The following is a 118,271-nucleotide window of genomic DNA, read 5'->3' on the forward strand; positions in this document are numbered from 1 at the left end:
CAAAAAAACATTAGTTTCAATCACTGTCATTCACTTTCTTCTGTCCTAGACATTGCTGTTTGTATGTTTAGCAAAATGTAGTGTTAATTTGCTCCTCTCAGTTTACAGAATCACAGAATTTTAGGGTTTGGAGAGCAACTAGTCCAAGCACCTGCTAAAGCAGGTTCCATACAATAGGTTGCACAGCTTAGATTTCCTTAATTTAGTCTTTTATATTCTGTCTCTGCACATTGATTGACAACTGTGTTAAAATTTATCATTCCTGACCATCTTTTCTGTTTTATCTGCAGCTGTGAATGGACAAATTTCTGTGGTTCTTGTTTGCCAAAGCAGCTAGAAACAGTGGCATTCTGTGGAAGTGAGGTACTGATACAGTGGCAACAAAGAAAGTAAATTAAACTGTTGGTATTCATCTTTGTTGATGATGTAAAATTAAAAAAGATAAAATAATAACCACTAAATTGGTGGACTCTAATCCCATCCAAGGGAGAGATATGTTATATTACAGAGGCTATCGCTCATGTTCTTAAAGAAAAGATGTATGTCTCACCCACACCAGGTGGCTTTGAGCAGAAGCTTGCCACAAGCATTTCAAAGCACCTTTGCTTTATTGCTTCTTGAACTGCAAAATAAGTCAAACTAGCATACGAGAATAAATCACAATCTGAATGCAGCCAATTTATCCAAAGAGCAATAAAAATTCCTCCTAGAATGTACACTCATATGTTTAAAGGGATAATTTGTCATGTCCAATCAGCCAGCCTACCTCCAGCAAGCGATCTCCAGCAAGCATAACATGATCACAGGTGCAACTCTCAGAATTTTCACGGGCAAACAGTTCTCAGTGTTCCCACCAATTCCTCTCAGAGGACGCAGGTGTGCCCTACCACATACTGAGGTTTTACCAAATGGTCCTTAAATTCACCTAGTCATACTTAGGTAGAACATGCAGGAGGCAAGGCAAACTAGGCAGATGATTCAAGCTCGTCATTTCACAGGGATAAGCTGTTAGCTGTGAACTTCATTATGACATGACATTTCCTGCTATTTGTCCAGCTTACTCTCAGCACCGACTGGAGATGCACATTATGCATTTTTATTACAAAGTAATATCTGAAAATGGATCCTAAAATTATGAGCAACACTAGATTTCTCCCGAAGCAGTCGGCACATCAGTGAGGGAAAAAAAGAAGCATTTTCACTGAAAGCACATGATTCTACATGACCACTAGTGTTTTCTGCTTTTATGAATGGTATTTGCCCCTAACATAAAGACTGAGGCAGTTGGGGGAAATAATATATAATATATATATTTTTCTTTTCAGTTTTTATACTTTGACAGTGGCCACGGAGAAAAATAAATCAGCAGGCAGTGGAATGTCCCCTGGTGGTTCTCCATTACATTGTTGATAAAATGTACACAGCAGTCATCTGTGCAAGTCTTTGTGGCTCAGATGGAGATTTTGAATGTGTCATTGCATGTATGTAACCTAAGAAACTCTTTTTTTGTTTGTTTGTTTCCCTCACAGGGAATTCAACATTTGTACCATCAGTATTGAGATTTTTTGTTGAAGTCTCCTATCGTGCAAGAATTCAGCTTTCATTCAGAAGCAAAGCAAAGATGTTCAGCTAATATTGTGCAATTAAAAAAAAAAAAACTAAAAAAAAATCAATATCATTTTATAAAATTAGAAATCAGCTTTCTTGTCTGAGGACTTTTTGAGCGTTTGGCATTGGCAAGATTCTACTTTGCTAAATATTCTAAGCTTAAAGAAAGATAATAAAAAGCTGTCATACCTTATGGCTTTGTACTGATAAGTGGAGAAACACTGGAAATATTTCAAACATTTGCTCTAAAATAGGAGAAGAGAGACATAAAGTAGAGAAGTGCTAAACTGAAACAGCTTGTGGTTCAAATGAAAGCTGAGAAGTGCATGCATGCTAGGTAACTCTAAAAGGCTCAACAGATCCATTGGTGGGAATGTACAAAGACACATGTTCCTATTGTTCAGCCTGATAGATGATATTAATAGGTGGTCTTCCGCTGGGAAGGAAGGCTCTTATCAACAGCCATAGCAAATGTTACATCCTTCTGTAACATTTATGAGCTAGCATCCAGCTTGGCTCAACTTCCACTTCAGCTTTCAGGGGTACACTTATAACTCCTACAAAAAACACAAGCATTAAGTAGTGAAGTTACACTTTCACAGTATTTCCCCATTATACTTTTTCCATCTGGATGTTTGAGGTTACAGGAAGTAGCATTTTACATCTGCCCACTTTAACCTGGCCATTTTGAACTTGGTCCTGAACACATAATGAATAAAGGCATGAACATTTTGACATTTATTTATTTAGTTGTCTTTGGCTTCATATCAGTAAACATGGCCTTGAGGCATGATGTTGGCTGTGCTGCATAATGAGATACTTACCGCATTAAAAAATACTGGAGCAAAGCCCCAGATACTGGGTATACCAAAACTTTTAGTACTGAAAATTTGTTTGCACAGCCCAGATCTATTGAAGAGTAAATGTGAGGAACTGCTAGAATATTGTAAGACCAAGCTTTCCATGCTTATGTATTTCATTGTGATCCTTGGACAGAAGGCATGCCCATGTAGCACCACAGTGCTGTAAAACACGTCTTGCTGGTTTATGTACATACCTCAAATATACGATTTGCAATTAGTACACCCATTTTTTTAAGCTAACCCATTTTCCTTTTTGACTTTGTTCCATGTAGGCACAGACTATATAAACCTGCAGGTGATACAACACTGACTTTGTAGCTACTCAAAGCAACACTTTGAATAGATGAAAAGCAAAATTAGTTTTACCATTGGCCAAAAAAGATGTATGTTGTAGGTTTATGAGTTTGGGACATATATGCCTTCATTTGGGGACTTTACCTATGTCACTTTTCTTTTAAATAAATAACATTGGAAAGCAAATAAAATGCCTTCAGCTCCAACACTGAGGAACTAGGCAGCTATATGCCTGCTGCAGGAAGGTGCAAAGCAGGGACACACAGCCTCTGTAAAAAAGATTTTCATTGTCTCCTGCTGTTGTCATCATGTTGGTTATTTCATCCGAAAATGTCTTGGCCCCATGGCGTAACTATATGGATTTAATTTTTATGTGTGTGGAAAACTGAAGAAGTAATAAACTTTAATATTAAAGATCCATGTACTGCAATGTTTCTTAGAGCTTATCTCATTCTTGGACGTGGCGAGGCTGCTCTTGGAACAAGACTTCCTAATGCCTACCAGAATGAATCCCAACAATATTTTTCCCAGTGTTTCTCTGTTTTCATAGCGTCACCGAATGGCTTGTGTCAAAATGAGCATTTGAAGATATCCTGCTCTTTCCTTTTCCTTCTCTTCTTCCTTATCTGTACATGTAATCTATACATTTGCAATGTTTGTACTAAAATCAATGCTTTCCCCATTGTAAAGGTGAGGCTAAAGGAAATGACCCATGTCTTTGCATTTTGCTGTACAGTATTAGCTTTTATGAGCCTTCGCTGAAAGCACGTGTCAGGGACAACTGCACTCTGCCTGCAGGTGAAGAATCCTGTATGGCATTTTTGGCAACAGATATGACTGTGTGACTACCTGATGGCCTCAAAGTGAGTAACGGCCCTTATTTGAGAAGATCCCTTCTCCCTCCATCTGTACATTCAAATCCCATCTTACTCGTACACACTCTGGCCCACATTTCCAATGTGTATACCAATGCAAAAACAAATCACAAGAAATCACTGGCAAAGTATTCCTCTTTTGCCTGGCTAGCATGGAAGCTTCTACCCATTGCTTTGCATGGGTCCTTCAACATGTGCTTTTACATTTTCTCTGATCTCATGCTCTGGATGGGGTTTAGATAGCTGAGATCAAGTGCTGCAGTGCCCTGCTCATGATCTGGAATCAATAGACTCCACGTGCTGTGTTCTCTCACACTCGGATTGCACACACAGGTAGTTGAGTAAACATATGGAATACTGGGATGCAGCTGCAGAAGGGTGCAGAGGAAGGGCAAGGCCTGCAAACTCCAGAGAAGTGAAGTGGAGCTTAGCAGTGGTGAAGATGGCCTGTAGGAGAAGTGTCTTCAAGGACAGCTAGCTACTCCAAACACACATGAAGCATGGCAGCAGATTATGCTGCATGAAGGGATAATTTTGATCTTCATCCTCATTTGGAAAGCCAGTGATTTAATACAAATGGAAATGTACTCCCACAGAAATGAACTGCAGCTATCCTAGCAGCCTGAAGATTTGTTGCACCATCTGCAAATTCAACCCTGTTTTACACTGGTTCAAAATGCACTGACTTGAACATGCCTATGACGCCAGTCCCAGCTACCCTGCATTCTCTCTTCCTCTCATAGCAGGCCTTTTACTTTTGCAGGAAAAAGCACTTTTTTTTTTTTTCCCCCCGTGTCTTTCACATTCATCCTTGGGAACAACTGTATACAACAGGCTGGATATCCTAAGCTATTCGCTTCAGAAGTCATTTCACTTCATCAGTATGTTGGTATCACTTAAGGTGTTCCAAAAAGCCCTTTTTTGAATTTCCACTGTTTGTCATTTTAAACTCACATGTTTGGGTTTAGTAGTATAAATAGCTGTTCCTAAGCATTTTCCAGGACTAGAAAGTCACTGAATGTGTAGCCCACTTGTACAAACACCATCTGGAAAGTCTGTACAAAGTAAAGTCCTGAAAGATTTTAGGAGCTTTAAAAAATTCTAGTAACAAAGTGCAAATAAAAATTCTGCTATTGATGAAGAAAACATTCATTTAAGCCTACTTACTGAAAACTATAGTAGCATGTATCATATACTATGACTAGCTATTATACTGATGTACAGTCACTGAGATTATAGCTGTCCAGCTAGTGTAAATTTGTTAGTACAAAATCAAATTCTTCCCTAAGACAAATTTAATATGGATTGACTTACTATTTTCAAATTAATGACTATATTCTTTTCATCCAGACATTCTTCGTGCATCTTTTCCTCTGACTTCTTTTCGTAACAATATCATTTTCATAAGACTTTGGACCATTTTAACCTGCCTTTGGAAATGGCAGTCTGGAGAGCATGCCCCTGGGGAGAAAGCCAGGCTACTGGCACGGGAAGGACATGGGGGAGTAGGGATCAAAATGTCACTTTTTCCAGTCATGCCTTTTTCCTTAGAGCATGTCTCTCTGTCAGTGACCACATAGTGACCAGAGATATTCCTTTGCTCCAGAGAAAATGCTGCAGGTATCACATGGAGGTCCCACCCACATGGAGATTGTCACCCAAGTGGCATGCGATTGATTAGGTACCACAGATCACTAGTATGTGTGGATCTCCTTACACCCCGACAGTACTAGAAAGCTAGCATGAGCTGCCCAGTCTACTTTGTTTTCCCCCAAGTAAAGGGTCATAGGCAAGGTGTGTGGGCTGGGAGTCTGGCACCTTTGGAGAAAGCATTGGAGACACCCAGGTGGGTATTAGGGAGCTGTGACCCAGCTACCAGCTGTGGTTACCCTGTGGTTACCTCTTTGTCCTTGAAGTAAGGGTTTTACTATTGCAGGACTTCTCACCTGTGCCTCTGGAATGAAAACTTCCATCTTCTAGAAAGCTTTTTTTTTTAAAAAAAACCACCTGTGAAGGAGTAGGGTCCCTGTGAAGTACAAACTCATTTCCTGGGTCTGCTACAGATTTTTGAATGCACTTTCTGCCAAGCCTCTGTTTCCCTGCTGTGTAGGAAAATTATTTTTGATTAACACCATGAACACTGCAGTGTAAGAGATGAAGGACATCTGCTATTACCTGCAGAGACAGTCATGCTATTTCTTCCCTCTCCTGAGCTGATCTCCTGCTTTAAAGCAGTAAGGTCTTCTACCATCACGGAACTTTTCACCACTGCATGAAGCAGCTCCTGTATCTTACGGACAGAAGCCACATAGTTGTTGATTAAAACTGTCGCACTGGCGCAGGACCACACACTGTGTTTGCCTGGCCTTTAGCTTCCCCAGTCATGGAATCACAGAACATCTGGATTTGCAAGAGACCCACAAGGACCGTCAAACTGCAGATCTTCTGACCATTTGAACAGTAGGATTCCAGACCATTTCCAGCTTGAACTGACCTCCTGGCTACTGGCAGAAGGGATATCTGGAGGCATTCCTGTAGCATCATGAATCCATTCCCATCCGTGCAATAAATTCTTCTGATGCACCTCAAGGTCCTGTTCCTCTTTTTTTCTTTCTGCACTTAAACATTATATTAGCCTTTAGTGCAGTGCTAGCACACAGAAGGCCATGCTGCAGGCCTTTCAGCGAGATAAGATGGCCTCTCTCTCACCCTGCTCTCCGAACAAAACTTCACCTCAGGTTCACACCACCAGGATCTCAAACCTCTTCCTGTGAATGCCATGAAAGCTCAAGGATCTGCCCCACAGCCCTGCTCAGTCCTGGGGTGTTTTGGAGACACAACAAGTGGATACCGCTCTGTGGGGCACGGGGTGGCAAGGACAACCAGCAGACACAAACACAGCCCCTCTGGATGCCAAGTTGCTAAGGCAGCAGCATGCAGGGATTCACAGAGGATTTAATTATATCCACAAGCACTGTTAGGACTTTTATCATGATCCCAGTTTATACAATAAAGTTTAGGTTGATAGCTGCAGCTGCTGTTTGCCTTGCTCCCACCAGCCAGGCAGCTGTGCCAGTGCTCCTCACAGCTCTGATCACACTGGCTGTGGCAGGTCCATCATCGTCTTGTCAATGAAAAGTGTCTGCATGTGTGTGCTGGCTACTGCATCTGCTCAGTGAGGATCTTTCCCTTATGGTGACAGGGACCCAAACCATACTCATAGGCTGACCCTCCAACAATGGAAGGTCAGCGTTCAGTCATGGCCCTGGCAAAACCCTCCCACACTGCAAAGAACTCTTTGCATGCTATCCCTTCCTTTGGTAAAACCTTGCCAGCCTGTTTGTACCTTGCTAGTACATCCAGGCACTTGTATTTTCTCCTGTGCCATACTTCTATGTCCAGCCTCTGATAAGTCTCTATTTGCAGTGACACTTCAATAGGATGTCCCAAATGCACCAATATCCTGCAAGAAGATAAAGCTATATCTTTCTACCTAGATTTGAGTCATGCAGCCTCAGCCTTTATGGTGTATCTGGGATACAGGAAAGTTTCTACTAGGTAGCACATGCCTAGTGCACTACCCCTTTGAGATGCTTTACTAGAATAGGTGGCCTGGTTTTACCCTATCCTGTGTAAGTGCTAAGCCCTGCAGGAGGAGAACCTCATCTGCAGAGGGGGGATCTGACGAATGTTAAACAGGATCCTGGGTAAACTTGGAAGGCAAGAAAAGAAAACTAAGAAAGAACATTTGAAAAAAGAATGTATGTAAATCCCTGGCTTTGACAGCAGTTCCTGTACACTATCAGATGCCCTGTCATGTTCTGGAGGTCAGTGTTGCTGCAGTGACATCCCAGTGTCCCATCAGACCTGCCCTGTGACATGAATTCCGGCACTGGACCACTTGGGATTCAGGTCAGGCTTAAAAAAAAAGTTTAATTATCTGTCTAAATAAACAAGCATGGGTAACAGGTTGTAATTTTTTTTCTTTTTTTTTTCTTTTTTAATAAGGAATGTTGTCAGTCCTACTTTATTATGCGTAATAGAAGGAGGTGAAAAAAAAATCAATATAAGCACTGCACCTAACCTACTTAAACTACAATCACAATGTTATCTGAATGCCTTACAACATTGTTTAAATCCAACAAGTAAACAAGAAAACAACAAATCTATGCAGGGTTTTTTATACATATGGTGAGAAAGTTTGCAGAATGTTAAAATATATTTTCTGTTTTGTATGCTTCTGGTACAAGGAAGTGATGTGCAGAACACTGTATACTTATGAGCAGAGCCTTGACTCATACAAACAATAATCAACTTCAGAACATAAACTGCATATCTTAAAATGTTACTCCAAATCTCCTACCGTTGCTCATATAAAATCAAATCCAGCACCTATTAAAGTTCAGCCAGCTGTTTCTCTTTGACTCCAGTGGGCATTTGACCAAGCCCATGATGACTGTGAAGTACTGATAGTCTAGTTGTATTCATATGAAAAAAATCACATTGCATAGATTTAAACAGGAAGACATGCAATAACAAGACAAGTCACAGTATAGCAAAACCTTGTTTCTTTGGTGAAACAGAAGCAGATATAAAAGTTACAAAGATTTTAGACTTTCATTCACAAAAAACCAGACATTCACATTGTACACTATACAAGATAATATAAATAGAGAAAAGTATTATGTGCATTGTTTGGGGGCAGGGGTGGGGAATGAACCAGCCAACGCAGCGATGCATTGCCAGGCTGAAACACAAAGGTCAGGTACCCAGTATGGAGCAGTCACTGCCATTTTTTTAAGAGATATTGTCTGGAACTGTAATCAGTGTTCCCAATAAGCTATAGCAAGGCTGCCTCATGGGTAGCTCTGCCTAGGATAAACTCTTAAATGTTGGCTGTGTTTTCAATTCTTTTCCTTTCCCTTCCAACTTTTTGTATCTTCTCCATAACAAAAGGCATAAACCTCTCATCTGTCTCTGTATTTGCAGTGATATTTTAGAAAGTGTATCCCAGGGAACTTACTGTTCTTTATTTTCCCTTTTTCTTTCCTTTTTTCCTGTGCCCAAAGCTGTGCAGGGAACTTCCCAGAAATAATCACAGTCCTTTATGTGGAGAGGTCCTTTCAAACATTACCTTCTACACTTACTGTACACATCCAGGTCAGTTGTCACACTGACCAGGGTAAGAAATCATAACAGAAAACTCCTACACACACACTGCACCAACTACAACCTAGAATTTCTGTGCACACACTTCTGTCTAGAAAGCCAAGATCCTGATTCTTCTGCAAGTCACACAGATCTCATCCATCTAGCCACAAACAAATGAGCCTGTTTAGCAGGAATTTTGTTCTCTAGGGAAATAGCATAAGATGGTTCCAAAAGTGGAGCTCAGGGGCTAATACTGCTCTGGCGAGCTCTTTTAATCTTCTTTGCATGGGTAAAATAACATCCAATAAATTAAATCAGTATGGCTTACTTCATTTATTTATGTACGCTTCACAGCTGCAGCATTCATACACAAACATTCATTACTTTATAAAAAGATTAAAAAATGGTTATATATACAAAATTATTTACTTTTTTGATTTTGTTTGTTTTTTACAAAAATTGATCCCCCAAACACTAGGTCTATCTCCATTTTAGAATGCAGAGACCTGTAATATAGACCTTGTAGTTAATGTTGTGAAAGTCATTTTTTTCTTCTTTTTTCTTTTTTCTTTCTTTCAAAAAAGGTGGCCCTGGTTGATAAAGTTAATGTATTAGCACTTGGATTTTTACAGGCCCTCCTTGTCATATACAAGTCCTCCATGCAGTCCTTTCTCACGAATGATGAGGCTGGAATGGAGAGCAGAAAAAAAGTTCCACATTGCAGTCCCTAGTTCATGCTATATCCCCGCTTATGTGCTCTAAATTTTGCTTCACATGGACACAAACTGTACCTCGAATGATAACTGGCACAGTTTGCATTTTTAAAAAAATTCATGTAACTTTTGTGTTTATCTTCACCTGTTAATAGCAAATTTCAGTCAGTAAAGTTATTTCCACCATTTCCAGCCTAGGTAAACATAAAAACAATGTCATAAATGACTGAAGACCTCTGAGGCCATTCTAACCATAAATATGCCCGAACTTAGTGTGACTTTTCATTTTATATACAGGATTTTAAAAACAAAAAACAATTAAACAACATTAAAATCATCTTATTTACATTTTCATTGGTGCTAAAATTGAGCTGTTTAAATATTGCAAAAGGCTGGTAAGTATCATAAAATGGTCCACACTGATGGCATATAGAAAACTAATGATCATTATAGGCTGGAAATGGTTTCTTTTTATCCCCATAAGCACTTCTCCTCTATATACTTTTAAAAATTTTCTGATAAACACAATATTTTTGCAAAATGCATTGTGAATACCGGAGTCCGTAGTTTCAAAACAATTTCATAATACTCCTAAAAGTGATAGAAAAGGCACAGAAAGTTAGAACTTTGGCTGAAATGGTGGAAATCCCCATTCACCATTTAGCACTCAGCGCCTTGAGTCCTGCCACGTCCTGATCCAGCGATGGTAGTGTTTTGATGAATTTAATGATGTTCCCTTTCCTGACGAAGAATGTTTATAGTAGTATTTCTTAGAGTAAGTCCTTTGGTACGTGGACGCTGCAATGAAAAGGAGGAAAAATAAAAGGAAATCAAAATAATTCAAGCATGAATCATTTGTCTTTACATCCCTTTCTATTTATTCTTGGTTAATTAGAGGGCTAACAAATGATTAACTAGTATGACCATGTTACGGACAGGAGAATCATCTCTTACACAAACTTAGAACACACCGATAGAAGTTGGTGTTGTTAGCAACCTATTAATTTTAGGGACTTTGCGAGAGACCTGCTGTTTAATTTAAAAGAATCTTAATGGCTTCTGTAAAAACAGAAAAGGAACATTCATGTTAGTTTTTGGATCCCAATGATTTTTCTACAGAGGGAGTTGCACTACTGTCATCATCTGTAATGTGAGATTTTGTTTATATCTCCTGCACTTCTTTTAAAAGATGTGCTTGTTACTTATCATTACTTACAATTATAGATGATCATTTTTACATTAATGAGTCTATTGATCCCAGCCCAACACAGACTCATTTTCAAAGAACTTACGATTCATGCATGTAATTTTAGGCATATCCCATCTTCCATTCCCTTGGCAACGTATGGTTGGAATATGACGCTGGATGAAACCATCTTTGCAGTGATACCTAATAAGGGAGTTAATCTCATAACGAGGTTTCATCTTCCCAAAGGTCTTTGCATTTTCTACAACAGGAGGTTGACCACAGGCAACTGAAATGAAGACAAAAAAAGAAAAACGGAACCCAAAATGTCAGTTAGTGAAAGCTCATCTGAATGTGATAACTGCCTCCTACACCAGTGGCTTCAGCGAGACTCCAAAGAGACATGTTCAAACAAGAACAGGGAGATCAGTCTTTTCTGTAGCTGTCCTGTTCTAGGAGAGCAAATGGGAAATGGGAAATCACAGGTTGTGCTGTTAATATTTCTTTTTTGCTTTAAGTTACTAATATATATTTGAACCAAAAAAGTTTTCATACTCACTGGAAAACTGTAAAACCTGAAAAGTATTGAAGTTACAGCAAGTATTTAAGAAAATTATCTTATTCTCAAAACTTATCATGTCCTCCTCAACAATACATTGATTAAAGATACGTTAAACTCATGCATTCATCAATGCACAGAGAACATATTAACAAGCTGCAAATAGTAACTGGGCAGTGATGAAGTGCACACAAGATTTTTGTTCTTCTTTACTTACCCAGTACAAAGAGACAGAGAACAACTAAGATGTTAATGTACAGCTCCTGGCATTTCTTAGGTTTCTTCAATCAGCTTTAACAGCGTGTAAGCCCAGAATGCCTTTCAGATTCCTGAAGTGCAATTGTGGTTGGACTATGTCTTAGAAGTCTTTTCCAACCTTAATGATTCTATGATTCTGTGATTAAACTACATGGTTTTGGAAAATGTGGAAGAGGAGGGCAGCATCACTTGACAGATGATGCTCAGTGCTGAAGAGGCAATGAGAATCTGGAGCAATTTCCAGACCACTTTAGGGCTAACCAAAAGTTAATGCATGTTACTGAGAACATTGTCCAAATGCCTCTTCAACACTGACATGCATGGAGCACCCACCACCTCTCTAGGAAGACTGTTCCAGTGTCTGGCCACCCTCACAGCATGGAAATGTTTCTTAATATCCAGCCTGACCCTGCCCTGTTGCAGTTTTGTTCTGTTCCTGTGCATACTATCTCTGATGCCCACATCATTTCACAGTGATGTATTAAAGGAAAGAAGAATTGGTAGTATTTTCAAGGCATGCAAGTAAAACAGTCCTGCCAGGTCTGTGAATGTCTCTTGAGATCTGTAAATAAGAAATTTGCCTGGTTTTAACCATGAGTTTCAACTGGGTATCATTCTGTGTCTGAGTCAAAAGAAGATTAGGAGATGTGATTTGCAGATAAAGGTGATTTTGAGGGCTAACTCACTTCTGAAATCCCTGTACTGATTACCAGAAATTGACAATATTTTGTTCCTTTAGCATTATAAAACCGGAATAAAGAATTATATGCCATAGTTTCTGTAATGTTTCTACCTGTTCCTTTCTTGCAGGTGTAGGTCAGGTGGTAATTGCATGGAACATCATTCCACTGTCCATTCTCATGCCATATTATAACAACACAGTCTTCTCCAGCAGAAAAGAAACTATCTGGCTGGTTTGGTCGCCAGTTCTCATATTGCTGCAGGAAAGATTAACAAATTCATTATTTCCAGAGTTGAGATATATTTACATTTCATTTTACAGAAGAGCACACAATATTACTTTTAATGAACAGCAATTTCAATTGTTTGATTCAAGCAGTTAAGCACAAACTAAACAAAGCTAGATTTACAGTATCTTCCCACTCTATTAACAGATGCAATAAATAGACTACTATCCCTGCTAGTCCATGACTATTAAATGGCAAGCCACAGGTTGGCTTCTCAGATTCAAATTATCTATTCTCTGACTTCATTTAATGAAGCCATGCAATGGGACAGCTTGCAGAATTAGGTGTAAAATAAATAAAGTGTCAGGGTGTGTCCCCAGGTCACTGCAGATCGACACCTCCATTAAAAAATAGAATATAGTATAGAGCAGCCTTTCAGATTAAGAAATGATTATCTAAATTCTTCCATCTGAAAAGAAACTAACACCACAGATATCTTGATCATATGAGGGCTGCTCCGAATGTACTGCTTCCTAATTTTTTCTGTTGGCTCAGGACATCAGAGGCAGATGTTGGTGGTATGGCAGTAGAGGTTGAACCTTCCCACCAATATTCTGTTACATGTTATTGCCATGTGACTGATAGCAGCAGAGGGGCAGTGTGACAGAATGGCATCTGACATGGAAATGCAGATGAAGCAAAGATGTGGAACTGAGCTCCTCCACGTGGAAAAAATGGCACCTAGTGACATTCACTGACACTTGCTGAACGTTGATGGAGAGCAGCCAATGGACATGAGCACAGTGAGGCTGTGGGTAGTATGTTTCTGCAGTGCATCAGCAATGTGAAAGCAATGTTCTGGATGGCCATGCAGACCGTTACAAGCACACATGCAGGTTCTTGTTCATCACTGGCAAAAATGAAATGCATAGCTAATGGTGGTGACTACACTGAAAAAAAGTGTTCTGTAGCTTAGAATTTGCTCTCCCAAATAGTGTTGCTATGGTTTTTATATTTATTGACGTTTCCATGGAAATAAATAGGAGGCATTACTTTCAGAGCAATGTGGCAGTGAAAACTGAAACTTGCACACTATTATTGGAAGTACAAATCTGGTTGTTAGTATGTAATAGACATTTTTTAAAGATTATTTATTTATTTATTTTCAAACTGAGTTTCCTAGCCCTGTACCTGAAACACAAATCTGGCACATCAACATAGGTAGACTCTGCATTTTTAGTTGTAAGATGACAATATACAGATTTGGAGTGATATAGCTACACAGCTCTCAGCTTCCAGCTCAGGATCTCCTTAAGTTATGTCCCTGCCAAGGGCTGTGTGATTATGACTGCTGGAATGTTGTGTGCAGCTTGATTCTACTGCATCTTGATGGGCTAGATGTTTTTTTTTTTTCTTTTTTTTTCTTTTTTTTCCCAACTAGCAGGAAAAGCAGAAGCAAAAGAACTGTCACACAGATTGAAAATCTGTGCAAAGGTCCTTGATAGGTTATGTGTGATCTGATGTTGTTGCAGTTAGCAGAGGTGGGATAATCTTTACTCCACTTCTTGTTTCATCTTGATCCCAAGTTAAGCACAATAATTTGAGATTTTCATAATGTTATGCAAAGGAAAGCTTGAGTAGATACGGGAAACTATTCTTAGCAATTTTCTTTGGGATTTCTGTGTCACCCCATGAAGAATTTAATGAAAGATAAAAATAGATATCTAAAAGAACAGGAATTCACATAAATGCCAGACTTTAACTGGGCAGACAGTCCCTTGTATGGTCAAAATGGCAGAGTTTCTATAATGCTTATGTTTTACTGAGTGCTTACATCTTTCTGACTAGAGCTGGGCCATATAAATGTCATAAAAGTTTAGCTTTCTATTTTCTTAGCTTTATCAAATAACCACTATTCACTGCCTGTGTGAATACATTTTAGAAATACAGTTAACAAATGCCATGTGGGTAGCATTTACCTTACAATGAATCAGGCTATGAAAAAAAAAAAAATTGACCTTTTCCTGCTATATGTCATCTCATCCATCACAGATTTTAATTCTCCAAGCAATTTAACAATTATAGTCTAAATAAATTTGTTCTGTACTGAATTTATTACCTCTTCCAATTCATGAAATATCCTTCAAGTGGAACAAGCTTAACTTCATTGTACTTAGTCTCATCTGTGTCTAATAGTCCTAAACTACAATACATGCTAACTTCTTTACTCAAGACTGGAACTGAGCAGTTCACACTTAGCTCCCAGCTAAGCCACACAGGCTCCTTGCCTTGCCTTAAGGAGCTGAAAATTTGTGTTTGCTTTGTTGGCAAGGCTGCTGTGTAATGGCAAAGGATTATATCTAGACTTTGTGGTTTATTCAAGAATGTCTGATATCCTCTAGCATGACATGCTGTTACCTCACATCTGATATCATCATTGCACAAATTTATTTTGGCAGAATACCACTGATTCGGCTTGGTTTTAGTGCCAGAATTGCTAAGCAGAGGAAGTTCCAGACTGCTGAACTGTTTCTTACGTCTCCACCCAGATCTTCTGTAGTTTATCAGTTCCTTACTTAGCCACTGATTACATGATAATGGTACAAAAAGATTCTCACAGTCCTAGTGGAATAAATTGCTAGAGAAATAAACCAATACGCTTTTTGGATTTTGCTTTTTTTTTTTCCTCACAGATGATGTTTTTGCATGGCCACCAGCTTGAAACTGTTTTCCACTTCACTACTACAAACCAGAGGTGATTACACTATACGCAGTAAAACTACAACAGCAGAAAATTAGTGGGAAAGAACCAAAAAGAACCAAATCCCTTATGCCAGACAGTGTATGCTACTGTTGATTTTCAAAGACACTCCTTACAATCTCTCATATAAGTGTGCTAAGTGACAACACTTCCTTCACACACACAAGACAAAAAAAAAAAAAGGATTTTAAACACTCCATTCATAAATCTTCTGTCAGAAAGCAACGCTCAAAATATTCTAAAGAAGATTTCTTTTAAGTGTCTATGTCACTTAAGATCCTCATATTTCAGTGCAATTACAGAATTTTAGAAAAATAACATTTTACTAAAAAGAAAAAAGCTCAATATTTTAATTTCATTCCTTGGCAACATGTACCATGTAAGACTGTTTGCCTTTTAAGACCATGTCCAAAATAGATCAGCCATGGTCAGAGAGGAGCCAAAACCCACTGGCACCATCCCATGCAGCCTGCTGCTATGTCCACATCACATAGACACCAGCAAAACCACAAGAGGAAGCACGGTGTTTCAGTGGATTAAGTGCAGGGCATCCTTCTGCCAACAGTGAGGCTTCAATCATGGCCATTAGCGACATTTTTAGCTGTATCACACATAAAGTATGAGTTACATTTCTTGTATTTTACTATCTGTATATTCATTTGTCTCTTTGAGAGCTACACCTCTGTTGTGTCTCACCATTAGCTCCCACTGAAAACATGCGCTCCTGTTATACTCTTTTTTGTTGTTGTTGTTTTTTCAGAAATCTTTCTTGTGTTGCCTTTTGATGAAACTGAAGTCCACATGATAAAAAGTATCAAAATTGTCCCCCGGGAATAGGAGAGAATGGCTGTGGGTTGGAGCCACAGTTGAGACAGGGCAGTAGCTCCTCAGGCTTCCCCAGCTGACTGATCTCCAGTCAGTGACGCAGTGGCAGTGGGTGTTCTTGTCTTGTTCCTTATAGTAAAAATTAGATGTGTTTGAGGAAGATTTCCTTATGCAGGATTGAATTAAATTGCAACCTTAATCAGATGACAGGATAAAGTAGGAAAAGAAAACCAAGATGACACAAAGAATTGTGAAACTACTGATTTTAGTGGCCTGTCATTTTATCATTCAGATGGCTGGCAGTAAGTATCAGCTCCCCGCTACGTACAAGATCCTACCTTGTGGGAGATTTGTTAATTATTTTTTTTAGATAGCCAGCCTTATTTGAGTGACTAATTTCCTTCTTAATGAGTTATCCATTCATCTCTTTCAGATGTTTGCCTTGCCAAGATGAATCTCCAACTTAGTCTCTGACCTAGTACTTAGACTTTTCAGCCCTCCCTTTATCTCCAAAGGATGCACCAAGTGGGTTAGATCAATGACTGGGTTCTGCATTCCAGAACAGTCAACAAAAACCATGTTTAATGAAGCACAGCTACTGATACAAACAAAACATTACTGCTTAACCCCTTTGTAGTGCAAAGGCCAGTAATCTCTTGCATCTAACTAGAGCTAGGAAACAGCTTACTTGAAATGCAACTACAATTTAGATTTATAGGCTTAATGACTTTACTTCTGGATTAAGAAAGCATGTTTTCAGCATGTTTAAATGAGTTTAAAGCATAAACTTGCTTTGGCTACTTTTGGCACTTGTAATATCCACCATGATTTTTATTTTGTTTCATTTTGGCTGCTTCCCTACCTGATAGCTTCTTAATGCAAGGTTAATGTAGCTAAACAGTAAAACAAATAAACAAAACAAAAGAAAACAAAACAAAAAAGTAGTGATGCAGGGAGTCAGCTAACTGAATGTCCTCTATGCCAGTTTGTCGTAAGTGAAGCACAACTTCATTAAACCAGTGTAAGCTACCATTACAAAGCTTATTGGCTGCTGTCTCTATTTTTTTTCCCACGGTTTTACTACAGAACAGGAATATATTTTTTCACAACAGCAGGCAAATTCTTAGAAGTCTTCTTCTTGTGAACATGTCCCCCACTGTAGTGGTTCTGTTATAACTGGACTGCAAGTCCTGGTCATTACCCTGCCTTATAGGTTGGCTGAATGACAAGAGATCAGCACCAGGGTACAGTAAGTACATGGGTCAGCTCAGAAATCCTTGGCTTGTGACTCATGCCGTTAGCCAGCACTGATACTGTTACATGAGATATTCATGGGTGAAAGGTATTGCATTTCCTTTCAATAGAAAAAAAAAAAAAAAAAAATCAAACAGATTACTGTGAGGATTTGGCAGTGAATAAAAAACTTACATTAACTTCACCTAGTCTTTAAATACATTTATACATTGAGAAAAATATACTTTACAGCATAGGCTCTGTTTCACTTCATTTCATCCCAGTCCTGAAAAAGATTTCCTGTTTAATTTTATGAATGGGAGTAGTTTGACAGAACTCACCAAAAGTATTCGTAAAACTAAAAAATCCATTCAGTGGGTGCTTAAGCACAGGTCTTGTTTTAAAGCCATGGGTGGTGTCCTAACTCCCATGGAGTAGATCCCAAGCATGCTTCAAGCACTTGCTAAAATAACACACTGAAAGAGGGATTGGGCTATGAAAGTTGGCAAGTCTCTGCTGCAAGAAATTTGAGTCAATTTGAAGACAGCAGCTATGTCTAAACATGCCTATGATCACATAAGATAAATCACATAATTACCCCAATATTCTGAATATTTAGATCATAGCTGAATGACCTCCCACAAACCCTTAATCTGGGCTTTTTTCATGCAACTTGGGAAACATACAGAATTTGGATCAGGCAGGCATGCAGTCCTCCTCACTGTAGTCAGTCATACTGTGAGCAAGTCAAACTCTCATAAGGAGCTTTACTAAGGACCTTTGCAAAAGACTTCCCTCTACAGGCTTTTTTGTTGTTATTTTTTGTAACAGATGTCATGGTTTTGTGATTTTTGGTTTTCGGTATTCCACATCACAACATCATGTAGGGCACTGGGGGTTAAAGTATCAATGTTCCACTTCCGGGCCTCTGTCCAGAAAAGAAGAACTACATACCCCAAGGGGCTTTGTGGTCAGAGAGAAGATACAACCCTTGGCAAGGTCACCCTATGTGCCCTTTTTCATCAGCTCTTCTTCATCTCCCTGCTGCTCAACCGAACTGCACATCTCACCTCAGTGTTACGGTGAGGCCTATCTACCTTTCGGACACTCATTATATTTGATTTATTAGCTTCAATTCTAATTATATTGTATTGTGGTGTGTTATCTTGCATTCCGATACTATATTTAGTAAATTAGATTGTTTCTCCTCAGATCGTTGCCACTGTTTTTAATTACTTTGGGGTCCCCTGTTTCCCCTTTCCAGAGGTGCGCATTTTGTGAAATCCCTCCACCCTGCTAGTCATGGAACTGGGCCGAACCAGCCCGTAAACCACTGACGACAGTAGTCAGATATACTGCAAATGCTTTTGTTTCCTACGCAACAACTTGCAAATAAAGACTCAGAGAAAATTTTGTGTAGCTCTGTGAACATGAATTAGAACTGATCACACACTGAATAAGCATTAAGATTTTTGCAAAAAATAAACAATTGGGAAAAGAAATCTAGGAACTAAAATTGAAATATGTAAAAACGATTTGCTAGCTGATGTTGCTGAAACACAAAAGCAGTACCAAACCTATCTTTTGGGGGGAGCACAAGTTGCCATGTATGGCAGAAAATTCCCACTAGATGGCAATGTCTACTCACGACTGCCTCTAGCTGCTAGCAGTAGTTCCAAAATTATCATTATTCAGGACAGATCTTTCTTTTATTAACTCTTTAAAAACTAACTGAAATAAGTGGACAGCATCTCAGTGACTTTGACCCGCTCTGGACCAAGTCCTCTTAGGGTGTTAACTTTCACTGCAGTTCACACTGCTTCATTTTTATGGGTATACTGTGTGTTGGTCTTCCAGGATACTCCTTAGTACAGAGAAAGAAAAATGAGTGGCACAGAGAGCTGGTGAAATTCTTTTGCTAGTTGGCAGGTGTTTTACTGGAAGAAAAGTGTTTTACAGTGTTAAATGTTGGTTGACAGAATATATGTTCTTTGGGAGTCACACCAACATAATTATATGTTATCAGTGTGATGCAAATTGTACAGGGTGTGACTTTCTCCTTTTGTGCACAACTTCCAAGAGAGCCACTCAAAAAAGAAAATCTTCTACTTTGTCATTTATTTCAACAGTTATAGCACATCTGAAGTTGTCCAAGAGCTTTAGCCCAGCTGAAACAAGGCTCTGATGGAACTGGCCCCATGGGTAAAAATAAGACAAAAAAACACTTTGTCCAAGAGGCCCTCCTTACTGCCATTCTGAACTAGAAATATACCTGTCATTAATAACATTATATAGTTCTCCTCCATTTAAACACAGGTCAAACGAGCATCTTAAAAAGAGGCTGTAATGACTGACTGCAGCACAAAATCAAAACATTTGGTGATTTTAAATCTCCTTCTGCAGGGATCCTGTGGGATATTGGCACAATGAGCTTTTTGTTTGCAGCTGACTACAGTACTTTTTAGTTTGTTTGCTTTATTTAACCCTCGGAGGCAGGCTGCCTCCCTACAGTACCCTGAGCCTTTTGAAGGGCTTTGCATTTAATAATGTTACTCTTTCTATGAGGACGCAGTTATGGATTTGCTCAGGTCAGAGCTTTCTGATTCACTGACCAATAAAGAGAGGAAAAGAGAGGGCTTTGTTTTTTGCCAGAATTAAACTTCTGTTTGGTTTTGCTTTTTTTTTTGCTTTGTTTTTATGTGACTACCTAGCATTGACAACTGGAGGGCCAGCACTGTGAATGCAGGGTGTAACGTCGTAGTGCCAAAGGGAAGAAAAATGAAATGGAGTCTCTGGACAGTATTAAAAGCAGCAATATGCGCCATTACTCTCCCAGTGACAGACAATCTGGCCACAGACACTAGCCAGCTCTTTATTACTGTGCTAATCTTATGTAATGGGAGTGATCTCACTGCCCTACAAAGCATTAATTATCAACAGCATTTTCCAAAGGATATGAATAACACCCCTTGTGAGATGGAGGCCCACGGCACAACCCCAAGTAGCCATATATGTGTTTAATCCATAACATGAATAGCTCCAAAGGACTCCTTTACCACTGTGCCAGCTCACAAGGGTCTTTAACAGTGAAATGCCAGCAGTCAAAACACAATGGAGAAGCTGCCAAGAACAACATCAGATTTTTTCTGTGTGGATGGGTGTGCTTTACAGCTGTAAAAGTTACTATTCACAGAGTTAAGTGAATTATTTAAATTCAATTTCCCTAAGATATTTTCAAATGTCACATTGTGTTCACTCTTTCCTAGATCAAGCCAATTGTTAAATATCTCCACTGATAGGTTAAGTTTTCTTACTTCGTGAAATTCAAGACATACAAGGACTCAAGTAGTTATGGACAAGCTCTTATTTTCCTACAGTCCAATGACTGTTAGGGCCTTACCTCCTTCTGTATCACATGACTTTCCAAAAGTTATTTGTTTTTGTTGCTTCAAGATTACAATGTATGTGGCATAAAATTTATCCATGATTGAACATAAAAGATGTTCACTATCACAGAAATGTCAGAGGAAAAAATTACAGAAAAGTGCAAGAAATAATTTTAATTCTGTAAACTTTTATGTAAATAAACTCTTATATGTGTATTTTGATTCCCTTGTAAACTATGAATTGGAGTAAGACTAAGGCTTTTCAACATCAAATACCAAGAGCACATAAGCACACTGTGAAAGAGAAAGCAGAGCAAACAACACTGTATGCTCTGTAACATTCTATTATTTCCTTCTGCCTCTTCCACCTGTCAATGCAATCATATCTGAAATGTCCTGAGCAGAAATTTGCTGGATTTTGAGGAAGAAATGAATAATAAAGCCTTAGGAATAGTGGGATACTGTAAGTGCTCTGAGTTCGCCTCAGTGCCATCACCTTTAAGGTTAGATGTTTGGATGCTGGGATCTAGGCAGGCAGGTCTAGGTAGGCCCAGTTTTCCTTCTTAGTGGCCCAGGTTATCTTATGTGCTAGCAATGTTCCAGATCTGCAGCCATGGCCACTAACTTTCTGCAATCATTGTGGTGAAAGCTGAACTTGCACCACAAGCCTAGCTTTTGGTTTCCTGAAAGAACATTAACATTTTGTGTTGCACTCACAGTGGCAATCACCACCTTGGGAACACTGAAACAGAGGAAAGAGTGCTAAAGTGCTTTTATGTAGCAGTCAGCTTCAGAACACAAATCCACCTTTCTCAGCCACTGGAAAAGTTGGAAAATTCTTTCTTTCCATGAGAAATGGATCAAGAACATATTGAAGATGATAAAAGATTGCTTACTGCCATACTGATATAGTGCAACTATTATAACAAATTAACAACTACAACAACTAAGCAATAGCTTCCACAGTTTACTGAAATCACAGTTCATTTTGGTTTACATTTTGAGCAGGATACCCTCAGCTTAGCCCAGAAACTCCTTTGATGATGTGCACTATAGATCTATACTTAGATGACTAAGTGACGTCATCTAAGTAGCTTACAATCTGTCTAATAGAAGAGTTATAAAAAAAAATAGACAAATACAAATAAAATATGGCCTGGCTAATAAAATCCCATATAATGTAATATCAGTTACCTAGAAAGTAATCTGTTTATAGGAAAGTAAAGTCTAGACTACCAACTGAACTATAGGGTATAAAACATATTACCTAGCTACATTATTCATGTTATTTTGCAGTTTTCAAGCCCAGCATGTGTTTCAGATGTAGTGGGAACAGCATGTTAACAGGTGTTTTTACAAGGAAATAGTAAGATTTTATTTAGACAACTAAATCAGTGCGTAACACTGTGCTATTTTGCCTAAAAGAAATAAAACTGCTGAGCAGTTTAACATTATAAGCTACCTTCCAACTAAGACCTAAAACCTGCCAAAATTCACTAAAAGCACATACATAAATATGTACCAAATGATTCAGTGAGGTACATCAAAGTCTTTGCAGAAACAGAGCCTCACAATACAATGAATTATGACTATGTATGTTTCTATTTTGTTAAGAAAATGTTCCTTGCCTTAACAGTCCTCCTTAAAGAAAACATCGTGATGTTTTCAGTGTGTAATGTCAGTACAGTCAAACAAATATATTCAGCAACATAGACATTGAAAAATGTCCTGTGGACTGAAAAACAGTTTTAATGTTTCTGATGTTATAAACACTACTACTTGCTTTCTCATTGAATTTGATTGGACATGCTTCATTACTGAAAACAGTAACATCTTTGTGTCCTGAGTAACTCTGAGAATCAGACAGTGCTTTTACAGGATTGCTCTTCATTTATTCCAAAACATGCTTACTGGTATTATTTTTGCAAGTTAGATATAAATTCCAGTTAACGCATGAAAAATAAGTGTAGGAATAGGTGGGCTTTATGGACTGCTACTGTTTTTGACGAACTGTTGACTGTCAACACTTTCTATAGGGAATTACAAGAATGCTAAGATACTGAAAGTGTCTGACAATAGTTAGTTGATTATTAGATACCTAAATAATTGCCCCTGTTTTCAATGACCATGAACCTGTTCTGCTACCCTAGCTTCAGTTATGTTTTCCCAGTAAGAAGCTTAATTATATATGTTCATCCTTTAAAAGCCTTGGTCTTATTCTCCCTGGAATATAAAACAAATCTCCCATCTGACTGAAGTGGCATGAACTGATCTCATAGAAAACTTAAAGGCCCTTTCTTAGTTGATCGGCAAAACTGTTATCCATTGATTCATTAGGGAGGGGAAATTTCCACAACCACATCAGAGAATCTAAGCCTTCTCACATTACTAGACTAATGATAAAGAAAAACTCATCATTCTCTAGTCCTATAGCTGCAGCATTTCAACACTCATCTCATATGATTGTATGAGATAGGCTATGCAGGAAAAAAAAAAAAAAAAAACAGTATTTTGGGAGCTCATGGAGTTAAAGTAGCACAAGATTTAAAGCCAATGCTGGATATGACTATGAAGCCCACAAAAAGTAGCTAAGGTATACGTGTGTATTCAGGAGCGCACTATAGATGGAAATGATGCACAGTGCATTTGGATATACGTTTGCTGGTTTTCAATAAGGAATTCATATATGTGCTTTTGTCCGATGATCATAAATAAAAGTGGCTGGCATTTAGTTTCAGTTTAAAAATTCTGGAAAAACACATGGCATGGTTTTGAGCTGAAAACATTAAAAAAATGACTGATGTCCTTCAACTGAATTCATTGGTTGAAATATTCTGTAGGTGCAAATGTTAAAAAAGCATTTGATCCTTTTTCTAGACATTGTTAATGAACAGTATGCAAACACCCGGTAAAACTTCCTTTCAACATAATGAATATTTGAGTTGTGGGTTCCTTATGTCCACAGAAGAAGTGTAACAAAATAATCCAAGCCTTATTTCATACTGACCAATGGTAAAGTCTGTCATTCAGTGATTCTCAGTTCCAGCTGTAAGTGGAGGTATGTCTCCTCTAATTTGGCTCAGAAAGAAAACTCAAATGAAAGACAAATCGTAATTTTTTGTATAAACACTTATCACAGCTATTTAATCTGGGCAGAACTAGGTCAGTTGCAGCAGTGGGCCAATAAGTTAATCTATAATGTGTCTTGCTGTTGGTAGTGTTATTTATTTACTCTTTTTTTTTTAAATCTACTAAATATCACAACTTTTTTTTTTAACTCAAAAACTTAGAAATCATGTAAGCATGATTTTCAAATTAAGCTAAGCTATTATCTAGTATACAAAAAAGTATCAAAATAAAGATGAATGCGAACTGCTTTTATACGCACTATCTAGGAGTTCATGTTATTTTTGTGATTTTGATAGTAGGGAAACTCTTTTATGTCAGGGGAATACCCAGCAAATTCGGCGAATTCTCTACTAAGTTAGAAGTCTTGAATAGAATTCTGGATAGAAAATATTCTCTTGGAGAGGAGCTGGGCTACATAAATAAAAACAGCCAAATTACAGATGCACTCTGACATATAAAAGTTTTAATATATGCAACAACCTCTACTCAGAAATTCATAATAGAATATGAGTTTTTAAGAAATAATGCTTATTTTTAAGACAGTAAATTAATACTATCATGACTGCTTTTCAGCTGCAAATACATAAATGATGTAGATTTTTTAACTATAGTATTGAAATTCATTGGAATTTTAGGTGAAGATCAGGGAATTACATTTAATGAATACTGTTGATTATGTCATTATTTCTGTTAATTAATAGGGAAGTAACAAATCACTAGCAATAGAAAATAGTAATATCAAAGTTAAACCATCCTCAGTGGATGCCTGTTGCTGTTAGCAAGGTATGAGTGGCCACATTAAGAGACACAGAATTAACTCATCTAGCATGAATGAAGTTTGAGGCTATGGTCCATCCTTTGCTCCCAAAAATACGTGAGGAGAGGTAAGAGAAAGTGATGAAAAGAAGCTCCTCCACTCACGTCCTGAAAAATTATGTGGCTCCAAGCACAAACGGGCACATCGGTTTGACCAGAGTCACCAAGCAACCAAGTGCACAAGAAAACTTATGATCTTCCTTCTTTTTTCCCCATATTTTCACCTCCCACACATGGTAGATTCCCCAAGAAATGGCTAATTTGTAAGTCATTTTAGAGAACTTTAAACCTTTGGCTATGTACATGAAATGGCAATAAGTGAAGCCTGCTCTGTTCCAGGTGTCTGTCTACATAAGCCGTAGACACACAGAATGCAGTAAAATACACGTGTAATTGTGTGCACATGTGACCTGAAGTCCAGATGCTTTCTTTAAGAAGAATTCACAACTGGAAAGGAAATAAAAATCAAACCACTTCTTTATATATACACGTGTGTGTCTGTGTATACACATACATATATACATATAAACATATATACATGTACAAATATACATATATATACACATAATGTTATTCAGTGGGTATTAAACAGCATTAATACAACTATCCCTTCTGTTCTGGTGGAAAAAGTTACACCATTTCCTGTACTGAGCAGCTCTCTTCGATCTAGGTTAGCTAAAGGTGAGCAGAAAGTGTTTTCCCTCTCTTTCTGCCGATTTTCCTTTTTGTTTTAAGGTAACAAGTCGTATCAACAGCAACTTAAGAGTTTATGGACAGATAATCAATTAAAGGCCTCCTGAACCATCTCAGGATGGTGCTTCCCCAGCCTAGGTGCACAACTGCCACACAGATTAGGACAGCCTCCAAGAAAACCTGAGAAGCTCTTTCATGCATTCTCAAAGATCCAGCCAATATAAGGGTTTGTATGCCATACCCTCACCTCCCCCCCCCAAAAAAAACAAAAAAACCCCAAACCATTCTGCTCTGTATATGTAAGGAAGAGAGGTGAATTGCTATATGTCTGGGAATCCAGCATGTAAAATAAGAAGAAATAAGATTTTAGAACTACACCACAAAATAGAACTATCTCAAAACAAGATGGTGTGCTGGTTGTTTGCTTGAGTGCATATTCAGTGACTTAATGTTTTCATGCAGCTTCTCTCAGTTCTGGTGGGAACTTGATATTCTACCACAAAAAGCTGAGTGAATGATTTCATTTTAAAGGCATCTTACCAGTGGGCTACCATCAGTCCAACGGAAATCACGCTCAAACATCTTGTCATTGAGGCCAATCCACTGGTAGTCATGCCCAATACCTAATGGGAAAAGAACCAGCAGGATATTTTTATTAACTTTCCCATAAATGGCAGTGATTTCATCAAAGAAAATTAAAAGAATTTTCTCAGAATGAATCAGACATCCTGTTCTTAAGATTCTTCTAATACCTATGCAAACAACTATTTACAACTTTTTTTATTTTAATTCGAGATATCTATAAAAAAAACAGATTCTCACCTAACATTTTTAAACAATCTTCCTCTTCTCTCCTGTCTACATCGCCCAAAGAAAACAGATTTGTTTCCTATCAGAGCACATATCAGGAAACCACACCAAAAGAAAGCATGTATTTAAGTCTACATTTTTAAAGTTTTATTTAGGTTGTAGACTGTGACCAAAGTCCAGATTATGAAGCATTTGGACACAGGAACCATTATGCCTATCCAATATGGTGGCATTCATGTTATTTGAACAAGAAATGTAAAGCCACCAGAAAAAAAGTTTCATTATTTTCAATGCCAAAAGTCTGTGTCTCATTCACTTCCTCAAAAAATGAAAATATTCTTCGTAACAAATCATAACTTAGTAGAGGTAAGGACATCACACGGTAGAAGTAAACACCAGTTTACTGAAAATGAAGTGCATCTTTTAAACACTCTTAGTGCATTTTAACATGGAAATGCAAACTCTGAACAAACAGGAGGATATGCTGTGAATCCTGCACTTGTTTAGAGAGATGATAACAGTACGTACGGTTCACAAAGACTTGTTCCTCATGGGATAAAATGCTTGTCAAGTGGGCCCCCTGTAGGCGGCATTCTCTCTCAGCCGTATCCCAGGTACGTCGGTGGGCAAAGTATTTGTAGCACTGTCCTTGGAACTTGTGCCAACCATAATCACAAGTCTCTGTGTCTGTGACAAATAAACAAACCACAATTCTGATATTGGGTGTGAAATATAAATATGTTTCACATGGATGGATTTTTTGCAAGCAAAAGATGAAGATATCCACCACCTGTAAAGTGGTATGAACACAAGCAATGAGCACTCATCCATGAGTACTCATTCAATCTGTTTTGTCTACCCACTTCAGTGTAAGCAGTATATTATTTATGTAAGGAATATAGCCGTAACTGGTAACTCTGACCTGCAGATCGAGTTATGCTGTACCCAGACAATTCCACAAGGACATTTTTACTCCATTACCCAGGGTGAATGAAATGCCTTTGTGCTACACTGCAGTTAGTCTGTATATCATCTGAACTTTCTGAGTCTGTATGTGAGGACTAGGATTTTTATTTGTAAGGGCAAATAGTTCTGTGAATGACTGCACTGAATTATAATAATGGAAAATAATCATACAGGAAAGTTCTTATTATTGTTCAGTCCACAGATGCAAAGTTGCAGTATTATCTTTCTGATTTTACTTCTCCAAATCCTTCACAAAAACACATCTTCCTTGATAAACTAATAATTAATAATGAGGCATAATAATTTAGGCATCAGTTTCAAAAGAAGGCTATAAAGCTGAAATACAAACTAATGTACAATGCCAGTGCTCGTACAAGGGATGGTGCTGATAAGAATATGTAATAGACAAAAGTTCATATCAGCCAGTATTTCCTTTTATATGAAGAGAAATAAACATGATCCTCAGAACAATCTGTGGATTTGATAAATTATTTTGTCAAGGTTAGGCAAATGCAATCAGAATAGATGGTAAGGAACAAGATTTCCATCCCAAGTGCTTCTGCACTGTAGGAATGAATCACAGACATAAATCAGCATTAATAAGATACGCAATAACAAATATGATGCCTGGATTAGTCTGATCTGTGCTTGATAATGGGAAGAACCTGTCATTGAGAGAGCCTTATAGAGGAATTGGAAAAACTTCAGAGAAATCTCAGGATTATTTTGAGCAGTGGTGGATAAAGTGGCACCAAAAAGGACACTTTTTGATGGCACAAGGTTATAGCGTGTTATGACTATAGCTGGTTCCAGCAAACTAAGCACATGCTGCTCACTCTGAATAGCCTCAGTTGCATGATGATAACAGAAACAAAAGCTTTTGTTTCATCTCCAAACAGGAATTTGTGACTTCCCAGAAGATTTTGTATCAATGACCAAACAAAGCTTTATCTGAAAGCAACCATCTAGCCTTTCCAGTGTTATATATGCATTGTGGGTATGAATCTGATCTCTTAATTTCAATAGGTAATATAGATAATTGTTAATAAGATTCTCTGGCCTGAAGGACTCTTTGCACTTCTTCAGGAAAAAGCCAAATACTATAGAATATGCCAATGACATATGTCTGCATATTATTTAACTATGATATTTCCCAAGTTTGAGCTGCTACCAGCTGAGAGTCAGTTTTGGGAAAACAAATTCACAACAGAATGGTGATTCTTAATTCACAGAAGGAAGATGCTGCTCACACTGCATGAGTGTATCAATTTTTTGGAAGTTTTGTTGCCTTTTTTAATCTTCTGAGAGAAAAACTAAACTTTTAAATATAGGAATGGATATGTGCAAACATACAACTTCAGAGGCTCTCCCTGTCAGCTCCTGGCAACAGAAATAACAAAGCAATTATTTTCTTACATGTCTTATATCAAAATCTTGTTTTAGGTCATAAGTACAGATATACTGAATATGAAGGCATTACCCAGCTTACACTTGTTATCTCTTTTCTGTTTTCAACAAGTTAAGCACAGAAAGCTGATTGTGCTTTGACTAATACCAGATATGAAAAAGGAATGTAATCTATACTACCAATTTGTTAGTTTTTGGTATTTTCTGCTTTGCATTCTATAGGAGGTGCAGGCTGTAATCTCTGGGATCTAGGCCATTTCAAAGTTTAGTCTGCGTTTGGCTCCCCTGAACATTTGTTTAACCGCACAAAGCTGACTAACAGTGCTGTATTCTCCGAAGGCACTTCAGCTTTTATTATTCATCTTGTTCAGGGACAACCTTGTCCCACAGGAAAGAAGCCAGATAACAACAACGCAGTGTTGCATGTTGAGAACACTGTGGCTGGAGAGCAGATCAGGGCTGTGCTAGTCTGGCTCCAGCACAGGAGGAGCTTCACAGTTTGAGAGAAGGTCTGCAGAAAGGTTGAATGGGAGATAAGGAGTCTTGAAGCAGAAAGACTAAAAGATCAGGCTCAAAGAATGAGATGTAAATGGCCTGAGCATAAATTGTATGTTCCAGAAATTCTCCCCTTAAGGCACTGAACAGCAAACGGCAACATACATACTTAGATCTCACACGCAAGCACCCATGCTGCACAGACAATTCCTCCCTCCTATACCAAATGTTTTCCAAGAACAGTTGAATTACTTCTCCTGCACCTGCTTGTAGCCCAAAAGAAAAGAGACAGGAGTGAAAGCTGAAAAATAAACAGAGTGAAAAAAAGAGTGGAAAAAGAAATTAAGAGATGATGAATCAGGGGGCTGGAGGATGAAAATAAAACTGCAAATAAAACTGTTTTCATCTCTATTATAGAGAAATGAAACAAGCATTGATTTGCCCTGACTATCTGTGTGTGTGTAGGCACATGTACACATGCATATATCCATCCATCCATCCATCCAGACACACAGATATATTGACATATATGTATCTTACTACATTAGTAAAGCTGAAAGAGTGACACAGAGGTAAATATTCTGTAGGCGTGTAGGTTTTAATGCCCTTTAATGCTTTCCACAAAACAGGAAAGTTGAATTGAAGTTGGTTGTAACTCTCTGACCCCATCACCCATGAGAGCAGAGTAGATGGGCGGAACTACTGAATAACAATACTCCATTTTCATTATATACTTATATACTTATTCTGGGTTGTAATCACAGCTTTCTGCAACCTTGCTCCAAAATATGATGGAAAGACTGACAAACTGCGTGCTGGTATTTTAAAAGTTGTTTGAGTAAGCCTCAGGATTTATTACAATTTACAGGCTTCAGTGATGTGTGCAAGGAGACACCCACACAGCTTCTGCTCTTTGTAACTGCAATTGTATACATGAAACAACATCTCTAAGGACTGCATTAAATAAAAGAATATTTCTCTGTTGATTTAATAAGCAGACTGGCATGATAAGTAGATTTTCAACAGCTGAAATGCACTGCTGACAGTACATCCTTTGTCTTTAAATAAATTTCATGAGAGGCATAAAGTAAATAAAAGACTGAAAAACAGGTATTAGAACATAAAGAGAGTCTTACTCAGCTGTGAATTTTATCTGTGACTGTCAGTTTTAAGGTATCTAACAAATGTATTGGGCCCATTAGCTCACAGGTCTTGAAGAGGAGCCATTTCTAAATATTCAAAATAGCCCTTTCTCAGCTGCAAGACATCAGCTAGAGACCATCTGTTTTCAGAAAGTATCTCTGCAGATGAGTCTTTCTCAAATACTTCCATCCCTGCCTACCAAGTTCTGGGAACAAAGTGAATCAAATGAGACAGAGGTAATCACAAGCATTTCAACAAAGAATTTATGTATGAATAATGTTACTAAAAAAAAAAAAACAACACATTGTTCCTGATAGATACAATTATAAAGAAAAAAGCTGTTTTGCTTTCAGAACCTGGAATACAGACCAGCTGGCTATACTATCCCAAGAAGGCATGTCCAGCAACAAACACACAGTTATCATTTCAACACACAGGGCCAAACATGCAGCTGCATTTGGTAAATAGACTTAGCTAGGTGCACCTGCAGGGATCCTAGCAGTGGAGAAAACCAAACTTTGAGTCTAAAATGCAAACAACATGCCTTAAAGCAGGTAGATACCAGGGAGAATAACAAGGGAGAGGGGGCAACAAAAAGCAAAGATAACTCAAGCCATTCAAGGAATGGTAGAAAAAGGAAGGTAGAAATGCATGCTCATCTACCCAGTTATTCTTGATGCTGCAGCCCAAATTGTAATTCCCTACCTTTCTGTTGTTTCTGATGTAACCATGAAATATGGTTCTCCTCATCCTAAATATGGGCAACTAAATAATGAATCAACAGTTGCATACATTGATATACCGCACTGCACACCTTCTCTGGCATTCATTCCACAAACTGTGTGCAAGATAGCCAGCTGTCCCCCCTCCTTCTTTCTCAGCCATGGAGTGTGTGAAGCAACACTCTGGACAGTGGAACTGGGATGTTCTGAGCTCTGACCTCATTTATGCAGATGCTGGAAGTTCTCAGAAGGGCTTTCCACAGAAGGATGCCAAGGCAATGACCACTGGCTCCCCTGGGATAAGGCTCATACCGAGGTCTACTTCAGTCTGCAGTCATCCTTTGAAAAACCTTTTCTGGATATTTCTGCATTTAGGAAATGACATGCAAATGTCAGCAAATGGCATGCTGTGCTTTGAAACATGCATGTGATGGAAAAAGAGAATATTTTCTAGCAGAGGTCCTCCACTCCACTTTGATCTAGTCTGATTCAGAAGTAATGCTGGCATGCTGACCTACAAATCTAGTTTAAAAAGGAAACACCCTCAGTTGCTCTATTTCTAACATCAGACAACTTTAGCTCTCTTCAGGAAGAAGTTCCCGGGCTTGGATTGTCTGCTGAACTGCTTCCACCTGGCAAGAAAAATGTCTGTCAGAGAGCCAGTTACAGCTCACTAGTTCTCAGAATCGACTTCTTTCACCCTGAGTTAGATCACCCTGAAGGCTCCTCAGCTTCCACCACCTACTGGAGCTCCTGGTTTTATCCCCATGTCACATTTCTTAATGATGGCACATGCTTAAAACTGTGGGACTTTATGTCAGCTGGAAATCCACTATCCTAAAAAAGTCTCATTTTGAATTTCATTTTCAGAAGCAATGTGTATTCATTGCTTCCTCTCACTTCCATCATATTTTGAATACTCAGCACCATGTCTAAGAAAGCCCTTCAACTTCATTTTTTCTGAGGCTCTCTAAAATGAATAGTATATACTGCAGAAAAAAAAGAGAAAGTAATGAAATATAATCTTAGTGTGCACAACTCCACCTTTCCTGTGGCACTGAGGTACATATTCTGTTGTTCTGGCTGGTCTTTAAATCTAGTGAGGTCAGGACTGGTGCCTTGAAATAAAGCCTGCTTGCCAGACAACTGCATCTCAATTGCCAACACAGTTTTATTTTGTCTGGTGGAGTGGAAATTTGGCACAGAACAATTTTCCCAAGTCTCAAACCACTGCAGGACTTTAAGCGGAGGAAATTTAAATTCCAAAGCTGAGTGAGCAGGGCTCTGGTTCTGATTGACAAACTAGGAAATGTTTCCATTAACCACCTAAAATGCACTCTCAGGTTGGTCATAAAAACCAGCTGAAAGCTACCATAGTACTCGGAGCATTTGCTGAAATTAAAGGTAGGAGGAGAGGAGCAAAAACACTTCTCTTTTGTTGTGAGAATACTGACAACTTGCAAGTTTTAAGAGCAAATTCAGAACTCCTTTCACAAGGTTAGGCAGACTACTGAAAAAACTGAACAGTGAAAAGTCCTGGAGCCAGTCAGCTTTAAGAGGTTTAAACTCTAAGAAACATCTCTATAGGTTGAACTGGAAGAGTTTTCAAACTGCCTTTCACTCACTGAAGATGAGAAACAAGCCTGAAAATAGGCAGCGCGTCGAAGGGTTCAGACATAGCATTAATTACACAAATCCAAAGATCCAGTTCATTTACCTGTGAATGAAACTACTCAGCTGAAGAAAAAGATATTCTTATAAGCTTCAAAAAGTACATTTTAAGGTCCCTTTTCTTTTTCCTATAGAGATGTCTTCATTAATTTTACTGACAGAACAGATTTTGCTACCCCTATTGCACTCCTATGTCTACGCACTAAGTAAATATCTTGCAGCATGGGTATTTCTCTTAAATACAGCAGCATTTCTTGCAGGCAATGTTCTAACAGTTACAGGAAATCAGATGTTTGATCTCATTTCAATTGTCCCATTCAGAAAATTTTAAAACTTACTTGTAATTGTGGTCCTGCAACATTCTTGTCCTAAAATAATACCAAATGAATCAATCTAGAAAGGTCTGGGAAGATGTCAATGTTATGGTCCCCAGAGGATTGATATATAATCTAGTCTACTGAGTGGGATATTTCCTACTTTCCAGTGACAGCTGTTTGAAGTGATGTGTTGTGATATATCTTCACACACTCATTCTTTTAAAACAAAAGTTCAGAAGACAGTAAAATTTTGTTCAGCTCATTGTCCCAAAGGCATCCCAACAGTGGTGAAATAACCTGATTTTGTGTCTGCAAGCCAATCTGAACAGGGGGTGCTTGCCTTGGATATCCCAGTTTCAGTTAACATTCAGTACAGCAATAGTATGAAATTTGATTGGTCAAGCATGTGGATAGTGTTTGCTCCCATCTATCTGAGAAAGATGGTGTAGATGTAATGCTAAACAAAGAGCCTTCAGCTCTACAAATCAGGAGCTCTACAAATGGAAGTCTAACATACTCAAATTTTGTTCAGACTAAAAAAATGTAACCCCATCGCATTGTTACGATTTCCCATAAATCTTAATAGTTTCTTCAATCCTTTATCTTCCAGAAGAAGCTAGCGTAATCTAGCTATTCCAGAAAGAGTATTTAAATGGAAACAGATAGATGTATAAAGCTGGAAGTGTCTTAGCTATCTGCCGGTATGACTCATCTTTCTAAAAGAAGTTTTAGGTTTCTCCACTGTTTGGAAAATAACAATAACAAAAATAACAACAACAACAAAACAAAGCAAAACAAAGACATACTACTCTTCATAATGAAGATAGCTATGTAACATAACAATGTGAGAGGAGAGGAAAAAGAATGAAAGGGTAAACTTCTGAGTTTAACAAGAATGGATAGTTGGCTGAATATGAACCAGCAGTGTGCCCAGGTGGCCGAGAATGCCAATGGCATCCTGGCTTGTGTCATGAATGGTGTGGTGAGCAGGAAAAGGGAAGTAATCCTGCCCCTGTACTCGGCACTGATGAGGCCTCACCTCAAGCACCGTGTTCAGTTTTGGGCACCTCAGTACAGAAGGGACAATAAGATGCTGGAGTAGGTCCGAAGAAGGGCAACAAGGCTTGTGAAGGGCTTGGAAAATATGTCCTATGAGGAGAAACTGAAGGAACTGTGGCTGTTCAGTCTGTGGAAGAAGAGGCTAAGGGAAGACCTTACTGCTCTCTTTTCACCAGTATCTGAAAGGTGCTTTCAGCGAGAGAGGGACCAATCTCTTCTCACTGGTGATGAGGGGAAATGGCCTCAAGATGCAACAGGGTAAGTTTAGGTTAGATATGGGGAAACGCTTTTTTACAGAAAGGGTTGTTAAGCAACTCTCCAGGGAGGTGGCTGAGTCACCATCCATGGATGTGTTTAAAAACCATTTGGATGTGGTGCTCCGGGCCATGATTTAGTGGTGGGTTGTTAGGGTTAGGGTAGTATGGTTAGGTCATGGTTGGACTTGACAATCTTTAAGGTCTTTTCCAATGTTATGATTAAGAAGAAATGTACATAAGCATGGCTTCCGGCTCTTCAACTCACTTAAGTTCTCATGGAAAAGATGACAGTATTTTTTCTCTTTCACAGCCACATATACATAACTTAAGTCATTCTAGATTTAAAAGTATATCCTACCTTGTTCACAGAGAGCACCGACATAGCTTGGTAGACACAGGCAAGTAAAGCTATTGAGGCCATCTATACATGTGGCTCCATTGCGGCATGGGTTAGACTGGCATTCATCAATATCTACAACATACAGATAAAAATGTTTTTATAATTCACTCAGCTATCAGGAGGGAAATGTTCTTCAGCCTTATTCATAATTATTACTAGGACAAGTTCACACCAGAAAAATGAAGTATTGTGAAAGATCCAAGAGAGTCGTTTTATTTGCATGATAGCTGATTTCATATACATTTTCTTTCTCTTCATCCAGAAAGCAAGAAGTTTCCTCAGGAAATGTGACTTTATTGATCCACAGAGTCCTGCACTCCTGCTTTAATTTCTAAATATTCAGCGCTGCACTGTGTAGCTGAGAGAGAAGTTATCTTGCTCAGCAGGACCATTATCAGTAGAGAATTTTGCTTGGATTTGTGACCATCACAGAAAAAATTCTCCTCAAATACTGGAGACCTCAAATATCTTCAGAAATCTCAAATGAATGGAAAAAAATATATAATCTCTGATCTCTGGCTGGTAACCAGGGGATTCTTTGACAAAGAGAAAGACCTAAGATGCAGTATCTAAAATGTGACTTCTAGCAGCAACAACCCATGAACTATGAATTTCATCAATGTAAGCTAGGAAAAACACTGGCTAAGGTTTTTTTTAATCATCTATCTTCCTGCAGAAAACAAATGAAACCATAGTAGTCATGACAATTGTTCTGCAATGATATCAATCTTTGGTTTTTTTTCTCCCCAGTATATTGTAAGTGGAATTCATTTTAGCAATATTGCACAAGGGTTTTTTCTTCCATATTCATTGGTATTGATCAGGGAATTAAATTAAAAACTTTTCCAAAGATAAAACTCGTGCAAAAGTTGTATACGAAATAGCCAAACTGTTAGTTTCATCATAATTTGGCTTGTTGGTTTGAAAGGAAAAACTGTTTATCCTGAACTGTATGGGTGAGTTTCTCAACCCACGTTCATAGCACAGAAATCCAGGTGTCACAAGCAGCTTGAAGAGGTCCTCTGCTAAAAGAGTTACTATAACACTAAGCTTTACCAGAAATGCATCTGATTATGGTCGTACTTAAAATTTCTGTCATGGTTTTGTGATTTTTGGTTTTCGGTATTCTACATCATATCATCACGTGGGGCACTGGGAGTTAAACTGTTAATGCTCAAATTCTGGGTACCTGCCTGGAAGAGAAAAAGAACTACATTCCCCAGGGGACTTTGCGGTCACAGAGTCTCGAGATACAACTCCTGGCAAGGTCACCTCATGTGCTCTTCTTCACCTGCTTTTTGTCGGCTCTCTGCCCTTTTCTCCCTGCTGCTCAACTGGACTGCGCATCTCACCTCAGTGTTGTGGTGAGGCCTATCCCCCTTTTGGACATTCTCTCTCTCATTATACTTGATTTATTAGCTTCAATTTTAATTATATTGTATTATAGTATGTTATCTTGCATTCTGACACTATAATTAGTAAATTAGTTTGTTTTTCCTCAGATCGTTGCTGCTGTTTCTAATTATTTTGGGGTCCCCTGTTCCCTTTTTCTGGAGGAACGGATCTGCGGATCCCTCCGCCCTGCTAGTCACGGAACCAGGCCGAACCAGCCTGTAAACCATTGAAAATTTCCTTGAAAATATTCAGTGGTTACATTTGGATCAAGGATATTTTACCACCCTTAAATATAATTACACAATGCTTTTAAGGAATTATCCTGAATAAACTGACTTTACTTGATGTATTTAGGAACTTAATGTTTATCCTTCTTGGTGATTCAGTTATAATTCACTTACACTTGTGTGTGCACATGTTTGTGCACTCTACAGGCAGAGAGAAAAGGGGACAGAGGAACTATTTGTGTTCTCTTCTTAAGTAAGGCTGCAGAATATTTTCACATGTCCATGTTTTCTTCAACTTAAAAAAAAACCAAACCCCTACTTTTGCAAATCTCATGTATGAAAACTTTATACTTAAATTAATCTGTAGACAATTCAGTATCTTGATGGCATCAACTTACCTAATTCACACTGCTCACCACTGAAACCTGGCAAACATGTACAGATGTAAAATGAACCACGTGGATAGCAGGTACCACCATTAAGGCAGGGATTACTTTTGCATGGATCTTGTCCTGTTAAGTAGAAAAATAAAATTTACTCTGTGGTCTCAAAGAGCTGATATCTTTCCGAATTTTTGGAAAAATAAATCTTTCTTCATTTTTGTATTGATATTGCAAGACCTACTATTGTTACAGAAACTACAATAACAAGATAGAATATTAAGATACTTTTGTATAATAGTATTTTCAGGCATCACTATTTACAACTTTAAAAATTACATGGCATTTACTATGAACCAGCATAATTTTCAGAATCTGTACTACATTTGGCAGTCACAATGCTCTACTGAGGATTTAGTCAGCATGACACGACAATTAATTATAGCTGAAAATAGTTAAACATAAGCAAAATGAATGGAAAATGCTTTTGCTTTTTTTGAACAGGGTTAGTTTATGTAGAATGACTGGGTACACAGAACATATATCTCTTGAATATACTGGCTGCCTGTTGATGTTTCATTTCATTATATTCAAAAAATCAGTGCACACAGATTCTTATTTCTTTGAATATATGTTTTCATTCATGCACATTTCTCACCTTTCCCTAAGTCACACTTCAAGAATACAAATAAAGGTACTGAGTACATTTGTAGCTGAACTAAACATTAAGATAAAAGCTTACCTGCTGTGAAATCCTCAGGTTTTATGGGAGTTATCATTTAAATAGATTTTTCTTGCGGAGATGACTTCTAGTGATGTGTATTTCAATTGAATTTAAATACCTAGGTATTTGCAATTGATTTAATGCCTAGGAGCAATCATTCACACAAAAATTCACTAGACAACCATTCATATCCACTTCTCAGAGTTAGAGGAAAATCATTAAGACAACCCTTTTGGGATACAAGAATAAAGACCTAACTTACAAAATGGGTAAGAGTTTTGTAATCTAAGTTGATTCAAAGACATGAGAAAACTTTATATTTTGGTTACATTTTCCCAAAGTGGTTTGGCTACTCTTTACAAAATAAAAGATAACATCTGTTTTACCCTTTCAAGTAAAACTTTTACAGAAGCGGTATTCTTAAGGTACCAAATTCCCTGTCTACTCAATGGAGGTAACTAAGTTCTGTTTAAAGCCTCCAGGAGAAAATCCTGCCTTCATAAGTTCGGGCATGTAAGTAAGTGGGCAGACTCTTGCTCTAGAGTTTTTCAAAATTTCAAAATTTTAAAATAGAGTTCTTTTGGGACTGCTTATGTATAAATCCAAAAAGCAGACCTATGTTAAGCACCTATTTTTACTGTGCATGTGTTCATCTACAGATAATTTTCTAGTAAACATGTTCAAATTCATAGCTATCTGGATTATCTGAAGATATACAAAAGAAAGCTATAATTCTAAACTTGCCTTTTTCTTTCTTAAGCTATATCTAGATAAAATAAATTGAAGTTATTTACACTTCTCATAAAGATCCTACCTGCACCATCTCTGTATTTGATTAAATGGTACCTAATAACCATTACTGTAAACCAGAATATTGTAGCAAATTATATCTAACAAGAATATTTATAATTTATGAACGATAGACGCTTTATTAACCAGGTAAGCTACGGATAAAATGAATTCATGAAGTCTCAGGTTTTTTCTTGGAAAATTACCTTGTAGATTAAGAAAATATATTTTTAATAGAAAATTTCAGTACTTAAAATGCACCTAGATCTGCTCTGAAAAGTATTATTAGAAAATTCTACCTGTAAACCAGCTGTACAAGTGCTATCATCATGAAAACACAGAACAGCTACCAGATAAAATAACTATATATATCTTCATAGAAAACTGGAAAAATGAATAATCACAGCTGAATTCTCTACCACAATCAGTGTTATCATCCTGACTTTTAGAACTTGCTGGGCAGCTCAAGTCTGATCCAGGGTTTCACGATGCAAACACTCAGTTCACTTTGTCACAGTAGAGTTTACCATCATGCTGATTTCAAGGCTTGAGGCTCATGAGTTCTGTTGTATTTCATTGCCATACCTCTTATCAGAGTTAAGATACTCATTTACAAATATCACAACAAGAATATATAACAGTGATCATATGTGGAAGTTACCTGGAATTTGCACTGCTGTGCCTTCAACCGAACCCATACTTGTGCCAATCAGGAAATCTGATCCATTAGTGACTTCCGGAAGGGAAAATGATGAAGTTACAAGTTCAATAGTATTTAGCTCCTCAGAGCTTATTGTTGACTGTTCATTTGAATAAGGATTATTTCCAGGGGCTGCATTGTTTGTTGCAATGTTAGAAGAAATTGTTGTAGTCTCCTGTCGACCAAGCAAAGCTGACTGTGTTTCCAAGCTTCTATCCAAAGGCTCTAAAGATGAAGTTAGCATTGTAACTGTTTCCTGGTCAGGTTTAAATACTCCAACTTCTATACTGTTGGGTGAATCTGAAGCAGGTGTGGATGAAAGCGTTGGTCTCTCTCTCTCAGTACTCCTATCACTTTCTTGACTGGGATTTTTCACTCTCTCTGAAGAAAATTCAACTTCTATTGTGCTAAGTTTTGGAACATCTGTGCTTGTTCTTTCTCCAAAATTCAGAAAAGCAGTAGGGTAGTCAGGTATTGATGGAGAATCTCCAGAAATAGTAGCATTTTCCTCAATAATCAGATCATTCACAGAAGATTCTGTCTCTTCTGACTTCTGTGTTACAAGTTTATTAAAATGAGGAGTACTCTCAGTAGTTATGGTTTCTGATTCAGGCTCAGGAGAAAACTCTTGCAGAGAAGACTCTGTTGTATCTAGGTCTGTCGTGGGTGGTTTATAAGTTGCTGCAATATCAGAACTAACCTCTTTGAAAGTTCCATCTGATGAGTGATCAGAGTGATCTGAATCCTTTGCAGATGATGTACTTGGAATGACTACCTCAGGATATTCAGATACTCCGTTAACTAACCGAACAGTTGGTGAGGATTTAGGATTTTGAGATACAGAACTTAAACTCACTGAGTCTGTTTCTTCATACTCTGCTGCTGACATTGATTTTGTTTGTACATATACTGTAGAATGCTTTTCTTCAGTACTGCTAGATGACAGAGTTGCATGTTGGGACGTACTCTGCGTGGTGGCCATACTTACATCAAATGTGTCAGTTGTCAAAGCCTTTTCTGTCTCTACAGTTAAATCTGATGTGAGGGAAGGAACCACAGGCTTTTTATCACCTGATTCTTCTTGGCCCATTCCAGAAAATCCAATAACAGACATTGTTTCGCTTTGATCTGTTATTATTTGGTTGTTTGCTGAAGTATAAGGCTCATGCACATCATCTGCTGTGCTTGTCCTTCCAACATGTTTAGCCTCGAACTCAGATTCTTCAGAGTCATGAGGCATATGGGGACTTACCAGAGCGGGTACTGTTGGAAGGAAAATTCCCAATTCATTGAGTATGGTAGTTGTGAGAGCTTCTGTTGCAAACTCCATGGCATACCCTGAACCTAAATCCTTGTCTACTAATTTTGGTCCATGTCCAGTTGTTACTGATTCACTACTTGGCTGAATGGAAGGAATCAAAGAAAGATTATCACCAGATGTAGATGTATTCTCTTTGATTATAGAAAAATTAAGTGTTGAATCATACTTGTCCTCTTCAGCTTTCATGCTATCATCACTGCCATACGTTGACTGTACAGCAAGATTTGGCATTGTCTGCACACTTATTATATCTTCAGGCATTGACTTGGAGTGATCCATGTCTATAATAGTTGTTTTTTCTGATGGGATTTGAAGTCGTTCTTCAATTAGTGTAATATCACCATAAACAGAAAAATTCAGTGTAACTTGTCTTCTATCATCAACCACTGGAATAATATCCAGTGACATCCCAGTATCACTTGTCAGCTCTTCTGATGTAGCTGTCTTTGGATCAGCAGCAGTTTGATTTGTCACAATCTCTTTTTCTTCTGTAAAAAGAGAAGCTAATTCTGTGATCACAGTCTGTGATCCATCTCCTGGTGCATCTGTTGTCATAACTTTAGGATAAACCTCGCTAGGAACCTGAGATGAAGCAGTTACTTCGACTTCTGTCACAGGAGGTACTGTCACATGAGTAAATGTATCAGGGGGAAATGAATCTGAAACACCATCCCAACCAGATCCCTCTCCAGAACTTTCAGGAAATACTCTGCTTGGCATTTTTGTTGCTGAGGTTGCAAGAGATTTTCCGGTTTCAAGATAAGGAGTTTCACTCAATATTACAGAAACAGGAGTTATGTCATCTGTAGCCAGCATATGTGAAGATTCCTCATGAGAAACATCTCCAGGAGTAGCTATTGGACTGTTTGTATCATTTTCTCCCCTCTTGTGGTCCATTTCCTTATTGAAAGGTTCTTCAATCACAACAAAATAATGTGTTATCTCTTTGTCTTTAGAGTTGGAGTGATTGGAACTCTCTTCTCCTAAAGCTGGGGAACTGGTGGCCATTGAGTATGCAGTTTCTGTCAGCAGCTCTGCTGCAGTAGTTCTAATTTCTCCATTAATTTCAGCATTTGATTGAGTGCTTCCACTTTCAAAGACTTGTGTCTGATCAGTGGAAAGTTTGGGTCCTACACTTGCAGGATGAAAAGACTGAGCACTTAAAATATTTGTGGTTTCTTTGACAACCAATGACTCTACTGAAGGAATAACAGTAAACTCATCTCCTGATCCTTGTCCTGAAAATAATGGATCACTGATGACCTCATTGTTTGTCGGTTTTTCTTCTTCAGGTGTCAGGACTAATCTGGGAATATCTTCAGTAGGAAAAATATTTTGTACCAACTTCTCTTCTTGCTCTGTACCTGTAACAGGAGAACTGAAGTATTTCCTTTCAATTATTGCAGACTCAGTAACTCTGTCATTATTAAATGGCAACAAAATTTTTTCACCAGATTCAGCTTCTACTTTATTTTCTTCTGAATATGGTCTGATAGTAGGAGCATTTAAAAATTCCACATGTTCATGGTTAGCCTGTGTACTTCTGAAGAATGGATCCTCCATTGCTTCTCCAGAAGATTCTATTGCTTTTGTTGAAGTTTCCCTTAGCCTGTCTTCCCATGAGTGCACATCTTCTGACACAGGAAGATTTGTGGCAAAAGATGTCTCTGTCAGATCATTAGCTGTTTTCTCTTCCATTTTTGTATCCGTTACAGTTCGCAAAATGGTGATGTCATGTTCAGTACTTGTGACTAGCTCATTAGGTTCAGCAGTGAAGGCATGAACCACAGTAGATGGCATGCTGACAGCTTTTCTGTCATACTGCTCTTGTGGTTCTGATTTCCCAGTGGGTGAAATTGATGTTTTTGTAAATGATTCAGTTAAAGTTTCTGCTTCTCCAGAGCCCTGATCAGTGAAAAGTGAAAAATGGCTTTCAAGCACTTTTTCTGTAGGTCCATTAGACATTAGTTTTGTGGTGCTGCTGTCAGCTTTGAGTTCTTCTCCAGAGCCATGCTCAATCATTAAAATTTTACCCAAAGAAACAGTTGAAAAGCCACCTTTTCCCTTTTTGCTTTCTGTAGACTCAGTTACTGCTTTTATGCTATCATATGTCACCATGGTGTCAAGAGTGCTGTTATTAACAACTGATTCTGGAGATGATGTGACTTCAGCTGTTTGTAAATCCTTTGTACTAATTACTGGTGCAACATGAGATGTTACCTCTCTTCTAGAACCAAGTCTTGATTTGATGTCAGAAGGAGCTGTGTAAGTTGGTTCTGCTTCTTGTGTTTGTTCTCCTTGGTTTTCTGTAGTAAAGACATTCTCAGATATCTGAATTGCTACTTCAGATTCCTTTGTTAAGCCATCTGAACCAGTACTTGAAACTGATGTTGCTGGTTCACTTCTTCCTATGTGCTCTTCATATTCTGTTGTGGCATTCCTCAGTGAAACATTGATGACATAAATATTTCCTTCATGTTTTACTGTTTCCATGATAGACCTTGATGGAACTGAAGTCAAAGCAGCAGACTCAGTGATAACATCTATGTCTCCAGAACCTGAATCAGTAAAAGGGGAGTCAGTACTTACCACTTTTCTTGTGGGACTCCCTGAAAATAAGTCTGCTGGTTCTTCAGCTGATCCTTCATTTATAAAAAGTTTCTTCTCTCTCAAGAAAGGAGTGGTGGTAACCTTTTTGATTTCAGAATGCATGGTACCTGTTACTGGTACTGTTTTCCTGAGAGGGATCTGTTCCTGACTTACAGTTCTGACTTCATTAGTAGTGCTTCCAAGCTCATCCAGTTCAGATTTTCCCTTTGCAGCAGTGGCTGAAATTTCCTGACTTGAATAAACAGTAGTCTGTAATTCTTTTTCATCTTCAACTTTTTTTTCAGTTGCAACAGAGCTGCCAACTACTTGCTCCATAATTAAATCAGATACAAAATTGGTGGAAACAGTTTCTTCAGAACTTTGATCAAAAGTAGAATAAAGATTTCTTCCTCCTCCAGGCAAAGCAGAGGTGATTTCTGAAATGGTTACAGAAATTTCTGTTGGCAGTACTGTGCCAGAACCCAAAGAAATCTCTTGCACTGAAAGTGTTTCTGCAACTGCTGTTTCTGTTGTGGCTGAAGCTGAAGTGCTGTTCTCTTCTACATCTCCAGAACCTTCTAGAACTATAAAAGAAGAAGCACTCATCTCAGGCTTTGTTGCATGAGTTGTTGCTTCCAGGTTGCTTTCAAAAGGGTACTCTGCATCAAGTTTAATAGTTGATTTATAGTAATTTCCAGGAGTGGTGGTCCCATCTTTTGGAATAAAGTCTTTCACAGCTATGCCTACAGTAGCAGTATCAAAACCTGCACTTGGAGCAGCAGTTACTGCGGAACTTTCCACAGAAATGACACTAGGAACAGAAGTTGTACCAGAAATTTTTTCATTATCTTCATGACTTGACATTGTCACAACTTCTGTGAACACAAACTTAGACAAATCAGATTCAGTGGAGCCGTCACCAGAAGATTCACTAGCAATCAAAAGCAAGTTTTTTGTGTCTTTGGTAGAACTCTCCTCAGATCCATGCCACATTACAGTCTCCTTATTTTTTTGTGGTGACTGCTCATTCATAGAAGTAATCTCTAAATATTTGTCTGTTGTGGTAACTTCTGACTCACCACTATATACTGGTTCTAACATTGCAACATCTGCTGTCGGTTGTGTGACTTCAAATGCCCCCATTACTTCTCCAGCTTTGCTTGGCTGCATTGTACCAGAAGCTTCACTTTCAGATATTACATAGGTGTTTGTTTCATTGACTTGTGAAAAGGTTACATTTTTTGAATGTGCAACACTTTCAATTTGATCACTTCTTGCTTCCTCAGCTTTTGTGCTTTTAGGTGCACTTGTCACCTGTTGCTTTCCATTGATGAATTGCAAAGCTGGAGGAGTTGTAACATCAGTAGTATTTTCACAGTCTTCTTCCTCCTCTTCAAAGTCCATAAAGTTTGGAAAGAAAGGATCCAATATTATATATTCAGATGAATCCTGCACAGATTCTGAAGTACAGGGTTCAGTCTGAGATGATTCTGCATCAGTATGGGGCTCATCTATTGCATGAGGAAGAATGTGGCGACTGAACAGATCCAAAAACTCATTCACCGGATGATCTGCAAAAAAAAAAGAGCTTTTCATAATCCCTAAGTAACAGTCATGGTTGTGCATTATTGCAGACACATGAAGTATGAACAATCCTCTAGAGCAAGAAAAGAACAACAGCAAATTCAAACAGCAAATTCAGTATATTCTTCCACTCACACTATGTTAAATGCTGGCACAGTATTTTACTTTCTACTCAGACCCTCTGAATATTGAGTTCACTGCTTATGTGATGCTGTCCACACCAGAGTAACCTTTCCTGTGTTATATAGGAGAGACGAGAACTATTTTTAGACCACAAGACTCTGGTTCCAACCTGCAACAAATGCTTGTGCTGATTAGTGATTTTAGCTAACCTTCGCTAAAACTGATCTTAGAGAAAGCTAAACAAAGTCAAATGTAAGTTAAAATAGGACATAAAGAACATACCTTTATAGCTCCATTTATCTTCAGTACAGAGTAACTCATATTACTAGTAACACCACGAAAACCACACCATGTGCTCTATTCTTTACACTCGGATCCTTGGTTAGCAAATAGTCTCACTTTACAAAGTCGCTGCAATTTGCCATTCTAAATTATTTAATAAATAACATGAAAATATACCAGATTCAAAAATCAGTCATCATTCAGACAGTAATACGAGTAAAACCCAGTTATTTTTTTTCTGTTTAATACTCACTTCAAAAGATTTGCACGATCTTACAGACTACAGACCTCTCGTCTTCTGTCTAGGTAGCCAAGCAGATAAAAAGGAAGAAAGAAGTTCTATGTAGACACCGTTTTATCTATAGAAGCCCTCATGAATTACCCTAAGACTTATGATCATAAAGTCCACTGGCACTTTATAAATGCACCTTCTCAGAACAAATATTACTTAAAACCCTGTAGTCTAGATAATAAATGCTATCCTCACTGAACATACTCATATCCATCCATCCATACAGACTACAGACTGAGAGAATAAACAACGATTTTCAGGCTTTGATTGATGCAACATTTAGCCTACTGATTTGAAGCCAGAAACTTTGTTCCAAATGTTAGTCCACGAACATATTCTGCTTCCGAGGCCGTGTTCAAAGCCATTTTGTCCAAAGTGAAATTACACTTTGCTGGTATAAACTTGAATTACAAATGAACCTCTGTCTACAGCTACCTGAACCAACATACAGGATTCCTTGCAGCACCATCAGTGATGGTTACTATCCAGAGAATACGTTTAGGTCTTTTAGCAAACTAAGTACATGATAGAGCAAAATTTACAAGTATATCTTCCTCATTAATAAAAGAAATGAGAAACTAAAAGTATTTCATTAGTTTGAAGTAATTCTCCTGCATATGAACATCATTTAATCTCTGGGACAACTGAGCCCTCAGAGATAATCAGACGATAATTCTGGAGAAGAACGTATTAAAACATGTTGAACTGATGCATAACATTGTGAAAGGCTGGTGAATCTTTGCCTTGTTTTGTTTTTTTTCAATGCATGCGAACTGTCTGCAACTCAGGTTTTGGAAAGATCACTGCAACTCAATGGAGAATTAATGTTCTAGTTGCTCACCCTGTGCTTACTGCTAAACGTGGAAGTACCACTGAATCTTCATTTTGATAAATCTCAAGCTGAAGAGTAATGGCATTTCACAAAGAATAAGTATTAAGTACACTAAATCAGAGGCTATGACCTAATTGCTAAAGAATGTGGGAAAAATTAAGATCCATTCAGGTTGCACAGCATTAAGTTCAGGGTTCCCACTACAATGAAAAATGTTGTCTTATACCCAGTTCTGCCAGTTATTGGGGTATTTTCCCAGTGAAGCCTGTGGTATGAAGGAATTGTATTTTCATAAAAATTAGAAGCTCTTATTAGCACAAAAATGTACTTTGTTTTCAAAATCCTAAACTAAAAAAAATACACAAGAAGTCAATTAATGAAAAAGGGAATGGCAAGTTAAATCTGCTAGAGAGCTTTCAGAATTTCTGGTTCTTGGTAAATTCACTATAATGTGAAATACAGAAATACACAACCAGAGAATTACAAATGAAAATATGTACAGACAAGAAAGATGACTGTGTACACATTTTATAAAAGAATATGTATAAATACCCTAGTATATAGACTAACATGGCATAAGCATCATTACAATTTCGCATACAGCTGTTAGAATTGTGTGCACAAAGCATGTATCCTTTTGCAAAGAACTACACATATTTAAGAAAAAAATAAAAAGAAAAAAAAGCAGGATGGGACAGGATAGGTTATAATTTGTAGGAGGATACCATGACTAACAAGTTCTGACCAGTGCACTGCTTTTTGTAGCAGTGCACACCTGGGAGTCCCTCAAATTACTAGCTCATGCTAAATCACAGTAGGTAATAAATTAATGAACAACATCTGTTCCAAATTCACCTAGAAGACATATACAAATTCTTACATATGCAAAGATCTCTCTCAGACATTACTTCTACTTTGTTAGCTTTTTCAAGATCTCACATGCCACAAAGATCCACATAAAAGAACCTTGGCTATGGTGTGATGTTCAAATAATAAATTTTGAGAAGACCCTTTCACCAAATACTAAGTATTATTGTCTTGTTTTGTTTTTCCAATGAACAAAACGACCAGCTTTTAAGAAAATAATAAGTAATCCAGTTGAAGTATTTTTTATTAAAATTTCTTCTCCTTTCTGAAGTTTTGGTTATTCAAGTTGCCAACACTGAGTAGTAACAGCTATAGTAAATTCTCTTAAGCCTTAGAGATGAGCAATAATCTAACAAACAATATAAGCTCACATACCATGTAATCTTGACCTCTAAGAATAAGCAAGATTCTAGGATGAAAACTTACATACAATCATTACATGTGAATAGGGAGGGAAAAGCTTTATCTACCAAAGTGGTTTGCAGATGCTCAGGGCAGACACACAAACACTTGCAATTGCTTTAAGCTGTCTAGATGTAGCTGAAAGATGCTGTCTATATTTATGTTTGTGCCCATTTCATCTGCAGGGAATGACATACACATTGGAGCCTGTTAGTAAGAGGTGGAGTGAGGACAAGGGAAAGGAATTCAGTTCCTAAATGCTCTTATCAATAGTTCACGCATTACAATGACAAGACAAAAGTAGCACTTGTTCAAAGAGGTGCTCTTCTATCACTCTCAGAAGACAGAAAGTAAGAACAAGCAGTTATAAAGTAATCTAAACAGAGGTAGAAGGTCTAGATTGCCAGTCCAACAGAGATTTGCCAGGAAAGCCTTTTGTGGAGAAAACTGAAGAGGTATGCAGAGAAATAAAGATGAAATAGATATGTGGACAGGTTTACATGCAGCCCAAGTGCTTCTTAATCGATTTAATGCATTTAGATGTTTTAAATTACCTGCATAGCATAAGAATCATAGAATCATCATAGAAAAGCCTGGGTTGAAAAGAACCACAAAGATCATCGAGTTAGAATGTGTGTAACTGTGTATAAGAAATGGAAATTCCCTTGCTCCAGGCACTTTTTGGACACAAGAGGATTTGACTGCTACTATGAAAACCACAGAGCAGTGGATGGAGGTGGCATTGATTTCCATTCCATCTCTTCTCATGATCTTTGGCTCTACAGTCAAATTAATTTTCCACAGGCTCAATGACAAGAATTGCCCCAAAGTTACTCACTGCTGCCTTCCACATGTGTAAATAATGTATAATGTGTGATTCCAGTTGTTTGTTTGTTTGTTTGTTTGTATGTTTTAAACAATATTAATATTCTAAAGAGAATTCTAAAAGATTCTCCAAGATCATTTGGGAGGGGGCAGGCATTAGAGAGGGCTTTCTGTCTAAAAACCCTTCTGATAAGCAGCTGAATTAGAGTATAAAGTTAAATGAAAAACAGATTCTGATTTTTTCAAACTTTTAAAAAACTTAAATATAAAAACCAGTAGACTTATGCATTAAGCATAATCTTGTAAGTCTTTTTCATAATTGGAAAATTAGCATTCAATCTGACATTCTGCAAACAGCACAGTTTCACCTGTGGATTCCTGCAACTTCTCCACTTATGGTGAAACTTCCGAAGTTATGTGTCAGAAGTAATAGTTTGTTGTTTTGTAGGACTAAGGGTCTGATAAACCCATGATATCCACTGAAAGATTCACACAGTGTTCTGTATACTTTGATTGAGGTCCTGTATTTTGTTTAGAATACAGATAAAAAGAAAAGATAATTTTAGAAGAGGACCAAAAAGTTTTTGGACTGTTTGTCTTTTAAATGTGAGTATCATTCTATAGTGGGACACTATCACAAATTACATACTATTCACTATCAAGAATGCAGAGTCACAAACAAGATAGTTTGCATTACTCATATTTATTCCTGCATTTCATAATCAGGAAATTTTTGTTTTGGCTCCATCAGAATTATATCACAGTGGATTTAGTTCATATTATGGCTACAATTACAATAAAATATTGTGTATACGTGTTTTTATCACATTTCCGTAAATGTGACATTTAGTGACTGTTAAAAATGTTCTGTAGTATCTTGCAATGAAAATTTAAAAAAATAATAACCTTTAGCTCAGAAGGAAAAGTGATTAACCATTTAAGACAAAAAATGGACGATCCTACCCCCTTTTTTTCCTTATACAGTTGTTACATTCCATGCTTTACTGGCTACATCTCCTTGTTTCTTCCCCATTGCTATACACTTTGCACTTACTTTCAGGTACCTCTGCTTCTTTGCTACAGTACAACCATCACCTCCTATAGAAGACTCCCATCACATGCACTTTAATAAACATGCACCTCAGCAACAGCTTTGAACATCACCTCCAATGGACCACATGCTCTGGCACTATTGTTGGGGTGTCTGGGATGGGGACTAGAGAAGAGACAAAACTGTAACCCCTAGCACTGTGGAAGAACAGATCATCAGCTTGGGCAAGCTGATAAAGAGCTCAAGTTAGAGATCTCAAGCAGATGCCTCTTCAAACCATCTATTGATTAGACTTCTAGAAAACATTTTGAAAAAGGCAATGCAAAGCATGACTGTATTTTAAAAACATGGTATGGAAAGCACAATGTCAGGTGTGAGAACTAGGTGCAGAAGCACATCTGATTCATTTTTCTATATTTACAGAATTTAGCCTACCCTCCCAATGAGATGGGTCAGAGAATTTCACTAAATCCAACCTTACACAGTGGAAAACAGATGCTTTGAATAATCGATTCAAACAGAAAAATCTATGGAACAGTTCTGTGAACATGCATGTTGCATTTGATTAAGACTCTCTGAAGAACCCAAATTCATGGCTTTTATGTGTTGTATGAAAATTCACACACGTTTGTGGGTCACACCTGATATGTTAGCCAGTGTGACCTCCCAACAGCAAACAGAGTCACTGGACATCAATTCAGACAACAGATATTTCCATTTCTTCTATAAAATATTTAGTAATCCTCAAAGTATGGGGTTCAAACTGAATTATTTGAACTGTAAAAAAATTCAGTGAGGGCTCACACTCTGGGGTTTGGAGAAGACCAAGTCTGAGGAATGACTAAGAGCTCCAAGTGACACATTGACTCCCAGAGCTCTCAGCTCTGCAGAGGAGTATCTTTGCAGCTGAAGCTGACTCAAGCAGTTTGAGGACTTCAGCTTTCTGAAAATCTTTCTGTGAATGAAAGCCTGGTCAATCTCACAGCAATGCATCAGTCACAATGAATATTTCAATTTAAAAGCGTGCTGAAGGAGTGGAGGAGCGATTCGACAAGATGGCCTTTAATTAAAAAAACTAAAAAACGTCTTTAAAGTTTCAAGAACTGGGTGTGTAGAATGACTTCTTTTTCAAAAAAGAAAGAAAGAAAGAAAGAAAGAAAGAAAGAAAGAAAGAAAGAAAGAAAGAAAGAAAGAAAGAAAGAAAGAAAGAAAGAAAGAAAGAAGGAAGGAAGGAAGGAAGGAAGAAAGAAAGAAAGAAAGAAAGAAGGAAAGAAAGAAAGAAAGAAGGAAAGAAGGAAGGAAGGAAGAAAGAAAGAAAGAAAGAAGGAAGGAAGGAAGGAAGGAAGGAAGGAAGGAAGGAAGGAAGGAAGGAAGGAAGGAAGGAAGGAAGGAAGGAAGGAAAGAAAGAAAGAAAGAAAGAAAGAAAGAAAGAAAGAAAGAAAGAAAGAAAGAAAGAAAGAAAGAAAGAAAAAGTTACGTTTAAATTGATATAGAATGCTTCTGTTTTACAGAAATAAAACATTCTGATAACATCTTTTGGACTCTTTTGTTTCATAGAGAAGGGTGTTTTTTTTTTTTTTTAATTATTATTCTTTTCATCTCATTTCAAAAGAAATAAGATTCTGAAATACAGACATTTCCTGCTGAAGGAAAATTCCAAGTGTCAGTCTACAGTATGTGCAATTCCTCTAACTTGTGCCATCTTGTAATATCATTAACCTACCTAAGCACGGTCAAAGTGCAGCAGTGCTCCAGGCATACCTCATCTCCCCCACCAGGAAAGGGTGGGAATGCTGCCAAAGAGCTGGTCTGAGGTGTTAAAGAAACATGGCTACTACTATACACACCTAAGTAAAAGACAACAAAGACAAGTCCAGAAATAATTAAACTTTTGATTATTTTAATCCTTTTACTTTTCATTAACGTGGACAACATGTATGATGAGGTCTACTTAAAGCCAGTTCTTGATTACTCTTCAGTCTAAATAAATAAAGGGTTTTATTTAGTTCACTTAAAAGTGCTCCCCAGTTAGGTATATATTTCTCTAAGTTTTGTTAATTTTGGCTCCCATCAGAAAATTTTAAGGATGTAACGCACATTTCCATTGGGGTTTTTTGGTTGCTTTTTTTTTTTTAATCAAGTTTAATCAAAAATATTTTTTTTGCTTTTCATCTGACAGTCAAAAGAGAAGTCACCATTCCTTAAATCACATTAGTCGTTTTGAAAAAAAAAGAAAAAGAAAAAAAAAAAAAGAAAAAAAAATCAGATATAAATTCTATACATTGAGTTTGAAAAGAAATCTAAATCATTCAAGCAAATATCTGGAAGCAAATACTGGGAAGGAAGAGTTTGTGTACAGCTGGATGGGTAGGAGTTGAAAGAATTCAAGGTGGGTGGTCAGTTTTGTCTACTAAAATTCACTTCACTATTCTGCTTTATCTTATTTGAGTACCTCTGTTTTTATGTGAGATACAGCCCTGCTGAAAGCCTCAGTATCAATTGCTGATATGTTCTTAAGCTGCAGCCTTTTCCAAACTATGCCATTCCACATGTTCACACTTGACTGAATTGTTGGCCACGACCAGAAACACCTGTGTAAAGGGTGTCACTCATCTGGACATCTGTTTTGCACAGGGCTCTGGACTGCATCGTTTTGTTTCAGCATCCCTGCCAAATTTTGGAGTAATAGACATGATGATGCAAAAACCATGTCAGAAATAAAGGAACTCTTTTATTATAAAAGAGTATCATGAAACCTTCTGGAAGCCTTTGGCGTTTCCTTCAGCCTCATTGTTTCCTGCTTTCCCCCTCTGACACAATGGTAAGCTTGTTAAGAAAAAACAGATTGAGTAAAATGTCAAGTTGTTAAAAATGGCACTTTTGCAGTGTCAAGTCTGAACCCCTGCAAGTGCAGGATATACTTTCCTGGATAACGAGTATTTGCCATACAATATCTTAAGGACAACTATTTTGTTCCCATTTCCTCTCTGCTCCAATATTTCATTAACAAAACTATGTTCCAGACAGCGGTGTCTCACTCTTGAGCATCCTTCCAACAATGACATTTTACTTTATGCCTATGGAGAAGACACTTCTAAAACTCTGCAGGGCTAAACAAACCCAAAACAAACCACTGGCAAGTACTACATCCTTTTCTGCAGCTGAAATCCTAAACAAAGTAAAAAGTCAAATTGTGCAGCCTGGATTAGCCGTTCTGCCTGTTATTTATAAAAGTCCAAGTCCAGAGGCCAGCTCACCAGGGCAGCCAGAAGATTTGGCTGGGAAAGGAAGACAACCACTCACCAAAACCTTAGCTTTGATCCCATGGGTACTCCTCCATAGTAAAGAAGGAAACAAGTCTTGCCCTTTGCTAGCTGTCATTTACTCAAGGGCAACCCCAAAATCCTTCTGTCACTACACATTTGGAACAAGTCAGAATCAATTCCATCCCTACTAATGTGGGAAATGAGTGCCCCTTCCCAGCAAAAAAATGACCTGTAGCCACAGAACATTGGGCCAACATCAAAATGCAACAGCCACAGTACTGAAGCAGATGTCCATGACACATGAAACACCCAGTATATTAATGCTCAATCCCCTGGTAAATGTCAACAATCTTTGGCTTTAGCAACAAACTTAAGACTAGATTCCCTACGGTGGTAGCTCCCAAAAAATTTAGGTTGATTTCATATTAATGTAGGAGTAATACAGGTTGTTTTATGGAGTAGGTGTGTGCTCAGTTTTACTTTCTTAGCCAATGTCATTTGCTTCAAAGGTGAAAGATCATGTGGCAAAAATAAAACCAGAAAATTTCCTGAGGTTCAAGCTCTACAATAGGTCATTGTGTTTATACATAGACACTTAGGTAAATATGTCATATTATCCCACCTGATCTAGCTCACAATGCTTTTTCTACAGAATACTGGAGTAGTTTACACATCTGTGCTGCCATTTATTGTGATGCTTCTCTGAAATTTTATCCCCTAAAATTCTCTAAACATCTCTCAAACATTCCATAAGCACACTTACAGTTTAACCTCTACACAAGCCCGCAGGTCAAGCAGACAGCATTCAAAACTATACTGAATCAGATACGCTGTTTAGCTGCAACCCCTGTTCCTTTTGGGGACAAATTTATAGCTATTATTTTTGTGACAATCCATATTCACTGATCTATTTTAAGGCTTGAATTTTATTCACTGAAATATGAGCAAGGTTTTTCTAGAGTAGTCCATTGTGGGCCAAATCAATCTTGTCCAAGACCTATACGCTTGTGTTACTACACTTATCTTTGTAAAACTTTAAATGCAAATGTATGTTTTCAAATATGTAGGGTGATTGTACACATAGATATTGACTTACTTGGCATATGGATTTTTGCACATTTTACGCACTGCAAATTTACACAGAAAATACAGAATAGATTCTGTAATCACAATTTCATAGTATCATCTCTTGATGTGTGGGAAAAACAATAAAATGCCTTCACAGATTTATCTGTAGGGGGCTAATAAGCACTGTTGCTTTGGGTATTACAAATCCAAAGCAGTTTGGGAGAAAACGGGACCCTCAGTTTTACCAATATAAGACTGTATACACCCATTGTTTCTGGCAGAATATCTCAAATGTGACTCTTACTTTCAAATATACTTTTAGGAAAAGGAGTACAGTGCTATGCAGGTAAAAGACTTTCAAAAAACTAAATACTAAGCTTGATACATAATATCTTTCAGAATCAACTTGGTTGTCTTTGATCCTCACACTTTTTTCCAGTCTGCAGGGATATGTGCATAGCAAATGAGACAAAAAGAAAACTACAGCCCAAAAGGAAGCTTGGTCGAGCAGAAATACTCCAGAATGAGATTATAACTACAGAGGTCTTATCTGAAAGCAACCTCCAGCTTATCTATCAATAATAATTTAACTGCCTTCTAAACTGTCAGCTGGACCATACAACTTTTCCACAGGACTTTTGAATTTTGCTTGTAATATTTAATGGTGACTCATTACAAGCCTAAATAGCAAAGTAATCAAATACAGCATAGGCTTCTGAAAGACAAAATCAATCCTAAAGAAGACAAAACTTCCAACTCCTTATCAGAAAGGGGAGAAGAAATTTCAGCTCTAATCATTGATGAAGAGAAAGAAATGTCTGTATGATTTCTGGTACTGAACTATCCTCATTGAAGCAAGCACACTGGTCAGACAAGTCCTAATACAATTCAGCAAGCAGTTTTTTTTAAAAATGTGAATTACCCCAAGGAACAAGATGGATGATTTCAACTATATGTTCCCAAAGGCTACAGAAAATATGTAGCAGACACTCTAAACACATTCTGACTTGTGCCAGGAAATAATTCACAAACCTCCTGAAAGAAACCAGCAGACGTTATGTATATTATTGATCAAATTTATCATCTAAACACTAACAAAAAGAAGGTGATAGAAAAGGCTAGCTGGATCAGCAGGAGTGAATTTAATCATTACATCTAAAATGTGCAAAAAACAGCAGTAAAAAAAGAAAACTATGCACTCAGAAAGAATATTGCAAACACTTTCTGAGTGCTATTATCAGACCTAAATATGAAGTGACCTATCTTAAAGGAATGATTTTCTATTAAGAGCGTTATTATTTGAAGCACTTATAAAAATATCTTTATTTATATTTCTGGGACCATATCCTGTATTCACTCAGAGTTTCACTGTATCCCATTAACATTTAGTGTAAAGCAACACAGTATAGATAATGTTTTCTGAAAATGGCAAAAAAAATTATATCCTCATTGTAAGTAGCAAGCTTTCTTACAAAGGGGATTAAGCTCAGATTTTAGAACAAATATCACCTTCCTTAAAAAAAATAAAGAATCATATTGTAGATGTAGTTTCCATGTAAATGACAGTTCATTTTTTATGCCAAAGGATTTTTTAAGACTTTCTTCACATGTAAACAAAACTCCTAAAAGAATTCTTCTTCCTTTACAGCAGATGAATGAAAAACTACATTGTACCTATGAATAAAATTCCTTCATTTGTCTCATGAATAAACAAAGAGCTATAAGAAAACTAGAAATGTGTAATCCCTATGTCTAGGATGGAGAAGTTTCCTTGGAAACAATGCAAAAACAGCAGGGAATGTGTATGCATCCTCTGAGCAGTATTTAATGTGAGGGCAGTGTTTCTTGTATCTATGGAAGTCTATAAAGGAATGTGCTCTTTAATAAGACTGCAGGAAGAGCCAGCAATAGTGGCTAAAAAACTTCTTATTAATTCACAGTCTTAGTTTATTGTGAAAGCTTCTGAATATCAAGTTTTAGCTCTGTTGAGCACGGGGCTGTTATTTTCAAAGTATAAGAGGCTTGGGAGTTTGGTTTTTTAAGTGTTATTTATTTGTTAGCACTTTCTCTCATGTCAGGCATCCTTGCTGGTGCATTTTAACTATGATTTATATGTGATAGCGCTCAACTTAAGGGCACTTCTTAAAACATCCTTCATGGCATGAGTACAACATGAATATTCTAATACAGAAAAATTCTAACTGGCTGGCTTAATTAAATAACAGGTCTATCAGTTAGAGTTAAATATGTTGCTTTAACTCCCTATGATACAAGTGTCTTTTGAAGTAAAATTTAACTAATTATAGAACAAAAAAGAAGCTGTGAATGCTATAAAGACATTCCTACTGTCCCCTAAACAATTCTGCTCTCAGTCACCTCACTGCAATTACTGTGGTGTAAGTACACCAGGGAAGATGATATCAGAATCTGGCCATGTTTGCTGGTATTTAGCCTGAGTTACTCTAAACAAAACAAAAACTTGGTTGTCTGTATGCTACATTTTACAAGATACAGAGAATTCAGTCATTCAGGCTATGAAAATTATTTGAGCTGCTATCTAATATTGACAGACCTGTTTCATTCAGAATGTGTTTCAGAACTACTAGGCATTTTTCTTTCCTAGCTAAACAAACAAATCCAGAGCTCCAAACAAAACACCACTAGGAAAGACTGCATTAATAATTCATCAGCTGAAATAAAACCATGCCCATTGACTGCTGCAAACAGCGGGGAATATGACCAACTCCAGAGCCAGTGAAGGCCAGCAGCCACCATAGTCTTACTATCAGTTGGAAATCAGTTAGTAAGCATACAGGTCCAGTTTCCATCCATCCAGCAGGAGCCTTTGTATTTAATAAGACAGGAAGTTTACTAGTGCTCAGCTTACTAGTGCTCCAACATCCCAACAGAAATGAGCTTAGCTCAGCACAGTACCAATAGAACCATGGCCATAGAATACCACATCAGAAGAGACAGATTTAAAAATTAAATGGCATTTTGCTCACCATGATGCTCAGGCACATTTTCAGTTCTTTTTCACTTAAATGCACACTGATATCAGGTATCACACAGTTGCTAAGAGAGCTAAACAACCTGTGCAGGCAGAAATGTTCTATCCATACATGTTTGAGTGCGTTAGCAGGCACTGCATAAAGCAGGAGAATGCTTTATGCAGGACAGCATTTTTTTCTTTACAATAAACTTTGATTTGCAGTTCCTAAGCATAAACAATGTTTCAGTAGCACATATCTATCTTTTGCAGGAGGGCATAAATGATTTCAGCACATAAATGACAAGGTTTCTTCTCCCTCAGCAGAACTCTCAGACACAACAATTATTATGTTAATAATTTCTGAAAAGTACACCAAAAGTTGCACGTAGCACATGTGCACCTACTACAAAGAACAGCGTCCAGATAGGTATTTGCCAGTAGGCATAAATAAAGCAACTCAAAAGAGAACAGTGTGGGTACAGGTGAAGACAGCTAGAAGTACAGGTGCTCCTAAAACGGCTCCATCACATATGAGGTTCCACATGGAGAAAGCTGGGAGCCATGTAGTCCTGCTTCTTCACACCATCACCTAGCACCATCCCAACAACCCTGAGCAGTAGATCCTGCTCCTTGCAGGATCCCACAGCATTTTTACTCTCTCCTCAGTAATGAGAAAAACAAAGGCTGAAAGGGGACATGGTTATTCTCTATGACTGAACAGAGAAATAAAAGTATCAAGGGATAAGTGTCAAGAAGAAAAAAGACCTATTCAAGCTAAAGACAATGCTGGCAAGAATAAACACGGGTATGAACTGGCCAAGAAACAATCCAGGCTAGATATTAGAATCAGACTTTAGGAAAGTCACGATGATCTGGGACAGCCTTCCAGAGGGAGCAGGGAAGACAAAAGGATTAAATGAATTTTAAGATGGACCTGCAAAGACCCTATTCTGCCTCCTTTGTTCAGCTTTACGACTATGAGTCATTAACATCTTGCATTCTACAGTATATTCCTTTTCTTTCAAATTTCACAATCTTCTTACACTACTAAGAAAGAAATATGCACGTCAGGGAATTACATGTTGAAACACAAAAGTTTGTAACCCTCTTTCCATAAAATTCCTCAACTACAGAGCACAAGTTTCTGCAGTTTCATTCTGCTCAAAGCTGGAGGGGACAAGAAACCAGACAGAGCTGGTGTGAGTCCCAGGGTCCAATAAGCGCTTTGAAATACACTCACTAAGCAAAGACTTTTAAATGTCTCCAAAAAATGCAGGTGTGCAAATTACTCCTGATACAGACAGGAGTTATGTTTCCAGTATCACTGTTAAACAACACCCCCACAAGCATTTTTCAGCTCATAAAATTTTTATGAGCTGAAAAGTTCCTTCAAGTTTTTTTTCTTTTATTCCCAGCTGCTGATATATACTACCTTCTAGTAACAGCACCAGTGCTCACCTCTGCAACACATAGCAGAGCTGTGAGGAAATAAAGGGACAAGATTTCCCTCTCTGCCTTGAAAGAGATGATCCCCTTTCCTATCCTATGTAATGAAGAAGTGCTCATGTGGTCAACACCGGGGTGAGAGCCACTGTGCGGCAGGAGCAGCCTGCTGATTCATAAAGGAGAATGAAATTCCAGGCTTTCTCCAACATGAAACATGTGCATGATCCTCTTTATAAGAATAAAAACAAAGGAATGTTTCTCTGAACACAAATGTATTATCCTCACTATTTGGAACACCTGATCCGGATATGGACATGTACCATGGCCTATCTGAAACACCATGCCTGATATTCCTCTTAAATCTGTGCAGCTGCCTCACACGTGTGCGTGTGGAAATGCATATATTGCTTATACATGACATTTTCTCACTGAAAGGTGACATATTCTGATACAAACAAGTTGTTCAATCCATCCAGTGATGCATTCTTTCCTGTCAGCATTTGAGTGTATTTATCAGAATTTAAGCTAATGAGGATGACCTTCCAACATGCCCTAAATTAACTCTGCTTCCATAGTTAAATTCAATTATCTAAAAGTAACTGAAACTTCCTTTATGAAATTTTTAATGGATTGCAAGCATGCATTTTAAAAGCTAGGAGAAGAATTGTTAAGCTCAGGGATGGCATGATAAAAAGAAGCCTACTTCCTACTACAGGAGAAACTGTTCCTGGATGGCTGGTTCAATAAATTCAAAGGCCTATTTTATTCAAAATCAGAAATATCTGACTTAGATACGGTACCACTACAAATTATTCTGGGAGGGTATAAGAGAACCTGAAATCCTTGTCAATAGATTCAATTGACTTTAACATCATCAATATTAAAAGTCTTTTAAGTGCAGCTTGAGTCTACAGTAATAACCAAGAACCATACCCCCCACATTCCATACATCCATAACACATTCCATGCATCTACAGCACATTCCAGCCGATGACTTCAAAGCACCTCAATGAAAGTGACACCAATTTAGCAAGGCCTTGAGATCAAGTAGAAAGGCACAAGAAATCCTCCCTCTTTCTCCTCCTCATCCCAGAATGTGGCCATGGAAATGCTCCTCATTTCCATGGGCACAGGAGAGATGGCCTCCCTATAGTCCTTGGCGTGAGTCCTCCTTGTGGAGTGTGAAATATTTCCCATGGCTCACAAAGTACCTCCACAGAAATATTGTTATGACTACACTAAGATAGTAAATAGAGCTGCAGAGAGTTCTATTTAGTTGTTAGTATAATAGTGTGATTATACTGTAGTTATGTGGTTAGGGAACCAAATGTGATAGTGTATTTCCATCGAGCACTGCTTCTGGAGAAAGCTGAATGGCAACGAGGTGAAGAAAGACTTTTAAAAAAATTAATCCCATAAATATTTCCATCACTTGTGCACATACAAGAAGGAAAATACTACATTAATTAATACATATTCATATATGCCCCATATATAGCAAATTTCCCATTACTATTCCACAACAGCTGTTGTTTGAAGGGTTTGGTAAAAAGAAATTGTTATTTCTTAAAGTATACTTCTCGATAATGACTTGAAAATCACAAGGGCCTTTTCTGATATTCTCTACTGATTATTTTATTTAAGAATGCTAAACTGTATTGCCTTGTAATGAATGCCAAAGCAAAGAAGGAAAAACTCTTGTTTTACGAGCAAGAGATAGTGAAAACTATGTCTTGCTATCATTTAGCTGAGAACAAAACATCAGAGGCACAATTTACGTAGTTTGAGTATGTCTGCAGATCAATTTTCAGACAAACAATGAAAGAATAAGAAGTTGAACTGTGTCTGAGTGAAGGGCATATGTTAGTAATACTTGCCAAATTCATTCCTCTTTAGCACCTCCTATATACATTTTCTTCAGTACAAAGAAAAGTTTATGGACTGCATAACAATGAAGTGAAACTGGGCTTGGCAGTCTGTTTCAAACACAGTCTTTCATTTCTGGAGAAAGAAAAGAAAGCCCTAAACCATACCCTCAGACAAAACAAATCTTTGGCAGCTCTGATTTAACTTGTTGCAAGTAGGCATAGGCTGGCTTTTCTCTCTGAATATCTAAATGGAGGAATTATCACTGTCACATACTGAAAATAGAAAAATAAAGCTCCTTCTTGATCTTTCACTGGATACATGATAAATCCTATTATTATTTAAGCGAAATGAAGATACTGCCATACTATTTTAGGAATTTTTTTTTTTTCCTATGCTGGTAGACTAAATCACTCCTAAGGGCAGAATTTTAAGGCTGTAAACTTTAATTCAGCATATAACCATCAAAAATATGCACATGTGTAACTAGAAAAATGTTTGTGAAGACCAAAAAGGTAAACCCTGAATAAAGTCAGTTCTGAGGACTACATCACCCCAGTTAGAGAAATCATGGCTGTGCATTGATATGCTGTTCTTTAGATAGTCCAGAAATTAGGAACTGGACTAATTCCTACCCACAGCATTCCAAAGAAATCACAAAAGAAGACTATCTGAGGGAGACAGAGAAAAATCCAGAATCATACACTATAGGCATTATCTGAAGAGAACAAGATTTCACACACTGCCAAACCATCCTACTACTTGCCATCCACGTGGAACAAATAGCTGCCTGAAGACATCTACTCAGTTGTGCAACAAACTACTGTATAAATCCACAATGGAACAGAGAAAACTATTTCACTACTACACAGTCCTCCTATTAGTTATTAAACAGAATTATCCAAACTTCCTAACGGATAAAAATATGTAACTTAACTCTAGTCTTGAGAAATTCCGTTCTGACTTACCGCTCTTGTCTCATTCAATTGAGATTTCCAAAACACTGGCAAGAACTATGGCTGCAGTTAAGATAATGATAATATATCACAGAAACAAAAGTAGTGTTTAAATTTTAAAATAACTATTATTTTCTGAAATAGGTTAAGTCACTGCTGATATGACGTGTAGTTTTATGTCTAGTAAATATAAAGTACAGTAATAAGCACAAAGTAAATAAAGATACCAGTCCACTGGGAAAGTCAAATAACAATACAGCACATCCCAAGGGATCACTTCTGCCTCTTGATTTTTAAACATAATTCTACCAAGCATAAACCTAATAAAACCAGCCTACCAGACTTCCACAAATTATTATTTCTGTTGGATACATCATTGAAAATAAGGAGATTATGGCAAAGAACCAATGATAAAACAGTTTCTTGCATAATCATTCAAAAGCATCAAGCATCACATTCAGTTAAGCTGTAAAAGACATAGAATGAATTTTTACTGTTTCTGCTGAAAAGAAAAAAAAAATAAACAGAATGCAATACCGAACCAACTAGATATTTGAGCTTTTTCCTTTTTATCAGTTGTTCAACATTTAATTTTTAAGAATAAGGTTTTACCAAGGCTCCTTAAGTAATGTTCATTTTACATGCTTCTTCAACTTTTGAATTATGGAGACATATTCTTAATAAAATTAAAGAGTTCACTGTTACTTCAGAAGTTTCTGTTCTGGATACCCATGGAATTGAAGCTGCATACACATGTACAATGTCATCAGCTAAAAAATAGAATGAAACTGCAAAAAATTACATTAATTTACATCTCAGATTCTGTAAAACTGGTAGAAAAAAAAAAGAAGAAAACTTCAAAAACCGTTTTCAAAATCACAGGAGATCCATCTTAGGACACAGCAGGATGCATTAGACTTTTTTAGCTGACTACATGTACATGGCATTGTTAATTGCTACAGACTAATGGAATGTTAAAATAATCTAGTGCTTTGTTTAGGACTAGTAATGCATGGAATGGAAGCTGTGAAATTAAAATGCTTGTTTCACAGATAGCTGAAGTTAAATCAGTGACGTGACAACATTAAATAAGAAAACTGGAATATAACCACCATTAATCTTAATAGGAAGTGTAACAATTCAATATTATTCTTACATAGAAATTAACCTCACCTGAAACCATATATATAACACTTTTCCAATCATTTTGAATTGATAGAAAAATAGACCTACCAATACTTAGCAAATTGTTGTCTAGATAAAACTTGTGCTTTGCATGCTTCAGTGATCCAAGTAGCACTTCCTGTATATTCTAAAAGTATCACACCAGCCTGTTATGATACATTGTCCATCACAATGGATTGCAGGTCTAAAAGGCAAAATCTTACCTGTATCATTGCCTGTGATTTGAATAACATACAATCTTATGTCAGTTCCACTATCAGGGTGTGAAGTAGGAGACACCTCTTGTGGTTGTAAGGCCTCTGTGACCTCCATCACTGTGGGTGGGGCAGTAGGCCGTGCAACTGCAGTAGAAGTTGATGATGTGAAATATTCCTTATCAATTTCTGGTTCTACCATCTTTCCTGTCAGATCATCTTCAGCACTCACTTTACTTGGAGAAATAGATTCATCAATTACTATGATGTCACTGCTTGTTACCTCCTCATCTTCCTCAGGAATAATACGTGGTGTCTTCAAAGAAACAAAAGGTTTGGATGCTGATGTAGGCTGAATTTTGTCTACAGCACTAACAGATGATGTAGTTACATCACTGAGAACAGTTGTTTTAACTGTTGCCCTAGATGAAAATGGAACTGTTCTGACTTCTTCCAGCTCTTCTGATATTCCTGAACCTTCTGGAGTTTGACTTGGAGAAGCTCCCAAAGTCAGAAGACTAATGCTTCCTGCAGTAGGACTGCTCAGCATCTTATGGGGGGGCAACACAGAATTCCAGCTCCCTATACTTCTGTCTTCTTCCTTTGTTGCCGTTCCTTTGCTTTCATACACTTTTGCTTGTGTACCAAACGTTACAGGCATTGCTTCTGTGATCTTCTCTTCTTGCTCAGTAGCAGTCTCAGCCTTGGGAGTCACTGTGAGATGCAAAGACCTGGTGCTAGTTACAACAGGCCCTGAAACTTGTCCATATTCTGTAAGCATTAGTGCAGGCACTGATAATTCTGTTGCTGGATACATCTCATCATAAGCTGAACCTGTCTCATCATGTTTTTCCTGAGTGGTTGTTAGAGATGATTCAAATCCTGCTGTTGTCTGTTGTTCATGCATTTGGACAGGTGTCACAGGTAAGGTAGACCCTGTGGAAGTACCTAGTTCCCTACCTTGATCTTTTGTGGAGAGCTCCTTTGGAAAAACTTCACTAGCTTTTGCACTTGTTACTGTTGCTTCAGTATGAATGATATTGTCAAAAGAAGTTTGATCAGTAACTCGCATCTCTCCAGAGTTCTCACTACCTACAGTGACTGGAACTAGGGAAATATCACGTTCTCTCTGTGGAACTGTATTCTCTATCTCAGTTAAATCTGTAAACTTAAGGGGTTTCTTTGTTTCTCCTAAGTCAACAGATGTTTCTCCTTCTCTCTCCTGAAGTGTTGCCACTGACTCTTCCTCGGTGGATGTCACATTGGTTGTCTGGCCTTCTTCTGTCATTGTGTGTTTTGAGATCTCCATCCCTACAGAGACTTCATCTTCAGCAAAGGTTGCTGGTGATTTCTCAGTAGCCTTTCTTTGTTCTCCTTCTGGGGTAGAAAGAGTCATTTTCAAAACATGTCCTGATGTTTCATCTGCTTCATGATCAGTCACCTCCAGGACAGTGAGCACAGCAGTTGGTAACACAGTACCACTAGAGGAGCTAAATGATTTAATTGTTGCAGTACTTTCATCCACTGATATTTTGGATACAGTAAACTTTTCCAAATCTAAAGAGCTACTTGTACGGAAGACATCTGTAGTACCTTCACTCAGATCAAAATCAGCTGATACAGCTTCTTCATCACTTTTTGTTTCTGCTGTCTCCATGCTTGTGTTAGTTTCATCTGTTACTGCTGAAACTGAAGCTCTCAGATGCTTTGTGTATTCTATAATTTGTCCTGGAGATGATGTAGGCTCCATTCCAGAGATACCATCTTCAGTGTCTAACTCAATTCTCTTAGTATGAGATATTTCTTCTGTTATATATCCCTGATCCTTATCTGTCTGTAGCCACATGCCAGAAACTGGAGGAGTGTGTGTGAACTTCTCACTTACAAAACGTCCCTCAGATCCTGCCGTAACAGAAGCAGGAACAACAGTTGTGATATAAAGGACTTCATCATCTATTATTCTCACTTCTGGCTCCTTTGTTTTTTCCTGCTTTTCTAAAATAGCCGATCCTTCTGTTTGCTGAGATGAGTGAAGAACAGATGTGATGCCTTCTTCAAACCTTTGTGGGGCAATGGTACCTTCTGCAAGAGCAGATCCTGTTTCATTGGCAGTGAATACAGAAAAGGATACAGGTATTCCAGATGATGAAGTGTGATGCACATCTTTTAAGTTCTGTCTGCTTACCTCAGCAGACGCCTCATTATCTAACACAGTTGCAGATGAACTAAATTTAATGAATGGAGTTGACTCATCTGCTGTAGAAGATTGTCCAGTGGTTACCACAAGCTCATCTATGAGTGTCTCTGATACAGCAGGCACATCTGATTCTGGGATGCTAACCAGAGCCACGCCAGAAATTCTATCAGGCGTAACGGTGTACATGCTCTCTCTTCCCTCCCCCTCTGTAGTAAGATCATACTGATCAGTGAATAAAGCCTTAGGGATTACAACAGTTGTAAGTTTCTTGTCAGATTTTGCTTCCATTGATTTTTTTGTGGGTTCTTTTGTTGAGTGAGAACCAAGATACAGATTTTCTTTTGTTAGTGAAACTGAAGTCCCTGTCCTGGGTAACTCTCTCTGAGAAGCTGGTACCAAGCTATCTGTAGCTGTCATCACAGGACCCACTTCTATTTGTTCAGTCTGGTTATCAGCATCGTATTTTTGTGTATCGCCTGTTTCAATATCTTCCCATGAACCAGTGGAACTCTTAGCTACAGCTGTGCTATCCTGAAAAACTACAGAGGTCAAGAAAGCGTCCTCAGTGCTTTCAGACCTACCTTGTTCCTCGGACAATTCTGCTTCAGAGTAAGTGTGCTCCACTTCCAAAGCTGCAGATGTGCTCTCTGTTAACCTAGGTGAAACATCATATTCAGTCCTTCCCAGCGTATCATAAGGGCTTATTTCACCATCTGTGACAGTCTGAGGTAAAAGGGTCGTTAACTTAATGTTCTCCATGAGCACCTCCATTTCCCTTTTCTCCTCAGCCACTTCAGTAGTCATTTTTGTATCTTCAGTCTCTAGAGTTTCTTCCTCCCAAGCAGGGACCTTTGTTTTGGTGACAGCCACTTCAGTAACTGAACTCTCAAAAACAGAAGGTTTAAGAGTAACTTTAGCAGATGATAGTTTCACACTGTCAGTTTTCAGAGTTGTAACCAGCTTAACAGTTGTAGGCTCTGATACAATTTTTTTACCTTTAAAACAACAAAAAAAGAGAGAATAAAGAAAAGTTAAGTTAAATTCAGTAAGATTACAAATATTTTCAATTAGTTCACATGTTCCTGGAAGAAATTACATGTTACACTGAGAAATAAGTATAGAGGCAAAAAGCTTTAGACAACTGTAGAACATACAACTGAGCTTTGAGTGACACAAATATCCTATTATTTAAGTTGCATGCAACTTAATGTCAGATGAAATGAGAACAGGAGCAGTATTCTTTGTAGCTGTTATTCATATAATTATCCCTGAGTGTCCTAATACTATACAAGTATCCATTTGACAGCTAAGTACTGATCAGGACATATAAAAGTTTATTCCACAATAGCATAAATGAGTGGTACTGCAAATCTGTGGGTTTTCTTCAAAGCTTACTTTAGCATACAACTCAAATGCATAAGGAGACTGAAACAGCATTTCAGTTTATTTTCAGCACATAATTACTGATTGCAAAAAGGAATCCTCACAGGAGAGCATGCTTGAGCAACAGGAACAAACATGCTATCACAAAATACTGTATTAAAATGCAAGAACTTCTGCACTGCTTTAAATTACACTGAGGGAAATTCTGATTACAGGGAAAGGTGAGAATAATAAATCATAAGACCATAAACTTACTGCTATGATGATATTGATCTCTGGAAAACACTTCAAAGATATAACTGAACTTCCTTCACAGACAGAAGTGCTTCTATGAGAGTACTGAACGTGAAAAGCAGAGTGTTGAACCTCCTAAATGTGAGCAGTAAGGGGTAGCTATGCTCGATAGCTAAGTAAGCACAAATAACTTTATGTCTTTCACCAAACTGTGATGATTTAAAAGATCATGGTGCCATTTCTCTGTCCAATCCTGCCAAAAACTGCTACCCCACCAGAGCAGGAAATGCATTATTCCACTCCAAAGTTTGGTACTGGAATTTAAACTCTTGAAAAAGGTGAATTTGTGCTCAGAAAGCAACATTTACTCAGGAAAAGTCCTAGGTAGATATGTCCCTCCTTCTGCCAGCTCTTCTAGGTCGGCAATCTTCAGAAGAGCAGCAGGAATAGAGAGGTGGAGGATGTGAAAGTCATAAATCAGTGCACAAGGAGAATGCATTAAATAGATTGCATATATGAGAACTAGCAACTTACCACAGGCAGACACTATTAGACATTTGGCATCTTTCAAAAGAAAATACTGCTAAACATCTATTTGAGCAAAGAAATCTATTCCTCCAACACACAAATATCAAATCAGATGTAATGTTTTGTGGCTCAAGCCTGAAAAAAGAATATTCTTTTTACTACTGTAAAATAGTAAAAGAGACCAGGAAACCCTAGCCATTGTAAGGAATGAATACCAGTTACTTATTGGGAGAAAAGTGCGTCCTGAAACTGGATTATTACTGCCTGGCACAGAGATGAAGATGTTCCAGATAATGACCTGGGACTTCAGTAACACTGGAAAAATTAAAAGAGTTAAGAGTATGCAGAAATAACAGAATGTAAACAAGGTAAAAATATTTAGGAAGGCTCAACTGTAATCATATATATTTGTATAGTGACAGTTTATTCTCAAGCAAACCCAGTATGTATGCACAGATCAGTTACTTGCACACAACTATGCCTAAATGGATGAGCCTTTGATACTGAACACGTGGATTCTGCCTGTGCAAGTGAAGGTCATGCAAATATTTGTTTAGTTTCACACACAAAACTTTGAGAATGTCACCTTTGCAAAAGAGCTATTTGATCTACGTTGAAGGAGACAGAAGCTGCTTGCCAGATGCTGGCTGTTTAGAATATGTAGGTGGATTTACAGAGCAGTGGAATGAGGAAAAAGAACTGATATTTCAGCTTTCTTGAAGAAGTGAAAGTGAAAGAAATTGTGAGGGTAAAAATACAGGATGCTGCTATGTTTAAAATGATGTTCTTTGCTAGCAGAAAAAGGAATAGATTCAGTTTCTACCACATATCTGATCTTTTGTGTACGTGTGTGTGGCTTTATAGAGAAGATTTAGCCACTTATACACATTTTTTTTGTGGGCCAAAGTTGAGCACTTGAACAAGAAGGAACAAAATTCTTGAAAGCTCACTAAGCAAAGCACAGCCTCAATACCAGTGACTTCTGAGTTCCAGGGTCCTATGACCTGAAGAGGATATTCCTTATTTGTTTCATTACCTATGATCTTTGAATATGAGATGTTGCTTCCAAAATCAACAACTTAAAAAGTACTATGCCTTACAGTGTTTTTCATCACTGAGTATGCAGGGTGGTCTAAGGCATGGAGTTTCTCTTCATAAGCAGGGAGTGAAAAGTAAATTAGAACAGCTCTGCTGAATGACAACAGCTAATTGCTGACACCAAAGAACCACAGATCTGTCACACGTCTCCTCTGTACAGCAAAGAGGGAAGCACAAAACATAGTTCCCATTATCCCTTTCAAACACAGGATGCATTTCCTTAATGAAGTCTGAATTTGCAGCAAATATCATCAATTCAGTGCCCAATTACTTTCCTTTAAGAGACAATTAAGAACACTCTTGGAAAGAATATTGGTATCTAATACTCTTTTATAAAGCTAGATAAAAATGAGGGTACAAAAGTTGGTTTTATAGACAGTGACGTGAAAGGTAACTTAATTCTCCTGTGACTGGGAAATTTAAGTGACTTCCTGATCTCCTGGAAGTATTTGCAAGTGACAAAAGATCACAGATCCATGCCCAAAATGCAGTAACTTTTTGTTTCCTGTAATTATCTGTTTATCAGTGATAAAATCAGTACACTGGCAGTAAATTTGACCAAATACTAAGTGTATTTGATTTAGCAAATGTGAATTTATATACTGCTATAAGAAATGTATATATAATTTTAATAATTAATCAACAAACAGCCAAACTTTCTCTTTTCCAAGACATGCAGTTGCCAACATACAAAGAGCAGTTCTGGTTCAAATAAACTTTTGAGCCTCCAAAACTGTCTCATCATAAATGTGATATATAAGGCTTTCCATTCACATTTTTCAGGTTCACAGACTTTTTTGAGTTTGTTTTGAGTTTTTTCATGGACAAATCTATCAGTGTTCTTTTTATTTTTCTTTCTGTGAGAAAAGAAAAAAACAAAGAGAAGGTTGCCTTTTTAGTAGACTGAACATCAGTTTGAACTGTTGTCCTCTCCACCCAGATGTTTTGTATTACTGTACTCCTTGCATCATGCATGCAATATTCTATCTCCTCTGTTCTTCTTATGCAAGACATGAGGCAGATTTTCCTAATAATATTCATGAACATATTAGCAACAAGAAAGCAAATTATCTCACCAGCAGCTGTTCATTTGAAAGACTATCTTTCAGGTTTTTAATCAATTCATTTTATATTGAACAGCCTGAATTAAGTTGATTTTGGATGGAGTATATGGTTTTATAGAGATACAGCACATTTTCATTCTCTATTTATTTATTTTATCTTTTCACTATACAGCATTTTCTTCCTTCACTCTCCCACTATTGTTTAAAGAAGGATTTAAAATAATGGAGTAATATTAAAATTTAATATTTTTTCAAGGAAATCACAATGCACTACTTTATACGTGGTTTAACTTTGCAATTACCAAAAAAGGATTTTAATATGTTCTATTCTGTTTAATAATACTTTCAGGATATCTAGGTGTACTTCTTGGAGGAGAAAATGCTTTTGTTAAAGATTACATAAATTATCTACATTATGACTTTCATATATACATTTTCAGCATAATCAGTTTCACAAAACTTTAACCATGTGTCTAAAATGAGCCACTGATGCTGTTTCTTTGATTGGAAATATTGCTTCTGTATTTACAGTTAGGTATGTATGTAAGAACCTGGATGAACAAAGACCCTACAGATAGAAAAAGAGATTTCTTCAAGTAATTGTCAGCACCTAGGACAATTAAAAAATATATAAATACATAAAAAGTTTTAAGTCACACTAAAACCTTGAAATGCTGAATTCTTTCTATGAATCACAGAAACCAAAAGAAATTTTCCCAGAATAACACTGATGTTGAAAAGATCCAAATTAATGGTTTAACATCTTCCATCCATTTTGAATATGCCTACACCAACAGTTTGCTGTTGCTACATACTGTGATACGTCCATTCCTACCTACTGCTTCGTTAAGTTTGCTCTTAGTGTCTGTTCCTTCCCTGCCACCTGCCCGAGCACCAGCATAGTCTTGAATGCTCCCCTGCAGGATGCCCCAGTTGGAGTTTAAACTATGGGCAGAACCTCACAGCCTGGACAAGTCTAAGAATCAGATCAGAACAGAAAAAAAATAAAAACTGGAACTTTGGGCTACAGACAGAGCCAAAAATTTGTCAGTAGTACACCGACTAGGTACCCACTCCCAATCACTACCTGTGAGATGTGTGATATCATACAGAGGCATTTGAACATTTGAAGTTACAGCTATATAATCCAGGAATATACTCCCATTTACCTACATTGTGTTTTGACATCAGAACACCAGCCAAATGTAATGAGAAAAATAACAAAAAATCTGAATGCAGTGTTATTTTTCACTTAAAAAATACATGCAAAATCAGAGAAACTAAGTGGGATTCTTAAAAGTAATAATTCAAATCAATAACTAGTTGGTAGTCTACTTTATTTGAAAGGAAAACCTTGAGAAAGAAAGGTTATGCGTCCTCCTGAACATCAGCAGCTAAGGCTGCTTCCTTCCAGCTAACAGTGCAGCGTGGGCAGCAGCACCATGAGCTCTATAAACAGAAATAATGTTAACTGAACTGTTCTGTAATATCCGAAGTCAGGCAGCTAAGGGGGGAAGGATGTTATCTCCAGTTTCCCCAGATGTAAATGTGATTCTGTGAACAAATTATAACTTTCCTATCCACAGGAAGAACAATAGCAAAAAATTACTTCTCTTTCCATGTTATTTATAATTAAACTGACAAAGGATACAAAATTTGAGTAAAGAGGTGAGCCTCTTTACTCAGCTCTTCCTAACAAAGTCCACATCTCAGCACTAAGTAGAAAAAAAACAACCTTTGTTTTCTGGCAGCAAAAATAAATAATGGAATGGTAAAGACAGCCAAGATTGTCACTTCAGTCAGGAACTGGTACAAAAAATCTCAGTGCTTTGCTCTCGCCACCCACTGAAAGGAAGACAAATTACCTGTATGTCCTGTGGGTGGTATGCAGCTCCCAAAGCAATGAGCACAGGCAATAAAGAGTAAAAAGGATCTGTCCTCCCTGTACTTAAACACCCAAAGGGACAGACCTTCTACCTTTTTCATCCAAGAGGATGAAAGGAAAATGCCTCCCATCGAGTCCCCTTTCCTTCCCTGTTCACTGTTTGTGCTCAGGGGTATGCTTCAGCAACCCACCTGTGGACCTCTCAGAGAAATGCATGTTTGCATTCTTTGGCAAAAGAAGTGCATGCACCTGAAGCTGTACCTCCAGAGGCACCAAAGGGCTGCAGCTGGATTACAGGACTTGGTCCAGGATAAATCAAATCCTGTCTTTATACTTCACGTGATTTTTAAAAGGTTAAATTGCACCCAGCCACCACCTCCTCCTCCTTCTACAGGTATTAAGGAGGTGTGTGGCACAGATAATTCCTTGCCTATTTTTGGTGTGCTCTGAATGCTTTCACAAAATCCCTTCACTCTGTAACTGTGGCAGGCTGAGATAAGAACCACTGGAAGTTGTCCTTGTGCACAGCCTTCCTGCACAGCCTTCATGACTGACGTTCACCCACAGACCCTGCAGAGAGCCTGGGGATTTAGACATTTCTGGACATCTTTGCTGATTTGTAGGCCTGGCTAAATAGCATACTTGGGAAAGGCATAGAAATCCACCATCGGAGCAAAATAATGAAGCCAGAGAACAGTTCTGTTGCAGTAAGACCTCAACTCCACAAAGGGAAAGGGAGCATAAGCAGAGCCCACGTTGTTGCACATACCGGCCAGCACCATCACCTACAAACATTTGCTTGCTCAAAGTTATTTTGCCCATGCTGACACTTAAACTGAGCTGTGAAGAGGTGGAGGATGCTGGCTTTGACAAAATCTGCATTCTACTGTGTTTCTCTAAAGATAAACAGTTTTTAAAAAATTTAATCCATGTTTACATTGTTGTGTGCTGAGTACTGCTATCGCTGAGTCTACAACCTGCTGTAGCCATTCTCAAGCTGACCAAAAACCCACAGATCTCCCTTCGTGCTGCCCCTGAGGCTAGGAATAATTTTCTCATCCAGAACAGAATTATTCCAAAATGTCAAACAGGTGTTCTGAGTCAAGCAAAAAAACTGCTTTACTGAGAAGTTCACAAAAACCATTCGGCTTTAATAAACCAGCATTTCTCAGCAAAACATGCATTTATTTTTCACTGACCTCTATGTATATCTATTTCAGTTTTGCTACAGATATGCACATCAAAAACTGCACAGATACTACTTAGTGCATTTCTGGAGCACAATTTATTCTACAGATAATACAGTATAAAATGCCTAATCTAAAATCTATTAAAGTCTGTGGTAAGGTTCCCACATACTTCACTGAATTAAGTGTGAAGAGACAGAGGCTGGGGTGAGAATGGGGTTAAATAAATACCTATAACTCCATGCAACAATGAAATATTAAACAGGTATCTAATTAAAAATGAAGGATTTTTTTTTTTGCTGAAACAATGTTTTTATTCTGTTATCAGTTGTTCTACAACTGTTCTACCATTAATTTTTGTGTGGAGTTTTTTTAGTGGGTTGTTTTTTTGTTTGTTTGTTTGTTTTGAACTGTGACTAGAAGTCCTATAGTTTAACACCTGAAAAACTTCCCTTGATGATGGCCTCCAAGGAGCTTCAAGTACTTAATCTAACCTGAAACTTTTTCAAGCTTCATCAGACACATGATTAGGCACCTCTTAGAGAAAAACAAAACAAAACAAAACAAAACAAAACAAAACAAACAACAAAAAAAAACAAACACAAACTTAGATGTCTGGCAAAAGTCAAGGGATGAGATGAAACACACAGATAGTGTTTCAGAAATTCAGAGCCATGTGGTTTCTGCAGAATAAGAAAAGCCCTGATCAAAGTGAAGAGGTTGTTAATTTTAACAAGATTTTTAGATTTTAAATCATATATTATTAGTCAACACCACTTCTGTTTTCCAGAAGTAAAGACACTTTGCACAATGTAATTATGTAGCCAGAAAAGAGATGAAGTCAAAAAGTTGAACTTTACTCTTAAATGTCATCCAGGTCAGCTGTTTTATTGAAATTAGTGCCTACTGGTTTTAATTTACAATTTGAGTTATGTTTCTTTTTTTAATATATATTTTGATCACTGTGAGTCTGAAAGTTAGATTTTCAATGCATCAGTTGAGGCTTCTAACTCTACTTCAATTTAAAATTGATACATTGTGATTTTCCATTCAGATACACTCAATCACAAGTTAGGACTAAAGATCTTAAGGAGGGCTGAAGAAAGAAGGATCCCTTTTCTTAAACTCAAGACTTGTCTTCATGATGATTCAAACAGCTGCCTGCTTTGTCACAGACCTATTGCTTTAGAGTACATGTAAATTTGAAAGCTAGACTCATTTCTTCTGGTGCTAGGCAGCATTTGCTTTGGTGGCCTTACTCAGGAAGGAAAGTGTTGCTCAGTATGAGTAGAAGTGTGAGATGAAGGTCTTCAGTCATTGTTGCTGCACTTCAAACTATATCAACAGTGGGCACAGTACTCAAGGCTTGATCAATCTGAACATTGCTGGCAGAGGAAACTGTACGGGGATGCTTTAAAAACCCCAGGTCACTGTATGAACATCTGTGCTGCAGACCTTTGGCACTGGTGCTACCTGGACAGGCTATTTGTTCCTTCCTTGTTTGCAGAGGCACTCAGTGTTTTTTCTTGTAGCAGATGTGCATAGCCACTTCCCCATTTTATTCTTTCTCAGCCACAGAAATGTCTTGTAATACCAAACACCTCATGAGCATATTAAAAGCAATGGGCAATCTATTAGACTTAACTGCAAAGCATCAAGGTTTTAGGGAAGAATGGTTAGTTGCTTCGCACTGCAGGAATCACTGTGTTAGACTTCATATCAAGCTCAACGCACTCAGAGCATCAGGATAGAGAACTTAATGTGGTATGTTACCATTCTGAAATAGAGCCTACTGGGAAGCTTTAAATTAAACTTCCATATAAAGGATCATTTCAAACAAAGACTTAAATTCACATCTCCTGCTATGCTGCAGAGCCATTTCTAACTTTTTCCCTGTTTCTCTGTCCCTGAAAGGAGGGTTCCACCAGCAGAGAGTGATTCACTACAGCTGCCACTTCAGGCAGCTGCCTGGGATGTGAAAGACCATAACACTAGACAGTCTCACTAACACAGCATAAATCTTTTATCAAAAGCAATGGAGAATTGCAGATGGTTTCTGAGAAATTCTAAGCACCTTATGACAGGGAGAGAGTAACTATGAAGTGGAGGTATACAATTCAGCATTATATTTCTTTTTTTTCCCTGCACAAAACAAGATATATTTGGCAAAACCTGAGTCATCTAACTAGCACTGTTTAATTACATCTGATGTAATGTTGACTGCAATCAAAATTGCTAGAATGCAAGTTCACTATTTAATGAACTATGGTGGCTTGGTATAGTCTTTATTTTCTCATAAAAAGATCCGTAATCATGGACTATAGGCAAATCACTCAGTACTTACTTTGGTCTTTTAGAGGGATTAATGAGTTTCATGTCTACTAGTAAATTTTACCTGCAACTTACAAACAATAAATATGAAGAGGCAGAAGGAGTGATATGACAAAATTATGTCTTGCAGATTAAAACATAACTGAACCTAACTAGTCCTTATTCCTGGTATACAGTTCCTCTGAAGTCCTCCAGGACTACCTTCATATGCAAAGTTTTGCAGCATCTAACTAATAAAAATTAAAGAATGCATGTTTGAGTGTGTGAGAACAATCAGACTGTAACAGTACACTAGATCTTGGGATTTTTTCTCAGGCAGTAAGGTTTGTTCATAAAGGAGCTTTCAGTAACTCAGCTGGAGAAATCCACATCTTCAACTAGCTCATCATTGACAAAACTGAGGACAGCACAGGTTGCAGATTTCATGCAATGGTGACTTACAGTCATAGAAGTGAGCCCCTCCAAACTGTACTTTAACTAAAAAAGACCAACACAACACCAGCAGTCTTTACTCCTTAATGCCAACAGCGCTGTCTGCAACCACAGGAACTTCACCAGAGAGGCCTGTAGGGAAATTATTGAGCAGTCTGACCTTCCTGTGCTGGTGAGGAGGCTGTAAGACCCAGGACATTCAGCTGGGAAGACACAGAGTCCAACCTCTTATACATGACTGACCTTCTAATAGTATCAATGTCCTCTTGCATCAGGAACAGTCCTGTGATAGAAGGGATCATAAAGGACAGAAAACAAGGTGATAGAATCCTCTGCTAATTGACACAGTTAGCTGGTCTGCAATATTTGAAAGGTCTACGTAGCCTCAGCTCAAATGTTTAACATCATGGGATGTGTGGATAAATCATATGGAAGTGGAGGAGAGGTGGAGGTGTAAGTAATCATCAGTAAGGATGGAGAGAAATGTCAGAGAGGTGTTCTGAAAAAGGCTGGGCAGATGAGGCCAGATTCTCCATAGTGGTATATGAAGCGCTGTAAGTTCCAGGAAGGCTAGAGAGACAAGTAGGGATCTAGAACTGCACGGGTGCACGGGTGAGATGATGATACGGGAAGAGAAGCTCACAGTAAAAGCTGGGGAACCTTTGAGACAAATGGAATCTGTGCAGGGATAGACTGCACTATAATAACAACAGAGCCAGGCTGCTTGACCAGAAGATGGAATTGGTTACAGAGGAACATTTAACCCCAAAAACCAAGGAAAGTTGACAGGCATGGAGGAGATCTGATTTAGATTGATGCAGTTTAAAGATGGATGTGGCAAATACTTGATGTGCTTCAGAAAATATCAGATTAAATAAAAGCAGCAGTAAGAAAGGCAATTTAGACGATCCTCGGTGCCAGTTGAAAGGTACATGAAACATTAGGTGGGTGAGAGCAGAACTTACAATTGCTTTAGAAGCATAAAAAATATGATGGGAGGAAATATCTAGAATCCAATGACAGCCCCCAGCTTACTGGCATTTCCATGGGTAGGGCTGTATGCAATCTGTAAACAGCCTCTCATTGCCATCATTCAGAATAGAGCATCAGGTTAGATGATAGTCATTCCCTTGGTCAAGGAAAACATTTTTTTCTGTTCTCATGTTCATTGACATTACATACAAGATATCAGGGTGCAATGAGGCACTGAATTACATAGTATTCCACAGTCACAGGTCCCAGGGTGATTGTGGATACTGTGTATCACTGCATAAACACAACAGTACTCAGCAGGTTGAAATCTTACCTTAAAATTTTGCATCAATGTGCCAAGATGTTACTATAAGACATTTGTCTTAGTTTGGCTTTTCTCTTACTACTTTTTTTAAAACCACAATAATAAAACATTTTTAAGGACTCGTGCACTTCAAGAACTGAAACAAAACATATTATAGTGAACAATTTTCAGACTTAGAACAGTGAGTGTACTGAAAATACAACTAAAAAAGCTTACGTTCGTAGCAGTAGGCATCAAACTTGCTATCTGGGTAAGGAAAGCCTGTTTGGTTCTCATAGCGATACAGGGTTCTCACCCCAAGTAAACCTCCACCACACTGGGGCCTAGCCACAGAGGCGGGGTAGCGAACACTTCCATCCGCCAGCCAGCCGTAGTCACATTGGTCAAAGCCATTCCTCCAGGCAACATACATGTTTCCAACAGAAGCAAGAACACCATCTCTTTTCCGACATAGCTCTTTTGCTTCCTCAAAGGTGAGCTTCTCAGGAGCAGAAACATGAACAACTTCATCTACAGGGAGAAAACAAAGACAATAAAGATTGAGTATCAAATCCATGATTTAGTCGACTTAGGTTCTCTCATCCTGTCCATATCCTGCAAGTTGACTTTCAAATTTTGCTTAGACACCTTTTACTTACCATTTTGCTCAAAATGAACAAATGAACAACAACAAAAAAACAGACAGAAAACCTAAATCTCACTTTTTTATATGAAAAAGTGCCTACAAGAAAGCCCAAGCATTCATACTCAAACTATACACAATGACCTACATCATGGTTGGAGGCTGAGTCTCCAGGCAATGGTAACACGAGCCTTGAAGCTCCTCTGTGACCTCTGCTGGAGCAGACTTTCTAACTCAACTTCGCTAATTAAATCCAGCCCAACAGAATTTACTTTCTCAGTATAACAAATCCTTTACATCTGCAAGCCTTTTACCTGACCTTTTTAGTCATTGTTAAAATCTCACTTGGGACACAGACAAAGAGCAAATGCTCCTCCCTGCCTGCTTCACAGCAGCTTCAAATGTCATATTTACATCAGTCTTGCTCTTGCCTTGTGGGGAAACACAGATGAGGGAATGCACTAGACATGTTGTGTGCACAAAGCCCTTTTTGTGAAAAAGCTGAACTAATCTAGACTACCCCTACTATAGTTTTGTTTCTGTTAAATAGTAATTTGCACTTAATAACCTCTCAGTTAGAGACTGAAAACAAACAGTATACCTAATATTTTGCTTCAAAGTTAAATATCCATTATATAGTTGATTTGTTGCCTTGCTTGCCCAAACACTGTAAACAAAATCAAGGCTCTGATCTTTCTGTCCTGGGACTTCTTTCCAGTTTTTGCTCCGGCTTCAGGAAGTACTTCAAACTTAAAATCAACACATTCATCTGCAGAAAACAGTGCAAACTCAAAATATTTGCTACAAGATAGCAATTCCCTCCTGCACTTTTTCTAAGCAGACCAGAACACAGCAACCATTGTTGCAGGACAGCACGGCTTATTCACGTTGGTCATGCAATCCACCTCAGCAGCTGTCTCAAGACAATCTAGCAAAAGGCAGACAGACTACATCACCCCAAGCAATTTCATTCACATATTACACTTGCTTCAGGCTTGAAAGGAATGCAAGTGTGAAAGAAGGCAAAATGCCAATATTCTTTTTCCTTCTAGGTAGAAACTCTGGTTTGTTATTACAGCTGTAATATCAATTCCACAGTGTAAGTTTCTTTATACGTGTTGTAGGGAGTTTTTAAATTAGAAGTAGTAATTGAAGGACAGAACATGTCTACCAGGAACACTTCATGATAAAGTGAATAATCATTCACCCTCAGAGGTATCAGAAAACTTCATCCAGCTCTCCAGACCACATAGATAATACAACTTTTTATTAAACAAATCTGCAGAAGACAGCTTTTTCTGTATTGTGGGGCAGATCTCGTATCGTGGCTAACACAGAATGATGGGTGCAGTTATCCCACAATCCCAGATGGGGACATCATTAATACCTCCCTAGTACAGCTCTCTCTTCTCTGAGGACTATATATGCTCACATAGCAGTCATTATAGATACAGAAATTATGTAGGTTGCTCAGTAGGTTGCAAAGAAATTACCCAAGAGGATCAGGAAGATTTTTACATAGACATTTGCTTGAATTTGTCTGTATATTCAATATTAATAATACTGAGATTTTAGTAGGAGAGTGACATGTCTGTACTGAATCAATTCTACTGACTCAACACCAATTCATTTGGTTCATCTCTTGAAGCTGGCTGTACTCACACAGACACAATCTTTGTCAAAGGGTATCTTACCAGAAAAAAATCCAATGATTAAAAAAATCCACATATTTAAGAAAAAATGCACTCTCTAACTAGACCAGTTCAGCAAGCAAGTAAAAATCAAGCTTCTTCTTTCCCACCTATTTGGCATGTTAAAAATAAAATCTGAAATTCACAAAGAATGTAAAAAGGTACCAGAACAATCAATAAAATGCTTTTATTTTCCCTTTAATCACATACCTTTCATGTATTTCAAGAATAGATGACAAAAAAAACCAAAAACCAAAAAAAAAAACAAAAAAAAATGTAAATACATGCTAAAACTTAGCAGCTTGCAATAGCTTTAAAGAGTGAGTTGCTATGATTCCAGAATTCTTGCTTAAAGCAATCCACTGAAGTGCAGAAGTCAGATTCCAAACTACAACTGCACAATTTGGCTGTCCAGTCTGAAGATAAATTTAAGTTCTACATGTTTGAGTGTGCACTTGATGTATGTGATAATTGCTGGGACAAAATGTTTTTTTTTAAAAAAAGCAAAGCTTTAATAAAGGCCTTGCTATAGAAGTTCAAAAATTCAAAAGCTGTCCTACAATCTTATTTCAAAACCACATTGGGAAAAAAAAAAAGAAAAAAAAAAAAAAAAAAAAAAGTTTGTCTTCTGAAAAGAAAGCAGTGTTCAATATATGTCATCAGTTTCATTTACAGCAGCCCAAAAACACATGATGCACAATCCTTCCTGCAGATCCAATCTGTAGCATGCTCTGGTCATGCACGTACAGAATTCTTTGCACTTCAGGGATCTGCTGACCCATAGAGCACAGAAACAATTCATCGGGACCCACTGTTTGTGTACACTGAGAGCAATCACTTGGAATGTGCTAAATGTCCTGTATTTCCTAAAACCAGCTTTACACTACTGCAGATCAAGCAGAAATCTCCTATGTCTACATTTAGATGAAATATTTTGCTATCTGTGTCACTTCTCTAACATTTTTAGTACTTGGTCAGAAAGTGATGGTTAACAAATTACCAAAACTTATGCATGTGCTGCAAGGACTATTTAATAATCTCACACTTCCTATCCCCATAGCAGTGTAGAAATTCAGTTCATAGTACGTGAAAAGAGTGTTGGTCCTACTTCCCTGTAAACCCATGCTCTCCACTGGAAAGAGAACTTGAAGTTCTCCATATTAGCTGTTCTTTTCCCTCTTTATTGCTTCTTCCCTCTTTCAAACAGATCAAACACATTGAGGAAAACAGCTTTTTCTCTTGAAGACAAGCTGATTCACTGCAACCCCCAAGGAAAAAGCTCAAAATCCACAAACTTATCAGCTAGTTTTATAGCAAGCTTCACTCTTTTGAAGGCTAGTTCACTTATCTTCTCTCATCAGAGACATCTCACTGAGCTGGGCATGTTTGTAGGTGTGAATTTCATGAATCACACATCTTAAAAGCAGGCACAGAAATAAGGGCAGGCATAGCCAGGGATCAAAATGCAACATATATTGACTAGGGCAAAAGTAATAAAGCTAGATTTAGTCCTCCAGCACAGACCTCATCAGTAATTTATCTTCCAATAGATCAAATCACAACTAAGGTATTGGTATGCTGCTATTTCCTATAGTAGCTCTGAGACTAGCTATGTGACACTCTTCTCCCAGAGTATAGAATCAACCCTCTCAGGGTCACCCAGTGTGACAGGTACAAGCCACATACACTTGCAGAGGAAGGCAACATATGCAAGTCATGACAAGAGTTTTACAGAATTCCCCCAAAATGCAGAGAAGCTTACAAGAGAACCCACACGTCTCTCACTGAATATGCTGTAGACAAATGTGGTAGCACACCAGCTGGTATTGATAGTGGCTGGTAACTACCTATTGAGTGTCCTAGCTGTTATTCAACCCATTTCTAGGAATGACCAAAAGACCCTTGCATTCATCAATATTTAATATTTTTTTAGCCTTTTTTGCCCATTTTACTCTCCCAAAGCAACAAGACTCTTCATTAACAATATTCCATCTGGGATTCAGCAACACTGACTAGGAAGAAGATTTCACAAGCATTCACCAATCTTGTGACTGGGTGCTCAGAGTCTACTCTACAACTTCCACTGTCATCAGTGTCATTTAAAGAAAGACAAAGGGAAGAATCAAGGCAACAGAGGGGAATATTAAATACACAAGAAACTAAAAGCTCCCAAGAAATTTCATTTTTGCCTCCACTCTTTCTTTGGCCAAAAGATCCTTGCAAAATCAAACACTGGCAGGGCTATCAGACTGCTCGTGCACCATGAACAGAGAGTTATTACCCACATCTACCCTACCTACCCATACACAAGGACACAGAGACCACTACCCTTGTCTTGCTTACTCTGGAAAATAAAGCACATACACACCTGGGCCAAGACAAACCTGAGAATTTCACCACATGCACTTAGACACTGTGTACAGTTAGTTTGTTTATTAATCCAGCTCTCGAGTCAATCTTCATTTCCCAAGCTGCACAGACAAGATTTGTTGTCTCAGCTGCAATTCTTTTCCTCCATCCTGCCTCTGCTAAGGGCTACTTCTCTGACACATCAGACTATTAAAGAAGTATCCTTAACAGAAGCCCAAACAATGATGAAACTCTTTCTAGGAAAGGAAAACCTGGAAAATCAGCCTGGATGTACAGCTTCACTCAAGTTTACTTAGACAAAACAGACAGACTTAAGCTGCCTTGAATGTTTTGTCACAGAGACATAAGCAGCTACACTGAACTTTAAAGAAGAATGTTAGACAAGCTAAAGTCTTTTTCCTTACACGTTAGAACAAGTTAGTTGATTCCTTTTGATACACATCAGTAACAATCTAATTAAATTCTCCTGATTGTTTTAGATCCGCTCTATGCAAAATCACAGGCTGAACAGGAATCTATTGCAGTTGATAGGACTGGAAGGCATACTTTTCCCATCAGCTTGCCCTCGAGCATGGGAAGTACCTTGGCAACTGCTATATCCTTACAGAGCTTTGTCACTGCCTCATACAAAGGCAAAAAATGAACTTTGAACTGCATATGATTTTTTTTTTCCCCTTTTTGTGCTTTACTTTCATAGAAATAAATCAAGATTTTTGGATCTCCCTAGAGACAAGATTTCTCATGCTCCAGCACAAATATCACATCGTGAACAAAAAGCAACATGGAATTACTTTCTACCTAGTTCCACTATTTGAGTTCTTGAGAACCCTTCTTTGGGTTCTTTGTGTTCTTTTCAAACAGAAAACCTTCTATTTGAGTTCTTGAGAATCCTTAAATCTACACTAAATCACATAGTTCAAGGCTGGAGACATATCCAGTAAATACCAGTGCAAAAATCATGGCTATATCACAGGCCTTGAACGGAGAAGAAAAAATTATTTTCTGTGCTTCCTTTTTAAAATCCAATTGTCACTCCAGAGTCAGAATGGACTCCAGAGAAGATTTTCAGCTGCTCAAAACACAAGAGACTTCACACCTGAAGCAGTATTTTAGACCTCGATCTTTTAAATCACTATTGTTCTCATACAGATTTCAATGACAATAGCAAAAAATGCATGAGACTGATTTGAAAGTATTTAAAAGCCATCTGGTTTTGTTTTCTTTTTCTTCCCCACACTCACTGGGGGGCTGAAAATGGTGCATGAAAAGGAGACTTTATAATCTTTCCCACAGACACCCAAAAATAACTTTCTTAGCATGACTTCCCATCTGCATATTATATGTGTTTATTAGACATATATGGCTTTTAACTGTCTTTGGACAGAAGATGATGCTGCATGGAGTAGTTTGTGCTTTGGCTCTGCAGCCCACTTTCACAGCCCCTCACTTCATCGTTAGGCTTTGGCAACCAGATTTCACTTTGTCTATATTTCTGACAGCACATCAGTGTCAAATCAATCATATTCAACCTGAAGACAGAACCATATTCTCTGAAGACAGAATGGAAATCCTCATTCCTCATCAACCATCTCCTTACAAGGGCATCTTCTACTTCAGACGTTGGTCTGGACACTTTTCAGTTGGAGGTGTTTGGAGAACCTCAGTTATGTCCAGACCTTTGGCACTGAATCTTTTTAGATTAAACTCTTATTTAGGAATCCTCTCATATTTAAAGGTAGATATCCTAATTTTTTTAAAACACTTAGCATACTGAAATATGCAGTGAAATATGAAGAATTAGAAGTATATGAGTGCATAGTAAGACCCCCAAGCCCAGTATATATTTAACAATATTTTAACTCCAGATTTTATCTCCACATTCTTATTTTTATCACTGAGAGCTCAGAAATTGAAAATCCTTCCTGGAAGTATTATCCTGTGTTGTTTGATTTAGCAAAAGTCAAAATATTTTATGCATAATTGTGCAGTCTTTAATTTCTACGTGTTTTCTTAGAGCAAGGAAATGGCAAGATTTAGTTTAGACAACTGGTTTTAATTTAAGCTAATTTTTTTGTGTTTCAAGGAGAAATCCAAGTTTTTGGCTAACTTACATGGCCAAAAAGGAAGAAAACTGAAATGGTATTGCTCCTACAAATCTTCTGTGTAACTGCCCAAATTAGTACTGCAAATTCAATACAAATTTATACTACAATGTATTCTAATTAAGTATTCCAACCACCATTTATGGCCTTCTAGGCTAACAATATCTCTAGTACTGGCCAAAAGACCATTAACTATTCAATGACTTCCATGCTGTCTTTCATTATGGTCCAAATTTTGATATCATTAATCAAGCAACCATCCTATCCCATGAATAGTCATCTACCCAACATGAGCTCTCTGAATAAGGACTTATTTAGCCCAAGTATAACATTTGGCACTGAAACAGAACTATGTAGATAAGAACTTTCAAATTTGGATGGAAATAATTGTGTTTAAAGCATAGTTCTACAATATGCAAAGTATCAGCCGTCTTTAATGAAATGTTGACAGCACTCAGTACAAGGGACGGGTTGCACCTTTCAGAATCAACCTTAGGTGGGGTAAATAGGGAAACAAGAAATTTGACTAAAACTTAAATCTTAAACTGCTAACTTTTCCACCAGTGGAGGAGCATGCTACAATACAGGAGACAAAATGCAGGAGCTGTTTTTCTGCAGTGTTCACTTTCCAATAACTTCTGTTGGCAGTTTATCTAAATTTAGTCTGTCTTCTGCAGATGAATGGTTGCAAAGCGTAATCCCACTGGTAAAACTTGAAACAAGTTCTGCACTTAAAATTATCATTTCTTCCTTAAAAAAAAAAATAAAATAAAAGTAAAACAAAACAAAACAACAAAAAAAACCCACTCTGTTATTCAGACAAAGCCATCTTGGCTCCATAGCTCTTTCTTAAAAAGGAAGTCCAGTTCAAAGGCACAGGTTTGCGTGAAGTCGATGGAAAAAAGTTATCCTGCATTATACCATAACATGGTACTACATCTGTTCCTCTGCAGCAAAGAGAATAAATTAACTCCCCTGCATGTCAGTGTAACATATATATACACCATATAACACTTCTGACTTGTTGATACTTTTTTTCTGACTCGAGTTCATTGAAAACTGAGGAAACAGGCAAAAAAAAAAAAAAAAAAAAAAAAAAAGTGGTTAGCTGTTGCAATAATCTAATAATCTGGCATTAAAATTGATAGACAGAGGCAACAAAATCCCTGTGCAGTGGGCTGAAATCCTACTGTTAACTGGCAATTATCTTCTCCACCACAGTCTCTTCGCATAAAGGACTTTCCAGCTGCATAAATAGAGAGCTTAAGGATAAGCTTTATTATGTGCTCAGTATTGATGTAACAGTACTTTCTTGAAGTCAGTAGTAAAATTCTGACTGACCTACTAGGAATTCTCCCCTCTTCTCAGATTCAGTTTATTACCACTGTAAGGTATTTTGTGTAACAATACCATTATATATGAACATAACCCACATACTCCAGCAACTGGGACCATTCTGTGACCATCTGGTCTTCATGAGGGACTTAAAACACCACAATATCTGTTGGTGGGACAAGACAGAAGGATGTAAGCAAACCAGAAGATTTCTGGGGTCGTTGATAATAACCTCCTCCTCCAAGAGACAGAGGAGTCAACAGGGAGAGGTGGTATGGTAGACCTACAAGGAAAGGCTAATGGAAAATGTGAACAAGGGCAGCCCTGGTAGCAGTGACCCTGAAGTGTGGAATTCAAGATTGTTAGGACAATATCGAGGGCATAGAGTAAGCATGCTGCTTTGCATTCAAGGAGAGCAGACATCGGCCTCTTCAGGGATCTGTTTGGTAGAGTACCTGGAGGCAAGAGAGACTGAATAAAGCTGGCTTTTTCTTCAAGTTCAGAAGTGACACATTCCAACAAAGAGGAAATCGGACAAAAACACCAGGAGTTCTGAAAAGAACAGGGAGATCCTGGAAAAACTGAAACACAAAAAGGAAGTCTATAAAGAGTGAAAGCAAGGACAGCTATCATCAGAGGTATACAGTGACACTGTCCAAGCAGACAGATCAGAGTAGGAAAGCTAAGTCCTGACAGAATTAAATCTGAATTAAATATGGCCAAGGAGGTGAGGGAAACAAGGAAGACTGCTACTAATATGTCATGATAAAAGAAAGTGTAGGGAAAATGTGAGTACCGTCCAGAAGAAAATCGGAGAGCTTGTTACCCAAGTTGTAGAGAATGGTGAGGTATTCAATAGCTTTTTTGCCTTGGTCTTCACTGACAAATGCTCTAGCCCTATCACCCAAGTCAGAAAGCAAAGGATAGAGAGTCCTGTGGACAACAAGTTGGCCATGAGCCAGCAGTGTGCCCTTGTGGCCAAAAAGGCCAGTGGCATTCTGGGGTGCATTAAAAAGAGTGTGGCCAGCAGGTCGAGGGAGATGATCTTCTCCCTCTACTCTGCCCTGGTAAGGCCTCATCTGGAGTACTGTGTCCAGTTCTGGACTCCCCAGTACAAAAAAGACAGGGAAAGAGTCCATCAGAGGGCCACAAAGATGGTGAAAGGTCTGGAGCATCTCCCCTATGAAGAAAGGCTAAGTGAACTGGGTCTGTTTAGACTTGAGAAAAGAAGACTGAGAGGGACCTGATCCAGGTCTATCAATATCTAAGGTGTGGGGGGCAGAGTGGCGAGGCCAGACTGTTTTCAGCAGTGTGTGGAGACAGGACAAGGGGGAACGGCCAGAAACTACAGCATAGGAAGTTCCGCACCAATGTGCGCAAGAACTTCTTTATGGTGAGGGTGACGGAGCTCTGGAACAGGCTGCCCACGGAGGTTGTGGAGTCTCCTTCTCTAGAGATATTCAAGACCTGCCTGGATGCCTACTTGTGCGACCTGGTGTAGGGAACCTGCTTTGGCAGGGGGGTCGATGATCTCTGGAGGTCCCTTCCAACCCCTATGATTCTGTGATTCTGTGAATGAAGGATCACCCACTGTAGGAATAAGAATAAGTTTGAAACCACCTAAGTTTTGCAAAGATGCCCAAGTACACAGGACTTGACGAGACAAACCCTAGGGTCCTGTAGAAATTGGCAGACGAAGTTGCTAAGCAACTAATCGTCATATTTGAGAACCAGTGATAGCCCAGCAAAGTTCCCACTGACTGGAAAAGGAGAAAATAACCCCAATCTTAAAAAAAACACAAAAAGGAACACCTAGCAAATCATGGACCAGCAAGTCTCCTGTATCTGGTGAGATCGCAGAGTATATCTTTCTGGTAATGTGGAAAACAGAGACGACTGACCACAGGCAATACGACCTCACTAAGGGCTAACTCCGTTTGACAAATTCTGTGGCCTTCAACAGTGGGCTTACAGCAATGATGAATAAGGGAAGAGCAACTGATGTCAACTAAATGGACTAGTGGAAAGCATGTGATACTGTTCCGCATGACATTTTTGTCTCTAAATTGGAGAGACATGGATTTGACAGATCAACCACTAAGTGGAACCACCTAGATGGAAAGGATTGCAATCAATAGCTCAATGTCCATGTGGAGACCAGAGATAAGTGATCTTCTTCAGAGATCTGTACTATTTAACATCTGACGTAGGCAGTGGGTTCAAGTGCACCTTCAGTAAGTTTGCAGATGACCCTAAGAGCATGGTGCAAATCTTGATGGAACACAACAATGGGATGTTATCCAAACGGACCTGGTAGGCTTGAGCTGTGTGAACCTCATAAAGTTCAACAAGGCCATGTGCAAGGTGCTGTACCTGAGTTGGGGCAATTCAAAACATGAACATGGGCTAGCTAATAAGTAAATCAAGAGCAGCCCTGTAGAGAAGGACTTTGGGGTCATAGTGAAAAACTGAACACAGGCTGGCAATGTGTACTTACAGCCTAGAAAGCCAGGCATGTCCTGGTCTGCTTCAAAAGATGCCTGACCAGCAGGTTGAGGGAATTGTTCCCCTCTAATGCACTCTCATGAGACACCTCCTATATTTAATTCTGGGGTCTCCAGCATATAAAGATGTGGATCTGATGGAGTGGCAAGCAGGATGAGCTTCTCCATATTATAACACTTCCCTGTACTAAAGAGGTAAATGAAGAATCATTTTTGAAGAACGCTTTTGTTTTTCATTCCAGAACAATATAGATTTGTCAGAACTGCTCCTGAAAGCTAGGAACAATCTATTTTGAATGTATAACCCTAGATTTAAGAGCTGATTCAAAAGTGAATTCCGTCATGGATTTATGGAGGAATGTAGGAAGTATATGGATTCTCTGTGTTCAAGCAAACTGTTCACTGACAGACAGAGATGGAACATAAGTAAAACTAAGACAAAGACAAAACTAAGAGCATTAATTCCATTAATTCCATTGCTTAATTTTCAATTCCCAAGCTTGTATGTATTATAACTACCTGAAGGGAGGTTGTAATGAGGTGGGGGTCACCCTCTTCTCTCAAGTAACAAGAGATAGGGCTAGACAGAATGACCTCAAATTGCTTCAAGGAAGATTCAGGTTGAATGTTAGAAAGCACTACTTCTCTGGAAGAGTGGGTTTGAGAATAGACCAGTCACAGGAAAATTTAATGTTTTTTTTACTTTTCACCATCCAACACCTTGTTGAACCAAGACTGATCACAGAGTCATATCGTGAATCATGAAGTACTGTGGACTTCACATCACTATCCATGGTTTGTAGTCAACATGTGGCAGGATCATAATCTCTCTGCTGCATCAGAATCATTTAATTAGCAACTTCTGCAAAGACTATGGTTATATTATATAACCACAAATAATTTAATTAAAGATACTAATCCTCAATAGAAGGTTCATGCTTATATTTTTCTTTTTGATATTGAGATGTCTCCCTTTTAAAAGAGAAGATTAAACTTGGATTTCAATTAAATATCTCTCTAACTATGTTTAGGACATGTAAAAACCTCGATTATATACCTTATGAACTATAAGATATTTAGCGGCATTTATATCATATCCATCTTCATATATATATAAAAGATATATACAGTTTCTCAAACTTTTAATGCATTTATTTGAATATCCTTTTATAATATCTAAAAAATAAAACGTTTTGACACCAGTTTTGTGTGAGCTGCTGTCACTGACTATAGCATCTTTAAACCTGACTGACTCTTTGTAGACTTCATATTTGCTCTTAATTTAGGTCCAGTACAGCACAAACTATAGGCTCACTCCATTCAGCAATTCACTTCAGATTCAAAAAAGCCAAAATGCATTGTACACAGAACATATTTGCTTTTCCGTATTGGAACCCCAAGTTGTTTTGAAATTTGTCATGCAGAATACACATGGACCTATCTTACCTTGCATGTGTTCCACATAGCAGTACACATCGTAAGTTTCATTAGGAAAACGGCGTCCATATGTTCTGACTCCTTTCTTTCCCATTTTATCTCCAAAGCAACCAATTCTTGGATGTCTAATTGGATATCTGAAATGCAGCATGTCCATATTTATTAACATGGTAAGTCAGAACATAAGTCTTTACAGGCTAAGCATACTAATTTGGAGAAACTCTGTCAAAGTGCGTTTTAAGCCTCTCACCTAACAGTCTGGTCAGACAACCAGCCAGCATCACATTGTTCAAATCCATCTTCATATGCTGCTTTCAGTTGCTCTGGGCTTGCTATAACAGCACCATTGTCCAAACAAGTCTGCTGAGCTTGTGTAAAATTCAAAGTGTACCTGCTGGTGGCTGCACGATAGTGAAATACTACACCTGAAAAGATAACAAACTCAGATTACTGACACATTTTGCATCATTTCTGCAGTCATCATTATATTGTAACTTTACCTGGATATTGTTATGATGGTAAAAACAGATGGGTACAATTAAAACACTAGAAGGCTGAGATATTCCATCAATTGAATTATTTCCCTCACCCCCCCCCCCTAGTGGTTACTACCAGTAACTATATGACACCCTATCTTTTTAATAGTTTGAACTATATTCAGCATATTCTGAAAAAGTAATTAAACCATGTAAGCATTTCCACTTGAGTATAACGGAACATTGTGACCAAAAAGAATAATGTACACTGAAGTACATCCATATGCTATGGGCACTACCTGACACACTCACTTGTCAGCCCATCCAATTGCAAGTCAAATCATGTGAGCAGGCAAGACTGAACAGACCTAATCACTGGAAAAAGCAAGAAAAAAAAACAGACTTTTGGAAGTAGCCAGCTGCAGTTACTGTATGCATAAGCGCCAAAAGTGAATGGGGCAACCCTTGAGTGTTTGAGATCTGCCAGTCACAGGGAAGCATGCAGCAAGTGGACACACCAAACAGTTTGTTCTTCTGATGCAGGCTGGCTTATCAGTGATGGCCCTCGTGTCTGATCCTACACATTCACAGATGATTGCAAACACAATATTTATCAATATATGCCTGTTGACCTATTTTTCATAGCTAGGCTTTCCTGCACACAGTACCAACAATAGAGACGAAACAAAGCTTGCTTTTATTATTGCCTTTTTGGTTCCGGAAAGAATCTAGACAATTTCCTAAATTACAAGAACATGTCAGATGTCTGGAGAGTGAAGGGTAAGAGTTAAGATGGTTTTTGTTAAGACACATTATGTCAAGGAGCCACATTCTGTTTTCCATACACTTATGATTCAAACTCAGTTTGACAACAGTTGTGCCTGCACACCTAAAATGACCCATAAAGGGCACTAATTGTAAGATGGCAGACAACAGATACCCCATCTAACCAAATCACATCCTCTACATTGCTAATTTGCTCTTTTACAAAAAGATGCCTCCTGATGATGGTTGAAAAATAACACCTAGTCTCATTTATTTAAAACAAAACCTTCAGAAGCATTATAGTACCATAAATAATCCATTATGCAGAATTACTATAAAACAAGAAAAATAAATCACAAAATGTTATTTTTAGTGATAATTTTATTGGGGGTATTTCATGATGAGGATACAGTATGCTGTTATGACCTGGGAAATGTTGGCATTGAAACAATAACAAATTTAATGAGAAGTCTTTGTTATTAGTATATTGTTGAAAGATGGATGTCTGATAACTTACTAGTAAGCAGCAATATAAGTAAAAATATAATTTCCAAAACTGACCAAATTCCAGCATACTTAGAAATTGTAAATGCTTTTCCTGAAGATTAATTTAGTAAAATTATCTTATCATCAAAGGTCTAACTATAGACCATAAGCAAAAAGTACTATTTTTTTTCCTTATTTTGGTTTGCTAAGAAAGTTTCTCAAACAAAATTAGAACACACTGTGTATGTTCACACACAGGTAGTTCAAAGCTCAGTCATCAGACACCAGTTTTCATTAAAGTTTCTGGCAAAAAAACAAGAAATGGAAGAAGCACCAGAAATTTCAACTTTACTATGGACCCACATACCAGCTGCAGCCACCACTTGGATCCTCATAGGCCACTACTGACCCATAAAGTGCATTTTCAGAGTCGCTGACAGAATACATAATGCACACTGCTTCTTCCAAGCAGCAAAGTAATTATTTCAGCTTCAAATATTGAACTGCCAAAGCCCAAAGTGAAAAGCAGGTCACAAAAAAATTATGGCTATGTTTATACTACATAAATCAGGTATTCCAGGTGCCTGCAATTCCATCATCGTGACTGTTAAAACTGCTAGACTAGTTCAGCAAGTTACTTGGCTCAGGCTCCATAACATCCTTCCAAACAATTTTCTAGCAGACTTCAGGAGTTAGCAAAGAGCAAGGATGTCTGTCTGTGAGTACCTTTCTTCTCTCTTGAGAATGAGAAGAGCAAGCGTAATGGTACAGATGAAGACCACAGCACTCCAATGGCCGGTGCGCTATGGCACGGCCTAAGGAAGATATGTTCTTACTAATGAAAACTCTGTTCTGAGAGACACAGAAAGGGAATGCCAGAGAGAGAGACTTACCAGCTCCTATGCCCCTACGCTCCTATGCCTCTGCTGTAAGGCATCTTCCACTTCCTGCTTTAGGCAAATTTACAGATCATTTGTGTTGCTTTAAGTTGTGCAAAGCTTTATCTATATGTATGTGTTTGTATACCTATAAGCATGTGTGTAGCAATATTTTGGCTTTGTTTATTCCATAACCATGCAGTTCCTTATCCCATGTCCATCACAGAACACTGCCTTACAACACAAAAAAAGTTAAGGTAACAGCAACTAATTACTTTTTGAATTTAAAAATTCAAAATAACAAAAATGTTAATTGGAGATTTAAGAGCTTTATTTTAATATATTGGGTATTTTATAACACGGTCAATAATCTGGGCCACATACCTGCTTGTATAAACCAGCATGACTCTATTCAGTGGTACAATAGTAAATAAAAATTCTGAGGTTCAGTTAACCATGGTATTATTCACAAGCTGTCCAACTTGGCCTTATTGTACCAGTGGTATACAATATTTTACACTGACAGTTACACAAAGTCAAGCCAGAAATGCACAAGTATGTGAAGTAATTTTTCATTTGGCTTGCTGTTCTAATTTTAATTAAAACAAATTTTATAGACATTTAGATTCATTGCCTCTAATACTTTTTCCCCCCTGCAAGTTCACTTAACTGATGTAACATGACTTCATCCAGGCACAAGAACACTGCTTTTCCATAAAACCACAGAAAGACTTATTAACTTAGCAGGAGAAGGCAACATACTTCTCTGAACTTGCATTATTTTAAAGCTTTAAGCTGCCTATATATGAGTGCCTTCTCAACAAGCCCCTTATTTCTTACAAAACAATTCTGAAAACAATCAATGGCTTTGCTGATGACATGTGGACCTTGGTAAGGGAAAACTAAAGAGTTGATGCTAACATAAATTTGAAGGAGCTGCCGAGAAAATGCCTTTGGTCATTTGTAAATCCTGGAAAGGAACTTGGAGAATGCTTTGTTCTCCTCACCCAGATCCAAAAGGTAAACTTCACCTATTCTCAGAGTTTAAGGCTCTTCCATTTCCACTGAGGAGCCAATGGACATAAAAGAGCCTCCAAGATGAATGGGAAGGAGGACGTCAGTCTGTATAAGCCTGAGCAACAGCTGCAATAATTAGAAGACCCCCTGGGGCTAAGAAGATTAAAGTGCAGGACTTTCATTGTTTCATTTAGACAGAGAGAAGGGGGCAAAATCCATTGTCCGAGTTCTTGCACTTTACAACATTTGTAAAGGATTTTTCCCCTTTGTCCACTTGCCCTCTGAAAGAAAAGGCAAGAAAGGAGTTGTCCTAGGAACAAATAAAGCAACTGGAAAACAGACTATAACAGCGTAATGTTGTCACCGAACATCTGGCAAAGTCAGTCTAATTACAGGAAGGAGCAGCAGTGTCTGCAAAAAAGAGCACTCACAGGAAAGTAATCTGCAGCATCCAAAAATTCACTGCTGCTGCCTGAGCAAGACAAAATGTCTTTTATTCACTTTTCTTTACCTTATACCAGAGAATGAAAGCAGGACCTTCCTGAGTAAGAGACTGGTACTATGGTTTTGCACCTTTGGGTTGCAGCTTTGCTTTATCACTTGCCAGGGTATCATGCTACAACACTTCCTAGAACTGGAGGGAAGGGCTCCTTCAAGATACTTCCTGCTTTATTGTGGCTAATAAACAACAGCTTTCACTGGTGAGCTCATGCTGCTGCAACTTGCCTGCCTAGATTCACATAAAGACTGAACTTCAGAATTAGTCTCATAACACAAAGACTGTGTAAAGAGAAAAGATAATTATGGTAGTGGCTGTTATTCTGATCATTTTTATTTTCAGGTCTCAGTCAAAGTGTACAGATCCCTTAAGCATCCCTCAACGCCAAAGCTAATAGAGTTCTAACAAATTCTAAACAAAAATCTTCCTTGCTTTTATGCAGAAATCAACTTACATTGCAAATACAATCCAAAACAGAGGCAACTGGACAGAGCACTGCATCAAAGGAAGGAACAGGAATTTTGAGCTTCCTGCAATAATTCATCTGTTCTCCCACTCCGGGCTCTGCAACCATCTTGCAACTCCCATCTCTGGCTCTGGCAACCTGAGAGCAGCCTTGCATTGCATTCACAGCATCTTGGTTGCCAGATGCCTCCAGGATCCTCTTTGCATGCAAACAGGAAGCACAAATCGACCACCCAGTTCCACTTGCTGGCTCTCCAGGGACAAGGTTTCTTGCACCAACTCGCACATCACCCCTCTGCCCAAAATCTTTGCCTCCATCTTCACAGAGTAATGCAGCAACATGCAAGTGTACACAGACTCCTCTAAACAAGCTGGTGCAGAGAAAGAAAGCAGTTGATGCTCAGCCTGAACTGCATTCTTCCGACAGACAACTTGCCAAGTGGAGGACTTGGTTACTACATCTGCAATACCTCAGAACAGACAGCCTAAATCACCTACCTGCTTTGTTACCTCTGCACAACAATGTACTTGGACATACAAGCATTCAATGAGGCCAAGACAATGATACTGAAATTTAAATTGTTAAAAAAATAAAAAAGAAATACATAGCCTCTCAGAACTGCTCTCACAATAGGAGATAACTGACAGGATAAAAATCAGTGTAGCCATGCATATCAGCACCTACTTTATCTTCTTAAGGGCGGTGGTGTGTGGTCCTTTGCAGATCCTCAGCCTGACCCTAAATCACCTGCAGCCTAAAAATCAGCTGCCACCTCCCTAGTCTCTGTGCCAGGGCTGTGACAGATGTATCATAGCATCTTCATTCCTACTCCCTAGGCGCAGATGCATGCAGAACCAGGTATTTCAACACAGAATTCAATTCCCCTACCCTCTCTTTGACAGCCATTGTATATTCTGCTCTTTACCTTGTAGCTAAGAAACCTCTATCTCCCCTACCATCACTTCTTCAGGAGAGTAAAGAATAAGCTTAAAAATGCAGCAGCCCATTTTTATTTAGTTATCAAGGAAGTATGGAATTTCAACATCAGCAGGTGATAAGGATTTCAGATAGATAAATCTAAAAGATTACAAAACCCCATCTCTTCAAATGCCATACTTAGGTGCTAATAAAGGGGAGTTCTGGCTTTAGAGAGAATAAATCAATTACGTTGTCAACACACAATCTCTTAGGGCTCAGGGCACAGTTGAGAGGCAGTGTTCCCACACTGGAGACAACATTCATTTATTATCATTATAATGCCTGCAAGAAAGAAGAGTTTGCATAAAAATGAAATTGTGAATTACAGTCTACTTTGCCTCCCTAATTGCTGCTTCTTCCCATTAAAAAGAGGTCAGTATTTTAAGCCTAGGATTTTTCTTATTGGCTTTTCTCTACAATCCAATTTGTAAAAAGCCTCTCAAACAGTGGACTCAAATAGAAGCTAACAAAAGAAGGCCCATGAAAGCAGTGAACTCCCAAGACAGCAGTAAAGGGTAACATTATTGCTGAAAAATACTCTCTGACAAGATTTTCAAAAAGAGCAAGAAAACTGAAGGATCACATTTGCCACTTCAATTAAATGTGCAGGCATCTCCAAAGTAAATAACCAAAAACTGGCTCAGGTGAGTGGTTAGTTCAGATTCTTTCATGTTGCTTGCACTTGTCCAAATATATTGCTTTTTAATATCTCACAGAACTACAAAAAACAACAGTTTCATTAAATGTTCAATTATGTTTGAGAATGAATCATGCTGTTACTCCGCACATCCAGGTCAGCTTTTTATAAGGAAACTTACATCTATTTTATACAAGCAAACTTTATTATACCTAGAGAAATGGAATAAACATGGAGGTGTACAGTAGTACTTTTTATTAAACCCTTTGTGGAATTCAAACTTATCACTGTTTGCTTCTGAAGGTTAGGAGCCTAGTTTACACTACCTGTCTAAGACTCTCTGATAAGGGAACGGGAATGAGAACTGCTAGAGAGCTCATCTCACCCACAACTCTCATCAGAAAAGAGCTGAGTGCTTAGCTTAGACTAGGCATCTGGCTTTAAATCACTGAAAATAAAGTAAATTCTACCCTGACTTCAGACCCAGCACAGCTGTGAAACTTGATAAACTGTTAGTGGGTGGCTGAAGAGTCCAAGGATGATGGTCAGAAGGCCTGAAGATCATTGCCTGCTGGCAATCAGCCTCTACATTATCTCTATCCATGTATCTATACTGGTTGCAGGTGAAACTCCATCTGTTTCAAAAAGCAGCTTGAAGTGGGAATGGAGAGACAGCTCAGTGCCAGCTAAGGAGAAAGAAAAATAATTTCTCCACAGTACTTGAAGTCTCTTGATAGTCAGCATTTTTTAGGTAACAGCAACAGGGAAGAAACTAAGAACAATGGCAAAATAGGTTTCCAAAGACAGTAATAATAAAATAGAATAATTCAGCTGGGAAGTACCTATAAAGATCAAGTCCAACTGCTATGGACTCCTAACAGGAGATAGTTTATGATGTGGTTTAATAATAACAAGGGTCCTAAAGATAAGCTCAAAACACCATAGAAAGACAAAATTACAACAGCTGAAAAGGAGGAACTGCTCACAAGAAAAAGAAATTTTCGAACAGTAAAGAGGAGACATCACCACAAATGAAAAGCAAATATGAATGTTCTGAATATTACATTTTTTGTAAGAGGTCCAAGTGCATAATACTGTAGACTGCTAGGTCTGTTCCGAACAAAAAATCATCCTGTCTGAGAAGTCGATTTAATTGTAGCAACAAGCAGGGTGTAGGGAAAGATTTTCTTACAATTAGTAATGGAAAAGGAGGTATCCAGCATGATGAAACTATGTAACACTGCTGAGCAGTTGATGCAGGCTCCTTCCCCAGCCGCAAGGACAACCCATAACTGCCATTAACTAAACATGGTATCCATGTGATAGCCTGTATCTTCCTGCACAACTAAAATTAAGTATTTCACACTTCTCTCTTAAGCTTTCATCAGTGAAAATAGTAATGAGGGGGTACAGTTCAGTCTGGCCCTACTGATGTTCAGTGACACAGACAGTGGGACTGAGTGCACCCTCAGCAAGCCTGCTGATGACATCAAGCTGAGTGGTGCAGCTGATATGACAGGAGGAAGGGAAGCCATCCAGAGGCATGTAGACAAGCAGGAGAAGAGGTCCAATGAGAACATAATGAAGTTCAACAAGCCCAAGTGTAAGGTGCTGCATTTGGGTCAGGACAATCCCAAATATGAGTACAGACTGGGAGAACAACTCACTGAGAACAGGCTGCTGAGAAGAACTTGGGGGTTCTGATGGACAAAAAGGTGGACATGAGCCAGCAGTGCACTTGCAGCCCAGAAGGCCAATTATATCCTGGACTGAATCAACAGAGGAGAGGCCAACAGGAAGAGGGAGGTGGTTGTTCCCCTCATTCTGCCCTTGTTAGGCCTTAACTGCATACAGGCCTGAGGACCTCAGGACAAAAAAGATGAGGAGTGCTGAAGTGGGTTCAGAGGAGGGCTACAATGATGATCATAGGGCTGGAGCCTCTCTCCTATGAAGAAAGGTTGAGGGAGCTAGGACTGTTCAGCCTGGCGAAGAGAAGGCTCCAGGGAGACCTCACATTGTGTCCTTTCAGTACTTTAAGGAAATTGCAAACAAGAGAGAGACCAACTTTTTACATAGGCAGATACTGATAGAACAAGGGGGAGGAGCTTTAAACTAAAAGAAAGGAGATTTGGATTAGATATTACATGGAGATTCTTCACTCAGAGAGTGGTAGGGCCCAGGCACAGCTGCCCAGAGAAGCTGTGGGTGCCCCACCCCTGGAGGCTTCCAAGGCCAATGTGGATGGGACCCTATCTGGTGGGTAGCAACCTGCGCATGGCAGCGGTTTGAAAGTGGATGATCTTTAACATTCCTTTCAACCCAAACCATTCAGTGATTCTATGATCTTTGGGACATAACATTGAAGTGGCTGATAACTCATTCAAATGGTAAGCCCTGTTCAATTTGGGCATTAATGAAGGTATATAACACAACATGTGACATGGTTATCTGCAACCAAAGGAACAAGATCACAAGTGACCAAGCATGTCCTTTTGGTTCTATGTTGCTATGACTTCTCTTTAATTTATTATTTAACACAGACAACAGTGTTGGCATGAAAATAATTGAAATAGAATATTTAAAAGGGGATTATAATCACAAGGGAAATCAACTTTTTACACAAGTTGATAGTGATAGGACAGGGGAAATGGTTTTAAACTAAAGGAGGGAAGATTTAGATTGGTTGTCAAGGGGAAGTTTTCACTGAGAGGATGGTGAGGTGCAGGTATAGAGTGCCCAGATAGGATGTGGATGCCCTCTTTCTGGAAGTTTTCAAGGCTAGATTGGATGGGACCCTGGGTAACATGCTCTAGTGCTGCAACTATGTCTGTGGTAGGGGAGTTGGAATTTGGTGATTCTTGAGGTCCCTTCCAACCCAAGTCGTCGTATGATTCCACAGCTCTACAATTCTGTGCTTCCCAAAGCATCACAGAAACATTCCTTCTCACCTCTAAATTGTACCCAGAGTGAAGTTGGCAAAAGCCTCCAACAAGTTAGTCATGTAGGGTTCAGCTACACAATCAAGATGTTTACTGCAATATTAACAGTCATAATAACTGCTTTGTCTACACACTTTTAATTCGCTGAAAATGTGAAGCAAAAGGTGCTTGCTCAGACCTCAGAGAATAAGTGCTACACAAATGCATTTTATCTTTTATCATGATCATAAAATATGCACATTAGCAAAATGAGTGATAATTTTACCCAGCTTTACACAAGCAACAGCACTAGCAGGTCTGCTTGGAGACCAAAGCAGTGCTGAACCACACCAGTACTCAACTCAGAAATTACCACAATTAACGCATAAAGATTCTGTGTTAACAACAGGTGATGAAGAATGTACAAAGAACACACATCTTTTTTCAGTAATTGTTATTATTCTGGGGCACAGATTCAAAATGATGACATAATCAAAATAAATTATGTTTGTGACTAATACAATTGTTTTTTCTTTTTTTCTTCTTTTTCTTTTCTTTTTTTTTTTTTTAAGATAATGAAGTCACAAAAATGCTGAAGCCCTTATTTAAGTAAGGGTACAAAAATTAAGCAACATTAATATAAAATCTTTACAAGTCTGAAAAATTATATTTGTTTAGTTAATGTAGAAAATGGAAAATCAAGTACACAAATGGTAATTTAATGTTACTTTACCATGTATATGAAGATACAGCTTGTTCTGTTCCCCAAATTTTGACATCAAAGTAGTGACAAAAAAGAGTAGCTTCAGAAAGAAAATGCTGTGTTTGAAATTTTCTTTCCATTTAAAAGAGATCTGAACTGTGCATCTCATTGCTATGTTCTGCAGCGGCAGTAACACAACCTAAAGTATTGCCATAAATCATATGATATTTTATTGCAGTGAACATCTGCTGCTCCTGGATACAGATACATAGTCAAGGGAGCACTTTAAAGAGCTAAGGAATGCCAGGTACGTTCATTATTGAAAAATAATGTTCAAACCAGTATTTCTTTTGCTTTTGCTATTAAGACTACACAGCTTATGAAGTTAAAAAAAAACATTAATGGTTACACTGATTTATTGTATTTCTAAATTAAGACCACACCTTCAAAACCTTTCATTGAACAGATGCCAAAAGTCTTGCTAAAGTTAGGTTAGGCATAGTGAAAGAACAATATAGTATTAAGCTTACAAAAAATCTTAACCAAAGCCATGATTTCCAACAAAAGACCCTAATGTTTGTTTTGGGACTCAGTCACTTGAGTAAATACCTAAGTTCCAAAAAACACCTGGATGCAGAGAAGTGCAAGGTAGAGTCCAAATCAATGCTCATGCAAGCTGGTACACCCAAACAACCCAGTGTTCTTCAAAGTAATTTTGGTCCAGAATTTGCATGGCACAGTGCCTGGGCTAACATGTCCTGCTTTTCAGCTGTTTAATAGTTCAGGCTTGGTGCCAAACTAACAGGGCCATATAGCATCAGGTTCTGGAGCAGCATATAGTGCTATATAAGCTATATAAGCTATATCAGCAGGACCTTAGGAGAAAAATGCCAATAGATCAGATGCTACTTTTGCAAATTTTCTTCCTCAAAGTTTTGAAGGCTATTTCCTTACGGTGCTTACATGCCAGTTCTTAGGCCTGAGTCTTCCACATGGAAGAATAATAGCAGCCTTCTACCTACTTGTCTCCCTGCAGCTTTTGGCAGGTGGTTCTCTTAGCTATCCAACTGCTATTATGGAGACAAACTCTTCCTTGGTGCTTCATGCTTCTATCACAGAAAGAGCTGTTTGAGGTTAGACAGTTTACATTCCCACTGCCAAGCAAGTAAGAGAAGGCAGCCAGAGCTCCAGTATAGCAGAGCAGTTGCTTCTTTTCATCCTACAGAAACAATTATTAAGAAACTGCTTCTGCCTGCCAAGTCTATCTTCTTATAACAACACAGACATTTTCTGATAGATGTATTATGTTATGTACTATGGTTCAAAAAGACTGGTTTTGGAAGACTTCAGAAGTACCTGCTTAAAAAAAAAAAAAAGGAAAAGTAATTGTGAAAGCAGGAGTGCATCTTGTAAAGGACATAAAATCAACCAATATGCTACTGGGACAAGTGAACATTTGCTCTGTGAATCAAGAGTACCCTCTCAGAACATGTGCAGGAGAAATGAGAAAAATATGGGCTGGAAAAAATTCTTAAAAATAATCAAAAAAAAATGGAACAAATCAATAGTGAAGGAATAACAATTTCCTAAAAATGGTCATATAAATGCTTTGTAGCTATAAGTACTAGCTGTTACCAGTTTGACTGGAATTACTGCTGACTACAAATGAAATAAATGAATTCTTACCATCAACAGCCAGTGATACAATGCCTTGTGTGTCCTCAACTCCATACATCACATCACAGCGGTACACCCCTGCATCACTTGCACGCAGCCTAGAGAAAGTCAGCGAAGCATCGCCGGTCTCCTCTGAATGGGTTGGAACAGACACCCTGTCCTTGTAGTTCTGGCCTATTTTGATGTTCCCATTCTGGGCCACAAGGACTGTGGTTTCTTTTGCATCTTTTCCACTTTTATCCAGTTCAACCTTTGACCATTTGATTCGAAGATACTCGGCTGCGTAGCTGGAGGCTATGGTGGGTGTGGTTGAAAAGAAGCATGGAAGCACTGACGTTCCAGAGAGGGATCCCTTCACCAGGGTTTTTTTTTCTGCCTTAACTAGAAGAATGGGAGAAAGGAAGAGAAAGGATATATCACATTAGCGACCAGCAAAATCAGAAACAGTTACATTTCATCACTGTTTAATGATTAACAGACTTTTAAGACCTGAACGCCACAGACCCTAGCTGGTTCACAACAGATCTAACCAGAGTAAGCCAAAACAGTCTGTACCAACATCCTCAGCCCTTGACTGAGCTCTTTCCTGTCTGAGTAAATTAATTCACTGCTCTTTGATTTGTTTTTTCCATTTGTTGTAGTCACTGACTGTAACATGGATTGGTATTGGAAACTGTTTTGAAGGTTACAGATGACAGCTGAATTGTAAGAGCTATGTTTTCAAACTTCACCAGACTAAAACCAGTTGGTGAAAGACAACCAGATACCTCACACTTGTTGCTGGCCAAAACTAGGCACTTAGGGGAGCTAGTGATGTTTACACTTTGTTTTACCTTACAGCGGCCTGTTCATGTGCTCATGTAGTAGAAGTAAAACACAGCTCAAGACTTTACATACATTGCATTCCTTACTCCATTTCTCTTTCAAGGGTTAACTCTTTTTATTGTATACATGCTGAAACAAAAGCCTTTTCAGTGAGATTATCCTAAGTTGTCATTCTTTCAAAATTATTTCCTTGTAGCCCAGGGGCCTTTAACACATTACAGAAATGGGGTATTTTAGGATGTTAAAGGAAAGAAGGAAGCAAAGCACACAGAAAGTCCCTGCTTGGCTCAAACTTGACTTGATAGGACCTTTATCATTTTTATGACATCTACAGCTGCAAACACTTTACAGTGAAATGCTTCCATCTGACAATATCCCAAGGGGAAAGTTGACTACTGTTCATCCAACCTGCACACAGCAACTGTCTGAAAACAGGATTTCTGTTAGATTTATGTTGTTATGTGATGTTATTTCACCATATCTAATGGCTTAATGAAGATTAAAGGCTGAAATATAATAGAATCTATATGTCCTCTTTCACTGACCTGCTGAATTTCTTGAAAAAAACATTTTTTCAAAGGCTGAAAGTGCTAATCATTAATTTGAAGTCAACTAGGATTCATAAAATTTAGAAAAAAAATGTCTTCAAATATCAGGAACCAGCATGAAAAATGAGATACCAGTACTTGAAAAGTTATCTAGTTATTTAACTACCATCAAAAACATCATTACACTATAGAGAGCAGAATATTTTGAAAGAAAAACCGGAGAGAAGAAGAAAAAGCAAAAAAAAAAAAAAAACTCTTTATTAAGCTGATGATTTTTAACAGATGCACATCACACAGAGAATAAAACGTTAATAGTAACATCTACAAAGATATTCAACAATCACCAGTATGACAGCCATGCATTTTTACAACAAAGTTCTAACCAGAAAAATACTGGCCCAGTCAAGGATGACCAAGAAGTTGGAACGGAAGTCCTCGAATCATTTCCATTCATACCTACCTAAGTTAGGATTCTTGGGAACTCAGTGCAGAAATGCTCGAGCTAGCTTTATCAGAACTGATTAGACCAGAGAGAATCTAACAACAATGGAGTAGCATTCTGCCAATACAGCTGCACTGCAACCAAAGCTCAGCTGAAAAGTTCACACAGAACTGAGCTGATTTACCAGCAAGATTTTTCACTCTGATTCAGGCATGTAGTGAAATTTTCAGTCTTACAAGCAAAGATGGTGAGATACTACAACTCATGTTTAACAAACACAACCTGAGCAAGATCTAGAAAGGATGTGTTTATAAAACAGTGAATGACAAAAACAGGATCAACATATAACTAAGACTGAACAATTCACAAGGCTTTAAGACAAGCCTGCAGAGGTTACTGAAGACTGTAGAGTAGCTCAAAAGCTTTGACTGCAAAGACATTTCTTTAAAAAAAGATACTGAAACAAGAATTTTGAGAAGTCAGATATTGTTTAAAAAGAACTAAAAACTTGACTTCCCTAGAACAAACTGATTGCTAACAACCATAATGGGCTGGTTTTATCCCAAGATTTACAGTAGGAAAACATCACTCTTATATCACCTTGAATTCCTTGAAACTTTATTTAATTACAGTTGGTAGAGCTAGAGAAATAGAATGAATGCTCAATTCTATCAGTTGTGATGGAAAAACTGCCAAATCGCACAGGTGGGAGATTAAAATCACTTTCAAAATATTTAGTTTTTATTATGATCTCTTGTCATCTATATACATTACAGGAACTTCTTAAATGAAAAACGATCTAGTTATAATTACGCTGACTGACAGAATTTTAATAAACTTTCAAAGGAGTTGTTTTCAGTTATGTATGATCTAGCGTATCAGTACCAAACCCTGAGGAAATTTCCTCTTCAGAATTTGTTTCTTCTCATCAGTAGAATGAAACCCTTGACAGAAAACAGATATCATAATGATATGCAAATTAGATCTACCCTAAACTGGACTATATCCAAGAATAAGGGAAAAACTATGTACCAACAAACTCATCTAGCTGTAGAAAGCACTATGAAGTGCTTTTAAAAGCACTCTGTTTTGACTAGCAAATGAGAAGAAGAGAAAAGAGGAGAAAATACACTTTGCTGAAGAAAAAAGTTTTGTATTGAAGATCAGGAGATATTCCCATGCAGTTTAAAAAACTTGGTTTCTTGAGTAGTCCAAGCTAATTGAGACAGACTGTACTTTAGAAGGGATGCAGTCAACAAAATGCAAACAAAATATTTTGTAACTGTTTGTAAATATGAATACGAGCTGAGAAAAGCAGATATTTACCCAATCATCAGTGAAGAGCAATCTTAGCACTGAACATTGTTTCATACCACATCTTCACCTACCCAAGTAAAACCTAAAACATTGATAACACTCTTAAATGAGATATAGATTTGATATGACTAAACTGTCTGGCAATTAATATAAGCATACTTTTCTGTTACTAACTAAAATGCATCACTCTTGAGCATATTTAAGTCCTAAGGGAAAATACATAGACAATAAAGAAACAAAATACACAGTTAAGTCCAAGTAATCTGGCTACAGATCTATCTTTCAAGAACTGCCAGTAAAGTCAATGAGAGCTTTGTACTAGATGATGGGTCAGCAGATTCAAGCCCAGAGCATGACATGCAGTCAGGTTATCAGCAGACTCTCCGTATCTTAGCAGCTGGATTTTTATGTCTTCCTCAATTTAAATATTAAATAGCTTCAATATCAGAATAAGAAGCAGGAACAGAATGAAGATCTTTCCCATACAGTGTTCTGACAGGAAACAGTCCTGACAGGATAGGGTTTTCACAGACTAAACAATGCTGTATATTCCCCAAACCTAAAGCTAAAACATTTTAATCAGTTTATCATGGAGATGATGGTACATGTGAATATTTTTCCCTAGATGACTTATCTTACCAATGACATGTATTTTTACATGTTTCTCTTGAAGCTGGACACAAACTACTTCTTGCTTGAGCACAAAGCAGTTCCTTAGAATTCTTTGTGCAATTTTTTGCCATCAATGTACTTATAGGATATATTTCCTGTCAAGAACAATTGCAAAGACCAATGAAATTGTGTATTGTCACTCTAACTATTAAGACTGAGCCTAAGAGATGTCTTTTCATTAACCCTCATTTCTTTAATAAAGATACTGAAAAACTAAAACTTAATGCACAGTTTTTACAAACTTGTATGAAATTTTGATAGCAGAGGTAGCAGAAAGATCAATACCAATAAAGTCCTCACTAAAGTTCTTTACGAGGTAATCCGTAGTTTTAAGATACAGAGTAAGAAAAGGAGGCAGAGTAAAGAAAAAGCAATTATTGTCATATTCTGCAAGAAAATCATTTTGCCAGAAAAACATAAATTCCAGCTGCCAAACTCAGTGTAACATGCATACAGATGTGCAAACATTATAAACAAGCACACGTGTTTTATAGCACATATAACATTAACATGATATGCCAAGTTGACGTATATTATTTATACCTTCAGAAGGACATTATCACATACTGTAACCTAAGACGTTTGTATTCTCTTATGGATTATAGGGCTTTCACAAAAACACACTTATTCTTGATATCATAAATTGTATAATGAGCAAGGTAAACTTCAACAGTGATCATAATCACAGGGTCCAGCTTGTAAACTAGAGAATTGTAACACCAGTTAGTTCAAAGTGAGTAAATGGCAGGCTAGGAGTAGGTGTAAACCTTGCTCATGAACTTTCATCATTAATCCTTCCAACTTTCAATCATTAATCCTTAACACACACCACAGCATGTCATCCAGAGAATGGCAGTGAAACTGGTGAAGGGTCTGGAGCACAAGTCTCATGAAGAGTGGCCGAAGGAATTGGGAATGTTCAGTCTGGAGAAGAGCAAGCACAGGGAAGACCTTAACACTCTCTACAGCTGAAAGGACTGAAAGGAGGCTGTGGCAAGATGGGGGTCAGCCTCTTCTCCCACAAAGCTAGCAATAGGACAAGGGGGAACGGCCTTAGTTGCGTCAGAGAAGGTTGGAATTGTTGGATATCAAGAAAGACTTCTATGAAAGCACAGTCAGGTGCTGGCTGGGCACAGGCTGCCAGGGAAGTGGTGGAGTCACGGCCCTGGATGTGTTCAAGAAACACATTTCAATGAACTCGTTTAGATGTTGTACTTAGGAGCACGCTTTAGTAAGGCAATATTGGTAGTAGGTGGATGGTTGGTTTAGATAATCTTGGAGGCTTTTCCAACCTTGACAATTCTATGATTCTATAACCTAATTAATCTCTTGGATTCCAGAATTAATAACTTTGTTTGCCTGTTTTTTTAAAAAAGAAGTGTTTGGGGGAACATCCAATGAAAGCCTTTTGGAGCTACTGGAAGAGAAAAGGAAGTGCTTAGGAAGGAACCACAGTAAGCAACTGAATCAATGATGCCAAAATCAAACATCAGACTGAATGACAGATGATTAGAGAACAGTGCTGTGCAGACTGGATAGTAAGGTTAGCCTCTAAACAGTACACATTTTCAAATATTATTATTCTCAATTGATGTTTAAAATTTTCAACACAACATTTTTCCTAGCAGAAAATGCCAACTTGCCAAAGCTTATTTCTTTCATAACTGTTGATTTTGACATTTTGAAATTTCCTATATGATTTTCAAAAGAATGATTCTAAGCTTTCAGAACAGTTTTAACTAAAAGGAAACATTGCCATTAATAATAGGCAAGTGACTATTCAATTAACCCATATGGTTAACCAAGCCTATTTTGGGAACAGAAATTATGGGAATCTGTGTTTCACAAAAGATTTCAAGGCATCAATATTGCATTCAAATTCAGGATTAAAAAAAAAAAAAAATGAAATGTAAGAAATTCCTGTCTAACTTTTCAAAATGCAAACACAGATATTATTTTAAAGGTGTTTTTTCTTTCTTTTTGTTCTAAACAGCAGGACTGGAAAGGTTTGTCCGTGACCTTGTTATATTCATCCTCAGAAAAGTTATTACATAAACTTACTATTATTTCTACAAAACAGAAAGATATGGATCAAGCCCAGATTCTATTGGATTGATTCACATTAAAGTTTACCTCATCTTTGTCCTCTTCAGCATGACCATATTCTGAAGAATTTCCCATTTGAGAATTTCTATGGCTAAAGTATGATACTCAACTTCAAAAATAAAACCCGTAAAGTCCACAGTGTATTTCTAGGAACATAAAGGTTTTTCTGCACTTCTTCCAAAAATTTCAAGTTAATAAGGACAGGTCAGAACTTGGTCTATATTCCTGAGATGAGCACACCAGCACATCCACGGAAAACTTGTTTGTGTTCTTGAAATTCTTTTTCTGGAAGTCACACGAATCATTTATAAACCATTTCAGAGGAGATGATAGGTGGAGTAAGTTGAGGGGCACCCAGTGATGTCATTCCTTGTTCTACCTATCAGTCTCACCTCTCCACAAACACTGATGCACTCCTAATTCCCTAATTCTACCAGCTCAAACAATTGCGTAAATAAGTGAGGCAGATCAAAGATCTGATCCAGCTGAATACTAACTTGCAAAAACAGTTTTCCGACGTCTTTCAGACAAGTCATTTACCTGACTGAGCTGGACAGATATACCTATAAGTACTGTCAACACAAAGAAATACATGTCAGCTGGCACCAGGGTACGGAGAAGGGGCAGAACTACCCCATGTACTGCTAAATGATGTATGTGAGATTAGACTGACCATTGAATTATGCCCTAAATAAACATGATCAGATTTTCAATTGGTTGTAATAGAAATGTCTGCTTTACATATAATGTCAGATTCATTTGTCTGCTTATTCTCTTCATACATGCTCTTCACCAAAAGGTTGATTATCAGGTAAAATCTTAACTTCATACCTCTCATCACATGAGTGATGTACAAGCATTTACTCCATTTTAAAGCTGACTAATAATGCTACAACTTATCAAATAAGAATTTTTAAGTTCCCTATGTAAACTGACATTGTTAGTCCATGACTTCTTCTGACAATCACTTGCTTTGCCTTCCAGAATACTTCATATGAACAAATAATTAAATGCCTGCAGATCCAAGAGCTGTACATCAGAGCATATTTACAGACATTTTACTGAGTAAAAAATGGGAGGGAAAAAAAAAAAGAGCTTGACATTTAATAACCAAATGAGTCTCAGCCCTCAATAAATGTGAAAATGGAAGCTTAGTTTTAATGCCTTGTCTCTCCCTGAAGCTTTGTGTCCATTTTCTCTGAGAATGTCTTCTAATTGTCTTGGTCTGCTGTGTTTTTAGCAAAGAATGGAGAAACAAAACTAGATTTAAGGAGGAAGGGAAGACAGGAAACAGAGAAGGATAGTTCTCCCAACCTAAGTGAAAAAAAAAACAGTCCACCATTTTTTCTTCTAAAGTCAACAGTTAAGCACAACAGTTTTTATCTTACAGGAAAAACATCTAAGAAAGAACTTTACTATACACAGTATAAGAGCTAATAAGTAATTAATTAAATTAAAAAGTCAAAAAAAAAGAAAAGTATAAAGAGTATATCTGATTTTCCAAAGGCTCCTGAGAAGAAGAAGTAGAATAAAAATTGTCTTGATTTGAGGCTTGGGAAAACTATCATCCCAATTTTCAGAATCTGCAGCTGCTGTAGGAACCTACTCCCTACTAATCTTGAGTCAAAAGTTTCAAATCATAGCAATCATATACAAATATGTACTTTAGTAATAACACGTAATCACCATGAGAAGCAAACAGGGCTCCTACTTTCTACCCAAAGCTAAGACCTGCAGCTGCTTTAAGATGCTTCTGTTCCAGACCCCAGCAGCCAGGGGCCTGTCACAGCTTCCAACCAGCTTGGCCTACAGCAGCCCCCACCACAGAGGCTCTGGCAGACACACTGCCCATGCCAAAGGCATGTCTCCTTAGGCTCATTCTTCAGTTGTCACAGAGGCAGGCAGAGACTGGGGTTCTTGGTTCCTCCATATCTCACTTGTATGTGGCACTTTTCACCCTGAATATAGAAAGTGTCAGAGACATACAAACTCATAAGGCTGCTGTCGCATCAATTATATGAGTGTATGCATTGGGATCTGACTGCTAGGTGTTCAGAACAGCTGTTCCTGTAGACCCAAGACTCCCCCACTTAATTTGCAACCTCTGCAGCCTGACTAGGTCTGTAGCAGCAAGCTGCTCTTGCTCTCATGCACTGGCACTTCTCACTGCTGAAGCCCTCATGAAACTGTTTGCCTTTCACCAAAACTATCCCCCCCCAGTGGTCCCCACCTCACCCACGCAGGGGAACTTCCCTGTAGGCCATGCCAAACGAAGGTGTGAGACATATCTGACGAACAGGTCTAACATTTCACAAACAGAGGTTAAAGCAGTTAAGACACATTCCTGAACATTTGAAGAAGGCAAGCTGTTTCGCTTTTTGCTTTCTAATGTCTTTATCACATTATCACACTGTCTTTATCATTACTTGAATTATAGTAATGGCACTGACAAACCTCAGGAGACTCAAATAGTATGTAAAAACCTTGGCAAAAACATGCTCACCCACCAAAAGTTTTCTATGTAAATCAGTAGGCAAAAGGGAGAAAACAGGAACAAAATTAGTTACACAGTACAGAGATAAAATCAGAAAACACGTTTTCCCCAGTCCTGGGAAATACTTTACCAATTGGACCATGCTGCTTCCCGCTGTCACTGGAATGAATTTTAATAAATTATTCCATGCATAACAGACTTACCTTTAGGTAGCATATAAGTTATAGCTATATAAGTAGAGCACATCCATATGATGCTTTTTATATTTAACAACATCTTGACCTACAAATAAAGAGAAAGAGAATAAGTGATTAGTTTAACACTGAGTCCTTACAAAGTGTAGCAAGTCAGTACAACTTTATTTATCATTGGTTGATACTAGAAGCAGTCGTGAGCTCAAAAAATGATGTTCAGCAGGAAAATGAATAATATTCTGATCTTTACCATTTTATACCCTGTTTTAAATCTGATACCACACAGCAACAGCAGTCTGTAAGTACAATATGATGACTTCTTCCTCCTGTAGAGCTGCCAGTTCAGATGCAGCCTTCAGGAAGTTCTGCATCCATAACACAGACTGCCCTATCAATTAGCATCAGCAAATAACCTTAGATTGAAAAGAGTCTCCCACAACAACTTCATGAATTCAGAGCATGAATCAACATCTGCACTATGCACTATGACCCTTTCCATCTACAAAAGTCCTGCTTTTAAAATTGCTGTATGTATTGTTTCATAGTGGAGATTTATTATAGCGTCAATGTAATATAGATTCTAATGACTATAAAATACTAATTCATAATGAATTTCAGTTTATTGACTCTGCAGTAATAAACAAATGTGTCAATCCCCTTTATGTTCACTTATTGCTTCTTTTACAGGCTCCATGCTCTAACAGCTGAAAACATATATAGCACATACATAATACATTGCATGTTCATAATGGTATGTTCTTATTTTTATTCCAGTTGCTAATCACACATCTGCAATTATCTTGCAAGCTTAAGAAGCATTCTAGCAAGACCATCACAATTCCCATAAATGTCAACTATTGGAAACATAGAATCATAAAGGTTGGAAAAGACCACTAAGATCAGTTAGCCCATCCACCGACCCACCATCACCATTTTTTAAAAACAGTTCCTTCCTCACACAGTTATACATATGCACTACTGAGGCACCATAAGGAATAGCTTTCAGCAATGATTTGTCAAATGCCCTTGAGAAGTTTTAAATCACAGAACAGTGAGTTTCCTGATAATGCTGTCAAAATACACTACCTTGCTCGGAAATAGGCAAGAAACCTGAACTCTAAGATAGATTACAGCTGAACAGCAAAATAAGGATTAAACAGATCTATGTTATTGCTATGAACCTTGTATTACTTACACATTTTCTTCCATTTTTTACATTAGCATTTTAGTTATTTAGTATTTATATGTAACGTTGTAGGGTTAAAGCCTTAACTAATAAACCCACAAACCTCCATAAGCTATACTGAACACAAAAGTGAAACACGCAGAGTAACTTCCTCAAAAAATTACTGATGATGTGTTCAACCCCAGAAAAACTCCCTATACTGTTAACAGCTGCAGCCCATACTTCACATGAATCTGTGTGAATTGGCACCTGACCTGTAAGCACTGAATGGTTCAGAAAAGATGCAAAACATCTCAAATGAAGACTTTTCAGTGAGGCAGTCTCTAACATAACAGCATCATGCTCAAAATTCCCACCCAAAAGGGTTGAGAATCCAAGACATTTTCATTCCCCATATGCAGATGGCCAGGGCTGGCTGGTTGCACTGGGAAACATATGCTGCAACCTATTCCCAGGGCGTGGAGGAAAGAATACAGCTGCTTTCCACAGAGCAGGCTGCATGTTGCCAAAGACGCCTCATCTCTGCTTCATCCATTTGACAGAGCTCACAGCATGATGTGATATCACTGATTTGGCAATATTAACTTCACAGAAACTGCACTTTTTATGAGCGAGCCCCAAACAAAAACCAAGACATCTCTAACTTTATTCAGTTTGAGCTCCATCCTCCACTAAACTTTTTCTGAGGACTCGAACACTAACTGGCTGGTTTTATCTTTCTCCCAGATAACACAAGCAAAGCAGCAAATGGAGAATACACGTGTGTATTTCACAACTAACTTTAAAAACCTATACTGTGCCTCAGAATACTATGTTCCCATAGAACACTGTCAAGAGTAAGAAGGTTGCACTTGGTAAGAGCTGCAGACATCAGAGTGCTTTGAATGTTTTCTTAAATAAACGCTAAAGTGATCCCTGTTATTACACAACATCTCAGAAAATGAGAGGTCACTGTGAGACTGCAGATGTGCTCTAACCAGAAGATTTTTCAAGCACCTTTGTGTCCTGAAACTACTGTAAAACACTCAGGCCATTGCCAACTAGCCCCTGTAGCAACACAAGTACTGTGAAGGCAGCACACAAAGGGGATTCTACAGTGTTCTCCAACCTCAAAGACGGTGAATGCAAAACCTCTGGCCTTTCTGAAGACATGGTAGTTCCAGACCTTGCGAGCTGTTCTGTCCACATGCTTCCCATGTGTCACACACTGGCTACATCAAAAGCTAAACAAAAATCTAGAACAAACTATTTACAAGTTTAGCTTTCCACGTTTACCCATGCACTACACATCCCTTCTCCCTCAGTAGGCAACTCTGGCTTTTGAGACCAGAAACAAGGGATCTGGACAATGGGATCAAACAAGTTCACAATGGAAAAGGAACAAATGACTATCCAGGAAGACAGGTATGCAGCACCTAAGCAGGGTGGGTTGCACGCTCCTCTGCAATAGCTGCTCCTCTGTCAGTGGACAACATGTACCTGTGCAAGCTCTTGTGTCCCTAGAAGCTCACTGGAGTACTGTGACACAAAGTGGTGCAACCAGTCCCACATATGGGTAATTTCACCAGACCTGCCATCATATTGCAGAGCTGCTGAGAATCATCTGCAGTTGGTGTACAAAAGATCTCACCTTCTCGTTCCTGCCCACCTTGCACACAAACACAGAGTGCCATGCCTCAACCACAATGCTGGTAACAGCATTCTTAACACAGTTTAAGGAATCTCGTTGTAAAAACATCTTCAGCTTTCAGCCACTGAATAAAAAAACCCAAACACATATACTCAAAATGAAATGTGGAAACAGAAAAGACAACTGCAGAGAGATGGCTTACAAGACACCTTGTGACTGCTGAGGACCAGATGGTATCAAACCATTAGAGCACTCATGGTTGGGATCTTGACTTGACCTTGTGATGAGGACTGATGAAATTATATTTGCTATAGTAAGAGTTCACACAGCTCAAAAAAAAGAAAAGAAAAGAAATCCAAATGTACTGTACATGACCACAGAGCTTAATATGAGACACCTGCCAAAAATCCCCACCCAGCACTTCAGAAATCTCTTCTCACACAATTTTCTAAATCTCCTCCACCATGAGGCCTTTAAGCAATGAAAAATGCTGGGGGAAGGGTTCAGCCCTTGGGTTCATGAGCATCACAAGCACAACTGCCATGCAATATGCCATGAATGAGAGTTTTCACAGCCTGGTCCTCCATAGGATGGTTCCTATAAAAACTCCTGATTTACAAAGTGCTGCTATACCACAGGCCTGTTACCCTGCCTGAGAAACAATGGTTAGATGCAAACAGCAACACCCAGCCCAGCCTGGAAAAAGCACATGGGCCTCTCTTGGCATGCACCAATCTCCCTCAAAAGCAGTCCACAAGGCAGAGGAGCCTGCTAGCAACCAGTACCTCAGTCACTTAGGAAACTATGATCAGACGGGACTGCTCCTGCAACAAAATCTTTGCTCTAAGAGTGGTTTGTATTTTTTGTCCTGCCCTCTGCAAAAGCCTCTGCTGGCTGGCTGCAGCATTAAGTATGCAGTAAGTAGCCAAGCTCTTTCCAGTCATACCTTCTCCATGAGCTTTTTTTTTTTTTTCCCCTTGGTGTTGCTGCACCTAGAGAAAGAGAAAGCCATAACACTAAAGACAGAGCAAGAAGTCCTGCCAACTAAAGGCTGCATGATTTGAGAAAGTGTTTAATTTCCACCTCCTAAAAAAAAAAAAAAAAAGCATCTTACTTCATGTGACCACACTTAGGTTGCCCACTGGCAGGAGTCCAACTGGACTGGTCCACTTCATTCAGAGTTGCTGCACATGGATTGATTCATAGCAGTCGTTTGCATCACATTTCTAAACTGGATGCAGATCTGAGTTTTAAGCAAAAGACATCAAGTCCCTGATAAACTTTATATCTCTGAAAACTAACGGTGGGGGTTCTCCCTCTGGGCAGAGAACAGAGCTCCTATTTTTGCAGGCGCTGCTCCTTTCCCTACAACAGCAGAGTGTCATAGGAGCAGTAAGCTCTGATCAAATTCCAGCTTGTGCTTAGTTTACAGTGCAAGCTTGATCTCACACCAATGCTATTTTAATTTAACCAGGTGGGAGAACATCATATCTCTAATTGCAGGTTACAAATTCTGTGAACTGTCCTGGAGTGGGACAGACAGAGATGTGCCACACAGAAGATTTCCCTGAAGTTGGAAAAATGAGAAATTAACTACTGTCCTAGAGGTAACAGTGTCATAAAAGGCAGCAGTTTCTCAGGTCACACTGAGACTGATTCAGCACATGTTCTACAGTTGTATGAGATGCAGAGTTGTATGCTGAGTACGAAGAAAGTAGTCTCTGCCCATTTAACCTCTTTGCCTATATAATGAAGTAAGGTTCATAGCAAGAAAGAATAATTTAAAAAAAAAAAAAGCGGGGGGGAGGGGGAGGGAAAGGAGGAGAAACATCTAGGAGAACCTGACACTAGAGTCGTAAGTCAAAGTTGCTGTATCTGCTAATGGGAAAAACAGTAAACTGCATAACTTTCCAGTGCAGCCCAGATGCAGTGCCTTTCCTACTGCCTCCTGAGCACTGGGCACTGGGACATTCTCAGCTGATGTCTGTTCCCAAGGCTCTGCACTTTCTTTTCTGCCGGCCATCTGACTGTTAACTGCCGACACATATCAGCTTTAGTGCCATTCAATTGACTTTGCTAGTTTCACTGCACCTCTGCCGTGTGATTAATCAGCACACTGTGTTGTCTCATAGTTGTCTTGGCTTCCATCTAACTCATCATCGTCATCTGCTGGGCCTGTTATCACTTCCAAAAATATTCCTATGGCCCTCGAAAAGACTGTGGGGCATCTGCTGCATCCCCACCTTGTGCCCAAGAGGCACTCCCCTCACCCCAGAGGCCAAGCAGCGCAGTCTGTGGCCCCAAACAGCAGTACAGATGGGAGAGTGACCAGACCACAGAGTGTTCTGGTGATCCCCGTGCTGGCAGCTGTGGGCAACCTGCCTCACGACATCCCTCCAGGCCTGCGCTAATTTAAGCCAGAAGCAGCTCTGGACTGGCAGGCAGCTCCGCAGAGAGGTGTTGGGAAGCTGTCCGAGGAAAGCAGGGTGGCTCAGCCTCACTTGGCTCTGCCCACCTCTCCCAGCACCTCCAGGCAGAGCTGAGCTCACCTGGCCTGAGCCTCAGCTACCAGGCACTCTGGAAAGTTGAGATCGTGCTTCCCCAGGTACCCTCAGTGCGGAAGGCAGCAGGACAGGTGGGGCAGGGACAGGCGGGCAGCCATGAGGTGGGCACTGAGGCGCTCGCACAACATGTCCGCCTCTTCGCAGAGGGAGCGCTTGGCTCGGTCTGTGAAAGCCATTACCAACACAGGATATGCTACCCCTCAGTGCATAAAAGCAGGACTCTCAGAAACAAAGCGCACGACGGCGGTTGCCGTGCCAGCAGTGCCCCGACGGCTGACTCGGAGCAGCTCCGAAGGGTCCCCGCGGCCCCGCTGCCCCACAGTGGGCGCGAGCCGCCCCGCACCACCAGCCCTCGCCGGAGGCGGGAAAGGCGCCGTCCCCCGCCCCGCCTCACAGCGGTGCCGCCCTGCTGTCACACCGTGCCCGCCGGCCGGCGCTCGGCGACCATTTTATCCCCGCTATCACTCTCCATTCTCCTCCCGAACGTGAGCAACGCCGCTGGCGGGAAATTAAACATACAACCACAGCTCCCCGCCCCGCCGCCGGTCGCCGCCAGGGGGCGCCATAACGCTGCCGCCGCCGCCGCGGCTCCCCGTCCCGTCCCGTTCCTCGAGAGCGGCGGAGCCGCGCCCGGTGGCATCGGGACCCCCTCCCGGCCCCGCCGCGGGGTACGGCCGTGCGGCCGCTCTCGGCACCCGGAGGAGGGAGCTCCGAGGGAGGGGGACCCCGGGCGCGGTTTCAGCCGCGCTGCTGGTGAGCCCCGCCGGCTGCCCCCGCTCCGGCCATCCGCACGTCCCCGGGGTCCGCCCTGCCGCCGCAGCCAGCGCTCCCCGCCCGCAGCCAAGTCTTACTCATCCCCTTTTGGAAGGAAACTTCCTTCTTTCTCCCTTTTTTTTTTTTTTTTTTTTTCTAAAAGAAAAACCACCCAACATTTACACTCTAGTTGTCCTGGGATGGATTTCTGCAACATGTTTCATTCCTTTAAAAAGGAGGGGGTGGGGGGGAAATTAAGAAAGAAAGAAAGGAAAAAAAAAAAAAAAAAAAGGAGGAAAAAAAAAAAAAAGCTTTTGGGTCTTAATCCCTGTGCCCGAAGGGAATGGGGGTGGCCGGGAGGACGTGACAAGTGGGACAATGAGGGCTGGCCCGCGCCCCGTCGCCCCTTTGTGTGGCGGAGTCACCTCGGGGCCGCCCGTGGGGGCGGATGGAGGGACAGAGGTTGTACGCGGGGCCCCATCCCCTGCAGTGGGTGCCCGACCCTCCGGCAAGCCCCCCTCACCCACCCACCGCACACACAGACCCTCTTTTTCCCGCCGTCGGAACTCCCTTAATTCCTTCAGCGATGCTCTCTCACTTTCTTTGTGACACAAAGGCGAAAAGCCGAGGGGCGGTGGGGGAAAGCAGTGCCCCGTGCCCCCGAGAGCCGTCCGTGGCTTTAGAGGCGTTGCTTTGCTCCGCTGACCCTGCGGTCTCTCTCCGCGTCCCCTGCCAACCCCTCCCGTGGAAATGTGGTTCGGACGGTGCCCGTTCTCCGGCTCCTCCGAATAGATGCTGCTACCCGAGCGCCTCTGCCCCACTCTGCCCTGGCAGAAGCTTTCCAGAAACACGAGAGAAAAAAAAATAATAAAATTAAAAAGAAGAAAGAAGTAAAGACAAAAGAGAAAGAAAGAAAAAATGAGGAAAAAAGAAGGAGGTGGGGGGTGGGGTGGGGTGTGGGGAGCGCACAAGGGCGGAGGAGGCTGAGCGCACGCTTTTCCAACGCAAGGAAACCTGGTGGCCGGAAAGGTTCCCTCTGGCCATTCCCTGCTCCTGCTGCACGAGCGCTTTGTGTCTGCAGTACCCGTAGGAAATAGCTTTCTTCTTTCTCCCCTCGGCGAGAAAGTGCCCCATCGCACACCAAGGTGCAGCTCTACCTTCCCGAGCAACCGGTACGAAGACTTCTGCCGGGGCACCCACCCCAAAATTGCCCAGTTCTCTTTGTTCTCCTCTTTGTACCAAGGGGTTTCGTTAGGCGCCCGGGCATCCCTTCTCCTCTCCTCCGGCTGTCGCTGAACTTACCCCAGGTTGTTTAAAATCATCGATCATTACTATCCTCTCCCGCTTAAGGTTTGCCGTTCAACTCTTTGTCCTTACAGGTATCGACAGCGAAACGATCGCTTTAAACCTCACGCTAGGTGTTTGCCGGAGACCACACGTAAAGGAGGGGGTGAGAGGAAAGCGCGTTAAAAAGAGTTATAGTTACCTTAAAAGGTAGCGTATTGCAGAGATTGCAAAAAAATCACAACGCTGTGGCCAGGCTAGTCCAGAGATCCCAGCGGCCGCATGAAAGAGTAAATTCCCTGGTTGGTGCTGGAAGGAGGTGCTGGTTCCGGGGGTCTCCCCTTCGTCCCAAGCCTCCCCTCCCTCCCTTCCCACCGGCGAGCACCTGCCTGCGAGCCGCGCCGAGCTGCGGGCACACGGAGCTCGCATGCAAGTTCAAATGCGAGCCTCAGCCACCCATCATTATTATATCGTTGTACCGTCAGCGCTGCAGAGGAGGGGCGCTGGCTGGTCGAGAGGAGGGTTCTCAGGCTCCACCAGAGCCTCCTCGCGATTGCAATGCTCCCGCAGCCAGCAGCTGGGCGCGGGAGAGACCCCGGCTCCGCGCCGCCCCCGCGCCGCGCAGCCCCCGCGGGCAATGCAGGGGTCCCGTAGCCCCCCGAGAGCCGAGGAGCCCCGCACGGGTCCCTCCGCTCACCGGCATCAGCCCCGCAGAGAGGGGCAGGCGGGCGCGAGAGGAGCATTGTTCCCCAATTAAACAATTAACCGGGGAGAGAATGGGGAGACCTCCTCCGCTCTGGCTCCCGGAGTCGGCTGCAGTGGGGAAAGTGGCTGGGACTAAAATCCCTTTTTCCCCTCTGCCTCCCCAGTCTCAGTACAGGCTGCAAAAAAAGAATATATGGGTGATTGTTCCAAACTTCCCCTAGCGCTGCCAATTCACAGGCAGCCTCACATCGGCAGCCTCCCGAGCCAAGCTTCTCCACCCTAGTTTTGTTTTACGCATCTCCAACCACTTTCCTTTCTTCCTTTCTTCCCTTCTTTCTTTCCTTCTTCCCTTCTTCCCTTCTTTCTTTCCTTCTTTCTTTCTTTCTTTTCTTTCTTTCTTTCCTTCTTTCTTCCTTTCTTCCTTTCTTTCTTTCTTTCTTTCTTTCTTTCTTTCTTTCTTTCTTTCTTTCTTTCTTTCTTTCTTTCTTTCTTTCTTTCTTTTTCTTTCTTTCTTTCTTTTCTTTCTTTCTTTCTTTCTTTCTTTCTTTCTTTCTTTCTTTCTTTCTTTCTTTCTTTCTTTCTTTCCTTTCTTTCTTTCTTCCTTCCTTTCTTCCTTTCTTCCTTTCTTCCTTTCTTCCTTTCTTCCTTTCTTTCCTTCTTTCTCTCTTTCTCTCTTTCTCTCTTTCTCTCTTTCTTTCTCTCTTTCCTTTTCTTTCCTTTTTTTCCTTTCCTTTCTTTCTTTCTTCCCTTCTTTCTTCCTTCCTTTCTTTCTTTCTTTCTTTCTTTCTTTCTTTCTTTCTTTCTTTTTCTTTTCCTTCCTTCCTTCCTTCCTTCCTTCCTTCCTTCCTTCCTTCCTTCCTTCCTTCCTTCCTTCCTTCCTTCCTTCCTTCCTTCCTTCCTTTTCTCTCTCTTTCTCTCTTTCTTTCTCTCTCTCTTTCTTTCTCTCTCTTTCTTTTTTCTTTTTTGCCTTAAGATTAGCCTTTGCATTTTTTGTCTAGACCTCTTGGAGATTAAGTCATAAGCAGAACTCTAAACTACCCTTGAAAAGGGGACTTTCATCACTTAATAAAGTGTCAGTTGTGTTTCTCATGCAGCTCCTTCCCCAGAATATACCTATCTCACTATGTTGCAGAAACTTAGGGCCCACCACCCTGGCACAAGATCCGGCAGCAGCATGTGCCACATCCCCCTCCTCCAGGATGGTGCAAATCTGCAGCCAGTAGAGAGACACCTGGAGAGATAGGTGCATCTGATCCGCCGCTCCAGGCACATTTTTGGCAGGCCCAGATAGCGTCGCCAGCAGTGAGCAGGAGGGGTTTTCCTCCAGTGCCTCTCACCCTTACTGTTCCACCCCCTCCCCTTGTCCCTGGAGCTTTGCTGACAGCGGGCTTGAAACCAGCCCAGAGCCCTTGTTTCCAAATACAGTCCTCCATGCCAGGCTGGAGGAATGGGAGGTAAAGGAGATGACAGCCAAACAGGGAGACAGAGACCTGGTGGCTCAGAGCAGCTCAGGTTTGGGTGATAGAGCTGAACTGTGGCATGAAATCCTTATCACACCTTCTCTGAGTTTGCTGCTTTTCCTTCTTTAGACAAGAGGAACCCACAATTCCTCTTGTCTAAAACTTCCTTATTAGAAAGGGCTGCAAAGAGTGGCTGATGACCATCTCCACAGTTGCATCCCCACCTGTCTGACACCAGGCCCTCCGGTTCCCTGTTCCCTGTGTGATCCCATCTCAAAGGACTGGACCTCCTCAAGCTGTGCTGTGGTTTCTTGGTTCACTTCATGCTTTTAATTGAGTGCTATGAGAAGTTGTAGGCAACATAAGCATCTGCCTGGATCAATCTCTCCTATGTACCAGCCTCTGTGGCCAGCTACCAACACTGCAGCTCCCAGTGGAGGCGATGGGACCCTGCTGCAATCCCAGGTCACAGGAAAGAAAGCAGAATGCAACCTGGGACATGAGGCATTTTTCCTTCTTGTCACTGTAAGTGAGGAGACATCATGGCCCAACCAAAACTTGATCAGATCTCTCCTCCAGCTCCCACCACCCTTCTCATTCAGCTTCACCTATTCTCCTTCCCTTAGCCTCAGCAGGCCAGAGGGAATCTGCCTCTGGTCTTGCTTCTCCACTCCTTCACCCTCTAACACTGGAGATTGGAGAGTTTCTCCTGATGAAGGAAGGGAAGAGAGATCAGTGCCTCCCTGTTCTTTCCAAACCCAGCAGATTTTGTTACAGCTTGGGTTGCCCAAGTAATGGCATCTGGCCATCCCTGTGCCATGCTCCAGCTGAAGAGCTGGTGCAGGCACTGCGTACGACCAGTATTTTTAGATAGTAAAGGGAAAGTTACACCTTTTGCCCACGGTCACCACCACAAAGCAATGAGGCTTTAACCCCTGGGCTACCTCAGTGCAGAGCAGCTTTAGGTCTGATCACTTGGCTCTCATTTTCCACGACGGGTAAGAGAAAGAGATGATTATTTAAGTACAAGACC

At 38.9% G+C, this 118,271-nt stretch overlaps 1 protein-coding gene across 3 annotated transcripts; it reads right to left on the bottom strand.

Annotated features, from left to right (window-relative positions):
* Nucleotides 1–7,616: 7,616 nt before the first annotated feature.
* VCAN (versican) lies at nucleotides 7,617–115,492 on the bottom strand. Of its 3 annotated transcripts, XM_090132664.1 has the most exons (16): nucleotides 115,276–115,492; nucleotides 107,666–107,744; nucleotides 99,068–99,439; nucleotides 87,809–87,983; nucleotides 87,568–87,695; nucleotides 75,714–76,007; nucleotides 61,871–65,053; nucleotides 38,682–44,201; nucleotides 36,526–36,639; nucleotides 34,464–34,577; nucleotides 26,597–26,755; nucleotides 25,799–25,881; nucleotides 12,301–12,445; nucleotides 10,797–10,979; nucleotides 10,162–10,302; nucleotides 7,617–9,478 (listed from the first exon to the last, which is right to left on the bottom strand). In XM_090132664.1, exons 2-15 carry the CDS (start codon nucleotides 107,736–107,738, stop codon nucleotides 10,172–10,174), a joined length of 10,674 nt encoding a protein of 3,557 aa, XP_089988790.1. In that variant the 5' UTR covers nucleotides 107,739–107,744; nucleotides 115,276–115,492; the 3' UTR covers nucleotides 7,617–9,478; nucleotides 10,162–10,171. The 3 variants fall into 3 exon arrangements, with proteins under 3 accessions (XP_089988790.1, XP_089988791.1, XP_031465387.1); XM_090132665.1 differs by having other exon boundaries at nucleotides 7,617–10,302; nucleotides 64,640–65,053; XM_031609527.2 differs by having other exon boundaries at nucleotides 7,617–10,302.
* Nucleotides 115,493–118,271: the final 2,779 nt, after the last annotated feature.

The sequence above is a fragment of the Phasianus colchicus genome, chromosome Z, assembly GCF_987193195.1.
Source record: "Phasianus colchicus chromosome Z, bPhaCol1.hap1.1, whole genome shotgun sequence".
Lineage (NCBI taxonomy): Eukaryota > Metazoa > Chordata > Aves > Galliformes > Phasianidae > Phasianus > Phasianus colchicus.

What these genes read in the sequence shown, in the direction of transcription:
- VCAN (XM_090132664.1), bottom strand. Translation starts at nt 107,738, where the DNA reads ATGTTGTTAAATATAAAAAGCATCATATGGATGTGCTCTACTTATATA. An exon ending in CACAGCAGTGCAAATTCCAG is followed by an intron (nt 36,640 to 38,681) that starts GTAACTTCCACA and finishes TCTACTTAACAG; the next exon opens with GACAAGATCCATGCAAAAGT. An exon ending in CACCTGCAAGAAAGGAACAG is followed by an intron (nt 10,980 to 12,300) that starts GTAGAAACATTA and finishes TCTTCATTTCAG; the next exon opens with TTGCCTGTGGTCAACCTCCT.